Raw genomic sequence first — 144,179 nt, forward strand, 5'->3', positions numbered from 1 at the left:
CTGCAATAATTCAGGCAAGAAGTGATGAGAAATTAAACTAGAATGGTGAATGTGTGAGTAGAGAAATGGGGATGGATTCAAGAAATGTTGTAAAAGTAAAAATGTCATAAACTGGCAAGTGACTGATCATGAGTGACAGTGAGGTGATATTGAGCTTGTGAATCTGGATTACTAGAAGGATAGTGGTGCTCTTGACAGATACAGTAGGAAAGTTCAAAAGAGGAGTGGTTTGGGAAGAAAGGTAAGTTAATTTAGGGACATGTTGAATTTATGTTGTCTATTGGATCTAAATTTTGCAATATCCAAGAGACAGTTGGTGATATGGGATTGGGATTCAGTAAAAATTCTGGAGCTGGATACACAGATCTAAGAGTCACTTGAATAGAGATAATACTTACAGTTCTGGCAACTGATGAACTTGCAGAGGGAGATTAGAGAGAGAAAAGGTGATAAAACTCACCAAGAAGGCTAGTGCAATAGCCTCTTAACTGGTCTTCCTATAACCAACCTCTGCCTTCCAAAATACAACCTCTGTAAAAATTCCAAAGTGATATTCTTAAAGAATAGGTTTGACTATTTCACTCTATTATTCACATAGCTGCAGTTTCCCAATGAAATCCAAGAGAAAATACAAATTCCTCTTTGACATTTAAAGCACTTCACCCTCTAACTCCAACATATCAGTCCAAACCCATTCCCACCCTCCCCACACATAAGCCATACTGGCCTACAGACTCTTTCTGGTAAGTGACATTCTATTTCTTACCTTCATGCCTCTGGACAGGCTGTCCTATAAAAGCATCTCTTCTTCACCTCCATTTGGCAGAATCTCTAGTTTCCTTTAAAGAATAGCCCCAGGGCCACTTCAAACAAGAGGTCTCTCTTGATCTCCCCAGTTATTATTATTCTCCTACACCAAAATTACTAGGAATTTCTTCTGCATATATTGGATGCATAGCACTTAATTGTGTGCATGATGTTTTCTCAAGGATTCTTTTGTTGTTTTCTCTAGTCGCTCACTGCCTACCCTTGTGCCTGACACACAGTAGGCATTAAAATACTTGCCTGAATGGAAAAGACAAAGCTGAGCTTGTGTTTGAAAATTTTAAGGACTATCTTGTAAAAAAGTGAACATGATAATTCTGGTTAGTGTTAGGGGGCTCACTATAAGGAAGAACTTTTAAATGATTCTAATAATTAGGGAATGATTAGAACTCTCCTAAAATGGAATGGGTTGGCTCAATAGGGAATGAGTGGAGGTCTTTGAGCAGAGGCTGAATGACTGATCATTTGTAAGTGTTGGAGACAGGACTCATATTTCAGATGAGGGTTAGAATTGTTAATGCTTATGGTACTTTCCAATATCTATTTTTCAGTAATATCTAAAAAGACCTTTCTATTTTAAAATGGAATTAAAAAGACTCTCTGTTCTTTGATTACTTCAGTGATTCCCAACTCTAGATCTGTGATGTTCCAGGATGTTTCCAGGTTCTTCTCTAATGATGCTCACCTATTCCATCAATCTTCTGAAAACAAAATTCTTTGACTTCACTTGAATTTTTCTTTAAATCAGCAGATGTTATGCCACATGTTTGTTCATTTTTTTATGTGGAAGACTGGGGGTAAAGGAGAAGAGAGAAGGGAGTCACAAAATCAAAGAAGCAATAGATAGTTGTTACAAGTCCAGAGAGGGTTAGACATTCCTCTGCTAGTCTCACTTCCTCGTTTTTATAGACTGAAATGATAAAAGAAACATTGTTTTTGTTTTCCCCTAAAGAGGTGTAACTATATTTACTTTGAGGTTATTTTAATTACATCTCCTTAGCAGTTGTTTCTCTTTAGCATGGAGCTGATAACCAGTTCTTTGACTGGGCCTGCAGGGAATGTCAATGTCTATATAAAATACTCTCGTGCCATCTTGGAATAAGAAAAAGAGGACTTAACTGAATGTCCCATTTATCCCCACATAAGTTCTGTGACAGGGACAAAGAAGGTATTGATGAGATGAAACTGTCTGGAAGAAGTTATCAAATATGACGAAGGACCTTAAGTCCAGGACATATAAGGATAGATTGAAGGAAATTAGCATGCTGAAGATGGAGAAGATAAGATTTAAGGGGCACATGAGAGATGTCTTTAAGAATCTGAATCTGTTGTGTTCTTTTTGTTCAAGAGCAGAACTGAGAATAATGGGTGGAAGTTGAAAAGAGGTCAATTTACGTTTAGATGAAGAAAAAAAATCCTCACAAATAGAGCTGTTCAAAAGTAGAGTGAGCTTGGAGAGGAGAGGGTATGCTACCATTTGTCAGGTAAGGTATGTGGGCCTCTTTTTGTAAACAGAATGGACAAGGTGGGTTCTGAGATCACTTCCAATTTTCCAATTCTGTGATTCTATTATTGTATCCCAAGAAATATTATAGTCAATACAGACTTAGGCAAGTAAAAATATGTGCCAATTCAACACTCTTCCAACTCAGCCACATTCAAAAAGTGAGAACACTCAAACACACACACGCGTACACAACCTAATGAAGAGTGTGTCCTGTGGTTTGTGCTGCACGAAGAAAGTCTCTAAACCTTCCTTTCATTTGTGGCCAAAAGGAAACATTATGTGTGAATATAAATTGAATCCTCAGGCTAAATGGAGAGAAAGAAAAGCTGCTGATCTGTTATGTGCAATTGAAACCCTGAGAAGAGAGCTGGTTTCTCAAAACCAATGAAAAACCTGCCAGATATTAATTATTAACTAGTATGTTCAAGTAGTTTGTCTTTGGGTGTCAATTCTCTAATTCCAAGAGTGATCCATGAACTTGCTCCCTAAGGAAAAGGATAAGTGCACACATGCACCCACATACACACACACATGTGTGTATATGTGTATATATTATACTTATGTATATATGTATATATTTACATGTATATGCACACATAAATACACACATATACATATATTTGTGCATGCATATCCACATATAAATGTATGTAGGTATGTGTGGATATGTATCTATATTGCTATAGAGATGTTTATCCATCTATTTCTGTATCTATCCATCTAACTATCTATCTTCTTAAGAACCCTCTTAATCCTGATGAAAAAAATACCCAAACTAGTTGGTCTGAATTATTTGGAGTAAGAATTCTTAGGGAGAAACCTTGGTGCATATTTAGGGACATTTCTAAATGCTGAAGAATATGAATATATAATTTTTTTATTTCAGATTTAGATCCGTAAGATAGAAGACCAGGAATTGTTTTTGCTTTTTGTTTTTGTACCTTTTACATATCCTCTAGGAAATAACATTGTATTGTATTCTCTCTGACCAGGAACTCAGAGAGTAGTAAAGAATATTCCCAAGTACAGAAGGTTGTGGAGATTTATACAGGATACAAACATTTGGCTCTCCCCAACCCTAATCCTCATTCCTCTTCCATCAAAAGCACCCAATTAGGAGTTTTGTTCCATACTGCAGCTTTGAAGGAGGAGAAAGGGGAAGGGAAAGCAGGTTGAGGAGACTGTTGTTCTGTGGGGAAAAATAAGACTGTCTAATAATAATAAACAAGAATTTTGTGGAGCAAAGTAATAACTGAGAAGAGCCATTTTAATATAACACATTATATAAAAAGAAATCAAAATATTGCATTGCAGTATATAAAGACATATTTGACAAAGAAAAACATAGAGTTCATTCATTTTAAGGGACATTAAAAACAGTGGCATCAAAGCTCTTTCTTTCATAGATGAAGAAACTTTGGCCCACAAAGGTTCAAGGGACTTGCCCAAGGGCATACAAATAGCAGATCTGGGAGTCAGATCTAGGGCTCTGGATTCCAAAGCTAATTCTCTTTCCCCTGCACAGTGATATGATATTGCTTCTAATTCATAAAAACCTAGATTTTTAAAAATAATATATTTACATGGCATTTTATGATTTACAAAGTACTCTGTCTACATATATTACCTGATTTATTGTGAGCTGACCATGTGCTAGGCACCACTGTGGTTTTCATCCTACCAATTTGTCAATTATCAGCAAACATTTATCAAGCACCTCTGTGTGAGGAATAGAAAGACAAAAAATACAGCTGCCTCTGCTCATTCTATTGGGCAAGACAACCCGTAATTCATACAATAAATGACTGCATACAAAATAAATGTAAAGGAGTTAAACACGAGGCAGATCATCAGCATTTGGGAGGTCATGAAAGGCTTTTGTGAAAAAGTTGGTACTGGAGTTGTGTTTCGAAAGAAGTAAAGGAATCCATGGAAAAATAAAATAGTACACCAAAAGCTACTGAAGAAGGTAATACACAGTAAGCACCATGCAGGTCCTTCTGGCAGTAACACAAAGAACTGCAAAATTACATGACACATGCTGAAAAGAGAAATGACATGGGACAAATTAGGGAGCCTTAATGAAAACAAATTTGTCATAAAAGGTAACATCTGAGCAAGGTCTTAAAAAATGGGCAGAAAGGGGAAAAAAAACTAATGTTTTCTGTCTCTCTACTATTTACTGGATGAAGTTCAGATTTCTTTGCCTGGTATTCAAGGTTCTCCACAATATGGGACTACGCTACTTTCTCGGTCTTATTTCATATTACTCTTCTCCATGAACTTTATACTACAGGATATTATTATTCTTTGCCTTAAGGCATACTGAAAGGTTAATATAAAGGGAGAGTTAGGCACCAACTTCCTATGCCTATAATTGAATTCTAAGCTCCATATGAGTTGAGGCATATTTAGTAAGAAGTATGATAAAATGTACCATAGATCTCCCTTTACCTACCATTGATTTAGAATCAAATCTGTTAATACTAGGTAAGCCTAATATTACCCTTCTATTCTAAGGACTTTGCGTTTGAATATTCTTCCTTCATTATTCCTTAAGTCTATACCAGGTGAAGTTTCTGGATGATTCAAGCTTTGCTTTCTCAATACAGCCTAAAGTTAAATTTTCATATGTCTTGCATGCCTTCCTGAAACATCTCTTTATTTGAAAGGTTTTCTTCTGAGGACTCATTATTAATTGATGAGGTGTACAGTGCGGTATGATGGAAACAACTCTCTACTTAGAGTCACAGAAGCTAGCCCAAATCCAGTCCTTTCTACTCAACACTTGGATACAGTATAGCTAGCCCATCACCTCTCCAGACCTAGGATCCATTATGTGTAATGGGAAATTCCAGAGATCAAGACTATCCCTCCCTTTAGGGTGGAAGAGATAAGATCCTGAGAACTCTATCCATTGCTCAGAGAAGAGAATCCCTTGAAGTACCCCTTCACCCTGACAGTGCATACACTCACCATCATCCCTCTCCCCCCACCTCCATCTCCAGGGGAAATGCATTGTGGCACTCTCAAGTTTACTTCCTCTGCAAAAAAAAGTATGGCTTCCAACCCAAACAATTTCACACTCTTTAGTACTCTTTCCTTGCTTGACTAATGACTCCTTGAGGGCAGCTCAAGGGCAGCTTGAGAGTGCAATGGATAGAGCACCAGTGCAGGAGTCAAGAGGACCTGAGTTCAAATCTTACCTCAGACACTTGACACTCACTAGATGTGTGACCTTGGGCAAGGCACTTAACCCCGAATTGCCTCATCCTGGGTCGTCTCCAGTCATCCTGATGAATATCTGGTCATTGGATTCAGATGGCTCTGGCAGAGAAGTGAGTCTGGTGACCTGCACAACCCTCCTTCACTCAAAACAAAGTCAAGTACAAGTCGTGTCATCATTTCTCTGATGGTATGGTCTTCTTCGGCAATGAAGGACAAACATACAATGCCTCTTTGGCAGAGGAAACAACCTGGAGAATCAAAGCCGTTTTAATACTGGGACCTAGAGTTTATTTCCAGATAACCTTACTCTTTCCCCTTCCTATTTTCCCTCAAAATATGTTCCTCTGCATATTCTCATCCTTCAAAATATTAAATTACCAAAAGAACATGGATTCTAGGCCAATAAATACTATTTCAATTTGCATCCATTTCTCCCTTTGCAGTATGTCCAAAAATGTTCTTTCTAAATGGCCATCAAAATAAATGAGAGGTCTTTTTTAAGTAATAGTTTTATTTAGTCCTAGAGACATAGAAGCATTGATTTAAAATTTTAATATTTGCTTATTGTCTATGTATTTTATTCTTCTTATATTTCTTTTTTCTTGATATTTTACATGTTAAACATGCTACTTAACTCTAATTTCTTTTTTAAAAAAAGCAACTTGTCCTCCCTTTTTGTTGAAAGTTTATGCATCTTTTAAAATTTAAAATTTTAAAATTCTAGGATGTTATTTTGAAGATACTAAATAGTTTTTGCATTTTGGAATAATATTTAACATTTTATTTTGATTTCCATAAATGAGTCTAGTCTTAGACCATTTAAAATGCATTTCTTTGGTAGATGAAGAGCTTACTTCTGGTTGCCTAATTTATTTCTTAATGAATGCTAAACTGATAAAGCTTAAACAAGATTTTTCTTGAAGAGTTAATAGAGGAGTTTCTTCTTTTTGGTGGTCTGTCAATACATACCTTGCCCTCTGTTTCCAGGTGCAGCTTCATTTGGTGCCGAAGTGGTGCTTGCTTTCTTCCTCTCTCTCTAGACAAACTAGCTCATGACAATTTCTCTTTCCATCAAACAACTTGTTCATTTGTTTGTCTTCCCCAGACTGAGACCAGATCCAGTCACAACCACATGACTATAACTCAAGCTCTCTCTTAATGTGCTAGGAGTAACTCTGATATTAGGGGGTTATACTCCCATTACTACCACTCTATTTTCTGAGCCTTCAACAATGTGCTTTGCATTTACTTAAAGTTATTCAATCATAGTGATATTATTAACTCTTTAAAAGAAACATTTTCTTAATGATAAAATGATAAAAGAATGATCTTAACATTTATTCAATAGAAGGTAAAGTCAGGAATGATCAAAATGCAATAATTTATTCATAAACCTAAGTTACATACTCTCATTAATACACACAATGCCTGTGTGGAAGAGTGGATATACACTAATAGAAATATAGCCAGGAGACACATGAGTAGGGAAACTTGTATGTCTGGGGCAATTCATGACTCTGTATGGTCAGCTTTGTTTTCCTCATTCTCTTTAGAATATGGTCACCTTCTGGGCAAAATCATTTCTCTGCTAACTATTCTTCACGGATTACCTGCAGGGCAGAGCTGCTTTTCAACTACCCTCATGGCGCTGAAGCAATGACAAGTGTTTTTATCACACAGTCACCCTTGGCAATATCTGTTAGTGAACAGTAGTTACTTTAAGTTGGAGAACTACCAATCTGCACAGATACACTCTTGTGACTCTAAAAAGTTTTTATGTTTCAAGCTGTTGATAGTGATTAGGCCATATAGGCTTTCCCCAGCCCAGCTCTACAAATAGTGGGGAATTATATTTTCTCCAATCAACTCTCAGAAAAGCCACAGCTGTTCTCACAGCAATGCAGATACAATACTTGTCTCACTATCTTTTCTTCCTGGTCAAACTAGAGCAACAAAAACTAGGCAGAGGCAAACAGCAATAAATGCAAAATTCTGAGAAGTTTCCCTTCTCTCAGGCTATTGGGGAAACTACAGAGCAATTTTGTCCTTTTTCCCCAGCCAATTAGCTCCCAGAAAAGCAATGCCTCTTTTCCAACTAGTATTGCAACCCCCTCCCCAAAGATAGAAAGTGGGGAAGAATAGGGGAAAAAGCATTCAAGGGATAGAAAGGTAAGTGGCAAGATACAAGATAAGTTTTGTTTTCCTAGTGTAGAAAGTCTGAGGCTCACTCCAAAGGCAAATGAGATTATTTATCTCTAAAGGATAGAGGGGTATGGTCCCCTGAAGTCCAGACTGGAGGGTCACTGCTCCAGATGGAGAGAAAGGGAGCGGTGGCAGAGAAGATGATAAGATTCTGGGACAGCCTCTGGTTTCCTGATGGATGGCAGGGTAGATTCATTGCTTCATGTGTCAATTACGACTTTTCAGTTACTGTACATTTCTTGATGTCAGGGACCTTGTCTTTACCTCTTTCCTGATCCTTTCCTCCAGTAACTATCATTCCTCCTTGAATATCAGAGACGACTATACTGTTTATGTATTTTCCATGTGTATTTTTCTAATTCTAGTTATCTATGTAAGTACCATTATTTCCCATTACAATATAAACTCCATGAGGTTAGATATAACCTGCCTAAACTTTGTATCTCACTCAGAGCTTAAAAGAGGTTTGCTAAATTAAATTGAATTTGGTGAAATAAATTGAGTTCTTTGTATCTGACACAGAAACTAGGATTACAGGATGGATCATTTTATACCTTAGACCGTCAAAGAAAAAAAGAAAATAAAAACTATTTTTGACTAAACTTTATTAAATCTTTTATTTCCTTTTTTAGGGATAGGTTGCCTTTGACTTGAGGATAACAAAAATAGCAAACATGCCCCAGCAAATTAAACTATCATTTACAATTTTTTTATTGTTACATAGGACATATTTTTCTGTTTGTGCATCTAAAATTTCTTTGTGGTTTGGCAAGATCAAGGCTTTTTTGGTTATGGACACTATCTTAATTGGAAAATCTAATGGAAACTTCATTGAATCTTATCTAGATGCATTTCCAACTTATTACTATTTGGCTGCTCTCATTCAGGGCAAGACAAACAGAAAAATCATGCATTATTTCTTTTCTGTATGTCTATTCTTTTCACAGATAAGGAATTAGGCAACTGCTGAATCATAGAATCTCAGATCCCTGATATTAGAAAGGACTAGAGAGGGCTTCGGTCTTGACTCATTTCTGTCAAGGGGTCATCCAACCTCCACTTAAAGATCTCTGGTGTTGAAATGCTTTAATGTTTATAATTGTTAATCTTCTATCTTATCTTCTATCTTATTATCATATCCAGCTAGTCCATAATATGGTCCAATTTGCTTAGACACCATTTCATTTGTTTTTGGTAATCTAGACTAGGCATTCATAATCTCAGAGATGGACTGAGTATTCTCAGTAGCATTCTAATTAATGAAGTAGCATTCTAATTAGGGAGGCAAAATGATGTAATGGGAAATGAGCATTACCTGGAGTCAGAAAATCAGAATTCAAATACAATTTCTAACACTGACTAGCAATGTGATCTTGGGCAAGTTGCTCTACTTCTCTATATCTGTTTCATCTTCTATAAAATGGAAATTGAAATACTTCTAGTAACTATGTCATAGGATTTTGTGGCAATGCTATTATGTGTGTGTGTATGTATATGTGTGTGTGTGTATGTGTGTTTGGGTGTATGCACATATATATGTTCCCGGGTTACCTCCAGTCATTCTGATGAATATCTGGTCACTGGATTCAGATGACTCTGGAGGAGAAGTGAGGCTAGTGACCTGCACAGCCCTCCCTCACTCAAAACAAAGTGCAAGTCATGTCATCATTTCTCTGATGGCATGGTCTTCTTTGGCAACGAAGGATGAATACAACAATATTTATATGTGTGTGTACATACTTGTATGTATGTATGTAATATGTATGTATGTATACATAAAATCCATCTGTCAACCTTATAATGCTACCTAAATGCCAGTTTTTATTACTACTCAATCTTTCTATCTTCAGTCTTTCCCTGTTTCTAGTCAAAGAATCCAAATTTTTGAACAGTAACAAGTCCCAAGAAATCACTTATTCTAACTTCCTCATTTTATAGATGAGGAAAATGATGTCAAAAAAGGTAGGTTTGGACCTACCAAACAATGGTAGATTTTGACCTAGTATAAGAAAAACAATTCTAACTAGAGTTTTTCATTGTCAGTGGGGTGCCTTGGGAAGCAATAGGTTTCCTTCACTGGAGGTATTCAAGTTGATAAGATGAGATGACCATTATTTAAGTAGGTTGTAGTGGGACTGCTATTCAAGAATAAGCTGGACTGATGTAGCAAAATTACTAGAGTACTGACTTTAGAGGAAGTTTGCTTAGTCAGGAAGACTCAAGTTCAAATCCTTCCTAAGACACTTAGTAGTTGTCACTCTGGGTAAGTCATTTTAACCTGTTTCAATCTCAGTTTCCTTACTTGCAAGATAAGGTTAATAACAGCACCTAACATCAGAGAGTTCTTGTGAGGATCAAATGAGATAATATGAGAAAATTATTTTGCAAACCTTAGAATGCTACATAAATGTTAGCTATTATTACTATCCCTTTCAACTAAGATTCTTTGAGTCTAAATATGTACCTTTCTCCATCCCATTGTTCCTATTTCTGCCCCTGAATTTATGCATAAAAAGTCTGATCCTTTTCCAAGGTGATAGTCCTTTCAGATATTTGAAGATGTAATTCATGTCCCCTTTAATTTTATTGTTTTTTAGGTTAAACATGTATAGCATGTTCAATTGATCTTCAGGTGGCATGGCCTAGATCCCTGACCATTGTTGTCCTCCTTGAAATATTCTCCATCTTAGTGATATCTTTCCTAAATGGTAGAATTTAGGAATTAACTGATTGCTCCAAATAGAATCCAACAAGGACTGCGAATAGCTTTATGCTATTGTCAGGATCCAAGACTACCTCCCTCCCTTTTTTTAGTCCTCTTTTTTCACAATTAGGAGACACTCTGTTTTCCAGAGTTAAGGTCCAGCAAGCAAGCTGTGTCCTCAGCATGGCATAACAACACTTTGCATTCACTTTCTGGATGGACACTGCTACAACTAAACCATGGAACTGATGATCCCTGAACGTGGGCAAGTACCAACAGGTCCTGACATGAAGCACTGCTATGAATGGACTTTTTGTCGCTACACAACCTTGCCTCACTGTTACTGTTGTGCCTTACCACTGTTGCTGAACTACACTGTTTGATTCTTTGTCTAGCCATAAATATATAAATCAAGGTTTAATTTTACTGTTGCAATTCTCCTTTTAGAGGAGGCCTTGACACATGTATCTAATTTCTCTCCCCTAAAAGGTTTTTTGCTTTTAATCAGTGTGAGTTCTTTAGTATTTTTGAAGTTAAGTGGTAGCAAAACTTCTGTGATGCTTTGGCCATGTGTTACCAGATTTGACAATATTTTCTACAATTGAGTCCCTTCCCCTTGTCCTATCACCAATCATGCTTTGCCAAATCTCAATCTTGAATTACTTCCATTTTCTATGACCTCTGTTCCTATTCATGTCTGTGTAACATGGGTTTGCTCTTATTCCACTCACTAAAGATCAGGTCTTTTCCATTTTACTTTCCTCCACCTCATTCTCTGAAACCTAAGGGAGCTTGGAATCTGTCTTCTCTTCCATTGCCTTATTAAGCCTCTACTGATTGTGTTGCCAGATTTTAGAGGCCCAGCAACTAATACCCTAGTTCCATTTAACCATTTAGTAACAGATGAGCTTTAACAAAGGGGATATTTACTTCAAAGATGTAGCAACAGCAAATATATAAACATTTCCCGAACACCTTGGAGGCATAATCCCCCCTATACCACCTTGGTTTTTAGGGAGGAGAAAGGGATTAGGCTCATAGTTTACCTCAATTCCAAAATAGCATTGGTTATATGATGTTGAAGTTCAAAGTTCCCTGGGATCATCCTGAATCTGTACTCCTCAGGGTTTTATGGCTAAACTGACCCAGTTTGGATTCTGTTATTCCTAGATCCCATAAAGAAAAAAGACCTAAACCCCAGGTCTATTTCTGAGAGTCACATGACCTAGGAGGGAGCTAGCACTCAGGCTCTCCCTTTTCCCAGCATGGTGTCATCTTCTGTGAGTGAAGGAGGGCTTTGCCCCCAGCAAATTCAGGAGGCCCAGATGGTGCTCCATGATGCACTTCAAAGTCTCAGACAGTTCTGGCTATACAGCCAAGGGGAAAAGATTACTCCCAACCAAATAGTAAGCTAATCTAGAATCTCTGTACATTTTCTAGTTCTCTTGTTTCTCAGGCCGAGGTCTCCCAGCATCCCCCACTTAGGTGACTCCATCTTAGAAGGTCTAGTCATGAGTCAAACCCGTGATTACACCTGGACTGCCCTTCTTACCCACTTCCTTTCCTGGCTTCTCTAGCTGCCTTTAACCATCAGTTTAAATCCTGATTTCTGTGAGAGGTCTTTCCAATCCCTTTCCATCTTCAGTATCCTCACCTCAGTGTCTTCCATCTGAGCTTATTTTCCATTTACATTGTATACATCTGCTAGGCATGATTATTTTAAAGTTGTCTCTGACATTACAATGTAAAGTCCTTGAACACAGAGACTATTTTTCCTCTTTTGTCTTTCTTTATATATTTCCAGTGCTTAGAAAACAATCCAGCACATAACAACGGGAAATATCATCTCCCACAATCTGGACACCCTCCTTCAAAACAGTATAAAATTTCATTTATGTTCAGCTGCCATATCACGTTATTTTATCATATTAAGCTTGTGCTACACTATAAATCACAGCTGTCTTTCAGAGGAATTGTCATTTTCTTATACCGCCTATATCCTACTCTCTTGCAGTTAAGTTTTTGCACCAAAGTGTAAAACTTCATGTTTATATTATCAATTTTCATTGTATTAGGCTTAACCTAACATTCTGGTCTATCAAGTTCCTTTTGTTATGTCACTATATGACATGAGTCTGTTTGTATTACCTAGTTCTTCCATGTGAAGCCTCTGAATATTTGATAGGAATATTACCTACTCCTTCAGACAAGTACTTGATTTAAAAAAAAGTAGCACAGGACCCCAAATAAATTCATGTGGCACTTTACTATAGACCTTCTTTACAGCTGGCATCAATCCAACAATTACTACCCGTTAGTTTCATTATTCAACAAGTTTCACCTACCTAAATACAGTTTCTAATACAATATTTCCATTTTTTCCACAAGGACAGTGTGAACGGTCTTATCAAATTCTTTGATGGACTCTAGATATATCAGATCTAAGGCATAACCCTGATCTGCCAGTCTAGTAACACTGTCAGTAAAAGACATGTTAGTCTGATATGACTTGTTCCTGTAACCATCCTGACAGTAATTACTGTTTCTTTTTCTAAATGCTGACACATCATCCTTTTAATAACATGTTATAGAAGTTGGCCAGGAGTCGAAGTGAAGCTTATTGACTTAGACTCTGAAGACTGCACCCTCCTCTCTTTTTTTGAAAATTAAAATATTTTTCTGTTTCCAACCTTGCTACACCTCTGCAATTATCCATGATTTTCCTACAAAAAAAAAAAATCAATGACATCATCCTTAATATCTCTTCTAGCACTTCTTTTAGTTCAGGCTTTGTGATTTACACTTATTGAGGAAAGATTGGCATTATCTTAGTATTTTTTTAAAAAATTATCTTTCCTATCAACTATTTTTGTTCTCTTTTCTTCTTAGTCCAAAGAAAATAGTACTTCTTAGTACTATTAGTACTTACTTAGTACAAAGAAAATAGGAGCAAAATAAAAACTGAGTATTGTTGCCTTCTCTTCTTCTTCCATTGTTCTGATCCCACGTGCTCCAAACAGTAGTTCCATATTTTCTTTGACTTTTTTCTTGCTTCCAATACAGTTTTTTTAACAGCTCTTTTTCATTGTCCTTAGCACACATCACCAGTCTTAGCTGATTTTGAGCTTTAGCACTTCTATTACTTCTTTTACAGGATCGTGCTACTAGTGTTCATTTTCTGTAACCTTCCCTTTCTTCCATCTATATATGTAGTTTTAAAATCTAAAGTGGACTATGAACATCTCATTCGTTCATTCATTCAATGATCATTTCTTAAATACTATGTGCTAACCACTACACTAGTCACTGGAGGTACAGACAGAAAAACTAGTCTGAAAAGACTTTTTAGATTATCAGAAATGGGAAAAAGAGCAACACGGATAAGTATATATCAAAGGTGTATAAAGTAAATGGCAGCTAAGTGATACAGCGGATAGAGTGCCACCCCTGGAGTCAGGAGTTCTGTTTGCTTCAGTTTCTTCATTTGCCTCAGTTTCTTCATTTGAAAAATGAGCTTGAGAAGGAAATGGCAAACTCTTCCAGTGTTAAACAAGAAAATCCCGAATGCGGTCATGAAGAGTCAGACATGACAAAAACGACTAAACAACAAATACAAAGCATTTCCTCTGGTAGAGGGCACTATCATCAGGGCAATCAGGATAGACCCTACACCAGTTAAGCTAAGGTAGGAGGTAGCATTTGAGCTGAGCCATGAAGGAAGCTGGAAATTCTGAGAGGCAAAGGTGAAGCAGTAATACATTAAAAGTGTGTGGAACAGCCCATACAAAAGCATGAAGGCAGAAGATGTTAATGCCACAGATAGAAAACATCAAGTTTGGGAGAACAAAATATCATAAGCCTAAAAAAGAATAGGGTCCTATCAGGAAGGGTGTTAAAAGTCAAACAAATGATAGTGTTCACTTTCATTCTAAATAACAACAGTGATCTACTAGAGTAAGAAGAAAGAAAGAAAAGAAAAGAAAAAAGAAGAGAGCTCCATTTCCCCCTTTTTTCTTCTTAATATGGAATTATTTCATTTGTGTCTTCAGGAATTCATTCCTAAGGACCTCCCATTGCTTTTAGATGGATTTCCACAGCAGAATTATGGCCTTGATATCCTACGTATCTGGGGTGTACTAGAGCCAGTGAGAGCTGGCTTCTAATAGCCAACTGTTAAATTCTTGAGCATTTATAGCTTCATACAAATCAAGGCTTATCTTATTGTTTGTTGATTTTCTAGACTCTAGACTTAAGAAAGAGATGGGGAAGATATGGCGTACATTTCTTTTGGAGAGCCAATTATCCGCACACTTGTACCTATTCCTTCTTTTTGAAATCTGTTCTTTCAAAATCTAAGATTAATGGCAAGATAGGCATGGATTCCCTTTCCATTTCTATCATGAATTCTATGATGGAATTCCTCCCAAGAATATTGTTCAGACTATTTCAGCAACCAGAGCCTTATTACTGATGAGAAACAAGTCCAAAATGGCGATTGTTCCTTGTTACTTTTGTAACCCTTTAAAGAATGAAATTATCACTAAAATAAATCAAGAATTTATCTATTGCTCTTCTTGTAGAAATGGATGCTGAAATAACTGAAATCTCCCTTCATTACTATAACATGCCTATTTGTGAAATTTGATTTGTTTCCCGAACTTCTCATCTATTTTCTCCTTCTGTCCAGGTGGTCTTTATCATATTCCTGCTACGAGATCACTTCTATTTCTCTCTCCACTGATGTTCATCCAAATGCTTTCCTTTTGGAATCTTCACAGAATCTCAGAGTTGCCAAGGACATCTGTGATCATCTAGTTCACCTTTACCCATAGACGACTCATCATTACAATATCTCCAATAATGGTTATCTAGCCTTTCTTTGCCAATATCCGTATGTTTATTATCCATATGTTGCACATTAGTGAATTGAGATGAAATGTCTAACATTAAGCACATAAAGCCAGGATAATTTGATAGTTCTCATCTCTTCAGAACACCCAATGAAAATTATGTTCAGAAGGGTTTCCTTGCCTTCATTAGATTCTATTTTTGTAGCATAGTACGGTAGAAAGATGACTGCTTTGGAAGTCTGGAGACCGGAGACCTAGACCCATTTCTTCCACAGATTCATTGTGTGACTTTGGGCCTCTCTTAATTTTTAGCCCCTCTTAATCTCAGTTCTATAGTCTCTTAAAATGTGAGAATTAGAAGTGATCTCAGAGATCATGTAGATGGACCCTTACTGATAAAGAAATTAAGGGTCAGAGAAATGAAATCACTTGTCTAAGTTCACTTCTTACTGACCAGTAAATTGCTGAACCAAGATCTGAACTGGAGTGCTCTGACTCTCAATCTATGATCCCATGATTGTACTACAAGGGATGGAACTAGATGTTTTCTAAGGTCCCATAGGGCTCTGGAGTTCAAAGCCTCCATAAGCACAGATTTCTATTATTACTACTTGGGGCTCTCAGGGGCAAAAATCCAGAGTGAGAAGCCCTACATGATGATGAGCTTCTTGCATTCTAATTGTTTTGGAAACAGCTACTATAATAGGAAAGTTTTAGTGACTGTCAAACATCTGACCATATGTGCCTCAAATGAAAATTCAGCACAAAAGGTAAAAACACTGTGGTCTGCTCATCAGGGTCTGGGCAGAAGCTTTATGTCCTTGATTTGAGACTTGCTATTTAGGGAACTTGTGCACCCACACCTGTCTGCCTTCACTATTGTTCATTTCATTTTTATTAACCTGGATGAAAGCTACCACAAAAGGGGAAGGTGTAACTGAGAACTGAGCAATGTCAGCTCATTCCCTGCACACTTGAACTCAGGTTTTGGAAAGCCTCATCCAGGATATTATCAACCTCTCACGTGCTTCAAGCAAGGATGAATCATCATTCATAAGTGAAACTGGCAATTGTAAATGATCCTTAAATGGTGACATGGCACTCAGTGTGGGTCTAGTGACAAAGCTGTTGTCAGAAAATAATTGCATTTTGAGTTGGGTGGTTGAGGGTAAGAGAAGGGAGAAAATTACAAGAGAGATTTTTCCCAGGACTAATAGCAGCATATGGGGAAAAGGAAGAGGGAGAAAGTAGGGAACAGAGTCAAATCCAGACAATTTCCAATCTCTTTTCTTTTAGTACGCTCACGTGGCTGAGCAAGGTTTACTGCAAGTAGCAGTTTGCCATTTAAAATTCCTACTCAAGTCCCATTTTCTCCATGAGACATTCTCCAGCTGACTAAACCAACCACCCTCCCTGGTCGAAAGCCATCCTTCCACTTGGTGAAATATTTCAACACCCATGGAAAATAGCATCCTGACATTCTCTTGCCATGTTTGTAGATTAGCCTATGGTTCATACTCCATCTGGTTCTTTCAGTTTAGAAAGAAATAATGACAATTCTAGAGTCTCATTTGGCTAATAGGACCCCAGGACTACCCCAGAAGAATTTGCCAGGGTCAGTGAGTATAATGGCAAGTTCTTTGAATCTAGGGTTTCCCTGGAAAATCCCTTTTACACTGGAAAACATATCTGTGAATTGCATTGCAATTTTGGTAGGGAGATATAAGGTACAATATCCCTTTAAGGTCCTTTTGATTTGGAGTTCTTTTGTAATCAAAAAGGCAGAAATACAGACAGTGTACAGAGGCTACCTTCCTGCTTATGTATTTCCATATCCTATTTTTATACATTATCTTGAACACAGTCAATAATTCTTTTATGGAAATGAAGATGGATGATTTTTCACCAAAAAGACAGATAACAGATTTAGGATAACAGATTTAGAGCTGAAAGAGACGTTAAAGATGATCTAATCCAGAATTGTCAAATGGGGGATGGGAGCCAAACTAGATTAAGATGTATTTAGGAAATGTTTGAAAAATAAATAAAAATGCAACATAGATCATGTTAAGTTGTGGTTTGCTAAATCATTATGTTTCTATTTGAGTTCCACTTCACTGAACCAATCTAATCTCCTCTTTCTGCAAATTAGTATGCTGAGACCCACAGAGGTTAAGTGAATTGTTCATAGAAGTAAACAGAGGCAGGATTTGAACCCAGGTCCTTTGACTCTAAATCCAATATGCCTTTCACATTAGAAGGAAAGCAGGAGTAATGACAACTGTGCTCTTCTAGTTTTTGATCTTACAGTAACTAGCTTTGTCATGTTGAAGTTAAAGTTAAAGCATCACTGGATAATGGATACAGAGCTAAAAGAGACCTCAGTGACTATGGACTCCAATTTTCTCATTTTATCAATGAGGAAACTAAGAAGCAAGTTGATTGAATGTATTGACTAAGGTTTACAGATAGTAAACATCAAAGGTTGGATCTGAACTCAAGTCCTTTGATTAGAGGGCTAGTGATTTCTCTACTGCACTGTGTGAATTCTCCATTCCCTAATCTGATGTAATTATATCTTGGTCTCTTTATGTGTCAGATATAGATACTAAAACCAACACAGAATAGTAATTCAGATTGAATGGAACACAGTTACAAAGAAAACAGTTCTGGGTTGAAAATCACAGGCCTTGAGTTCTAGAAATGGTTTTTCTACTAGCTATAAAACCTTAGCCTTCACCTTTTTTTTTTTTTTGAACCCTGTTTCCTCATCTATAAAATAAAAGATCTTCTAGAATAAGCAAATTAGGTAAATTCCTTAATCACCTTGATCTTTTCACCTCTACTATGGATAAAATAATTTTACAAATGCTAGAGAAGTGTAAAATGTTCCCAATTTGCTCATCCATGTGACACTACTTACTATTGAAGAAAGATAAGGAGGGAAAAGGAAATGGAAATTGGCCAAGTAACATGTGAGGGTTTAAAGCTTTTAAAAATATGATTCATTAGTGATAAACTCAACCTTACTTCTGCATTCTCCTTCACATGGGCTTCAGCGAATCTGATCACTGTGATTTTGTCACCTGCCACAAATTTCATTCCAGAGATAAGGAGATGGTGGGCTATCAGGATATCGGGCCTCCACTGATCTCAATTATAGTAAAAGGGCATGATGCCAACAATACTTCAACAAATTCTAGATAAAAATATACGTATAGAATACCGTTCTTTGTTCCTTGGGGCTCTTTCTACTGTAGCCACATGTTGGGCTAGAGGGAAGGCTAGATTTTCTGGAGGTCTAAGCCAGTATCAAAAATTGTTGTTATTTTTAGAGTAGTATCCAATTCCGTGACCCTATTTGGGCTTTTCCTGGCAAAGATACTAGAGTAATTTTCCATTTCTTTCTCTAGATTATTTTACAGATGAGGAACTGAGGCAGAGTTAAGTGACTTGCCCAGGGTCATATAGCTTGTAAGTGTGTGAGGCCAGATTTGAATTCAGGATGATGTCTTCCTGACTCCAGGCCCACTGGACCACCTAACTGCCATTCAGCAGCAAAAGGCCAGGGCTCAAAACCCATCTCTGACACTTTATAAGCCATATGACCATAGGCAAAGCACTAAGCCTCAGTTTCGTCATCTGTAATGATACTAACACCAGTAACACTAACTTTAGAAGGAGGTTTTGATGCTCAAATGAAACAATGTATACAAAATATGCCACAATAGCTATAATTTGCATAATATTTTAAGGTTTGCAAGGCCTTTTGTATATGTCATCTCATATTTTGCATATATGATCCTCACAATAGCTCTGTGCGATAGGTACTATTATCCCTTCCCCATTTTATATATGAGGAAACTAAAACTGAGTGGGTTCATGTGATATACCCAGGGTCACAAAGCTAGCAAGTGCCTGATGCACAATTTGAACAAGGGTTTTCCTGACTCCAAATCTAGCACTCTGTCTAATGTGCCAGCTAGTTATCTCTGTCTAAATGTTAGCTATTATTACTGTTTCTCCTTTTCAAAATCCTCTCCTGGGTATAATATTTTTTTTTTGCCTGGCATTCAATTCCTACGTGATCTCTACATAAAGTGCTATCTGACTCATCACTTATCCAAATCTTTTTTTTTTTAATTAAAGATATTCTCTCTGCTAACTTTTTAGCTTTCCTGGTAATATGTTTCATTTCCTAGTGATGATTTTCCCCCTATTTCCTGCAGTAAACAGTAACATGAATATGAATGAAACACTTCCAGTAGGTGATGAAGTGTAAGGGCATCTTTTATTTAACCACTGAGAAAAATGTCTCCCTTTAAAAGCTACTAGGTCTTATGAACTTTGTGTCCTGTCTTTGAACTGCTATTTCCTCAGAAAAATGGAAGGACATCCCTTTATGCAAAGCAGAAAGCACATGCTCTCAGCAGCTTCCCATCATTGTTTAGTAAGCCTAGCAAGCTGGGCTTTCAGCACTGTTTCTCCCAGAAATCAACAATGTTTCCTCTCTCACTATTCCCTCTGGTTTAAAAAAAAATCCTGCTTGTGATGTACAGAGGTCAACTTTCTTCTCCATGGGAATGTTTGGTAAAGAGCTGATGACCTTACCAAACAATGTCACTGTGTCATAGGGTATGTTGTACCTTTCACGTACCATTTATTGAATGGAATGTGCAAGACCTGGGATATCCATCTGGAAAACTAAAGGCTTGTTACTCCTTCATGAAGGGTGTTATTAGGACTACACAGGCTCAAATGTACTGTTGACTCAATTTAAAAAAAAAAGAGGAGAGGCCTTTGAAAATAGATATGTACGTGCTCCTCCAAGGTTACAGGAGTAAGTTAAATTCAACTGCAGCTTACAACAATGCCTAATTCACTCCCAAGGACAAGTCTGTACCCTGGGAAAAATCTATCTCAAATGGTTTGCTTTTAATTGCTACTTATATAAAATCACTGCCTACTTAAGAGTAGGAAAGAAATCTAAAAGCATCTTAGACCTGATCATATTATATACTGTGTTACAGAGAGAGTAAGCCTGAGGGTATAGTGAAAAGATCACTGATTCTGATGACAGAAGATACGGGTTCAAACTACACACAATCGTATGACCTCATTCAATGTTTAATTGTTTTAAATTGTTTTCTTCTGTAAAATGAGGGGATTGGACTAAATGACCTGTGTAGTCTATTTGGATCTATGATCCTATGGTTAGAGAAGCCTGGACTTCATAACTGCGATTAAAGAATAAAGGCCATTCCTAGAACATTTTACGACAGCCGTGATACAGATAAATATGGCTGCTCCTTTTTAAATCGCCAGGTATATTATTAGATTTACTGCTGAAAGGGACCTTAGAAGTCATCCTGTCCAAACCCTTAATCATACACCTGAAGAAACTAAAACTCAGAGTTAATATGACTTGTTCTAAGTCTTACCTTTAAGAGGCAAAGCCAAGATCTCAGCCTTGCTCCTCTGACTTCCAAAATCCCATGTCCCATGTCTACATAAGATCAAAGAATTATCACTTTAGAGATGAAAGAGCCTTCTTAAATGACATTTACTCAAACCCCCTGTTTTTACAGAAGATGAAACTGAAGCTCCAAAGGGGTTAAATTACCTACCCTCAGTCATATAGGTTTTAAATAGTAAAGTCAGGTTACAAATGAAGGTCCTCAAAGCATGATCTTCCTGTTAAAACAGTGTGGCATGGTGGATTCCATGCTTGACTCAGGGTCAGGGAGTTAAAGAGTCAGAATACCAGAGTTTGAATTCTGTCCCTGACCCTTTACTAGCTGTGTAACAATAGGTAAGGCACTTTACATCTTTGATGTTATATTTCCTCAGTAGTAAAATGAAGATGTTAATACCTAGAGCACTGCTTTACAAGGTTGGGGGGAGGTTCAAATACACTTAAAGTGCTTTACTATCATTGTTGTAGTAGCTAACTTGGCTTAAAATCTTTCATTGGTTCCTTATTGCCCAAACAAATCCAAATGTGTTTGCTGGACATTCTAGGCCTTATACAATCTGTTGTATCCACCCTTTCTTGTTTTATCTAGCTCTGATCACCACCATGTACTCTATACTCTGGGCTAAAGGTATTCTTTGCCTGCTTCTGGGACTTTTTCACTTTTCCCTCTACCCCAGCTTTACCAAGAAGAAACTATACCCAAACTTTTACAACCATCCCAAATGCTACTTCTTCTGGGAAGATTTTACTGATTCCTCTGGTTAGAAATTTCTTTCCTTCCTCATTCCACTTATCCTACTCAGCCAGTACCTTTGAAAATGCCACTGAGAAGGGGCCAGCAGCGTAGGATGTAAAAGGCTGCTCTGTACATAAACTTTATGAGACCTTGTCTGGGAAGGTACAAGGGCCAGGGTTCTAATAGAAAAGAGAGCTGTTCTGCCAAAGTCACTCCAGCTGTAACATTGCCTCAACTATATCACCATCTTCACAAGCCCTCAGAAGAACTGCCAACTGGCAGAGAGTTTGCTACCTCATTTTAGACAGGAATGGCATTCAGCAGATTGGTAACTAAGATAGAGATACCAGAGCTTTGCCCAAAGGTGGGGATTTGGCCCAAGATGTCAAATTTAAAGGGCAAATTAATAGCATTGTAATTCTCTAGATCTGAGTAGATCCTGGTAGGAGAACCAAGGAGGGGAAGCTTCCATAGGGGACTGGGAGAACTGGGCAAGAATGGGAGCAGAGTCCTGTTGGGAAAATCATTTGGCTCTAACTCAGAGTTCTTACTAGTGGTCATCCTTCTATGGTTACCACACATTCTGGTTTTCCTTTTGCTAGATCAAAATTCCTCATTTTGCTACTGATATCTACATACCACAGAGGTTCACAAATCTATCAGGTTTATGCTGGTTAGGTAAATTTCTTAATCTCTCTGTACCCTAAGAATCACCTCTCAACTGGATTATCACAATTACATTCTAACTGGTCTTTATATCTCAAGTCTCTCTCAACTCTAATCCATCCTCCACTGAACTCCTAAGTATAGGTGTGACCATGTTACCCTTCTCCTCAATGTGTCTCAGTTGCTCATTATTACCTCCAGAATCAGATATAGAGTATCTAACATTTAAAGTTCTCTATAATCTTTCCAGCTTTCCTACACTTTATTTCCCTCTCCTCACTCCATGATCCAGCTATAATGCAGTACTTGTAGTTCCTTAAACCAGACATCCTATCTCCCATCTCTATACCTTTGTACTTGCTGTGTCCCATGCCTAGAATACTCTGACCTCTTTCATAGGTCCCCTGTCTTGGTTTTCCTGCCCTCCCTTAAGACTCAGATCAAACACTACCTTTTGCAGGCCTTTCCCAGTCTCCCTAGTTGCTAATACCTCCCTCTTTCCGATTTTCATCATCTACTTTGCATATATCTTGTTTAACTTATTATCTTCATGTTGTCTCCTACACTAGAATATATGTTTCTTGAGGACAGGGACTGTTTCTTCCCCTTTCTTTGAATCCCCAGAGTTTAATACAGTGTCTGATATACAGTAAATGCTTAATAAATACTTGTTAATTGACTTACTCTAACATCATAAATTGCAAAGAAGATGCTGTTCTGCATTGGTAGACAGAGATTCCTCATCTGGGATTCCTTATACCTAATGAAACCATAGGCCCAGTCCTTTTTCTTATTCCATTATACTAACATGCCCACTATTTATACAACTATTACTCAGTTCTTTTGCAATTACATATAATGCTGTCGTACATTTAGATTGTTTCTAATTGTCTTTTTTAATTACATAAAATGCTGCTCTGAAAATCTTTGAACAGATAGCTCTTTATTTGATCTTGCTAACATTTTCAGGTTGTGTTACCAATAGAGGAATAATTGGGTGAAACAATTTTATTGCTTTTGTAATTTTACTGTATACTGCGAGAGTTTTCTCCAAAAAGATTTTCTAAAATTCATGAGTGTACTGGTTCCTCCACACCCTCATCAGCCTTAAATTTCATTGCTTTAAACTTTTTTGGCCAATCTAATAGGCATGTCAAGAATATTTTGCAACATTTCATGAGTTCTCTTTGCTAAGATTTGCTGAGTTGGGGCTTGGTGATATCTTTGAATCGTATCTTGCCTTTCAGCTAGAATACTATGGACTCCACCCACCTAATCCAGATAGAGCTAGCTCAACCTTACCCATCACCAACTCAATCAATCAACACTGGTGAAGAGTAGGCTCTACAGATAAAGAGATACAGCCATCGTTGACAAACAAGAAGTTAGGATGGATGCCTGGAAAGTAGAGATCTTCTGAGTGGGCTAATAGGCCTTGAATAATGTGAATAACAGATAACATTTTATAGTACTTCAAGAATTATAAAGCATTTTACATATAGTATCTTATCCGAGCCTCAGAAAAAAAAAAAACTCTTCCAGGTTGTTATTATTCCCATTGAATAGATGAGGGAACTGAGGCAGAGAGAGAATAAATGACTTCTCCAGGATCACACAGCTAGGTAATGTTTGAGGGAAGATGTGAAGCCAGATCTTCCTGATCTCAAGTCCAGTCTGCTTTGCCAAGCTGCCACTTTAAGGTACATTGAGAAGAACCTGTAGTGGCTTTCAGATTTTGTACTACTATCATTTCATTGTGGGATTCATACGATTTATTCCTCCTTTCATAAGGCTATGGAAAAGCTCAGTGACTGGATGGTAAAACCGAATGTTTGAGAATTAAAAGGAGTTCTCATCTCCTCTCTTCATACTCTCAGATTACAAGACATTTTCATCAAGATATACTACATGTGGCAATAATAGCCATTCTATCCAAAATCGATTTGGTCTTGCACTTACTATTATGAGAAGAAATCCTCCACCAACAGCTATGTGTTGTTGTTCAGTCATTTTTTCCATCATGTCCAACTCTTCATGACACCATTTGGGGTTTTCTTGGCAAAGATACTGAAGTGGTTTGCCATTTTCTTCTCCCACTCATTTTACAGATCAGGAAACTGAATCAAACAAGGTTAAGTGGCTTGCCCAGGGTCACACAACTAGTAAATGCCTGAAACCAGATTTGAACTCAAGATGAGTCTTCCTGACTCAAGTTCTGGCACTCTATCCACACCACCTAGCTACCCACTATACACTTTTCTACTGTAAAGTTCAAAGTCTATGGCCATAGTAGTTAGTGATTTTTTTTTTGCTCAAAATCCTGATTCTTTTTTATTTATATTTCTCCTTGAGCTTCTCTTTCCTCAAGTCACTTATGACCTAGAATCTTTCTCCTCTCTAATCCAACAACCCATTTTTCCTAGCAGAATTCATTATTTTTGACAGAAAAAACAAAATATTTAATCCAAATTGTGAAGCCAAAGTCCTGGAAAACAATTTTGAGTAAGCAAAAAGACCCTTTTCTGAATCACATTCAGGCTGTAATTTCCAGAGGTACATATGTGTCTGTCACTTCAAATCTTCTGCACCTGAAGAATATGTGGCACATAGGAAAAATAAATGAATCACATACGCGAAAGAGACAGTGAGAGATAAGATAGAAATGATATATTACACTGCTGCAATGTGCTGCATGCTTTATGCATTTTATTGTCTTTTCTATCCTCTCATAATACACATTTTTCCATTATTTTTAAAAATATCTTCTTCCTTAGTGTAGAAGCAAAAAGAGAAATTTTAAATGATGAAAATGGGAGAAAATTAACAAAAGAGTGATTGTTTCTAGGAAACTACGGTAAAATAACTAACACAAATATTCCTATAAAATTGGACTAATCCCTCAAATCATAACTCTCACTTGTTACCCAGGAGACAGCTACTACTCCCAGGTTTTAGAGTATTTATTGCAATACTTATGTTAACACTATATAGTTAATATGTACTTATATATATGCTTATGTATATACATATATATTAATATATACTTATAATATAACACTATATAGTTAATATAATATATAGTTAACAATCAGACAATAAACACAACTGATTCAAAGGAAAAAGAATTTGCTAAAATGACTCTAATTGCCAAGGGTAATTCTCTCTTGAGTCCAAAATTAACTCTCTTTTTTGCTTCTGGGAGTCATGTTGTCAAAGCTGCATCTAGTACTGAGTGACTGCTTCTCTATATCCATGTCTGATTGGAAGGTAAGGGTCTCTGCTGCTTCAACTGTGTAAACTCTTTTGAACTGATTCTCCAGCTGCTTGATGGAGGAGGGTGGAGGGGCTTTTTCTGTAGAAGTAGCTCCATGTTAGATACCATGGCCAACAGGACAGTGAGTGGGGAGAGAGAAATTCCTTCCTCCCTTTACATTCCAGGAAGTACTAATCCAGCTATTTAAAGCCCTTCAGTAGCATAACCATTTGGCAAAGTTCCCTTTAATTCAATCAGAGAAAGGTGTTGATTTTTTGTACAAGGACCACAGGAAGGTAACATCTTGTTCACACACCAAGTTAACATTAAAGGTATCAAATCCTTTAAGATCATTAACTGAGCTGGGGAAGAAAATCACATCTCCCATTCTTACAGGAAGAAAAGAAAGCAAAAGAATCCAAACTTATAGGCAAACAAATGACATATCCAAGTACTGCAAAAACTGTTCTTTGTGTAAATATCATACTTTCTAAATAGTTTCATTGCTTTTCTCTATGCCCCTTGGTAATAAAATAGACAATGCATATTGGAAATAAGTGGGGATTTTACTGCTTGACTTTTGCAGACAATATGTAAAGAGATATTTTGTGTGTTTGTAACAATTTTCCAGGAAAACTTGCCAGAGTACTAAGAATTTAACTTGACCTTAATTCCCACTGGAGAATATTTTCTGTAAAGAGGGATATAACAAATAAATATAGTAAAGATCCAAAGATCCAAATACAGTAAAGATCCTGTAGCATAAGAGCTAGGATTATTTTTAGGAAACACTGAAGACTTTTCCAATCTATGGTAGACATTTTCATTAAATCCATTATAAGCAATGTTCAATCTCCTGACCTGATCTGGGGGGAGGAGGCATGAACAAGTAAATTAAAATACTGAGAAAAACACTAATCTGATTCACTAGCTGAGATAAATCTTGACATTTGGAGCTGGTATGTTCTTATTGTTTGATACGTTTATTATAGAAAGGAACAGGAACATTTAGGAGAACTATTAGGAGTTAAGGAAAAATTACTAGGTTTAATAAAATTCTTTGAGAATCTTGGGAGGAAAAAGTAGTTATCTGATTTCATACCTTAATCTAACATCATTGTGACTGTTTTTGTGAAGGGCACAAAATTTGACAGTTTCCCATTATCAGTTAAACAGGGACTAAGGTATATAATCATAAATTAGTCAATTTCCTTATCCTGTGACCTGGAATGTGAACATTATAGAATGCTAGAGAAATCTAGAGTCCTACAACATTTGCCCCCGGCTCTCTTCTGAAGAGCTTATAAACTTATTTAATCTTAAATCCATACCTCTCTACTAAAGTTATCTCAAATAAATACTACCAACCATCACCAGTAAGTAAAATTGTAGCCAGAGAGATTCAGGTACTGTGCTCCAGATGGTGAGAGCCTATCACACTAGGATCATTCTTAAAATTATTTCATAGATATTTGAGTGCCCAGAATATAGTCGTAACAAGACAATAGATTAATATTGAATAAACATGTTGCTTTTTCTGTACAGGTAATTGATAATTATCATCTTGTGCTTTGGGGGTTCTCAAGATCACAGGATCAGAGATGGCATGAATTTTAAAATTCATCTAGTGCAAACCCCTCATTTTATAAATGGGGAAACTAGGGGTCAGAAAGGTGAAATAATTTTCCCAAAGGTACACAGGTAAAAAAACAACAACTGGCAAATAGGATTTGAAATAGGATCTTCTAATCCCAGAGCCAGTTCTACTCTTCCATGGGTCATTATTTCTACCTTGAGATTAATTTATATTGATAAATTTAAAGGAGAATAAAATACCTGGGCTCAACCCTCAGCATTACATGTTAGTGGGGCATATATAGCTAAAAGTTGCTATCTTATGAGATATGCTGTCTTATATGTCTATCATGCTGTCTTATAGGAGAAAGGTTTTTAGGGTCACAATCCTCGACTAGTGATCAACTATGCATTTGTAGCAACTTATTATATATGACCCTTTTCCTTCTCTATTACTGCTACCATCCTTGTTCAGGTCCTAATTACCTCATGCCTAGATTGTTATAATAGCCAGGTCCATTATGATAGGTTGATTTTCCTGTCACAAGTCTCTCCCTATTCCAATCTATGCTTCACTGATTTTTCTAAAATGCAGATTCATCCATATTACATCCTTATTCAATAGATCCCAATGGCTCTATTACCTACAGATTCAAATATAAAATCCTCTGTTTGGCATTAAAGCCTTTTATAAGCTGCTCCTCACTCAAATCTCTTTCAGTTTTCTTGTACCTTAACCCCTTCTATGCACTGATTCATTTACAGTGGCTTTCTTACTGTTTCTTGAATATGATACTCATTTTTCCCATTTTCACTGACTGCCCCCTATCCCTCTCCCTCTTAATCTCCCTGTCTTTCCTTCTCTCCCCCATCTCTCATTTCTTCCTTGACTTTTCTTTCAAATCTCAGACAGTCCTTTTGTAAGAAGCCCTTCTTAGTCTTCCTTAATCTTAGTGCCTTCCCTCTGAAACTACTCCCTACTTATCCTCTATATGATCTATCTTGTTTGTAAATAGTAGGGGATTGGGGACTTTGTTCCTTTATTGTTTTTTTCATGCTGTCTCCCACATTAGTCTGTGAGCTCCTGGAGAGCAGGGATTGTTTCTGGTCTTTCAGTATCCGGTATATAGTAGGTACTTAATAAATTTCAGTTGACTGATAAACTCAGATTGCATTCTAATTATGTCATCTGGGATGACAAATCAAACTAGAGATTTCTCTCCTAGCCAGTGGCAAAATGACTGTTTGCCCCTCAGAAGTAGCTGGTTGGTATAGTGGATGGATTCCTGGGCCTGGAATCAGGAAGATCTAAATCAAATTCAGCTTGAGACACCTATTAGATGTGTGATCCTGGGCAAGTGACTTAACCTCTGTCTGCTTCAGTTTCTTCATCCATCTAATGGAGATGGTATCACCTGCCTCCCAGAGTTGTGAAAATCAAATTAAATCATATTTATAAAGTACTTAGCACAGAGTTTGGCACATAGCAAGCACTTAAAGAAAACTTTTTCTCTTCCATCCTTTTTGCTCACAGGAGAATGAAACTAAGGCGGGGACTTTAGAGGTCATCTGGTACAATCCCTGGTCCTTCTCCCTGCCTGAAAATGAAAATCAATCTATACAATCAGCATTTCCTTTGATTTTAAATTGTGAGCCGACAATTATGTCGCATCAACAAAAAAGCTTACATTTATAGAGTGCTTTATGGGTATAGAAATTAAAATGAACCTGTGAGATAGAGAAGGTAGGTACGATTATGCCTTTTTTACTGACCATGGTGCTGAGGTTCAAAGAGATAAAGGCTGAACAGCCAGTAAATGCCAGAGAAGGGACGCAAACTGAGATGTTTTGACTCGAAGTAAACCTTTAGACACGCCCCACTCCACAGTGTTGCCTCCTCAAACATAGATGAACATGCTATGTGTCACAGACTTTGATCTCTGAAGCTAGTATACCTTTATGATGTGCCATAAGGAGAAATATCCTAGACAGACGCTAGCTATATCTGTGGGCAGCCAATTCAAGATTGGCTAAATCCCTCAGGGATCATGTGACCCACCCGTTAGCTTACTACCTTCACTGACAAGACAAATAAGATTGGCCACCTACCAGAAAGAAAGAAGGCAACTCTCTTGATTTCTTTGCAGACAGATACAGAAGGAAGGACACCTGGAGGCTAGACAGCTTGCTGACTCAGGAATCTCTTCTCACCTGCTTCTCTCCAGCTACTCAATCTTTCACCAGCTCAGGCATCTCAGCCACACCTTCCAGCTGCTGCTTTCCTTAAGTAAGCTGTGTATTAATTACATCGCTGCAGGCCTGGGAGTACAGCTGTATTGTCACCATTCACTCCCTTCATGTCCCCATACCAGATTCTTTCCCTTCTTATTCTCATCTTAGTGAGGGGAGCAGAACACAGAAAGTAAAGGCTTCTTTGGGGGTCTGGTGAAAACTGCAGTGGAACATGACATTGCTCCTTTAATTCCCTCCTTATCACTGCTGGCATGATGATAATAACTGTGAAGACTGAGCATATAGCATAGGGCATTGTGTTGTAATCATATAAAACTTACACAAGTTAAATTGACATGTATTTAATGATATTCATAATTGCTTTTGAGCTTCATGGTGATTATACATAAAAGGTAAGTCATTTATGTAAATTGCTCTAATTTGTTTAACACATGAAGCACAAACAAATGCTTAAGAGTTTTCTCTTTCTACTTTGTTAATTCTTTCATTTCCACAGTTAATGAGACAAGTTCCATTAATACTGTATCCAGCTGAGTCACTACCACATGCATACTGACAAACATATTAAAAGGGTCAACAACTAGAGAGAGTGCTGAACTTTGATTCAAGAGGATTTGGGTTCAAATCCAGCCTCAGACACCTACTAGTACAGCCCTGGGCATCTCACTTAACCTCTCAACTTCAATTTCCTCATCCCAGGGGAGGTGGAATGGATTGTACTCAACTGCTAACCTATAAAACAGTTCTGGATCTGACTCCCCATCAATAAGTCAGTAAATATTAGGCACCTACTATGTGCCAGACATTGTGTAAGGACCAAGGATACAAAGATAGGCAAAAGACAATCCCTGCTCTTGAAAAGCTCACAGATTAATTGGGGACAAACTATGCAAACAACTATATATAAAAACCTTACACAGAATAAATTGGAGATAATTAGTAGAGGGAAGACACTGGAATTAAGGGGGAAGGGTGTCAGGAAAGGCTTATGTAGAAAGTAGAATTTTAGCTGAGGCTTTAAGGAAACCAGGGAAGCAAAGAGGCAGAGATGAAGAATGACAGAATTTCAGGCAATAGGGGACAGACAGTGAAAATGCCTGGAGTCTGGAGAAGGAATATTCATCTTTGAGAAACAGGAAGGAGTCCTGTGTTACAACATGCAGAGCATGTTGTGGCAGGGGAAGGTATAAGATATAAAGAAACTGGAAAGATAAAGACTGGTCAGGTTATGAGAGGCTTTGACTGTCATATAAAGTATTTTATATTTAATCCTAGAGGTGATAGGTAGCCTAGATAATGAGTAGGTGGGTGACAAGGCCAGTCCTACAGTTTAGGAAGAGGCAGCTAGGTGGTATAGTGGATAGAGTGCCAGACTTGGAATCAAGAAGACTCATCTTCCCAATTCAAATCCAGCCTCAGACACTAGGTATGTGACCCTAGGCAAGTCACTTAACCCTGTTTGCCTTACTTTCTTCATTTGTAAAATGACCTAGAGAAAGAAATGGCAAACTACTCCAGAATCTTTGCCAAGAAAACTGCAAATGAGGTCATGAAGAGTCTGAAAGGACTGCAAAATGACAACTCACACTTTAGGAAGATCACTTTGGTAGCTAAGTAGAAGATGGACTGGAGTGGAAAGAGTCTTGTGTCAGAGACCAACCAACAGGTTATTGCAATAGTCTAGGAATGAGGTGATGAAGACCTGCCTAAGGGTGATAGAAATGTCAGAGGAATATATGAGAGATATTATAAGGGTAACAACAATAGATTCTACCAAATGATTAAATATGGGAGAAGTGAGAATGAGGATGTAACCTAGATTATCCGCCAGGTTGACTGAGAGGATGATGGCACCCTCTACACTAATAAAGACATTAGGAACAGGGGTAAATCTAGGGGTGAAAGACAGTTTAGGTTTGTACGTGTTGATTTTAACATATCTATGGAACATCTAGTTCAAGATACCTTTTAGGCAGTTAAAGATGCAAGACTGGAGGCCACCAGCGAGGTTAGGGATACATAACTAAATTTCATAATTATAAGCATGGAGATGATAATTGAATCCATGGAAATTGATGAGATCACCAAGTGAAAGAAGGAAAAAAGAAGAGAAACCAGGGAAGAATCTTATACAACATCTATGGTAAGCAGGTATGGCCTAAATGCAGATCCAGCCAAGGAGACTGAGAAGGAATGACCAGATAGTTAAGATGAGAAGCAGAAACAGTGATGTTCTAAAACTCTAGAAAGAAGATAGTATGGGGGCCGGGGGAGAAGGGTTATTGACAAGTGTCAAAGGTTATAAAGAGGTCAAGAAGGATGAGGACTGAGAAAAGGACATCAGATTTGGAAATTAAGAAATTTTTGGTAACTTTGGAGAGTGCAGTTTTGGTTTAATGACAAGGTTGGAAAGCAGACTTTAGAGAGTTAAGGAGAAAGATGAGAGGAAATACAGACAATTATTGTAGACAAACTCCTCAAAGAGTCTACACTCCTTGCCACTCTAAATTCTAGTTTAGAGTCTAAACTCTCCTTTCAGGAAATGCAGAAGAGATATGGGATGATAGTGTGGATGGATGAACCAGGTAAGGATTTTCTGAGTATGAGGGAGGCATGGGCATGTTAGTAGGCAGTATACAGGCAGTATACAAGGGGAGAGTGAAGATAAGTAAGAAAATGGGGATGACAGAGGGGACAATCTTCTGGAAAAGTAGGCATGAAATGGAATCATTTATGTATATAAAGAGTTTCCCTTGGCAGAGAAGGGCTACATCCTTACGTGAAATGGAGTGAAAGCAGATAGTGGCAAAGGCACCTGGAAATTGTGAATGGAGGTGGTGGGGAAAGAAGACAAAGCTCTTGGTGATGGTCTCATTTTTTTCAGTGAAATGTAAGGCACATTTGTCAACTCATTGGGTTGGGGAGGAAGAACCATGTAATGTTTGAAGAAAGATGAAAAGGTTTGGAAAAGCCACTTTGGTGAGTGGGGCAGGTAACTCAATCAGTAAGACCTAAAGGTCTTTCCTTGTTGCTGTGATGGCCCAGTTGAAATTATACAATATAAATTTGTGGTAGATCCAGTTAGCATGGCTATGTGAAATTCTCCAGTTTTGATCAAAAGTACAGGAGTAGGAGCAAAGGTGGTGTATGGTGGGAGTAAGTAATCCATGGTTACCACTTGGCAGGGAAAGATCAACAAAGGATAAGAGGGACAAGAGATTCAAGAAAAGAGAATAGTGGAGACTTGAACTAATTTATCAAGAGGTCAAGGTGGTGTAATGGATGAAAGATGAAATGAGGGAGGAAACAAAGGATCGAGTTTCTGAGCATTTCAATGTATGCCAATCGCTTAAACAAACTGGGACCAGATCTCCTCAGCTTAGGCCTGCCCTTGTAATACAAGGGAAGACAAACTCTTATACATTAAAAACAAACAGAATAAGACCAATTAGTTAAAAGGAAACAATTAACCAGGATACATTAGGTAAACTGATTTCTAATTGGAGGAAAGATTAGGGAGGGGGAGAGTGAACAAATGCAATTTCCTGAAATCAGGAAAAAGATGTATTCTACTCCTCCCAAATGGCTGTATACAATCAAAGAAACATGGAAACAATAACTGATTGATCAGTACCATCCAAGTTTTCAAATAAGATATATGGGTTGCTTGAAATGTACAATTGTGAGAAAACTCAATCTTTGGATCTGACTGGGTTCCTGGTCAGCATAACCTAAGTCCTTAATTAAGGATCTCTAAATAGCAGGTAGAAGAGGTGCAGCTTCTCAGTCACAAAGGCTAGGTTTGAACAACACAATAAGGTATAAAATTTTGTCACAAAAAAGAATTTATAGAGCCATAACTGAATAGAAAGAGAACTGAGCTAGTTTCAGAACTGAGTCACAATACTGAGTCAGTATAGTTCACCCAGTTCCCACCACTGCTTGCTACTCCAATCCCCTTAATTCCTTGCACGGGGAAGGTAGGAGATAGCCAGAGATGGACTGGAAAAAACGTGAGAGGACAAGGAACTGAAGATCATGCGATAGGTGAAGAACAGGATTGGGAGCCAATGGATCTATGGTCTTATCGATGTGGGCATTCCCTACATTTGAATTTCATTTCCAACATTTACTATGCATGACTTAGGGCAGATCACTTACTACCTCTGCATTTCAGTTGCTTTGTCTACAAAATAAGTGTTTTTACTAGGTCACTTCTGAGTCTTTCCAGCTCTAAATGTCTGATCCTATGAATCTATGACCCATCCAGGCTTGCCAGTCCTGTGCAAATGTCGTTCGTATCTTCCCATGAGTTTGTCTCCTTTTTATGTCTTAACTTAAATGTTTCTTCATTAGCTAAAAATCAGTCTTGGTAAAGGTGTGAACCAAGATAATTGAAATAAGAAAACTATGAATATAGTGTGTTTTTTTAAGCTTAATAGCAAAAAATTTGGTAGTATGACAATATTAGTACCTTAAATGCTGAGCTAGAAGGGACCTCAGAGGTCACATCATCCAACCCTCTCATTTTACAAGTGAAAAAACTGAAGCTTGTAAATTAGGGAGGTTAACTGACTTGTGGTTAGTTAACTAACTACTCACAAGTAATAAGAAGTAGAATGGGAGTGTGTTGTTTGTGGTTAAATTGTTTCTTTTTAAAAATTTGATGTTCTAAATGAATTTTTGGTTGCTAGATCATATTTAATCTTAAAACAGTGACACTTTTGAGTTCTGTCCAAATTTCAATTTTATGGTCATTATTGTGCCCAAATATTTTTTAATAGCATAAAATGTGAAACTTTCAGCAGATAAATAGGTTATCATGTATGCCACTTACAAGAAAGCATATTTGTAAGAACACATTGTATCTATTGTATAGGATGTACATTGCATATTAATGCACACGTTGTGTGTATAGTTAGATTCATTGTATACTTGTGCATTTTCTGTTTTTATCTGGGTTTAATTTTTCTTATAATTTGAGGAAAGCATGAAAAAACCCACAGTATATCAAGCTCATATGACAAATTTCAGCTTTCTGTTTTAAAGCATTCTAAAACAAACAGGGTCATGAAGATTCAGAATGAATGAAACAACTCAACAGTAACAACATAACAGATCAATGAGACTTTTCTTCCAAAGGAATACATTCTACAGTAAAGGTAAAATAAAATGTATTAGTTTTGACTTATTAAAGGAAGAAAAGGCATAAATAACTCATTTAGTCAATATCATTTTCTATATACTCAGATTCGCTTTAAAATCACAAAAAATGCATTTTGTCAAAATGTTAGCAAACTTCAATCTCTGGGCTAATGAAAATTTTAAGCTCCAAGGATGATTATTTTTAATGTTGTCATATTAATTTTTTAATGCTGTTCACAGAGAGTGAAATGTCAATTTGTCAATTGCCTTTGGACATTGTCAACAGAGAGAGCTTTCCAGAAAGCAGCTTAGTTTAAGAAAACAGCTGCTAAATTTCATCTGGTTCTTCCCATCAGTATAACACGCTTGAAATATTTTTTTTTTTTGTTACCCAACTATCCATCCTAGAATTGTAAAATATTGAGATCTGACAACTATGCCTTACCGATAGATGATAATAGCTGATATTTACATAGCACTTTAAGTTTTGCAAAAGGCTTTTCACAGATCTCATTTGAGCCTTTAAAATTTATTTTTTTCATCAAGATCATTGGTAAGAATGCTAATAAGGACAGTACTAAAACTAGTGTCCTTTAGCGTAAATTTGAGACCTCTTATCAGATGCAATTCAATTCAGTGTGTGTGTGTGTCTGTGTGTGTCTGTGTCTGTGTCTGTGCCTGTGTGTCTGTGTGTGTCTGTGTCTGTGTCTGTGCCTGTGTGTCTGTGTGTGGTATTCAGTCATGTTCAACTTTCTGTGACCTCATTTAGAGTTTTTGGCAGAGATACTGAAGGCTTTGCCATTTCCTAGTCTAGCTCATTTTACAGATAAGGAACTAAAGCAGATAGGGTTAATAAGAAAATGTTGAATATAATGCGTTTTTTTCTGGTTAAGTGATTTGCTCAGGGTCACACAAGCTAGTAGATATATGAGCCCAGATTTGAACTCAGGAAGATGAGTCTTCTTGATTCTCTTTTTTTTCCTTTCAGGTAAGGGTATTAATTTTCATTCCCATTTCACAAAGGGAATTCTGAGAGAAAAAGGTAACATTTGAAAAAAGTACTATCATGTAATCAGTTAGAACCCAAAATAACAAGTGAAAATATCAATATTGGGGTGACAAGTGACCCTCCAGCAAAAAAAAACTAGCTAAACCTTTTTGCTTGACTATAGCTGATGATTATAAAGAATGAAAATCTGATTAAGCGAAGTCAAAAGAGGTGATCTCCTTATTTAAGCCTAGCCAGCAAGTCAAACATTTGGAAGTCTGATAAAAGTAATTCCTTCAAAGGAGATGGAATATCTGAGCTCAGAGGAGAGAAGTGAATGGGAAATGGAAAGCACTACAAGGTCCAAGAACAAGCTAGAGTCAACCTCATTCTGCTTTCACCAGATCTACAAGGATAGCACTGAAATGAGCTCCAAAACTCTGAAGGTTTCAATGTGATGGACAGTGGATCACTCATTGCTCTTTATTTCCTGAACAGAAGTAGAGCTAACTAAGGGGAAGGGGGAAGGGCATCAGACAGATCTCCTTTGATAAGACTTCTTAACTTTTTGACTCCAGGCCCAGCGCTCTATCCAATGTGCCACCTAGCTGCCCAATGAACTCATAAGTCTTGTTGTTTTTTTTTTTAAAGTACATATAATGACACCACAAAATAATTTTAATTAATATCACCATATCAAACATGGGCAACAGAACTTTCTCGTATAGGAGATTCTATGTTTAGAAGATTCCAGAAAAGGGGGAATAGTAGTTTATGGTGGAGAAATATTCATATCTAAAGAAGAAATAACTTCTTGTAAGAAAAGGTAACTACATGGCCGCTTCTTCCTCACTGGAAGTCTTCTAGCAATTGCTATATAACCACCTGCTTGAGAATATAGTAGAGTGTATTCTCGTTTAAGAAAGGCTTGGACTAGATACTTCCTTTCACTACTAAAATTCCTTGATTCTGGGAATGTTCCAAATGGGGGCAGAGTTTAAAAAACAATGAAAACAACAAGAACGACTAACATTTATATAGCACCTTCCACGTGCCTGGCACTGTGCTAAGCATTGTACAAATATGATCTCTCTTGATTCTCACAATAATCTCGGGAGATAAGCACTATTATTATCCTCATCTTTTCAGATGGAAATTAAGGCAAACAGACATCAAGTGACTAGCCTGTGGTCACACAGCTAGGAAGTATCAGAATTTGAACTCGGGTCTTCCTGACTACAGGCTCACTACTCTATCTACTATGCCACCTTGCTACCCCTTATGTAAATCAGTTGCTAAATACTACTAATTCTACTTTTCTCTCTCATATCTGTCTTCCTCTCACAGTTAATATTCCAACTGAAGCTACAAAGCTACTTGTCCCTAGGCTTGACACTATACCTTACTTCTGTGTAGTCACATTCTCTCTGTTATTTTGTCTTTCAATGAGACAGGAAGGCAGATAATATTTCCAATGTAGACATATTTCAGCTTGACTTTAATTTAAAGCTCAATTTGGTTCCAGACCAAGCTCATATATTCAGTAATCATCTGAGTGAGCTGTATTGTATTGTCTAAAGCAATTAACAAAAAAAAGTCCTGAGGTCAATAAAGGAAGTCAAGTATTGTGACATTTTAAAGCATTTAGTAGTGTTATTTCCCTTCTGCACTGTAAATTCTTGGTAGCACTATAGGACAGAGTGAAAGCTACTGAAATAGAAATACTATTTTTTTTTCCCTGGAATGTAAGATTTAAGTGGAAACAAGTGAGTCTATGCTTCTTTCATTTTTTCTTTCTTCCTTCCTTCCTTCCTTCCTTCCTTCCTTCCTTCCTTCCTTTCTTTTTCTTTGTTTCACAAGGAATCTGGGATCAGGTAATGTCCATGAGGTGCATACACACCAGGAGATGACAGCTTAAGCACTTGACATTACACAAGTGGTAAGAAATTGATCTTTAATTCATTGACTTTTCCCTTTATTAGTATATTAATTGCCTGTTGAAAATGTTTTATGCTCATTTGGCAGAGATTGGGATTGTGTATTTGTGTTTGTCACATGTAGTCCAAAATCTTATTGGGGAAAGAGGATATCTTTCCTAATTAAAATCTCACAACATTTAGTTTGATTCACAGGTCAAGGCCTCTCTGCAAAAATAGCAGAAAGGCATTCAAAATCAAAATTATTAATCAATAGATGTTTATTTTTTTTTAAAACAAACCAATGTGTAATACAAAAGAAATTGATCTGCTACATTCTGCAATCGAATTCCATAGTTTTCTCTGGATGTGGAAGGCATTTTGCCTTGAGATCATTGGAAATTTTTTAAGTCCTTGCATTGCAATGAAGTTCTAAGTCTACCAGAAAAAAATCATCGCACACTGTGATTGTTGCTGTGTACAAAGTTCTCGTGATTTTGCTCCTTTTGCTTAGCATCAATTCACATAAGTCTTTCCAGGTCTCTCTGAAGTCGTCCTGTTCATCATTTCTCATAGCACAATAGTATTCCATTACATTCATATACCACAACTTGTTCAGCCATTCCCCAGTTGATGGGCATCCCCTTGATTTCCAGTTTTGGGCAACTACAAAGAGTGCTGCTATAAATATTTTTGTACATGTGGGACCCTTTCCCATTTTTATGATCTCTTGGGGATACAGTCCTAGCAGTGGTATTGCTGGGTCATTTCGTAGCCCTTTGGGCATAGTTCCAAATTGCTCTCTAGAATGGTTGGATCAGCTCACAGCCCCACCAACAATGAATTAGTGTTCCAGCTCTCCCACATCTTCTCCAACATTTATCATCATCCTGCTTTGTCATGTTAGCCAATCTGATAGGTATGATGTGGCATCTCAGTGTTTTAATTTACATCTCTCTAATCAATAGTGATTTAGAACATTTTTTCATGTGACTATAGATAGCTTTAATTTCTTCCTCTGAAAACTGCCAGTTCCTATCCTATGACCATTTATCAACTGGGGAATTCAATAGACATTTATTAAGGATTTACTATGTGCCTAGCTTTGAGAAGAAAAAAAAGAAAAAGAAGAGATTAAAATATGATCCTTACCCTTAAGCAGCTCATATTTTAGTGGGAAAGACACACTTTATGTATGTGTATATGTACATATATATGTAGGTGCATGTATTATGTAATATATGCATATATTATACATACACGTGACAGCTTAACCAAAGGTATGGAGGTAGTATTTGGGCCTTGGAAAGAAAACAGGAAGTAGGCAATTTGATTGGAATTTTGAGTGTTACAAGAGAGGAATATGAAATCAATTTGGAAAGAATTTAGACACAGCCTGGGAAAGTCTTTAAGTAGCAAACAGTGAAAGTTTTCTTTTAGAGGTAATAAAAAGTCATCTAGCAAGGAAATAATATTGAATGATAGACCTGTGGTTTAGAATTATCAAATTGTAAGCCTCTGGAGGATGAATTTTAAAGAGGATAAAGAAAAAAATTCTCCTTTCCTCAGGGTTAAATATTGATCAGAACATTTAAATAAACTTAAACTTCTTTTCTAAACGTCATACATTATTTCCAACAATCAAAAATAAATGTTGATTCTTAATTAATAATGGAAGCAAAACAAATTTGAAGTTTATACGTGGATATAAAGAGAGGAAATTCACCATTTCTAGACCACTGAATGCTTTAAAAGAGGAAGCAAGAGAAGGAAAGGAGAAGAAGGAGGAGGGAGAGGAAGGAGAAAGAGAGACAGACAGATACAGAGAGACAGAGAAAGATGAAGAGAGAGAGAGAGAGACAGAGAGAGAGAGAGACAGAGAGACAGAGAGAGAGAGAGAGAGAGAGAGAGAGAGAGAGAGAGAGAGAGAGAAGTCATCATTCTAAGATTGATAAACATAACCATACATTTCACTTATAAGTTGTGACTGACATTTTTCTGGTTACATTAAGCTCCAGAACAGTGAAGAGCTTCCTAACTTAGATCAACAAACACTCAAAATAATCAAAGTGGATGAAGAATGTTCATTATCCAAACAGTGGTGTGAAGCTAGATGGATAAACCAGAGAGTTTGTCCATTAGTATGAATATCTTGAATGTTGTAGACAATGAACCAGAACAGTGACTGGTAGGAGAGCAGTCTGGGCTGAGTTTCTGAAACTTGAAACTAGATAGTGCTTTCAATGGCTCTAATCTTCTCTGAAGCCAAGGACATTTTTTTAAGCATTGTATTTTTCCAGTGTTATTGTGTGACTATGAATCATGGCTATGAACTACATTGTCTTTTAAGAATTAAAGTTTCATTGTGTACCAAAGGCAATGGAGAGGAACATGGTAACATGCAACATAAGTATGCTGTAAGACATTAAAAGTAAGCAATTTTGCAGAAAAAGAAGTATAAAATGATCATCTGAACAGTGAAGGATCTGAAAGAGACTTGTACCAAGTCCATTGGTACAACTGGAGAAATTGCCGAAGACAATCACTGGCTGGCTTATGAGATCAACAGAAATTTCTATTTGATGCCAAGAGATTTAAGTGGACCCTGTTATAGAGGAGGTATAGAAGGACATAGACAAGAATCACATGACATGAAAAGGTATAGATGGGGTATGATCTTTCCTGTTTAGAAAAAGAGCATATGAGATCACACATTAAAGTATCTAGGTAGCAATATGCAGTCTATGCAAAACTGAGTACATAGAAGGTGTTTCAGAAATGCCTGTTGACTGACCGAGAGGGATATTTTATAAGATGATAAGGAACATTATCTACTCCCTTTTAAGGAAAATGACTGTCAACTGTGTGGAGGATAAATTAGAGTTGGAGAAGATTTGAGGTGGGGAAATCAATTGTAAGGTCGTTACAATCCTTTAGGAAAGAGCTATAAAGGGTCCTCAGAGAAAACAGAATGGGGAAGGAACAGTGTGGGATTTGATCTCATTGTATCTTTGTGTCACCACTGCCCTTCCTCAACCTTGGCTTCCCCTTCACCACAGTTATACACAAAGATGAGAAAGAATTAGGTTTGGTCATATCTTTATCTAGTTGGCACTGATCACAAATAAATAGAAAAATATGAATAACCTCCATAGAACAGGAAAATTATGGAATTAACACCCAGCTTCTCACTCAAAGAGAGGGGAGGAAGACAGGTATATCACTATTTGAAACTTATTCTCCCAAATGGAAACTCATCAAGTGCTCTCAGACGCTTCTCTGTGTCGTTCACTTTCTCCCCAAGCCGCTGAAGGCGATGATGACGATAGCTCCTGTAGCTCTGGCATCCACTCCATGCCAACTATGCAACTTTCTTGCTGAGTCTCTCAGGCTCTGCATGAATTAATGAATGGGAGGGAGGGGGAGTACTTAGAAGAATTTAGTTTGTTTATTACGTGCTTTTTTATGTGCAAAGAACTGGGCTAAGCAATGGAGATAAGAAACAGAAAAGTAAGACAATCCCTGTTCTCAAGGAGATCGCATCTAATCAGTAAGGCAACAGACATATTTCTAGTCTCCTATAAGAAATCAAAATAATGCTCTCAAGACACTTAGTTCAAATCTCCATGTGCTAATTCACTTTTCTTCTCCTCTCAAGATATTCCTCCTCCATCTCTTTACAAAGAAGGGAAAGTAGACTCTCTTTTCCTGGGTGCAGTGATAACTTCTAAATTTCCAAAGGTTCATCTAAAACTAAAGGAAGATCTTACTTCTGCCCACAGAATCTGGTCTCAAAATTCTACTACAATGGCCAGCTATATTCCCACAATGAATAAATATCAGCATGAAGCTTTTTGAGAGATAAACTACTTTTGTTCAACTGCCTTTTCAGTTGAATGTAAAAAGATTTAGCCCGCTAGAGTACCCTCTAAAGTGGCTATAATCATTATTTCTTATTCCTTTTATTTCTAGACCTAAATCGACTTCTATAGTATATCTATTCTCATTACCATTCAAATCACAATAGCCCACATAACATGACATCTCAAAATTTACAAAGTATTCTTCAAAGATTGTCTGTCTTTTATCTTATGGATCGTAGCTACATCTGTTGTGCCTATTCATAGACAGTTGTCCATCAAGGCTGAGAACTTGATGGGGCCAGCCAATGATACAGAACTTGTTCAAAGACAGAAATGGTGACAGATAATTCTGGTGTTCAGTGGGTTTGCGTTCGCCTACTCTCAAGTGGTGACAGATTCCAATATTAAGGAAAAGGTTTTATTATTTAGTAGTGTCTCACTCTTTGAGACCCCATTTGGGGTTTTCTTGGCAAAGATACTGGAATAGTTTGCCATTTCCTTCTCCAGCTCATTTTACAGATGAAGAAATTGAGGCAAAAAAGGTTAAATGAATCACCCAGAGTCATACAGCTGGTAAGTGTCTGAGGTGGAATTTGAACCCAGGTTGTCCTAACTCCTAGGATGCCATTCTATCCACTCCACCACCTAGCTGTCCCTTGGTGGAAGGATAAATTCATTAATAACCCAGCCATGCAATGCAAGGCAAAAAAACAACTTACAGTTTGACTTAATAATGGAAGACTTCTACTTCAATCTTTTCTCCTCACTGGGCATGTCTCTGTGCCTCTGTCTCTGTCTCCCTCTCTTCTTTCTTCTCCTACTACTATATTTGTTTCAATGCACCCCTTTCCACATTTAAAACAAGCCTTACTTTCTCAGTCTAATAAAATATTCTGCTTTTTGGTTGGTTGTTCCAAAATAAGTCAGATTTCCAATGTTCTGCCTGTTTGGGAGTGATTGCTTATGAATAATTTTATTCCAATAAGATTAAAAAAAAACACTTCCAGTTCTTTGCACTCATGAATTAATTATGTTTCAAACAGAAGCAAAACTCTTGCTTTTTTTTTTCTTTTAATACTGTTAGCAAGTTAGAACCTATTTCTTCTGAAGCAGTGAAGATAAAAGAATTGAAAATCTTTGGACCAACTCCACTTGGCCACAGTGCTATGTTTTGTGAAGGTTTGCATAGAGGTGAGGAGGCAACTACACTGCTGGCTTTCTGCCCAGAAGAGAAGTGGAAAGGAGAAAAAGAGTCAGGTTGATTTAGGATTGAAGTTCACCTCATAAAAAAGAAAAAATTTGGAAAAGCTCCATACTACAGTTACTTTTTTTTCTTATTTTTTTTGGCGGGGGGGGGGGGGCAGGCACAAAGGAAATGGTCAGAGAGTCTTTCAGTAGAAGAATACAAAGATGGCACCTTTTCTGAGCTTTGATGCTCTTCCTTATCAGTTGTGTTCCCATATCCCCCTCACGCCTACCTTGCAAAAAATATCTGATCCCTTTTAATTCTGTTCATCTTTTTAATAAAGATGTGAGGGACATTGATTTTGTCCATAGATTTTCTTTTTCAAGTAGTTCTATTTTAATTTTCTTATTAAAATGCTAGCCTAAAGTCTCCCTCTCTGGCAAAAAAAAAAAAAAAGATTTTTTTTTTTATTTCTATGAGACAGTTTTGCTTTCTAGCTTTTTCTACCCATTAGCTTATCAATATCATCATGCCTTAAAAGCAAACCTTCTTCCTCTTTGCATCATAGAATTCTTCTCCCTTCGAGATGCAACTCAAGGATGACCATGTGACTGCTTTCCTCATCCTCTTAACTCCCAATGAGGGCCCTCCTTTTCAAACTTCCTCATACTTCATATTTATTCACTTATGTTTATTATGTACATATTTATATATGCACCTGGTGACTCCTCTTTAAAATGCAAGGTTTTTGCCAGTAGTGAGTGTTTATTCATCATATTTGTATCCCCAGCACCTAGGGATGCCCAGCACATAGTAGGTGCTTAGTAACACTTTGGGATTGACTGAATGATTACGTATTGGAAGAGTGAAAGAATCTTAGAATTCTTTGTGGAGCTTTGCATCTGAACGTTTCCTATGGAGTACGGTAGCAGCTATTATATACTAGCTATTATGTATAGTAGTATTATATACTATTAATACTAATATACTATTCTTCAGGTCATTGATGGTCAGCCTGGATAAGGTTTAAACATAATATTTTTTTTAAAGAAAGGATGATAATCAAGGGCTTATGTCAAGAGGCAGTTGTCTTGGCAGAAAGTTTATCTGATCTTTATTATGGATTAGAGACAGGTTAGTACAGTGGAAATTGGAGGTAAAAATTGGAGACAAAGTATCCTGCTTTGAATCTCCACTCTACTTGTGTGACAGTGGGCAAGTCATTTAATCTCCTTGGGCCTTGATTTCCTCATCTGTAAAATGAATAAGTTGGCCTAGATGACTTGTGACCTCTAACTCTCGGATCCTATATTAATTTTAAGTTTCTAATTCCAGGTAATTTACTCAGGAAACTGAAAGAACTTGTTGATGGGGTCTCAGAGGCACCATAAGACATGGTGTAGGTAAGTGTTCCAGTTCTTAAGAAAAGGTGAAAATGTACATATTCTGTATATTACAGAACATTAGTATTGACATCAGCAACCAACAAAATTCTGGAATGGGGTGTAGGCTGCAGCATGCCACAGTGGATAGAATGTTGACTCTAGAGTTGAAGAACCTGGGTTCCACCCCTACCTTTGACATTGACTGTTGTGACCTTGGGCAAGTCACATAACTTTTCTGTTCCTCAGCTTCTGCATTTGCAAAGTGAAAGATTTTCCTGAACTGTCTTGGGGGTTCCCTTGAATGGTAAATGCTCTGACTCTTTCTCTTCTCTGTTGCCCCTAAAATTTACCCAGTTCAGGTTTAAGCAAAATGATGTCTCTCTTTTCTGGCAGGGGAGAAATAGGCTCTATTGAGCAAAAAAGTTCTGTGAGGGACCCTTCAAACTTCCTCTGAGACTTCTTAAATGGCTTCTGTTCAAGTGGGATTTCTACTAGTAATAGAAACTAAGGGAATGTAACTTGCACATGAGTCGGGCTTCAGAGTTCTGCTCAGCTGGCACATGAGAGTATTTACATAGAGGGTTTTGCTGGGGAATTGAATTGCTTTGTGATGTCTTTCCTCATTAGTCACAAACCCAGTCCTAGTTGCTGCGGAACCTCAGGAAAAGCAAAAGGTCTATTCTTCAGTTTTACCCTTTTCACTTATGGCAAAACTTACTCCCTTTTATTACTTCCAGAGATAGTGTATGGATAAAGGTAGGAATGTTCAACCATTCATAGATATGCTTGTCTTTGCTGAGTCATCCATCATTCATGTTCTAGCCCCATGGTGCATGGTGCTCAGTCCTGGGTCTTTTTCATTTCTCTTCTCACTATTTCTTGGTGACCTCATAACTCCCATGGTTTTAACTACTATTTTTAGGTAGATAACTCTAAAATGTATCAACCCATAATCTCTTTTGTGAGTTCCAGTCACATATTTCCAACTGCATAACGAACATTTCCAACTAGAGGTAGCTAGATGACACAGTCGATAGAACACTGGGTCAGGAGTCAGGAAGATGTAATATTTTGAGAGAAAGAATGGAAATGTGGAATAGATTCAGTGTAGCTTAGAAAACACTTGGACATTAGATTAATAAGTGTTCTTACCTCCTCAAGGCACTGGAATTAAGAACAATGAACTTAATCTTGCTCACACATCGTGCTGTGGGTTATTCCTGTAAAACTTTATATCTTTTATAAGGATACTTAGATTGTGATAGGACATAATTATTACACTTAGTTAAAGACTTTTATGCCTTCAATGTACTGTAATTGAGGAGAGTTGTGATTTTTTTTTTCCCCAAAAGACCTCTTCCTGACTTCTGATGGCAGCTAAAGGCTGTGGTTGAGAGCTTACCACCTAGAATGTGGGGACTCAGCACCCTTGGTTTCCATTCCGAGCAACATTATTGACTCACTGCATGATTCTGGCCAAGTCTCTTGTGACTCAGTTTCTTCATGTAAACCAGAGATAATATTACATGCCCAAAAAAGAGTAAAAAAATGTATTTTGAGCCTTGTTAATATGGAATTCAAGATACCTAGAAGTTATCCCAAGCTGCAACGATCTTATTTTCAACTTGAATTTTTTACTTTTTTAAATGACCAAAAGTCATTATCTGAAGATAATAACCTCTTCTCTCCTCATCAGAACTTATACATTATCTTCATTCACCTTCATTTCAGTTTTTCTATCTGTTTCTTTAAGGAAAAAGGTTGGTTTATATGTTTCTCCACTGGAAAAAGGGTTATATGTAAAGGGTAGATGAAGATTTTCATTGTGGGACTCAGAAGATAATGTTGTCCAAATGCTTTGAAATGTTAGATTTGTATGTGTGTGCGTGTGTGTGTGTACATGCATGCTTGCGTGATGAATGCAGCACATTAATTGCTACAAATGTTTACCTTCTGAAATATGAGACTTTAAGCTTTTCTTTGGTAAGAAATTGGGATGATTTTGAAATTGCTTTTCTGTGACCTATTCCTTTAATTCTGCCTTTTACTCATGTATTTATTTTTTCCCTAAACTCTTCTTTTTGCCAGGAAAAAAAAAACTTACCTAAGCCAATTTTCCAGACAACTTCCCAGTGTTCCAAAGAAATAATCCATGGTAATAGATATTGGACGTTTCAGCATCTCTAACCTTTTCTCTCAGCTGGCAGTTTATGGCTTCAAATGAAATGTAGGTATATGAGAAAAGTGAGATGAAAAGAGAAAGGAAATAAAAGTAAAAGATATAAACATGTTTTGTAGAATAAAGAATTACAAAAATCTAAGCAGCTACTCTTCTTTTTTGAGAGGCAAGGTTCTACAGTCAAAAGAGCAGTGGATTTGGTATCTGAAGGCCTTAATCTAAGACCCCATTCCAGGAACTTCATAGTTTCCATATTCTGGACCAACCGGTTTCTTCATCTTTCTGAGTCTCAATTTCCCCATTTCTAAAATAATGATAATAATACTTGTACTACCTTCCCAGAATCACAGGAATTGAGAGTTGAAAGGGACCATAACAGCCCTTTGATACGGTGATACCCAACAGAAATCTTCACAATGCCATTCCTGACATGTGGTTACCCAATTTCTTTTTGAGGACTTCCAATCATGTGGAAATTACCACCTCTCTAGGCAGGAGGCATTCGCTTTCTGATACCTTTATTGTTAGTAAGTTTTGTGTCATTTTTTTTCTATAGAGCCTTCCTAGATTTGCCTCTTTAAATTTTCTACCCATTGTTTGTCAATAATCATAGCCATCAATGACACGATGCTTTAAAGATTGCAAAGTGCTTTACATAATATTATTTGATTTTATTTTCACAAAAACCTCGTGAGATATTATGATAATTTTTCTCCTTTTAGAGGAGACTGAGGCTGAGAAAAAGTGAAGAGACTTTCCCACGGTCACATAGCTAGCAAATATCTGAGGCAGAATTTGAACTCAATACTTTCTGACTCCAAATTCAGCTCTTTTTTCTCCATGCAATCTAAGGGACAATATAATTCAACCTTCTAGGGCCAAACAGAAGAAGCCTGCTTCTTTCACATGACAATTTTTGTGGCCCCTTCCTCAAATCTCCAGGCTAAATATCCCCAGTTCTTTCAACCTATCTCCACAGTATGTATACTCAAGAATCTTCACTATCCTCATTGAACTTCTGGGAAAATTCTCTAGCTCATCAATGCCCTCCTTAAATTGTGTCTCCTAGAACTTAGCACAATATTCCAGATATGGTCTCAACAGGATAGAGCTCAGAGAGATTATTGCCCAAGCAGCTGGTGGTGCAGTGGATAAAGCTCCAGGTTTAGAGTCAAGAATTTGTTATTGTTGAGTAGATTAGTCATGTCCAACTTTCTGTGGCCCCATTCAGGGTTTTCTGAGTAAAGAATTGGAGTGGTGTGCCATTTCCTTCTCCAGCTCATTTTACAGATGAGGAACTGAGGCAAACATGGTTAAATGACTTGCCCAGGGTCACACAGCTAAGTGTCTGAGGCTAGATTTAAATTCAGGTCCTCCTGACTCCGTAAGCAACACTGAGCTACCTAGGAAGACCAGAGTTCAAATTTGTCCTCAGACATTTTCTAGCTCTGTGACCATGGGCAAGTCATTTGATCGCTGTCTTCTTTACTTTTCTAAGAGACAAAGTGTGAATAGTAATAGCCACAACATTGGAGGGTTTTTGTGAGGATCAAATGAGACGTTTACAAATAAAACCCTTAGCCGAGTGACTGTCACTTAGAAGCGGGTATATAAATGCTTATTCCCTTCCCCTTCTTTATTTCTCAGTGTCATCTCCCTTTTATTGTAGCCCCAAATGGCATTAACTCTGCGGGCAGCTATATCACCCTGCTGACTCATATTGGGCTTACACTCTCCCAAACCCTCAATTTTTTTAAAGGCAAAATTCTATGTAGCCAGGTCTCCCACATCCTGTGCTTGTGAAGTTTTATATGTGTGTTTTTTAACTCAAGTATAAAACCTCACAATTATTCCTACTGAGTTTCATCGTATTAAATTGAGCCCAATTCTTCAGTCTACCAAGATGTTTTTGAAACTTGATCTTACCTATCAGCTATTATGTGGGCTATCCCTCTGGGGTTTGTAGCAACTATAAATTGGATAATGGTATCATCTAGGCCTTTATCCAAGTCATTGCTTTTAAAACAACAAAGGTAAATAGTATAGGACCAGCCACAGATCTCTGGGGCACTCCGTCAGAGACCTCTTGCCACAATGAGCATTCCCAGTAATTGAATTCATGCTCAGTGGCATATCTCTCCCTTAAAAAAAAAGAAATCAAGATATTTGCTCTTCTTACACCCTTTAGACAGTTCCAATTTTTAACCCCCTGACTCCATGTCCAGCACTCCATTCACTGTGTCACCTAGCTGCCTATGTGTAATTCTATACTATCAATAAACTTTTGTGATTCAACTAAAGCTGGCACAGGAATACAGAGAACTTCTACACAAAAGAACGGACAAAAATTTTTTCTGCACAGATGTGTCAATTCGTTGGCATGATGTCAAGATTCTGGAAGGTATTCTCCATATCTATATCAAGGGGTGTCCTCAATTATTTTCTTCTATTCATATATTAATTGTGATTGCATTTTAATTGACATACTTATCATTTTAGGAACAAAAAATTAATAAAGTTTCATTCTGAGCAGATTTGAAACACTGCAGGACACTCACAACATCTACAATGTTCCTGCTTTCCCACCAATGTTGGCTGCACTTGGTGATTAAATGAGTCAACTGTGGCTTGGCCTGTGAAACTGTTTGGTTAGTAACTGACCCATTCTAAATGCAAGTGTGTGGTTAGTTTGTTGCTTCCACTCTTTTTTAAAGATTCAAATATTACTAATGATGCAGCTTCTTATGGAGAAATACCTTCCAGACGTTTTATATGGGCTTGAATTCTTTCAATATTAAGTCTTATTACAGGTATAAGCCTTATTCAGTGTCAGATTGAAGCCTGGTTCAAAGGATGTCCTCATTGAGTCTTCAGGCCTGAGGGCAGGGGGAGCATTATGTTGGGGGAATAGAACATCCATTGTGACGAAAGAAGACACAAGTAGTAACATCTGTAATTTTTGTGTTTTTAATGATGATTTGCTTTACTTTGGGGCCGTCTTCCTTTCCTTAGGATTTTACGTTAATCAAGCCATCTTAAGAACTACCCTGGGAAAAACTGTGAAGTGCAGGATGTTTTGTTTTAGTTCTTGCATGCCTTCATTTTGCAGCTTCCCCCTGTGATCTTTAGACGCTTCCCTTAAGTGCCCAGCACCCTCATTATGCTGCTGAATTATTCAATGCACCCTCTCCTTCCTGAACATCTAAAATAAGATCTGGCAGATGGTACTTGTTTAATAAACTTTTGCTTGTTTTTAAACCTTTTATTAGTATATTTTTAATATTGCCTTTATCTCCTAAGTTGCTTCTTCTACCCACAAAGGTTCATTCCTTTTTATTAAATGAAAAAAGTGACATGAAACAATTCAGCTGAACTAAATCAACACATCAATTAAACGTAACAGTATACGCCATCTTTCACACCCCTATCTCCACTCTCCTCTTCACCTCTATAAAGAAAGGCTTTGTATCCTCTGATCAACAAGCAATCCAGCTCACCCAATTATTGCAGCCTCGCTGATCTCAACAGTCCATATATGCACTAGTAACTAACCTTCCTCTGCTTTCGAATTACATTTACTCAAGCCTTTTGGTATGTGTCAATTCTCATTTGTTGTTTTTTTTTTCTCCATAGCATTTGCCTTTGTTAACTACTTTCTCCTCCATATTCTGTCCTCTCTGAGTTTCCAGGTCACTGCTTTCTCTTGGTTCTCCTTATACCTGCCTGGCAGCCCCTTCGCCATGTCATCATCCATGTCTCAGTTTCTAACTGTGGGGAAACCTCAAGGCTCAATACTGGGCCTTTTTTACTTTCTCTCTCTCTCTCTCTCTCTCTCTCTCTCTCTCTCTCTCTCTCTCTCTCTCTCTCTCTCTCTCTCTTCAGTTCTCTCTTTGGCATCTCATAAGGTTCTATGGGTTCAATTATCTTTATGTAGATCACTCCAAGATCTGTACATAGTATTTTAGCTCTGAGCTCCATTACTATTTGGATATTTTAAAATTCATGTCCTGTAAGCATCTGAAACTCAATATGTCCAAAAAAGGACTCCAAATTCTTCTCATACTTCTTCTTATACTCTTTGGTCTCTTGCTGGCTCATCATCCACTCACTCTTTCCCACTCTGGTTTCCCAATGCTCTCTCTGTCCCAGGCCTTTTCTCACGTTCATTCTCTCCCTCTGCCTCTCTGTCTCTGCCTCTCTCTGTCTCTCTCTCTGTCTCTCTGTGTCTGTTTCTGTCTCTGTCTCTCTCTCCCCACCCCTCCTCCCCCACCATGGATTTTACTATCATGTCTATCCAGAAGACTCCAAGTCATTTCAAGCTGAATGATCTTAAACTCAATATATCTAAAACTAAGCTCATTATCTGTCCCTCTAAACTATTCCTACTTCCAAACTTCCCTATTTCTTATGAAGACTCTACCATTCTCCCAGAATGAGAGATTCATGATCTCAATATAATTACTGTCCTTCACCCCACATATAAAGTTGAGAAATCTTACCATTTCTTCCTGTGTAACTTTTTTTCACATTTGACTGTTTCTCTTCACTCATACAACTACTTCCATAGATGAAATATTTTTCACCTCTTGCCTAGATTATTGAAACCACCTCTAATCTGTCTCATGTCCCTCCCCACTCTAATCCAATCTATATAACTGCTCCCAAAGTAATTTTCCTTAAGTGTAGACTTGAATATGTGTCTCCCCTACTAAACCAACTCCATTGGTTTTTAATGGCTCTTGGATGAAACATAAACTCCTCCGTTTAGCTTTTAAAGTCCTATGTAACCTGGCCCTGACCTATGCTTCTAGCCTCATTAGGTACTACTCCCCCTCCTTTGATCCAGCCAAATAGACCTTCTCTTTGCTTCTGACACATGACACTGCATTACCCATCTCAGTGTCTTTGCCCTAACCATTCCCCATAACTGGGTCGCATTCCCTCTACCTCTGCCTCACAGAGCTCCCCTCTCTCTCTTTCAGATGCAACTTAGGCAACATTTTCTATATGAAACCTCTCCCAGTCCTCTAACAGCTACTGCCTACCCTCCCAAACTACCTTATCTTTAACTAATTGGTATACACTTGTATTTGTTAACTTTGCATTTGTGGTAGGAATGCAATTTTCTGATGCAGTTTCCCTTATACTGATACAGTTTTTCCCTGTATACAAGCCCTGATACAACTTTCTCTAAACCCAGCTTCCCTATTGACATTTCCCTAGTGCAGCTTCCCCCACATCAGGACATTGATTGACCCTAGCTTCTTTCAGGGTAAGGGCCGGTAAAAAGTCAAAGCCATGTGGATTCCATGGCTCTCAGACTGGATGGGTTACTGAGACCACATGAGGATTGATTGGCCAGGCTTGTTTCCAGATGGAGATAAGGGAAGACCACTTGTAAAAAAACTAAATGCCACTGTATCCTCATATGTTTTTGCTACGCTAAGGCAAAGTAAATCTCCTCCTATTAAATTTAAGAGCCTCATTTTATCCCATTATTGAACACCTGGACTAAGAGGACACCACCTGTAGAGCAATGAACACAACAATATTTATACGCAGTTAATATTTCAATATGAACTTGTTAGTCACCCCCCCATCCCTAATAAAAACAGGCTCATTGAGAATAAAAATTGGTGTAGTTTTTGTGTTTATATCTCCAGTACTTTAGCACTTAGTAGATGTTTAATAAATGCTGATTCCTTTCCTTTCTCCAGCCTGAGCATTTCCCCCAAAAGTGGCACATTCATATTTAGCCTTGGAAACAGATAACACTTTTTCACTCTGAATTTTATGACTTTATAACTTCAAAGAAAGTGCTTACTCCCCCCCCCCCCCAAAATCATTCCATCTATACTCCAAAGCATAATGTAAAGCACTATGGCATAGTGATGAGATGTTGGCAAATAAAAATGGCAGGTGTAATTGGGCTGTCATGGCAGGAAGACAGCTACTTATCCAGTAACTCTAAAAAGACAAACACATCAGCCCCTTTCCCAAGTTGAGGTTGACTATAAGTCAATGTATATGGAATGTGAGTATGCCCACTGCCCAAAGCTCACTTGCACTTTGCTTTCCAGGACACAGGAAACTCAAGCCAGAGCCCTTCAACTGGATTCTCCAGAGATCACCTCTCAGGAAATCTTTCTCTGACTAGAAGGCTAAATTCTGGTTTCTTGGTGCCCAGAGAATCCAAAGTCACCCAAAACCAAAGTCACCAAAGTTCTCTTTACTACTCCCCATGTCATCTGAAGATAGAAAATCACTCTGGCAATAATAGCAGTTTGAAGATTTAAATGCAGCTTTCATACATTAGTCAAATAGACTAATAAAATTTAAAGCAATAGGTTTTTATTAAAGAATGCTTTAGCTCACATAAGAGAAGACTTATGGCCTCACATGAGATACCCAGGGCAAGGGGATGTAGGGCAAAAGGGAAAAAAGGGGGATTCAGAGTAAAAACAAGGGAAAAAGATATCCTCTTGATAGGAAAGAGGACACAACTAGGTGTCAGTCACTAGAAGAGGTTAGATAAGAGGGATCTCGGGTATGAGGACTCAGTTCAATGGTCTTCAGGCCACATTAGGAGAAGGTTGTCCTAAGACTTGACACATGCAGTGTCAAGTCTAACATGGCAATCTTTTATCTTTCTTCCTAGTCACTTACACATCCAGGAAATGTGCTGACGGAGGCAAAGGCCAAGGGGCCCATAGAAAGGGATGAGTTCTTGTTCAAGTGTACATGATTGGTTTCTTTTCGTCAGTGTCACAGGCTGGAAGATGCTGCAAGGAAGCCTCCACCTATAAGGCAAGGAAGTACAGAGAAAAGCAGGAGGGAAATTATTATAGCAGTAGCAGCTTGCCACAATGTAGCCTTTTGGATCTCAATTTATCTTTGCATAAGAGCTTAAGGATTTCAATGCTCCTGAAGATTCCTTTCACATTAGTGAGGGTATTTCCTCTAGGAGATACATTCCTCCATGGTCATACTGCGCAGCCAGGATATGTTGCCTGAGATCTTGACCTCAGAGGACAACCAAGGGATTTGGCTAGCATTTAGTACAGCAGCTGGCACGTAGCAGGAACTTAATAAATGTGTACTGACTGACCTGTCAGTACCTTCAGAGTCAATCCCTCTCCCATGGGACATGTTTGTGTCATATTTTGACACAATGTCGAGGCATTTACCTGCCTGGCAATGTCTGGTATGCAACAGAAATTAAAAGTTTCTTTTTAAACAAAGGTATAGGAATTTGTGGCTGTTGTCATCCTTTTTTTTTGAAGAGACCAATGATACCACAGGTGATATCTTGATTTATAATTTAGGGTAAGGAAGACTCACTTGTAAAGAATGTAAGGCTCTGTGTGTTTTGGCTACAATTGAAAACTCAAAATATGAGTTGATAAGTAAATTAACTCACACATTAAAGGTTCTGGGAAGCAATCTATGCAAAGGGATGCTATGGGAAGACATTTTGTAAAGTAAATAATCACTCCTTGCCCTATCAACTAAACGTAAATATTCACTACTAGATTTGCCTACATTCAAGGATACTTGCTTCCCTTTTTTTTCTTTGTACCGTGCTGCTCTTAAAAAGTCTTCAATAACATGTATCTTTGTGCATTTTTCTCACAGTTGGTTCTGGTTCTTAATGATCTCCTTTCTGAAACTGTAAACACCAAAAAACAATAAAATACTACCCCCCCCAAAAGGAAAGAGAATATTTCCAAAATGATTTCAAAATCAGATTTATCCCTTGGAAATTTGATTTATAGTAAATGTAGAAGAGAAAATGAGGGAATGTTTTAAATAGCTCATAATTGCAAACATGTGAAAATGTATTGCCTAAGTTTAGGCATGGAATTAGGCAGCTGATTGGGTTGGAAATGCAAGTGCATGCTTAAATAGATACATACAGCTCTTTCTCTTCCCGTGATAGCCCACCCGGTTGTTTCAGTGTTTTTAAATACATGTGAACATACTTCCATGCTCCTGCATACATATATATGCATACAAATATGTGTACATAAATGCACACATGTATATATGTGTATATATACATGTGTATACATAAATACATGCATAAATATGCAATACCTATATGCATTTCTATATATGTTTACATACATACATATAGAGGAATATATATGGATCATGTGTGTGTGTGTGTGTGTGTGTGTGTGTGTGTGTGTGTGTATTCCTTCATCCCCCATCCCTCCAGACCTATGAGTTCATTGTTACAGGGAAATTCTCCAAGAAACTCTCTCTAGTAATAAAGATCAGCCCTGGTTCTTCCATTTTTAAACATAGAGAGTTTAACTACCTGTGGCCCTGAGAAGTTGAAGGACTTGCTCAGGGTCATAAAGTCAATTTGTGTCAACATATAAGAGGTAAGCCTTGAATCCAGGTCATTTTCATTCCAAGCCCAATTCTCTATCCATACCATGTATTGCTCTTACATATCATTGGTTGAAAATGGTACAGCAAATGAAATCAAACAATTTAAAACTATCTATATACAGTTAGATAATGTATCAGACTTGGAGTCAAGTAGACCTGAGTTCGAATCCACTATCAGACATTTACTGTGACCTTGTACAAAAGAAATGCTTAACCTCACTTTGCCTTAACGTCCTCATTTGTAAAATGGAGGAACTGGATCTGATAACTCCAAGGTCTCTTTCATCTCAAACTCAATAATACTAATAATGATTCTGCCTACAATATCATACAGCATTTGGAAAATTTATTCCATCATGTAGCTGTCTCCTCTTTGTAATGGCATGTTCTTTCCAATTTGTGGGAGGGAACTGAGGAATCAAGAAGGGAAAAAAAAATGAATGTTTCCTACAAATAAATATTTTGCTCCAGCCCACCTCATACATAGCTTTTCTTTTGACCTCTTTTACAAGTAAAACTATTTCTGCCATTCTGAAATTGTGGTGCTAGCACCACTAAAAGGATGGCAAATGGGTAGCACTTAGTTCACTTAAGGGGCACTAAGAGGTGAGCATGGGATAAAAATGGAATAGTTGACTAGATGAACATAAATAGGGTAATTTACCAAAGGTATATTTAAGGTGGAACTGGTCAATGCTGGTCTTTTTCTAAAGTCATTCAATGAAGGCTGTGCCTGCTTCCCACCTATTTGGTGAACTTGGTTAACTTGCTTAAAGTTCAGGATAGTGAAATCCTTTAATTAGCTGCCAAGCCAGAGAAAGCAGATCTCTCTGTTCTGGTTGTCATAGAGCTTTTCTGAGTTCTGGGAAGGATGAGGATGGGATGACAGAATCAGGCCCACCAAGTACCCCATGGAGTCCCTCTCTTAGAGAATCATCATTTTCCCTCCTCCTCTCAAGGCCTAAATATCATCTTATCTGAGGCCTGGATACTACTCTGCTGCCTGAGTCAAAGGTGTATCCTTACTCTCTGGATTCAGTTATGTTCTTATTCTGGCTATATCCTTGTCTCTAATTCCTATGCCTGTTTCTCAATGCCCCCAGTGTCTCAGTTTAGGCTTCATGACTTCCTTTGTGTGAGTCAAACCATGCCCAGTAAAGTCCTATCGTTATGGAAACCTCTAAGTTACCTAAATGAGAGCAAGAGATTGGGAAACCTTCTGAGACAGCTCTTTCCACCTCTGTATATCCATAATTATTACGAAAGATTTCTTTATATCGGACCTAAATTTGTGTCTCTGCAACTTATACCCATCAATCTTAGTTCTGACCTTTGGAGTCAAACATAACAAATGTAATCCTTCCTCTGTGTGCCAGACCTTAAATACTTTAAGCAGCTCTCAGAGCCGCTTGAATAAGTCTCCTCATAAGGCTAAAAATTTTCAGATTCTTCAGCTCATCTTGATGTGGCATGATCTTGAGGCCCTTCTGTTTGTTATCCTCTGCATGTGCTCAAGTTTACCAATACCCTTCCTCAAAATGTGACTCGCAGCACTGCCCACAGTGTTTCAAATGCCTACTGTGTACAGCAGAAGTGTAACATTCAAAGGGATAGATACCCTAGGCCTAGATACTATGCCTTTCAATGGACCTCACAACTGAATTAGATTAACTGGCTACCCTATCACCTCCCAGATATTTATCACTTAAATTCATGTTTAGCCATGTATCTCACTTATTGTTCTTGTGAATTTAATATTTAAAAACCAAGACGAATTATATTTATGGATTAGATTATACTTGAATCTAAGTACAAAACATTTACTTCTATAAAAATGTGCCATTATGTTCTAGCCTGACAAAATTCTTTTTTCTAATTTTTTATTGTAATTTTATGTTTTTTATCATCTTCATTAATGAAAGAAGTGCCCACATATTTGCAATTGTGGGTCCCAGTATCTAAATAAATACTTAGGGGCAGCATAGTAGAATATAAGAGTATAAGATGAGCAACCAGGAATCCTGGGTTCTAGTCTTGGCTCTGGCACCAACAGCTATGTGAACTTGGCTACGCTGTTTAAGCCCTCAGGTCATCAGTTCCTCACACGGGAAATAGTGGGGCTGAATGAGATGATTTTTATGATTGAATTTCAGTATATGGAAAACAAAAGTTTCTCATATTGAGGTATTATGGGTCAGGCCCAGCTCAGTCCACCCCAGTGATTCAGACTCAGGAACAAAATATAATGAAGTACTCACAGACCATAAAAAGTAAAAAAACATTACTTATAATGTAATGTAGAATGACATAATTCCTGAAGCTAAAAAAGGATAATACTTCGAATAAAATGCTATTCCCTTATGATGCTGTAAGCAGTGCAACAAGTAGCACCATTAAGTCAAAAAGGTATCCCCTAAGGGCAACAAGAATTACACTAACATCTTTATGTATATCAGATTGCGAGGAAGCAAAACCATTGTTAGTTTCTAGAATTGTCTCTCTAACTCCTTGAAGTGCAACCAACTCAGCCAATACAGAAGAGTTACAATTCCTACTTCATCCCAGTGCTTGGTGGTAACAACCCTGGAAGGTACTATTATTATCCCCCTTTTACGATGAGGAAACTGAGGCAAAGAGAAATTAAGTGACTTGTCCAAGGTAACACAATTATTGAGTATCAGAGGTTGGATTGAATCCAGTCCTCCTTACTCTAGGCCCAGTGCTCTATCCAGTACAGCACCATTGCTCATTTGTATCAATTAATATTACATCATCAATATAATGGCTGATATCAATGTTTTTCAGAACTAAGTCCTATTCAGCTCCTATCCATTAAATTTTGGCAACATACAGGCGAATTCAAATGTAGAAGTAGGCTAAGCATCTTCTCAAGTAAAATATAATGATTATTCTCAGTCATAGAAATAGAGAAAAAGCAATTGGTAAGATTAATAACCCCATACTATTCATGTGGGGCCTGGGTTACCTGGTCTGCCATGTTGACAAGGTCAGGTATGGCCATGTAAGTCAACAGTCATCAGACTTCCTCATCTCTCTTACAAGAAAGAAAAAAATCTTTCCCTTTATGACCTGACCTAGTGTTACTTAATGTTAACCACACAGGATATTTCAGTGAATTCTAAGAGCTTCCATTGATCCCTTACCCAGTAGAGAAGTTACTTTGAACTCTCATACAAGTGGTGATTCATACAAGTAGTGACCCATATCTATGATACATTCCTTATTAGTCACAACAACTGAGATCCAAACAAAGAGCACTCAATGTAAGTTCTTTATTATAATGTGAGGAGGCATTCATGAACCACACATTATAATAAAAACAACTTTACCTAGAATGGAGTTTTTGTTGTAGCTACTCAGTCATTTTACAATCCTGTCTCATTCTTTGTGATCCCATTTGGGGTTTTCTTGGCAAAGGTATTGGAGTGGTTTGTCATTTCTTTCTCCAGTTCATGGTGCAACTGAGGAATTGAGGCAAACTGGATTACATGATTTGCCCAGGTTCACACAGCTAGTAAGTGTAAGGCCATATTTGAACTCAGGAAGATAAGTCTTCCTAATTTCCTGACTTTAAACCCAGTACTCTATCTATTGCACCACCTGGAGTTAAACAGGATAAAACTCCTAATATTGACAAGGGTACTAATCTGCCACCACATTCCCCATGGCAATCAGTAACACTGGATAAGAAAGGTAGCCCCTCAGGAAAAAGGCATTCTGCTAAAACCTTGGAGCACCAACTCCCATAGGCTGAGTCTTTTATTCTTAAGGTGAAAAGGAACCCAAACCAAAGATAGTTTTGAGATGAACCATTCTACCCATTAAAGAGACCATCATAAACAAGTGCTATTCCTACTAAAATCTGTCTCTATTAAAATTCCTCTTTAAAAACACCATCATGAAAAAGGTACGTTAAATTTTGAGTGAGTTCTAACTTCAGTTGCATTCTAAATTATAGGTATATGCAATTTTTAAAAAATACACATGTATTTTCCTTTTTAACCTTTTTTTTAGCCGCACTGATCACCTGCAATTTTCAAGGGGAATTTAGTATATCACTAAGTTTAACAAGCCTAGATTCCCACACATGGATTATTCCAACTGAGTGATCAAGGGAAACTGCAATGAATGTGTACCAAAGGGGTCAAAGCTTCATTTTGAGATGATGGCTCACTTTCCAACTGAAAGCATGGTCAAGGTTTTGGATATTTTGACCGTGGTTCTGTTGAACTGTAGGATTAAAAAGGAAAATAGATAAGGTACTAAATAACAAACATCTACATGGGCCCATGGATTTCTACCACAGCAAATTAAAAACTAAGTATAGAAGTCTGATGTGCATTCTCATTTCTTAAAGGCATTTTCACTCATTAATAAAAATAGGGTCATAAAAATTTCTGAGACAATACCACCACAATGAAACATGGTATTTCAGGGTGATATACAGTATCTGCTTTTTGAGAGGCAGTGAGGCACCTGTCTGAAAGACAGGAAAACCAGAGTTCAAGACTGGTCTCAGACATATACTTGGGCAAATATGTGGCCCTGGGCAAATCACTTAATCATTCTCTAAATAACTTTGTAAGACTTTAAGTTATAGAGCAGATGCTAATTTGTACTGGTAGATAACCTTTCCTCACTCTGAGTTCCCTAGAACCCATGGAATCACAGTTCTAGACAAAAAAAAAAAAGTTCTGTCTGGATGCCTCAGTGTTGTATATATTGATGATGCTGGGTTCTTGAAGGTTATACTAGCAGAATGCATATTCTCAAATACAGGTCCTACCAAACTGCAAAGTTGTTAAGTATGGCTCCATGACAGGCTCTACAATGTCATTGGAGGATCAATCCAGCTAAATGCAAAAATTCATCAACATATTGACCAAAGAGTCAGTCTTTTTTTTTTTTCAGTCCCAGTAACTCTTAAGAAACCGTCTGCCCCAACCTGTGGTCCATGGATCCCTTAGATTTCCATGGAGTGATTTCAAGTTGTCCCTGAACTTGGGTAGGAAAAAACAGTAAGTCTTTACTTCAATATAAGTGCTTCCCTTTGTAAATCAAAGTATTTTATGCATCTAAAAATTGAAAAAAAATTTAAAATATTAAACTGAAAAAGGGACTAACAAAGAAGTACATGACAGAAAAATGTCTAAGAACCCCTATCATAGAGGGATTGTGATCTCTGCTGGTGGAGAAATGCCCACACTGACAAAAAATTGCAGAGGCTTGAATGAAATCTTCAGATCAACAGGAGGTTTAAGATTTGGGAGAGATGGTTGTGTTCATGGCATGTTTACATTATGAAAATAGCTTGTTCTCTATCCTGTAGGTTTGATATCAGAAGCAGAAAGCTATGGCCAACAAAGATAATGAATAGTGAGTCATCTTTGTTAGATATATTTCCCAACAAAATTTAGAGGTTTGTTTGGGAACTTATTAGTTCTTGTGTTATAGAAACCTAACCTCCATTTAAACTACTCCCTGTTTCAGAAGAGAACTTTGCAAATGAATTATGGCAAGTTGTATCATGAAAGAAAATATCTTACTGTATCATTAACTTGGCAGAATTAGAATTTAACTTTGCTTAGATGGAAGCCAAATATTAAACACAGACACACACACACACACACACATACACACACACAATATGTACCTATATATTTAAATGGAAGAAAAAATCTAAAACAACTCAAAGACCACGAAAATTAAGAAAAACTGCTCACTTTCCATTTTACTGGGAACTATAACACACACACACACACACACACACTATAATATCTTAGGTTGTAAGCTCTTTCAGAGGAAAGGCATATCACATTTTTAATATTTACTCCAAATGACTTAATATACTTTATTTGCTAAATTAATACTAAAGAATTGACTATGGATTTTCCCAAGTCAAAAGAAGGTTGCCACCTGTCTGTTGTCCTGTGAATATTCTAAGCATAGGGCCATATTAATTTGCTTCATATTGGGAAAGAATTGTGATAAGAAGGAAAGAAACTTTCTTCAAACAACATTTCCATGAAGTTGACTCCCAAATCTATGTATCAATGTCTCATCTCTCACACAGGTCCCCAGCTGCATGCTGGATATCTCCACCTGGATGAGTCATATCTACCTACAACTCAACATATACAAAACAGAACTTTATCCTTCCCACTAATGGTCCTTCTCTTCTGAACTTCCTTTCCAACTATACCACCATTCTTACAGGAAAAAAAAGCTGACAACCTAGGAGACATTCTGGAGCACTTACTTTTTCTTAATTGCCAAGTTTTGTTGAGCACACCTGCTTTGCATCATCTCTTGCATCCATTCCCTTCTTTCCACTCACACCACCAGGACTCTGTTTTAGAATGTCATCAGCTCTCAATTGTTTCCCGGTATCTTGTTTTACATCTCTACCCATATTCCACATGGGTACCAAAGTGATATTCCTAAAACATGTCTCATCATAGCAGTCTACTATAAGGTACTGCAGTGACTCCCTATTACCTCTAGGATAAAATATAAACTCTCACATTTGGTATTTAATGTTTAGTTTTAATGGTAATTTTAATTTAATTCATGTTCAATTTTAATTGAACATTAAAATAATTAAAATAATGCTGAATGTGAATGTTAACTTAAATTTCATTCTTAATGTGGTTCTAGGTTATTTCTCTCTTACATTCCTCATGATACAGCAAAAAATACACTACCTGTTATTCCCCATACATGACATTCTATCTCCCACTAACATGCCTTTGCATATATTGTATCCCATCCTCAGAATGCCTTTCCTCATCCTTCTACTTCTTGAAATCTTTGGCCCTTTTTATGTGCTAGTTAAAATGTCACTTCTTTCCAGAAGTTTTTCCTGATACCCACAATTTTTAGTGTCCAAACGTCATAAGCACTTTGTAATCATTTGTAGATATTTTTCACTTTTTTCCACAAAGTCCTATTCTGATGCCTTTTCATAATGTGGAGTTAATCATGAGGCCTTAAAGGCTATGCTAATGGAGTAAAACTCTGGCAGAATCTACCATTCTGAGAAGGCTCCAAAGCTTGTCCATCAGTATTCATATCTGCAACCTATAGTGCAGATAGAGAATGAGCAGGGCACAAAATTGACCAGGACTGTGGATTAGATTGCCTTTGGGAAACTACAGAACTTCTGTATTGACTCAAGCCTTTCCCAGAAACAAGGGACCATTATTTTTATACCAACTTTCTATCAGTGTATGGGAAAAAAAAATTTAATGATGTCTGAAAAGTTACAAACAAATATAACAGAGAAGACGTTGGAAAGGTACATGTGAACATGAGCAAGTCGCAACGTGAAGTCAATGAGGAACTTTGAAGAATGGGAAAAGGAGATAAGCCAAGATAGAGGAATAGAAGGAAGCAGTACATACCAGTTTTCTCCACAACTATTCCCACAATGATCTAAGAAGAACATCAGACCAAGTAGTTATTGGGAAATTAAAGGAGAAACAACAGTTGGTCTTTTTTTTTTTTTTTAGCTCAAGACACAAATATGACCTATGGGCAAGTGATCAGGATAGGAACTGTAGAACAGGTCAGGATTTAACCTGCAGAAATCTCAGCTAGGCCAGCAATGCAGGATTGCCCAAGAGCAAATTGCTAGGGGAAAGAAAAATAACCTCAAAAAGAAACATAGCTTGTCCACACGAGTAAGTAGATTCTTTAGAAGAAATTATGTAAGAATTTCTAAAGAGAAGTAAAATTGTGCAAGTGATATTAATGTAGAAGAGGAAAGAACTGGAAAAGAAATGAGATCTACATAGAAGAGATGGGAGAAAAGAATTAACATCTTATCACAAGTACAAAATCTTACCTAAGTAACAGTATCCCTGAAAAGCTAGAATTGACCAAAGTTAATGACTCCTTGAGACAAGAAGAAATATTAGAATAAAGTCAAATGTTGAAAAATGTAAACTGTAAGATATCTCATCTTAAAAACAAGTTGGAAAAACAGATTAAGAAAAGAATGTAAGATCCACTAGACTACTTGAAGATATGGGGAAGGAAGGAAGAAAGGAAGGAAAGAAGGAAGGAAAGAAGAAAGGAAGGAAGGAAGGAAGGAAGGAAGGAAGGAAGGAAGGAAGGAAGGAAGGAAGGGAGGAAGGAAGGAAGGAAGGAAGGAAGGAAGGAAGGAAGGAAGGAAGGAAGGAAGGAAGGAAGGAAGGAAAAAAATCTGAACAGACATGAAATTAAACTCCCCAGATCTCTTAGAACTAGAAGACAAAGTGGGAATACAAAGATTCCATGTGTCATCTCCTGAAAGAAACCTCAAAATAAAAACTTCCAGGAATGACACAAACAAAATCCAGAGCTTCCAGGTTAAAAGAAAAATATTCTAAGCTGCCAGAATGAAAGAATTCAAGATCCCACATCAAGATCACACACAGTTTAGCAGATAGCACTATAAAGGAGGAGAGGACATGGAATCTGATATTCCAGAAGGCAAAAGATAAAGGTATATTACCAAGGATAATATACCAGCAAGACTTAGTATAAGCTTCTTCTAAGCATGATGAAAAGACAGGAAATGAACAGAAATTTTGAAAACAAACACAGAGTTAAAAAGAAACACAGAGAGGTGAATATAAATGAGCAATCAGCAAAGACTTTACAAATATTTGCATTCTAATAGGGAAAGAGTGATGATACTAGGATCCCCTAAAAACCATATTTTCATTAGTTGTCATAGAAGGAATCAAATAAGATAAAGGGTTTGAGAGGGATTTATAAAAAAAAAAGTCTTGATAATCATGAAGGAAGAAGGAAAAAAAGGAAAAGAATACACTAGGGAAGAAAAGGAGAAGTACCAGGGAGGGAAATTTATATCACATAATAGAAGCCACAAGTTTAAGTCTATATGAATTAGAAAGTGTTGGGGAGGGTTGGATATCTTTTGATTTGATTCCTAGAGAATAGTGCACATGTGCACATACACATACACACACACATTCATATATAAAGGGTTTGTAAAAATATATCTAATTCCACAGGGAAATTGGGGTAAACAAGGAGAGGGGGTGGGTGGGGATAAGAAAGAGGGCATATCTAGGGAGGCAATAGAAGTAATACAAACTTTAAATTGAGAAGGGAGTTAATGAAGGGGTTGAAAAGGAAAGAAAGAATATAAGAACCTGTGATGACGACCTGGGTCAAGTAAAGAGATGAGAGGCAGGTGAATGGAAGCTGTTTGTATCTAGCATAGAACATTGGTGCTAAGGATTCACATCTCCTTTCCATATAAAGACAATATTTAATTATAAATGGTGAGAGATGATGGAGAGCCAGAGTGTTCCACTAATATCCTTGTAATGTCAGGAGAAATTGAGGAAAGCCCCCAGCTTGTTGAGAGGACCACCTGTGACAAACCAATGAGAAGATGTGGATAAGTGTGACAGAGGACTGGTCATGATCTGTATCATTAATGTAAATGATCAAAGCAATGAAATTATAGGGCTATCTGAATAGCCTCTCTTCATTTATCTGTGGATCTGTAAAGCTCTCCTGTAGAATACAAACTTCTTGGAATCAGGAACTCAGTCTTATATTTATAAATGCTCAGGAATTTGTGCAATATCTGGCACATAGTTGTTGTAGTTGCTCATCCTTAGTTTCAAAGAGGACAATGAGATGTCTTGACTAGTGAGTGAATTGGTTTAAGTGAGGCAGAGTTACACAAAGTAATCAGCATCACTCTTACTTCCAGAGTCATCAAAGTCTAGTGGCAAGACAAAAGTCAGGATGATGAGAGATGGCACAGAATACAATAGATGGCCATGGCTACCTCTGATGTCTGTCCAAGTTCTAAGTGTTCCACACTCCTGCTTCTGCCACCTTCATGGCCACTGGACCAAACTGTTCTCATCTGCCCATTCTGCTGAGGAAAGTTTTCACATTTTTGGGGTAGACTAATTTTGCTAATTCACTGACCAGTTTGAGGCCTATCAGCTTCCCTCAACCTAGTTTAGCCCATCTTTAGTGATGGTTTACTAGGGTTTGGTCAGTGGGCATGCTACAACTTTTTGGAGCCACAGGTAAGAGCTGGGTGAGGGGTAGACACCAAAGGTGGATAAGCAGCCCTGGAACGGGCTTGGCAAACACTCACACAAGAAGTCTTGGTCTACCATAAACAGCCCATAGGTACTTAATAATTACTTATTGATTAATTGTTAATTTTCCTTCCTTTTTCTCTTCCTTTCACCCACTGATATATTTAGGAAAAAACTTAGTCATATTGTCCAGGTGTTTAAGTGTTTATCACTTCCATATATTTGCTCTTTTTTTTTTTGACTGTTATTGGAAAAGTAACAAGAAATCTTGCATGTATCTAAAATAGAAGGGAAGAATTATTTATGAATTTGATTCTGTTTTATTTGTAAAAGAAATAAAAAGTGATTTGCATTTAGCCCAAGGTATTGACATAGCTAAACACAGCTATGAGAGAGACCATAGAACATTAATGGGTAAACAGACTACCTATGCTTGCACAAAACATGTCCATGATGCCTCTTAACCTAAATGTTTTGCTGCTGAGAGACAGAGAGGTGTCAGAGAGGATGAAATGCTGGTCTTAGATCCAGAAATGTCTTGGTACAAATACTCCTCACATTTACTAGCTGTAAGACATTAGACAAGCCAGTCCCCTAGCATCTATATCTTAAAGAAATTCCTAAGGCTTAACTAAGTCCTAGACTGGTCTTGATTTGCATTGATAGTCCCATGCTGAGACATTAGCCTTTCTAATTAAATCACAGGTCCTTTACATGTTAGTATTCTATTGTTGAATAGAGGGAGACACAAGGGTGTGTTGGAAATACCTTAAACTGACCAGAGAGAGCCAATTTAAAAATTTTCAGTGTGAGCAAAATCTATAAATCAGGGCTTGATTTATTGTTCTGTTGATTTCCTAGACTTAAGAAAATAATATATAAAAAGGCAAAAATGTAGATAAAACATGTCAAAACTGTCAATAATGCAGATTAAATAATGCATATTTGTGTGTGTATGTGTGTATTTCTTAGAGCTTGTCATTAAACATCTATCAGCACACCTCTGGGGAGGCATCTATACTCACCAATGCCCACCACCACTAAATAAAATTATGGAAGGATGATGCCTACTGTTCCTTTTAATTTGGAAGAAGTTAGATCTATACAGCTATGTCCCACTAATGAATGAATTATCCCAAAAGGCAACCTGGTACAATGGAAATAGATTTGAAGTTCTGATCCCAGGGTTCCCAGTACCGATCATATGACCCAAGGAGATGATACTAACCTATCCCTGGCCGCACATTTTGTCAAGGAGGTGGGGAGGGAGGGAGGGAGGAAGACAAAACAACAACAATAATTAATACCTAGAAATGAAGTAGGTGCCCTTTGTTATGGGGATGATTGAACAAATTCTGGCACATGAATATAATAAAATATTATAGTAAGAAATTATAAATTTGAAGAATGTATAAAAACACACTTTGAAAGCTGTCCCCCACATGTAGTATGGGTGTGTGGCAGAATGGACTTCTCCAGCCTATTCTTTTTTCCATCCTTCTCCAAGGAAGACTTTAATCCTCCACCAGGAGGGGAAACAGGAGTTAGGGCCAAAAGCTTTGCCACTGTGCTCTCCTCAGAAGGAGGGGATAGCAGGCTAGAATTATATCTATCTTCTGCCTTATATAATATTAGTTTAGGGGACATGGTTTTCAGGCTCAAGCTAACTTCTAATCATTGTTTCATTAATGAGAGAAGCAGGACCTCAAGTTTTAAATGCTAGGCTAGCCTCCCTTCCCACATACCAGCTCTACAATGGCCCACATGGAAATTAACAAGGAAATCCATTTATCCAAGTCAACAACAAAACAGAAAACATAAAAGGTATACATAGGAGACTAGATACCAGACAATACAGAGTGAAGGAGTTCTCCTACTGAAAGTGAGGTAGCTTATCTCAGCCAAGTGAGAGAGTCCCAGATATCGCCCAAGATGGAGTGCCATGAAGTCTCCGGTGTAACAAGCTGGTGATAGTGACATGATAGACTGCCATATTAGCTTCTTCCCAGTCTTTACCTTCAGCAGCCTGAAGTGGGTTTGGCATCATCTATCTTCTCTTTCAGAACTGGAAGCCAGAAGTGCCTGAAGCCCAAAGAGACTGAAGAGACTTCACAAGATTCTGGAGCCTGAAGAAAGTAAAGCTCTCCTCTCTCCCCTCTCATCAACTCTACCCCATCCTTCACACAGGTGCAGGGCATTGATCTCCACCAATAAGGTAAGAATATTTTATCAATAGGCTTTGGGACTCAAGTTACACATGAGAAGACATTAACTGATATAAAATGAAGTAAGAAGACCTAAGGAAAAATATACATAATGGCTGCAATGAGAAATAAATACATAGTCATTTTAAAATCCTAAATGTTGAATGACTATGCTGATCAGCCTTGGTGATAGAGGAGGAATAGGGGAGCATCAGTCTCCTTGTAGGAGAGAGGTGAGGAAATAAATGTCTAGAATGTTTCATTCAACATCAAATGTGGCCACTGTGTTGAGTAGTTTTGATTAACTATTTTTTCTTGTTACAGAGGAGGTGTCAGTTGCTCTGGGTAGTAAGAACAATCCAGAAATGAACATACTGTAAAATGAAAGGCATTAATAAAGCTTGTTTTTTCAATAGAAGTGAGGAGACACTGATGCTCAGTGTCAGAGTTACTATGTTATCTGTTTTGTTTTTTTCTTAACTGTATTTCTTTGTTACAACATAGGATTATCTGAGTGTGGGAAGAGATGGATTAACGACTTTGGTGTAAAAACACAAATGGTATCAATGACATTTTATTTTGAAGAACACTATGACTTACAGTCTAAAACACTGCTAGTTCCAGCTCTGATACTAGTTGTACAATCTTGAGCAAGTCAATTTACTTCTTTAAGACATAAGTTTCCTTCTAATGGTAGTTGATGAGGTTAATTGTGGCTCAGTTGTATCAATTCTACCACCCCTCCAATCAACTCAGTGAGATAGCAGGATATGGGACTTTCAGGTATGCAAACATCTGAAAGGTAAGCACCTCCCACTGGGCTTCAGAGATGGGAGTTAATTTCTAATGACTGATTAATGAAGGCTTAGGGGGATAAACTACTGTCAAAGACAGCACCCCTTCTGTGGTACCTAAGTGATCTGTGAAGTGACTTGCCCCCTTTATTCTCTTTCCTGTTTATATATTTTCTCTCCTTTAAAATTCCAGGCTGGAACCTAGCAAGGTTTTGGGAGAAAAGAGTTCCTCAATCTCTCTAGACAAGAAAATGGTAACTTGCAAGAGGGCAAGACTGAGACTGTCCAAGAAAACAGATATTTCCTAGCTTTCTAAATCTTTATGATTTTTCTTAACCTCAGATATTTCTAGGTAGCTTTGGAAAAATCTTGTTACATCCTTATCTATGAATTGTGAATAATAATATTATTACTTACCTCATAGACTTATTCTCAGGGAAATGCCATACAGTTCTTACAGTAGATAAAAATGCATGGGAGCTATTTGCCATACCTGAAAAAGTTAGATGGCCCTTTAATGGCTGCAAATATAATCATATTTTAATTTTTTTCAATTAGATCTGTGGTTTTATTGGTATATGGCACTTCACATTAGAAAATTCCTTTATGCATTAAGAACAATAACTTCTACAACTTATAATCTTAAAGGTAGTTGGGAATCATCACATAGCCAGCACAAGTCAGAGTTTGGACTTGAACCTAGGTCTTCTTGACTATGAGGGTGGTGGTTCTCTTTGAGCTACAGCAAGCTGACTGCATTTTAATGTCCCACCAAAAACTGATACTCATAAGAATCGTTAGACAAATGCTTCTATTAATGAAAAATTCTCTTGTAAAATGAGTAACCACTTGTAATTTATCCCTTTTTTACATTCAGGAACTCAAACTTTAAGTTTGCTAAGATATAACAGAAAGATGTACATGTGGGTATTTATACATATCACAGACACATATATACACACACATAGTAAGTAGCAGTTATATTTATCTATCCTGTCTCTTAATCTGCCTCTTCTTTTTTCTTCTCCTCCTCCTTCTCCTTTCTCTTTCTCTCTCTCTGTCTCTCTGTCTCTCTCTGTCTCTCTGTCTGTCTCTCTCTCTCTCTCTTTCTCTCTCTCTTCCTCTCTCTCTGTCTTTCTGCATCGATCCAACCATCCAGCTTCCATCCTTCTCTATCCTTCCCCAAAGACACACACCTAAAATGGTATAAAGAGATTCTATATCATATGGCTTTACTACTTGGCTTGGAGCCTGAAAGCACTACAACCACCGGAGAATCCTTATGCAAACTGATATCAGACTAAAACCTACAGCCATTAGTCAAAGGCTGCTGTCACAGTTCAATGATGGGAGCATTTTGATCAGGGAAGAGAAAAAACAAGGCAGTAAATGAAAGCATACCAGGCATATGGAAGTGGTGGCCTTTTTACTCTATCACCAGAGAACTTTGCAAACCCCCCAGAGTTACCAACCAGAACTCAAGAAGAAAAAAAAGGAAATTGACACAGTGGGTGTTCTATTGACAACTGCTGAAAACAAAACAACACATTTTCTTCCCACATAGTTGGCCATTTTAGGTAACAAGCAAGCAGGGAAACATCACCATCCATATTGGGCCTATATCATCACCATCACTGATGCGTGAGTGAAAGAATCTTTTCCACATGAAAAAATGTGGAATGTTTTTTGTTTTCCTTTTCAGAATGGGCATGCCATTGCTTCTGAAAGAAGACATGCTTCTTGGAATTTAAAATTTTGAAACAGTATACAGTAATTGTTTATTTATAGTTGAATGAGTCCTTCATAATGAGTGAGAAATATTATCAGAATCATAGGTTTTTAACATCTGGAAGGAACTGTAAAGATCATATTGTCTAATTCCCTCATTTTACAGATGACAAAACAGAAAATCACAAAAAGCAAATGACTTGCCCCAGGTCACACCGTTAGTGGCAAAACCAAGGATGAAGCCCAGGTTTCCTGACCCTTAGCACCCCATCCTTTCCATTAAAATAGTAAGACAATATGGTATTTTCTTTCTTTTGCTAGCTGTTATTTTCTTACAGAAGACAAGTAGGTGGCACAGTAGATAGAAGTGCCAGGGATGGAGTCAGGAAGACTCATCTTCCTGAGTTCATGTCTGACCTCAGACACTTATCAGTTGTGTGACCCTGGGAAAGTTACTTAACCCTGTTTGCCTTCAGTCTCCTCATCTATAAAATGAGCTGAAGAAGGAAATGACAAACCACTTCAGTATCTTTGCCAAGAAAACTCCAAACAGGGTTATGAAGAGTTGGACATGACTGTAACAACAACCATTTTCACAGTGACAATTGTTATGTTAAATCAAATAAAAGTAAGAAAACAAATCCCTTCTTTTTACACTAGTCTAGAGTTTTCTAAATTTTCCACTTCTGTTATCCTGATATATACACATACATATATATACATATATATGCATATATATGTATATATACATATATGTAAAACAAAAATTAGAAATGTCTTTACCATAACAAGTAGAAAAGGATTAGATACCAAATCCTTTGATGGAAACATTGATATGAACTTGACAGGAAGGGTTTAAACAGAAAACCAGTTCTTTTCCAGATTAAAATAAAAACCCTTTATCTACCCCATCTGCCCCATAAACCACCCTGTAAGCAAATAAAACACATTTTGGGATAACTTGGGGAAATGCTTCTTATTCAGGCTGTATCATTCATCATGTATTTTCCATAAAACCCACTACAAATTAAGCTCTTCCAAAATTATAAAAAGATTAATCAAATAAAATGTAATTATAGTTGAAGAAATTAAAAATTATACCTTGCATAGAATTTGTTTCCCTCTCTTTCACTTTAAAGGTATACTACTAGAAAAAGGAAAAAAGAATTTTTACTTTAACATTTTCTAACCTTCATGAAATACTTGATGCTTTTTACAGGAGGAACAAGATAGTCTTATCTCAGATCCAGTGACAGATAATTTTGTTTACAAAGATTTTAGAGAAATGAAAAATGTTGATGTTCCTCATAGATGCAAGTATGAGCCTACATTGATACCAAACATTAGCAAAAAATATATATATATAAAAAGAGATGTCTTGTTGGATATTTAACAACCAACTCTCTGTTTAAAAAAGTACACGTGACACTCATTTTAAGTTTAACATATATTATTAACATTTCTCTATCAGTTTCTAAAGTCCAGACAATCAACAAAACAATAAATTCATAGCATTTGCCAATCTGCAATGTGTCAATGCCCACACTGAAATTTTAACAATCGGCTCCTTTCTAGCCAGTTTGAGCTGACTCTAGCACTGCCTTGCATGCACAGTCTCAGAAATATAAGGTATTTCTAATGTTCTTTAGATAAAGCTGACCCAGTAGAAATTCAGTATATTTTTAAAGGGTTGAACATGGCTCTGCTGTAGGATAAGAAATGCCTATATACAATGTCAAAGTGTGGGTCACATAATCAGACCAACATGGAATTTTAAAACCTAAACATGGGAATCAAACAAGTATTCATGTTGGCCCTCACTATTTGCCAATCTCTGGAGACAGAGAGGCAATATTTATTATGTTTCAAGGATATCATATTCTATCTAGAGAGATAGTGTATGCACATATACTGTAAGTATATAAAAATGAAGTATATCTGAAATAAATACATAGAGAAAATACACAGTAATTTTTGCACTGTAGTTTAAGCAGCTAGGAGAAGGAAGATCAAGAGTGGTTACACATAATGGGTGGCTTTTCAACTGAGCTTTAAGGCAGTTTAGGTATTCTAAGAGTCAAAAATGAGGAGAAAACACATTCCAGGCATGAGGGGCAGTCTTATCCAAAAGCAGAGAGATGGAAGATGGGATGCTATTTGTGAAGCATAAGAAAAAAGCAAGTTTGGCTGTTCTGGAGATTATGTGAGCACACTATAATGAATTAGCAATATTGTGAGAAGGTAGTTTGGAGGTAGGATGTTAAGAGTCTTACATACTAGAAAGAGGAACTTGTATTTGATTATAAACACAATAAAAAGCCACTGGAACTTGACACACTGAAACCCATGTTATAGTTATGTCACTTTGTCAGCTGTGTAAAGAATGGGTTCAAGAGGATTTGGGGATGGGACACCAGTGAGAAAACTACTGCCATAGTCCAGCTAAGAAATGATGAAGGCATGAAGTAGGGTATTTTTTTTTTATAGAGGCAATCATCATTAAGTGACTTGCCCAGGGTCACATGGTTATTAAGCTTTTGAGGCTGAATTTGAACTCAGATCCTCCTAACTCCTGGGGCAGTTCTGAGGAAGAATTGATAAAATAAGCAGTGCATCCCTTACCAATTAACTGTTTTACAACTCCTAAACCCTGGTTGATAACTCTAAAATTCTAGTATTATGGGGACTGTATGGATTTATGAGAGAGACACTGTTCCTGGATTTATGGTTTTGGGATTTTGCCAATTTCTCTCTACAATTTCAGTATGGCTGGCAAAACACTGAAAGAATTGGCAATGATTTTTTTTTTATTTCTTGACACTCATCAGTACTTATAGGTAATGATGCATAGAAATGTGTACTTTTATGGCATTTTCCAAGTAATATATGCAAGTATCTATGTGACCACATGAACTGCATGTAAAAATAATCAAAGTGTTTTCAATAACACAACACACATATTCCATACCTCACTTATCACATCACGAGCAGGAGATGCCTAGAGGGCTCCTACTCTTTATCACCATCCCTGAAGTCCACATAGAGCTCTTTCCTATACACACTCATTGAACATAGTTTGATCTATTGATAGTAGGAAAGAAGAGAATTAAGGGAGGAAGGCAACTGACAGAGGAATGAGACGAATTCAGTAATTAGGCATGAGGTGTGGATACTGGGACTTGAAAATGAATATCAAAAGAATCACTGAATGATGGATTGGAGGCTGGAAGGTCATCTCCTTCAAGAGCATCTTTTTCACAGATGCACAAACTAAGACCCAGAGAGGTTGAGTGACTTACAAAGAGTCATCCCAGTAGTAAGTGGTAGAACTAGGACTCAGTCTTATGTTGTCTGACTCCAGAATTCTTTCTATTGCAGTACGTTGCCTTTTAATGAATTAAAGTAAACTCATTACATATACTGTAGCCCTTTGCATCTTGATCCTGACCCAAAAGATTCTCAGACTTGGGACAACATCCAAAGTTGTTGAAGGCCCCATGGGAATCCTTTCTGGCATCTAGCATCTGGGCTCTGGCATCTTTATCCATGTGCTCCTTCCAAAGTGATGCCATCAGATATACTGAACTCTGCTTGTACGTGCCACAACTCTCTTAGGCTGCCATTAATTTGGTTCATCATTTACCCCTTGGAAATAAACCTAAGTGCCTCAGTGACTAAATGTCTGATTCATATACTCAACATCACTCATGTGACTAGTTCATTCATGATGCTAACACATTAGCAAATAGGCACAAAACAGCAGAAACATATGGCTTAACTAACGTATGAACATACACCAACATATGTATTGAAATCCCAAAGCATTGGGATTTGAAGAACAAATTCCAAAGCACATTACATGCACATTCATTAGTGATGCCTGGCAATGTGAGTGAACCCTTTTTTCACCTCTTCTGAAATATCAGCTTGGTTTACCACATGCAATGTTAATATGAATCATTCATTCATTAATGGCTAAGATAGTTACCATTTTCACAGAGCTTTGAGGTTTGTAAAGCACTTTACGTGCAATCAACATTTATTATGTGCCACGTACTGTTAGACATGGGGTAGACACATTTTTGTGCATTTGATTTTTTTTAAAGGTGCTATGAGATAATTGCCCGTAAAGCTGAATTTTACATAGATGGAATCTTGATTCTTATCATGATAAGCATCTGTTTATCTGCAGATAGATGTTCAAATATGTTATGTATACTTTTATTATTGTTATTTTATTATTATCATTATTATTATTATCCAGGGCCATCTAAAACTTCAATAGCGGAGGCCTTAGGGAGCATACACAATTTACAGTATTGGAGAATGTTGTTACCAGTCTGAGCCAACCACCAGCTCAGGTGTGGTGCTATATGAAAGAAAGTCTGTGCTTACTGGTAATCAGTCTAGAGTAGACTCTCAGATGTAAGTGTAGAATAATCAGAAAATCAAAGAAGAGTTAGTTTTCAAAGATTCTTATGATTCCCAGGATCCCATAGTCTTGACGTCAAGTCTCCTAAAAGTTTTCTGGGGGGGGGGGGGGGAGGGGAGGAAGGGTAAACTGTCTAAAAGGTATGCATTTGTGGAATGAATTACTTAGAAGGTAGGAAAATATTTTATTTAGTGAAGTATCTTTTCTGTGTTTGTGGAATATGAAATTATATTGAAATTATTTTCAATCAAAGCAATCATATCCATGGTGAAGAAGGTCATTTCAAAGCCGCAAAAGTGAAAGAAAAATGATAAATATGCAAGAATGAAGGTGGTAACAACCCTAACCAAGTTATTCTGCTATTACTCTAATCCCAAAGAATATTTTTTCAAGTATATAATAAGAGATTGAAAGTAGGAACCCGATCATCTCTTATTGTTGCAGACCACCAACTGGAGAATGTCTTCTTAAAAAAAAATCCTGATTCTTAGGTGGTGGTATGTATGTATGGGGGGGGTAATCTTGCACTCAATCAACCAGAATTTATTGCACATATACTAGCACTACTACAAGCATTTACTAAGTGACTACTATGCACTTGGTGCTAGAGATACAAAGACAAACCTGAAGTAGCTCCTGCTCTTAAAGAGTTTACATTCTATGCTGACTGAAGATCAAAAAGGACAGATATCTGGGACTGCAAATTACATTCTAAGGATGTGTTTGATTAAGTTCTAAATCTCAGTAACTGTCACTATACATTGAAAGTTAACAGAGGGATTGAGGAAGAAAGGGATGATAACTATTGAACAGATACTGTAACTTTTTCCATTTCCAAATTTAAGAAAGAAGGATGGTTTGAACACTAGAATCTGGAACTAGTCATTATCATTACAGTGGATTACATACCCAAACCCCTCATTTATAATTTTAAACAATTACTTCTAAAGCTACTCAGTTAGGGTTCAATTCAATCTGACACACGGGAAAGGAGCTGTTTTTATTGTAGAATTAAAGTGCTATTTGTTCACTATCAAGGACATGGTTGGGGTAGGATAGGGAGTAGAGAGAAAGGAGCATTCAGGACATTTTTGCTAAGAAACTTAAACACTTTTATTAAATTCTATCTGGCTCTGGGAAGAAATGATAGATGCAGGTTTCTGGCAAGGGATCTGTGTGGGAAGAACAAAGTCAGGGACTGTGCAGTCCATATAGTACCCACAGTCTCATGCCTTGTTTTCATCTATAGCAGATTGGCCGCTGGTGGGAAGTTTTGCTTTCATTCTGATCAGAAGCAGCTGCTCTAGGCAGATCTTTGGAGTTCAAAGGAACTATGTATATAGTTATGAAAAGTTTCCCTTTCAGACAGCCAGAGTTGAAAACAAAGGTATAGCAGACCTGGAGACTTAGGATTCTAATTGCAGAGATAGATAGACGGACAGACGGATGGATGGATGGATGGATGGTTGGATGGATGGATGGATGGATGGATGGATGGATGGATGATAGACACATACATACTTACTGTCCATCTACTATAATGGTTCCCCTTCTAACCAGGAAAACAAGCCTTGTTTTCCTGGATGCCCTGGCAAACTTGGGGTGTCAAGTCAACAGGGAAGAATATACAAATTAGAGAACACATTACAGACATTTTCCCACTATCTCAAGCAAGTCCTGCTTATCTTTACTGTGAGTTTTACTAATAAGGAAAAGAATAACAGTAACAAAAATGAGCACTTACTATGGTGTTAAGTGCTTTACAATCAACTCATTTGATTCTCCCCAAATCCTGAGAGGTAGATGATATTATTATTCTCATTTTACATATGAGAAAACTGAGGCAAATGGTATCTGAGTGACTTGGTCACATGTTTGAGGCAGGATTTGAACTTGCATCTTCCTGACTCCAGTCTCTGTGCTCTACATTATTTAAGCATCCCCTTAAATTGGATGTTTGGCTATCTGCCTCCAATTAAATTGTGTGGCAAGAGGTATTAGAAATAGCTTCTAAATATTGGTTATTCCCAAACACTAAGCATCCCAAGCCCCCCTTTCTTTTTTAATGGATTGGGTAAGTTTAATACAGCTCTGTTCACTTGCTGTGGTACTGTAGACTCAGGTGTTGTCACTTACTCTCATTTAGTTTGGACAGAGTTACTTGTCTGTTCAAATTCCACTGAAATAGCAAGAGGTATTGTCTGGACCTGCAAGCAGAGGATCTAAGTTGAATCTTGCTCTGCCCTTGCCTATATGACCTTGGGTAAAATACTTCCCTATTCTGGATCTCTGAAATAAAGGGGTCAGTCAGTCAATAAACATTTATTAATAAATCCACAGGCAGTCTGCTAAGCGTTAGGGACACAAAGAAAGGCAAAATATGTCCTCTCCTTTCAAAGAGTTTATAGTATAATGGGGGAGACCACACGCAGACAACTAAAAACAAACAAGCTTTATACAAGATAAATTTGAAATAATCAACAGAGGAAAGGCACTAGAATTAAGGGGGATTAAGAAAGGTTTCATGTAGAAAATGGGATTTTAGTTGGGACTTGAAAGGAAACCAGCAAAGCCAGGAGGAGGAAATGAGGAGGGGGAGCATTCCAGACATAAGGGATAGCCAGTGAAAATGCCTAGAGTTGGGAAATGGTCTCTCCTATGCAAAGAGCATCAAGGAGGTCAGTGTCACTGGATCACTGAAGATGTAGGATTGCGGTAGAGCTATGTAAGATGTAAGAAGACTGGAACCGGGGAGAGATGGCTTTGAACTCCAGAGGATTTTCTTTTTAATCCTGCAGGTGATGAGAGGTACTGCAGTTTATTGGGCAAAAGGATCAGAATTGTGCTTTTGAAAGATTACTGGTAGCTGAGTGGAAAATGAATGAAATGGAACAGAACAGAATGGAATGGAACAGAATGGAATGGAACAGAATGGAATGGAATGGGGAGAGAGATTGTGGCAGGGCCACCAACCAACAGTGGGGTGGCATTGAACTAGATGACTTGTAAATTCCCTTCCAATTCTAAATCTAGGGTCTTGTTACCTGAATTTAAATGGAAATGAAATTATCTTTCTATTAGCTTCTCTATTCTACATATATTAGCATACTTAAGACTAACGTGATCTTTAGTCTTGTCACTGACAGAAGAAGCATTGGACCTTAGGACATCATATATCTTAGAAGCTTAAAAGTTCAGAGAAAAAACTAAATGCACTCCTATAATAAATATTAATCTTCTTTATAAAGATGTTACAGATGTTAAAGGTTGGAAAATTCTTTAGCCTGATATTAATTCAAAGCAGCAGATAGTTCAAATTCTATAATCCCTTAACTCAATCACTTTTCATCCATCTGCTTATTTTCTTACACTAAGGAAATAAGCCTTGCTTAGCCCAAAGCTACAATTTTCTTCTCTCTTCCCATTTTGTTTATAATTAAGTACGTCAAGATTGAAATGATGTGTTTCCTTTAGTAGTTCTATTAGTCCTATGACAAGAATGCCTTAAAAATTATGTGATTCTTAGCACTTGGTGTCCCTTGGCTCCAACTCCCACTCCATCCCTGCTATTGCTACCATACAAGTAGAAGGAACTACAAAGGACTGACAGCCATTGTTTATTCCTATTTATATCATGAGCTGCTATGATCAAAGAGTTCATTATATGGGGTACCACACACTGAGTTAGGCCATTGCTAGAACTGTATTGCAAGCCTATCCAGGATGGTAGAACTTGGTAGGATTACTACTCTGTGCACTTAGCCTATGAGAATCCAGAGTCACTTTTACATTATGGTGAAACATTCTATAAGGACATTGTGGAAGATGTTTTGACCTTACTGGCCTATAGTCATGTAGTTACTCAGTATAAGAAATAGTATAACTGCTCTCTCTTCTCTTTCAATACTCAAATACTTCCATATATATATGTATATATACACACACACATGCACATATATGTACACACGTATATATACATATGTATGTGTATATATACATATATGTGCATGTGTGTGTGTGTATATATATATATATATATATATATGATCTCCTTGGTGTGGCTACTCTCTCAAGAGATGCACATAGAAACACGGTCCTGACTACCTAGCTTATATAATTCTTATTCCTGTCTTTCTGCAAATCTGCCACAGAAGGTCCATTCAGTATCATAGAGGCCTTCCCAGGCAGTTGGGGGGGTGAGGGTGGGGACAGACAGAGCAGGGAAGATGAGCAGTCTGCCCTATGCAGGCAATAAGACTATAGCAATACACTGAGTGTATTATTTATAGAAAACTTAAAAGCAATGATGTGTTCCACACTGAAATCAATTCAGAGAACTTCAACCAACAGTTACCCTGATGGGCTCAGCAACATGTGTTCCTTCTGATAATAAGTTCATAATCGTCAGCCTGTTTAGGGCTCACTTCCTGTCTCCATCCCCTATGGCACTATATATTCTTACATTTAAGCTTTAGGTTTGAAATTTTTAAAAAAATAGTAAAGACCATGACCTTGGACTGAACTGATTGTAAAGACTGTGAAACTAAACTTGAATTACTTCAATTCTATCATTTTATGACTCTCTTGGAGATTTTATTTGTATTTAAAATTAAAATAGTGAAACTGAGTACAAGCTGCCAGATATAATATTGTTATTTGGTAAGTGCAAGTTGTAGTTCAAAAATGAAACATTTTACTAAATTTGGATATCTTTGAAATTGAAATTTATTATTTTTAAATTATTTATTGTTTTTATACTAAAGAATGAATCAATAAAATTAAATTTTACATGGGTGATGCAATACAGTAGTTGCTCAAATTGTACCATTCAGAGCATTTTTAGCTTTGTTAAAACTGACTTATGAAGTGGGATTTTTATAAATCTCTGCCAAACTTATTCTTATGTTTAATACTTTAACTATTTATATATCCATTGCTGCATATGAAGGAAACTTTTCAAAATTAAAATTAATTAAATATTCTTTAGTCAGCTTTAAAGGAAGATATTTTGACAAATCTTACTATCCTGTTTATTGAACATGAATGTAAGAAAATCAATTTTGACTACGTCATTGACAGATTTGCAGAAATTAAAGCTGGAAAACAGAAACTGTAGTGTAATTATTCATTTTCATGGCAGGTCAATATGTGGGCAAAAGTGTTCCCCCTTTGTAAAAAAAATTAATTTAGTTAAAAGAACTTATCTATTACTTTTTCTTTTTTGTACTATATTTATTTCATTTTTCCTATTATTTTACTTACATATATGCATTATATATAATTCAATAAAAAATTTTACTTTCTTAATTTTATATCTGGTCATTGTTATCATTTGTTTTATTTCAAGATTATTACTGAAAATACTTTTGTTCTGTAAGGGGAAGAGTGTTAAATAAAAAATGATCAGTTCTAGGTGCCAGATACAATAGGTATATTTCTTGATCCTCCTCTATTAGGGTCTCTTATGCTATTTTTGCTCCACAGCTCCCCCTTTCAATCCATTTAAAATCCTATAAACCTTTTCTTAGAATAATGTTTTTGGATTCACAAAATAAAATACATGGGATTACAATTAATTTACAGACTTCCAGATTAAGAAGCACAATCCTAGATTAGGGATTCTTAATCCATTGTTTTGTAATGGATCCCTTTGACAGTGTGGAAAAGCCCATGGATCCCTGCTCAGAGTTTTTAAATAACTGAAAGAAATGATAAATTTTGGCTAGAGGTTAGTGAAAATGAAGATGTGAATTTTTCCCTAAGTTCATGGAACCCCCACAAAAATATATATGTGTGTATGTATACATATATGTACATATATGTATGAGTGTATATATACACATACATATATGCATGGACCTTGGGCCTCAGGCCCTAGAAATTTCAACACTGAGGGAATACCCATGAAACATGGAAGCTGCATAATAGTTATCCATCACTTTCACAATTATGACAAGCTCATCTTCTGGCTAATGGCATCCCTAACACTGCTTCTATGTAATTCCTTATTTGTTTTATGTTGCAACCTGCTCAAGTCCACTATATGCACTTCATTCACTTTCATTGATCTTCAATTTCATTTCTTTGAAAATGTGATCTTCTATGACCTTCAGCCACAGGACAGCATCAGATTAATATTGGTATTAACAAAAAAAAAATAACAACCCAGACTTTTGTTTAAAAGAGAAGCTTCAATTCTTGAAAAGAAATACAGTTTCCTAAAAGAAACCTAGCCCTTGTATTCTAGGTCGAGCTCATTTTTTATTTGCTCTGTCTCTCCAAGTATACTGATAAATAAGCTTTTATATTGTCCATTCAATTCAAATTCTAGACAAAACACATTCTTTATCTGTTTGTTTGATGCTTGTCAGGTCCATTCACTTAGTTATTCATTCAAAAAAAATGCTTAGTAAGTGCCTAATATGTGCCAGACAAATGAAACAAGGAGTTGAACTTCCCAAGGGGAAAAAAGTGTACTGGTAAGCCAATGCAAAATAAAATACGTGCAAAGTGAATATAAAGTAATTTAAGTTGAGAGGGTGTTAGCAACTAGATGGTATCAAAACAGACCTGGTTCAGGAGGTGACACTTGATCTAGGTTCTGAAAGAATGTCTCAGAAAAACCTGTCTCATATTTGGCAAGGTGCCATGTGAATCCTCTTCTACTTTTTCTTGTAAAGCCTCATTTTTTTTTTTTTTATTATGCTATCAATCTTAGTCTAGGCTGTGGTAAAAATACAGTAATAGTATCCTGTTTTAGACAAGTCTGCCAGAAACAAATTTTATTGAATATTTTTTAGCTTAGAAAAATGTGCAAATTGACTGCCCATAGCCTTGGACATCTCTCTCTTCCCAAGACAATTTCACGTAATACTTACTGGAATCTCAAATAAGGAAAAGATTATGTTTTTTAAAAAAATATTGCTTGGGGCTAGCTTTACAGAAAAATAGTTACTACTTGTTTACTAAACCAACTGGATTCCTACTTTGACCACTCCCTTAAAAGACTGAAAAAGGTTTTCTTCCTGAGATCAATATCTTAATCCTTGAAGAGAGAAGAGAACACTGCCATTAAGTGGGTTGTAGTGCCAGTCATTTCAGGGAATGGGACCAGAGAAATATTATTTCTTAATCAGTTGAACTCAAAAAGGTTTTCCACATACTTCCATACTACCCACTTCTAAAGTCTACACCTCTATCTTTTGGTTGGCTAAGAACTATTCCCTCATCTATAGCTGTATACGTTATTTCATTATATTTTCTCACTGTCTCTGACTTTTTTTTCCCTGATCTACAATAATTTTATTGTAACAGAGAAACCAGGATGCATAAAGGCCTATGTGATTACACTGAAGGGTGATCTTTTCAAGATTGAAGTTTAAACTCAGTTAGCAACAGAGAAGTTTACAACCACAGCTCAAAATACTCGTCACCCAGGACTGACTGCCCACCCCCTCTACATACTTGTCATAATCTAGCTGTTTATTGCACAACCACATTGATGAGGTCTGGTGAGGAGGTGGCAGAAAGGGGGGACAATTAAGAACTTTACAATGATGCCAACATTAAAATACAGTCACTTGACTGAATTCTCCTCCTCTATCTGCTGCTGAGAAAGGGGAGGAGTGAATATGCTCTTTTCTTAAATTACATTTTACTTAATTTTCCAAGTATATGGATCCTGATAGGAAGGGTTTGAAGTTTAATTCAACAGAGAGAGAGAATCTACAGAAGATTTGGATCTTTGGGTCAAAGGGAAAGGACAGCAATAAAAATGGGGGAGGAGGGGAAAGTTCAAAAAAGTCTTAGATGTTCAATGGTTGATTTACTATATTCTACCTCTCCCTTTCTCTTTCCCCCAGTACATTCCTCTCTACACTTAATTTTATTTTTTGGATATCATCCCTGTTATTTCTTGAAGCCAAGATGCTGCACAACAGCAGCATTTGTGATTCAAGGTGCCTCCATCAGTCATGGGAGGCCAGTAAGAGGAGGGAGTCAGGACTGGACAAGCCTTCTTTGGAAGTTTTTAGCACCACAGACATTTCTGGTGCTTGGGCTAAGTGATTACCTAGATTAAAGCTCTTGAACAACATTGTAATTCCAGGAGATCTAAGACTGGGGGAAAGAAAAGAGGGGAGAGGAATTCTGGTTTTAGGTAGAGTTACTGTAAAGATAAAATATTTCGGAAAAGTTCTGGAGGATGGGTTGGGGAGTTTGGGTTAGACCCATAAAGGTCTAAACACTAGTTTCAGATGCCTTTAGCCTACTCACAGGTCTTGATCTGAGACACTTTCAATGGCTGAGCATTAAGCACTGTGGTTGAAAGGAATTCTCACACCACTCCTATCTTCACCAGCTCAATCATCTCTCTGAATCTCAAACAGCAAAGTGAAGGTGGGAAGGTTGTCTCTGCTTCATCTCACCACAGAGTTATTTGACGACTTTGTGAATGGCATGGGCAAGGTATCCTACACTGCCTGATGTGACCCCTGCTACAGAAATGTGGCCATCTTTTGTCATATAAATGGAGAACTCTTTGATCAGCCGTTCCACCTGATCAGCTTTTAGGCCTGTGAAATAAAACATACCAATCTGGTCAGTGATGTGCTGCCAATTGTGGGAGGAGCCCTCTTTGTTGAGGTTGGAAACCAGCTGGGTCCGCATGCTAATGATGCGATCTGTCATGCCTTTTACCTCTTGAAACCACTGGCTCCTCAGATCAGGACTATTCAGAATTGTGGCAGCAATTCAGGCCCCACTGAGTGGGGGGTTGGAATACATGGGACAAATCAGGATTTTCAACTGAGATTCTACCCTTTTGGCTTCATCAGCATCTTTACAAACCATGGTAAAGGCTCCCATTCACCATACAGTCCCATGTTCTTGGCGTAGGACTGACAAAGAGAGACATTAATGCCCTGATGGATAAAGTGGTGAACAGCCCAGGCATCCTTGTCACCATCCCCACTGGCAAAGACCTGGTATGCCATGTCAAAAAAGCAAAGAGGTTCCTTTGCTTTACCAAAGAGGCTATTTCTTTCCACTGGTCAGGACGAGGATTGACTCCAGTGGGGTTGTGAGCGCAGGCATGTAGAAGGATGACACACTGCTCTGGGATTTTTGAAATGTCTTCTAAGGCTCCAGTGAAGTCAAAGCCACAAATCTTGGGGTTGTAGTACTGATAGCCATTCAATTGCATGCCAACATCCCTGAAGATGGGGGTGTGATTTCCCCAGAATGGCTTTGGAAGATAGACGTCCCGGCTAGATTTGAAGAACCGTTGCAGAAAATTGGCTCCCACTCTTAATGCTCCAGTTCCAGAAATGGTCCGTATGGTGACATATAGTTTGCTTTTCAGAACTTGGTTATTTTCACCTAGGGCCAACTAGACTGATGCCTTGCAGAATTCAGCCAGTCCTGAGATGGGCATGTTCTCTATCCATGTTCTTCCCCACAATTTGAGCCTCTGCCTTATGGACACTTGGAAGAACATAAGGCTTCCCATTGTCATCTCGGTAGACCCCAACTCCCAGGTTCATCTTCTTGCTGTTGTGGTCCCTCTTAAATGCTTCCATAACCCCCAAGATAGGGTCAAGGGGGCCCATCTCTACTTGGGTCCACCAAGAACTGGCTCTGGTGGTGGTGGCTATGCCAAGGCCCGGGTAAAAGGAGGCAGTTCTGGAGAGCAGATGGCAGGATTGCAGCAGCGCCATGGCAAGCAGAGAGACAAGAGACTGCGGGCGAGAGGGAGGGTGGATGCAGACACACCTGTCTCTGACTTTTTGTCTCTGTCTCTCTCTGTCTTTGTCTGTCTCTCTCAGTGTCTCAGTCTATCGCTCTGTCTCTCAGTCACTCACTCTGTCTCTCTCTTTGATAATTCAACCTTTTATATTTAAATAATAACATATCCTTACTATTTAAGGTTTTCCATATCTAACTGTAATATCTACCTTCATACTGGTTTTTGATCATCTTCATGCCTGATCCGTAAGAATTCTCCAGAGACCCAGACTCAGACCTACCTGTCTCTGAGCAAATTATTGCCCCCGGCCTAGTTTATACTTTTAGTTCTGGGGTCAGTTATCAAATTGTCAGTAAAATTTCTGGAAAGGATAAATCAATCAATTGCTTATAATTCCATAACTCATCACAAAGAGCAGTTAGGTGGATTGAATGCCAGGCCTGGAGGCAGAAAGATTTATCTTCCTGAGTTCAAATCTGGCCTTAGACACTTACTAGCTATGTGACCCTGGACAAGTCACTTAATCTTCTTTGCTCAGTTTCCTCATCAGCAAAATGAGCTGGAGAAGGAAATGGCAAACCACTCCAGTATCTTTGCCAAGAGAACCCCAAATGCGGTGACAAAGAGTCAGAGATAAATGAAACGACTGAACAACGATAATCATTCATCATGTTATGATTTCACAGACCAAAATACCCCTTTCTGGCCTTCATTCCCCTAGATACATTCCTCTATTATGGAATATAAGCTCCTTGAGGGGAAGGATTGTATTGCTTTTTGTATTTGTATTCCCAAATCTAAGCACGGTGCCAAGCACATAGTAAGAACTTAACATATTTATTTTCACTAAATTGGAACTTGATATGATATATGGTTTATAGTGTATTAAGGGACTCTTCATTTCTTATTTTCACAGTGAGTAACAGCTCCTCTCCTCTCCCCTCATCCCCTCACCCCTCCCATATTCTCCTCTTCTCTCCTCTCTCCTCTCCTGGGGTGCTCTACCCAAGGGAAGATACACTTCCATGGTCAAAAGCTGCCTTTTTTCCCTTGGGTTTACTGGCTATATTACTTGCTCAAAGACCAAGCCTTAAACCCAATTCACTCTGGAGTTCATAGATTGGGCAACAGGTCCCCACCTAGTACAGAGTGAATGTAATTACTAAATAGTAACTGTTTCTCTTTTACCCAGGAACCCTGAGGGTCTTCCCCTCCCAGTTTGTTTTTGATTAAAGGGGTCATCCCTTGAGTAACTTAAAGAAGCCTATTCATTGAATGGGTGTATCTCACTCAAAGTAAGATTGTGATAAGATCTAAGCCTGAAAGGGCCAGGACCTCACTTTGCTTCCTGGGCGATCTCCTGTTGTCCTGATGAATATCAGGCCACTGGACCCAGATGGCTCAGGAGAAGAAGGTGAGGCTGGTGACCTTGCACAACCCTCCCTCACTCAAATCAAAGTCAGCTACAAGTCATGTTATCATCTTGATATGATATGATAAGACTGAAATGTCTTAAGCTGCTTTCTTTTATACAAAGTGATTGCAAACTGCTATTTTTACATAATTTCTTTTGCATTTTACATTTTTCTGTGACTTCGCTTTTATTGAATGAATAATAAAATACATTTTAAGGGCTATGTGCCAGGTGCAGAACTAACTTCTGGGGACATGAATACAAGAGATCAAGATAGTCTCTGTTCTCAAGGAGTTTCTATTCTAAGGAAAAAGATACATAAAAGAAGTCTACATTAAGGGAAGCTTTCAAAAGGGAAGAGACTCAGCATATGGCAACATGGTTTGAAAATACTGGGAAGCATTGCAGGGGTTGAGTTCTAGACAAGGTGAGGTGAAAAGTCATCTTTTAGGGCCCAGGGTGCTCATAGGGTCAGAGTTCCAGGTTTGCTAGAAGGGAAATGAGGACATTGAACATATTGGTCAGAACTGATGTGAATGATTTGGAAATGGCTGAAAATGTTCCCCCATGCCTTCTTCCAATAGTATACACCCTACCTTTCTTTTAATATTCAATGGAATAGGAAAACAAGCAACCAAATAAGAGTCTCAACTAGAAGTAATAGGTTTTGAATGAAAACCTAGATACTCCCCTACAAATAAAGCACTTAACAATTAGTACTTGGAGAAACACTCTTCTGGTTGCTGTTGTCTTAAGGGTTTTGGTTGCCCATCAGACTTTGCTCACTTTTGAACTCTCTGATCTACTCTAGATATTTGAGATTTCTGGATAAATGGCTTGTTTGTAAATCAGCATCAATAAAACTATCATGTGTAACATAATAGTATGTATCTATAACAGATTAAATTTTATTTTATAGACATGAATTATGCACACATATATGAGACATTGTAGAAGACATGTCTGGATTCTGTAGCTGTAATGTAAAAGCCGTTATTTTGCTGATACATGACAAAATATAAAAGTTCAGTTGCTTAAGATGGAATTTTAAAATCTAGCTGATTCATGTTCAATAAGCAACACATGCACATGTTACTTTATAAATAGATAGCAATACCTGAACAAAAAGTATTTATCATTTGTTCAAGAATGTTTCATTTATACCTAGATATCTTCAGCTTTAGGAACTCACTTACTCCTCAGCTTTCTTCAAAAAGTATCTTGGTTATCCAGATGTCATGGAAGCTGGGACGTGATTGGCCAACATGACCTCCTAAAAAAAAAAAGATTTTTCCAACAAATTCACATAGGGCTCTACTAGTTCACTACTCTCTAACTTCTTGGAGCAGATGTAGAAATTGGGGGGGAAAGATTTTATTAGCTTGTGAGATTATTCTAGCAACTAACATAAAATTAAAATGTAATTAAAATTCATTTGCCCCTTCTGTTTCTAGTTCACTACATGTGAACTGCTTCAGAGTGGGGGGAGTGGCCCAGGGCTAAAAAGATGTGGAAGTGGAATTGGAATTTAGGTCTGACTTGACAAATCATGTCTTCTCTCACCCTGTGACACAGTGGGAATTTGAGCCAGGACCCATGGCTACTTTCAGCATTTTTGTTTGTTCTTTCTTGATTTCAGGGGAATGCAAATCCCCACAATCAACATGTCCGGACTTGGATTCACCTTTGTGAACTTGAGAGGCCTTGGAGGTCTCATTGATTTAGGGCCAAATGGTGTCAGGGAATGAATCCCAACATTTATTCTAGTCCTCTTAAAGAATACAGTCACCAGCAAAAAGACTGACTTGAGTCTAGCTGTTTAACCAGGAGTTGTTTGGACAATTTAGACATGCAACACATTTCATCAGTAGTGCTCCAAACTGCTTTGTGTTCTGATGAAGTTTAAGGATCATTCTCTAGGAGGCTTAAACATAAGTTAGAAGTTGGATAATTGAAGAACAAAGATTGCTTCATTTTGGGGGGGAGGTGTGTGTGTTGGGCCCCTGATGCCTAGCATAGCGTTTGGCACATAGGGGCTTAATAAGTAAATTCTTTTTAGTTAATTGATCCTATTGTAATTTTTTGATAAAAGAAACCCTTGTGAATAGTTATTGTTTAGTGTTTGTTCAACAAGCCTGATTCATATAGTATACTGAATATCTCATTTTACACTCCTATTGTGAAAAACTGGACCTGAGCCATAACCTAAAATATAAGTAAAAATCAGCCTTGGGGCAGCAAGGTAGGAGTTGAATGAGCCAAAGAGTGTGAGAAAATGGATTCTAGTTCCCCTTCTCATTAAAGGTTAGGATCCTCAAGTCTGAACCTGTGCCTGGTTACAGAACATATATATATATATATATACACACACACACACACACACACATTTGTGTATGTAGATAGATACACAATATGTACACGTGTTTCAAAATTGGTGTTAAAGTTAAATAAACAAGTCTTTTGTTTAGCAAGCATATTTTATCAGTTCTCGTTTGCACTTTGCAATGTAGTCTTCTAGCTGGTCTCCTTGTTTCCAGTCTCTCCCTTCTCTAGTCAATGCTCCATACATTCTAAATTCACCTTCTCCAGATCTGATCATTCTGCTCTCCTGGTCAAAAAAAGTTCAGCAGCTCCCTATTACATCTAGGACAAAAGAAGAGCCACTCATCCTGGCATTTAATGCCTCCATAATCTGGCTCCAATCTACTTTTCCAGTTTTGTTTCACGTCTCCTTTACATGTATTCTATGATCCAGTCAAACTGATTACTAGCAGCTCCCTGAATTTTTAATCTCTAAGGATCAGCTTAGGTATGTATGGTTCCCTCCATGAAACCTTACCTGAAATCACTAGTTTTGAGGCTCTTTTCTTTCTTAAATTACTTTGCCCAGTGTCCACTAATTTATGTTCATGCCATAGTCTCTAATAGAATGTAAGCTGCTTGAGGGCAAGGACTTTTTCACTTTTATTTATATCCCCAGTGTCAATCCCAGTCTTGCACATAGTAATTATTTCATAGATATTTGCTGAATTTAATTAGAAAATACCACGTGTCACTCAAAAAAACTTCTATGAAATGTCCATATTTTTGAACTATTACTTGAATGGAATCCTTAAGGCAAACTGAGAGGCAGCTTGAAATTAGAGGTCCTGGGTTCAAATAAAGCTCTCATTACTTATTACCTCGGTGATCATGGACAAATCATTGGATTTCTCAAAACCCCAATTTCCTCATCTCTAAAATGAGTTGTTGAACTAGATGACTTCTAAGTTCCCTTCTAGCTTTCAATTTATGATCAAATGATAAATATTATCTCCATTTTACTGATGAGGAAACCAAGAAAAAGCACATCTGTGCTTTATTCCATACCATATAGCTAACAGTATCAAACCCAGGGCTGGAATCTGAGTTTATGAGCTGGACTCTTTTCCTTAACTTATAATTAAATGTACATTGAGATATAAAGGAGGTCTGAAACTGACATGGTAGGCAGAATCAGACCACAGAATTCAGTGAAATGGGAAAGGGTATTTGTTCAAGACTTTGATCGCCAAATTTCTAGTCTTTCCCTTACTAAGAAAACCTAAACTTTATCATGAACAAGTAAACCAATGAAACCAGTTTTTCTGTCTCTGTGACTGTGTGACTTTGAGTAAGCAAAAAGAATTTGAATGTCCTTCTCATCTTCAGATTAATTTAGGGAAATTCATCTCTTTGCACTTCCAAACCAAATAATTACATTGAAAGACAGACACACAAATGGCAAAGTGGTACAGTATATAGAATGTTGGAGCTGGAATGAGGATGACCAAAATTCAAATCTGGCCTCAGATACTTCCTAGCTGTGTGACAATGAACAAGTAATTTAGCCTCTCTGCCTCAGTTTCCTCATCTATAAAATGCTGATAATAACAGTACCTACCTATTGTAGTTGTTTATGAGGATAAAATGATATACTATTTGTAAACAGCTGCAAATCTTAACATGCTGTGGAACCACTAGCTATTTTTACTGTCATTTAATCCCCTTTAGGACAGAAATTGTGTCATATGTACTGTACATGCAATGTTTAATATAATATGGGCTTTCGATAAATATTAACACTGGTAACAAGATTTCATCTTCATATTTTAACAAAAAATTTTAAATAATGGAAATAACAGACTACAGATTGTATATCCACTAATCATTCAATGGATAGAAAGGATCATGTAGTCATTGGGCTACATCTTGAATCTCAATGTATTAGGTGGGTTTATAATGACTCAGGAATCACCACCATTGTTACTGAACATTCAGTCAGTATTTCTGATTCTTGCCTGTGCCAAGAACAGTTGTTTTTCTTCTCCTTAACATATCCAAGAGATGGTAAAGTGATGAGCAGCGATAAGTAGTAAAGGCACTCAGCGCACCCTCCTAGACAAAGCAAATGAGAACCGAAACTTCTTAGATCATATGTCTCCTTGCATTTTCCAGTTTTATCCTTGCACAACACTTAGAAATACTTCTAAAGAGTTCCACATCTTCTTTTTTGGAAAAAGTAGTGGGAAATTTCTTTCTTTCAGATCTTTTGGGCAATGAATTTGTAAAAAGAAAATCATTCAGAATGTTATAAGTCACTCACTATTTTGGGGTGGCAGCTAAAGAGGGGTATGGTGGGGAGAGGAAATAATGAGAGTATTCACAACAGAAAAAAAATTCTTCCAAGGATTAGTCCAGTAGTCCTGGAAGCATCTTTGCCTCTTTCCAACAATCTCTTAATGTTCTTTCTCTAGTATAAACTTGTGGGGAAAATATGGGAAATGTTTTGATTTTCCTATGTTCATTTTTCCTATTTGAAGTAATGGACAGTAACACTTTTTATATCTTAGTGAATCACAAGGCAAATTAGCAGTTACAATGAAATACACCTCCTCCTTTAAAAAAAAAAAACAAAAAAACAATGAAGTTGGTGTCTAGCCCAAGTGCCAATGGCACAAATGATGAAAATTAAAAAGAGTATTCAGTAAAGACTTTGGCTCCAATTGTTCAAAATGTTATAATGGTTTCTGTGTAATTATTACTCTTAAATAATCTATGCTCATTTATCTTGAAAGTATCTATTTGATGTGGTTTAAACAATGCAAGGAAGAAAACCACATAGTTTTTTTTGGTAACTTTTTGTTCTTTCTAAAAGAAATCCTATTGATCATGATCATTGGAAACATCCACAGAACTCGATGAAAATTAAGAAATAAACAAGGTCAGGAAAATTCATTTCTTTGAGGGTTATACTATTTATCATGCAGTATTTCTTTTTTGAAGTAAAATGATTTTTTTAAATTGAACTTACAGCTAATTTGTTCTGGGTTCTCTAAGTTTCTTTGTATGTTTTTTTTTCTTTTTCTCTGTCTCTCTCTTTGCCTCTCTGTTTCAGTTTCTGTCTCTTTTCAATGAATAATAAAATCACAGTACACACTTTACAATCACCAACCATACAAATATTCATCTATTAAGCAGAAAAGTTCTCAGACAAAAGGTCCCTATTGAGGAGCATGAGACAGATGCTAACATATTTCTTTTCCAGCTGTGCTTTTTGGAACAATTAAAGAGAACTCAAGTACAGATGTGCCAAGTAATAATAAATATGAAGCACATAGTTCTTTTCCATCTCTTTGGCCTTTTACATTGTATCATACGTGAATTATACAAGGATACATTGTGAAGCACCATCCAATCCACTGTATTGAGGCCCAAAATGTATTACATAATTCATTCTGCAAAATAATGACCTCAGAGCAAGTTTTTAAAATACAAAATTGTCACTGCATTCTAGGGAAGAGGCTCAACATACCACAGTGACATTCTAGTAAGCCTTATAAGTAAGCACTTTGGGACATTACTGAGAATGTTATTAGGATTTATTTTTGTGTGTGTTAGGCATGAAGTCAAATGCCAAAATTGGATCTCATGCGCAAACTTTAAACCAAAACATATTATAACTCCCTCTGCTTTTCAGATCAAACATTTTTTTCCCTGTCTATTTGTATAAAGAATATTTGATGCACATTTTTTGGTGAATTGTCAACAGGGAAGCATGAAAACAGATGTGCTTCTGCTAGTCTCATTGTTGGAGGAATGAGAGCAGCTGGTCAGTGCTTATTGAGAGAGGCATCTTCTGAGCAAGATCCCTGGGCTGGATAAAGTGCTGGGCTGGATGTCAAAAAACCTGGCAAGAAGTATGAACCATCACATCCTGAAATTCATCAAACAAGGCCTTTGGGAACAATTCCTAAGCACTCTCTTTGGGGCCTCACTGATTCCTGGAGTAGAATCACAGAATCTCAGAGTTGGGAGAGGACCAGAGGTCATCTAATTCAACCCCTACATGACGCATAAATTCCTTCTTCCTTGTGGACCTCCAATGATGGGCAACTCATTACCTCATGAAGTATATCTCTTTGCATTGTTTGGTTTGCTTTTAAATTTTAGGATGTTCTTCTTTGTATTAATTTAAAATTTGCCTCACTGTAAATTCCACCCATTGTTCCTTAGTTCTGACACCTCAGCCCAAGCATAACAACTCATCCTTCCAACATATAACCACCTTTCAATTATACAAAGACAAGAATGTCCTTTTTTCCACAAGTAGCATCTTCTCCAGACTAAGCAATCCCATTGACTTCAGTCATTTCTCAGGTAGCATGTCACAGATTTAGGGCCTAAAAAGACCTTTGAAATCATTTAGTCCAGTTTCCTCATCTCACAGATGAGGAAATTGAGGCCCAGAGAAGTTAAATGATTTGAGACTTAGCTCAAACATTACCTTATGCAAGAGGCTCCCCATCCCTGAACTCCACTGAAGCCTTCTCTACTTTGTATTATCTCACATACACTCACTTATGTACATCATCTCCCCCATTACAATGTTAAGCTCTTTGAGGACAGGAATTGTTTTTGCTTTTTTGTAATTTCCTCAGTATTTGGCAAAATCTCTGGTATACAGAGTAAACATCTAAGAAATGCTAATTGGCTGATGGACCAAGGTCACACAGGTAGGAAGTTGTTGAGCTGAAATTCAAACATAAGTCTGCTGACTCCAGATCCAATTCACTTGCCATTCTGTCTGGCTGTCCAAGTCTCCTTTCAGCTAAGTGTCAGAGTGGCTACAGCGCCAAGTCTGTAGATCAGAAGATCTGAGTTCTGAGTTCAAATCTGATCTTACACACTTACTAGATAGGCAATTCACCTTGTTTACCTCAGTTCCTCATTTGTAAAATGAACTGGAGAAGGAAATGGAAAACCATTCCAGTATCTTTGCAAAACATACATACACACACACACACACACACACACACACACACACACACACACAAACCCAAATAGGGTCATGAAGAGTCAGACATGACTTGAATGAGTAAACAAAGCAGTCAATATAATTACAAAAAATTGATAGTATGAGTCATGAAGGAAGGAACCTAGAAAAAGTTACCATGGTCCTCAGTTACAGTTAAAGTTCATATGATCGTAGATTTAGAGCTGGGTCAGACCTTAGAAGACCATTGAGTCTAAATCATTTTACAGATGAGGATACTGAAAAGGTTAACTGAAATGCCCATGAAGTGTGTGAGGTCAGACTTATTTCTGAGTCCCAGTCTAGCATTCTATCAGAAGTAGCGACACTTGTAAATAGGAGAATGGGAATACATACAATATTTTCAGTGTTGTCACTTTGAATGCTTAAAAAGGTTGCCTAATAAAATAAAACACCATACTTTAGGAATGTATAAAGGAGAAACTTGATTATGAAACCTTGTGTTAAGTTCTTTTAAGAATATGTTAGCAAGAAAAAAATATGCCCCTTAGCAAACACAGTACACCTGAACAGAGGATAAATCCAGTGTTTGGAGCACATTTGGCGAAAGGAAAATAAATCAGTGAATAAAGAACACTTTTCTTTTATGCACTCAGAGACTTGACAGTAAACAGATGGTAAAGCCATATGTATTGAATCAGCCTTAGATAGAGGGGAATGTGTATTATGGTATTGAACATGTATATGTATGTGAAGTTTGCAAATTTACCTCACAGATCCACGAACGTCTCAAAAAGTTATTTGCTCATATAAGAATATTGTGCTCGCTCAATATTGTGCCTGAAACTTTTAGATTAGAATCTAAGTAATCAATTGGCATAGCGAGAATAAAATGAGTTCTAGCTTTCTGCTTGTTTGTCTTATATTTGAGCTGCTCCAATTGCTGCAAGATCCTTGAGGACCAGCACTCTGTCTTTGTATTTCCTATAGTAGCTAACATAATGCCTTGCAATTAGGTTGTTAATAACAGTTTTGTTGTTTGAATGAACTTCAGAGATGTATGATGTGAATTATTTTTCCATACTGTTGGAAAACTTTTATTGGGGTGTTAGAGGTCAGGGTAGGAGAAAATCAACATAAAAATTATGAAAAGGAAGAAATATATATTTAGTGAATTAAAATATTTGGGGGGCTCTGACATTTAATTTCTTCACCATATGGAATTCCTATGTCCTCCACAGAAAATTTTACTATAACAGGGATTTTTAACCTGAGGTCTATCAGCTAAAAAAAAAAAAAAGTATATATAAAATTTATATGTTTTAATAAATGTAAATATATAAATAAAATGTATATGCGTTATACTGCACAGATATAGAAATATAATACATTATAAAGGAAACTAGTTATACCAAAATAACTACTTCAGTATAACTTGTTTCCTTTATAATACCATATATTTTATTTTATACACTGAAAGACATTATTCTGAGAAGTCCAAAGGCTTCCCAGTCTGCCAAAGCCATTCATACAACAAGTGAAATAAAACAAAATAAAAAATGAACAAGCCCTGCTACCGTCTTTAAGATTTACCTGAAACAACGGAAGATTCAATGACTTACCCGGGATTATGGGGCCAATATGTGCACAGAATATACACAGTCAGAGGAAGAACTTGAAACCAATTTTCCCTGACTCCAAGTCTCTACGCATTTCGTCATTGTTACACCTCTCATATTTACATGCAAACATATAGTGTATATGTATTTATAATATAGATACATCTATGGATATAGCTGTCTCATCTATTTCTATCTAATTTTACTGCAATGATAATTGGCATCTACTCCACAACTTATAGCCTTTTAAAAATATATTTTATTTTTAATTTATGGAATAAAATAAGCATTTCCATAGCACAGTATATAAAAAGATGATTTCATATAATGCTGAAAATTTATTATGTACAACAAAGATATCATTTAAATATCTTTTTCCTTTTTTTCTTCCACCCCCCCCCCCCCTTCCTTTTTTATTTCCTTCTCCCCTCCCTGTCTCTAGACTTCTAAGATTTACGTGGGCTACTGAGAAGGTAAGTGACCTACCTAGAGTCACACATTTCATATATGTCAGAAATGGGATTAAAACTCCAGGTACTCCTGACTACAAGTCAGTCTCTACCTCTCATTATTCCACTTTATCATGCTGTTTTTCATATTTATGCAAACCATACACACATATGAATATGCATGTATATGTATATAATTTTATATCTATATGCATATGATCAAAAAATTAAAATAAACATTTGACAGTTTTTTTTATTCCCAAGTCAATACTAAATATCATTTAATTTGGTAACAAAGAGCAGGTATCAAAATGTAGAAAGTATCCGGGAGTTCCCAATACGAATTAAATCAGAAATTGAGTTCATAATCCCTATTCCTTTAAAATAATGATGGTCTTTTATGCTTTGGTAGCTATGTAATTAGTTCTTACCACTGATGGGTCCAGAAAAGATCAGGCTAGAGATGTCTTAGATGACCAAGACACTTGCTGACCAAATCCCCGAAAAATCTTAATAATGTTTTACATATACTTGCTGTATTCTGAAACAGCCTGGCTTCCTTTTTCTCACACCCTTTTTTCAGTGTATCTCAGATAATGCCATTTATGGAACAAGTCAGAAAATACATCTAGGGAAATCAGGGCCACATAAGGCACCCTCAAAGACTCTGAAGTAAGTGCCTGCCGGAACAATTTTAGAGAGTACATACTGAACAAACCAAAATTTTTCTTGCCAGGTGGATTTTTCTGATTGTACAAGCTCAATCCTTATGTCAATATTTGTTCTCATAACACTTCTGTGCTTTCTCTGACTCTCTCTTTCCCTTTTATGTCTGGTCTTAAAAATGGCATTATTACTGGCTCATGTGTGATCAGGCTTAGACAAGTTGCAGTACAAAGAAATGCTTTAGAAGCTGTAGTCTACTGTGTGACTGACATTGGAATGTCGGTTCAAATTCTATGGATGGAAATACAAGACAAATTAATTAATACTTGAAAATGGAATTCTTTTTAACTAAAGCTATATGATTTATAAATTAATTGTCATAATAAGGGATCAGAAAAGGACATTTCCATCTTGCCATTAACTGAAAAATACCTCATGCTGCCTATGTAGTCAAAGAGCTAGTGGGGGCTTGCTACCCCTTCTGCTTACCTCTAGTAATACAGAACATAAGTTGAGGAAAAGTTTTAACCATTAGAAAATAGACTGGTTTTTCCTATTACCAGAAATAACCTTCTTGAAAGGTATGGTGGGGCTTCAAACCTATTGCTCCAAGTTAATTCCACAATTTTTCTACTAGGAAATTCTAGGACTTCATTTGTGTTTTAGAAAGGTGCTACTATTATAGAGGAAGTCCAGTACAGACTGGGATTAAAGAGGGATTTCTTATACAGGTAAAGTCCATCAGAAACTTCCAGAAGTAAATAACATTGTGGTGATTGAATTAAGCCCTGGAACACTATAGAGTCTCCTAAAAGATATCTATTAACACTTAAAAGAGCTTAACATAACTATCCAGATAGGAAAAGCACAATGGACATAGAATGTTATGTGAAGGATGGAATAAGCATTTATTAAGTGCCTATTATGTGCCTTGGGCAGCTAGACGGTGCAGTGGATAGAGTACCAGTGCAGGAGTTAGGAGGACCTGAGTTTAAAACTCACCTCAGACACTTGACACTCACTAGCTGTGTGACCTTGGACAAGTCACTTAACCACAATTGCCTCATCCTGGGTCATCTCCAGTCATCCTGATGAATATCTGGTCACTGATTCAGATGGCTCTGGAGGAGAAGTGAGGCTGGTGACCTGCACAGCCCTCCCTCACTCAAAACAAAGTCAAGTGCAAGTCATGTCATTATTTCTCTGATGGCATGGTCTTCTTCAGCAATGAAGGACAAACAGACACACGTTCTGTGCCTTACAAATATCACCTCAATTGATCCTCAATTCCTGTGAGATAGGTGCTATTATCACAATTTATAATTAAGGAAACTGAAACCAAAGGTTAAATTATGTAATCAAGATCACACAGCTAGTAATTATTTGAGGTCAAATTTGAACTCAGATCTTCCTAATTTCAGGACTGGTGTTCTCTTCACTGTGACACCTAAATGCCTCAAATGGGCAGTTGACAGAGCTTGTCCATCAGTGTGTTTGTGTGTGTGTGTGTGTGTGTGTGTGTGTGCCTGTGTGTGTGTGTCTCTGCATATATACACATGTTGGACAGATACTGAAAATGGGATGAGCTGGGTCCAGAAATAAGTAGAAAGAAGAAAGATGCCTGTCTTTGGGAAATTGAATAGTCCTTATCCTTCCTTTTCTGATCACTGTTTTTAATAACTTCAAGATTATCTCTGAAACAAAGACCCAACAGTATGAATTTTCTTCCGGTATTGTTGTATGACTATAAGTCATAGAACACTAAAATCTCTAAAGAAATGTGTTTATGGATAATTCCTAAAGCAATGGACAATCTTGTACATGATGGACATGAGCAGACTAGAACGCGTTAGGTAGGAGAAATGATGTCATAAAGGAAATGTATAACTTTTTTATTTAGTTTTTCAAATAGGTCACATGGCAAGAATGACAGATAAGCAGTTTATGTACTTCGTGGTCCATTGGTATTTTTGTAATGTCAAGAGAAAATAAGGATGACGACCAGAGCATTGGGTGGACCCTTGTGGCCAACACATGGGAAGTCACACTCAAGAGTTACATAGGATGAACAAACATGAATGGTTTACAAGGTTCATGGTTGCAAACAACACTCACACCCATGATTTCGCAAGTCATCGGAGTATTTGAATTACACTGTAGGACTTGACTGATTGATACTCCCTTGTAATTTTTTTTTTTACCATCATTTCGCCTTTCTCTGGACTGCAGTCTTTCCATTCAGCTTAGCCCATGAGAGAAGATGTATGACTTCTGCTTTTCACCTTTTTTCTCTTTATCCTTGGAAATAGCACAAGGCCCATCATTAGAATTTTTCACTACATGACAAAATGTCAGAGCCAGAAGGAGTTTCAGAGATCATTTAGTTCAGCCTCCCACTTTGCATATGAGAACAGGAACAGAGGGGAAGAAGGAGATTACCACAGAGCTAGTAAATAAAAAAGCCTATTCATTGAATGGGTGTATCTCACTCAAAGTGAGAATGTTATAAGACTTTAGCCTGAAAGGGCCAGGGTTTCACATTGCATCCTGGGCCATCTCCAGTCATCCTGATAAATATGAAGCTACTGGACCCAGATGGCTCAGGGGAAGAAAGTGAGGTTGGACAGCCTTGCACAGCCCTCCCTCACTCAAATCAAAGTCATGTCATCATTTTGACTTTGATGAACATCATCTTTAAGAACCAAAGACAAACACAACAAGTGAATAGAAGAGTTGAGACTCAAATCTAGGTCCTCCAACTCAATGTTTAATGCTCTGTTCTTGAAGGTTTCATACTAGAAGAAAGCATATAGAAGGACCTACAGTAACAAATTTCATTATTCTAGGAATCTGTCATTTATAGACATGAGGACATTCTCCATCTAGTGGGACCAAATCCTACCTAAGATGGTTTTTCAATAGCTGGATTTTTCTTAGCAGATTGCTTCTCTAAGAACCTTCATTTAAAGAGGATATGAAGGCCAGCCATGATTCATTCCTCCCTGGACTGCACTATGCACTTCTTCTGTCATGCTGCCATATTAGGTGTCTTGTTTCTCTCCTTGCACATTCTTCAGCTTTGTTTTACGTATTGTCTTCCCCATTACAATGTATGCTTCTTGAGGCTAAAGACTATTTTTCTTTCCACTTGTGTTTGTGTTCCCAGTACTTAGCACAGTTACTGGCACATAGTAAGCACTTAACAAATGTGGCTTGACTGACCAAATATTTTGAAAGATTTTTGAAAGCTTACATGGTGTCCAAATTTGGCACCTTAGAGTCAACTTGATTATAAGTTCCTTCATATTTAGTTAGACTGATTCTTGGACAGTGTACTTAAAATTCACCAGGCCATGCTCAGAGCCTTTCCAGCTTGAAAAGTTTCTACCACCTTTCCTTTGAAAGTAAACTCCCATACAGGTGAGGCAGTGGAGGATTTTAGCAGAATTCTATTACACTAAAAACAAATAAGGAAAATGCCTTGTTTTTCAGAGGTCTAATTAGGTAATCCTGGTCCTACAAATCAGTACCTCTGAAATTAGTCTCATTTTGACTCAAACCCACCCCACTCCCTTCTTGACTTTCAACCCAGTTTTATTCTATATGATCACAGATTTAAAATTGGACAGAGCCTCAGAGAGATAATATGACCCATCAGAGGTAAGGGCCATTTCATGTTTTCCTGACGAGCTTCAGTTTGAACTCGTTCTGTACCTTATTCAGGTTCATAGTATAATGTATCTAGAGATGAAAGAGATTTTAGAAGTTTTCTATCTTCAGTAGAAGTCTTCAAGCAATATAGCTGGTTTAACCACTTCTTGGGTACAGTATGGTGGAGATTCTTACTCAGTCACTGGTTGAACCAAATGGCCTTTCAAGTCTTCATTCTCAGATATTTCCACCTCAGGTCTTCATACTCATGCCAGATGAAATCTATCAGTCCCTTTTCAAATCTCTGAGGTTGATCTTTTAAAATTTCCTCTTGCGCTTGCTAAGGGAAACATGATTAATAAAGCCCTTTCTCCAGTACAGCCCATTCTCTCCCCATTCTACCTCACTTTAATCCTTTCAGTAGCATTCCAAACCCATAGAGGAACAATATTTATGTGGTCCCAAGTAGAATTCTGTGGATCACTGAGGAAATTCCAGACTGGTAGTTTCAGTGGAAGCATTGCTGGGCTCAGATGAGAAAAATCGGGTTAGGTTATGTCTCCATAAAAAGAAAAAGATTGAAACTCTGTAAAGTGTAACTACAATGGGAATGAAAACCTTCCCAGGATCTTTGATGCTGCCCATTCATGTTCATGCAAAATTTCATAAAGAGCTAACATTTTTTACAATGACAAATGTCATTTATAGTGTTATTGTGAGGATCAAATTAAATAATTCATATAAAATGCTCTGTAAACCTTAAAGAACTATACAATATGTGAATTTATTTCTTTAAAACATTCTCAGTTCAAGGGCAATACAAGAACAGGCTGCAGGTTGGATTTGACCTCATAGTTGGCCAGTTCTTGACCTAGAAGCAAAAGAGAAACTTAATTCTGCCCTTTGGGAGATATTTTTATTATGTGAACATAATTATAAGTGTATGTATATACAAATATATATGTATACATACATTTTTTCCTAAGAACTTTTTTTAGGACAGAGTATAATGTTGTGACATACTGGAATACGGTGACAACAAACAGTGCCATAGAACCATGGAATATTTTAGCTGTAAGAGATGGTAGGAATCAGCTAATCCAATTACATTATTTTACAGAGGGAGAAAAAAATGGTTCTGCTAGTTATTAGCCAGCATGAAAATTTTCATTTTCTAAACCTTATCCTTCTAGGATGTTTTTTCACATAATCATGTCATCAAGTAGAGAATCTTGTTGGGTCCTTTAACATCCCTCTTAGGCTTATGATTCTCTGAGAACTATACAACAGATATGCAGGCTATCAAAATAAGTTAACATTTCCATGACAAAATTTAACTCTACCTAGAAATTGGGGCTAAACTACAAAATATACTCATCTTTCTTATAACTCCAGTTACTTCATTTTCTTTTCTGATAATGAAAAATTCGATCAATTAGCTAAATTATTCAGCGTTATTTCCAGCCTGACTTAAAAGCATAAGATTTTAACTGGGAATTATGAAGATTCGTTGCATAAACATTATCTTTTCAACTTGTTTTGACAGCCAGTCAATTGTTTCCCCTTCACCTGGCAACAGTCAATTGGAATAGTCATTTGATCAACTGGGAACCTCAGTATTAGGACTACAGGTCATAAGCCATGGATCTCATGCTGGAAGGGACCTCAAGGACCCACCTAGTACAATTCCATATTATAGATTAGGAAAATTAGGCCCAGGGAATACAGACTTGGCCAAGGTTATATAAATAGTAAGCATCAGCAAAGGAATTTGATCCAAAGAGTCTTTATTCTTTTCATTTTGTCACTCTGCTTCCACTCTATTTCAGGAATTTAGAAGTCCTGGGTTTAAATTCCACCTCTGGTATTTACTAACATTGTAACCCTCAACAAGTGATCTCTTAAGTTTCCATTACTATGAAATGGGGGCAAAAATAGCACTGACCTCATGAAATTTTTGTGGGGAAAATATGAGAAAATATATGAAAATGGCTTTGAAAAACCTTAAAGCTTTATAAAAAAAGCAAGTTTTACGTAATACTTAGGGAAACTTGATAGGACCCATAGAATATAAGGTACTTAAGGGCAAGGACAGCTTAATATTTTTCCTTGTATCTCAGGCAACCAGTACAATTACCACCATATAACAGATATTTAATAAATGCTCATGGAGAAAATTATGTGGGAAGCAGAAAACAGGGAAACTAGTGTCTGTGAAAAAGGCCTCATTCCTAAAATGTATAGAGAACTGAGTCAAATTTACAAGAATACATGTCATTCCTCAATTGATAAATGGTTAAAGGATATGAACAGGCAGCTTTCAGAGGAAGAAATTAAAGATATCCATAGTTATATGAAAAAATGCTCTAAATCACAATTGATTAGAGAGATGTAAATCAAAACAACTCTGAGGTACCACATGATACCTATCAGATTGGCTAACATGACAAAACAGAAAGATGATAAATTTTGGAGAAGATGTAGGAGAGTTGGAATACTAATTCATTGTTGGTGGAGCTGTGAGCTGATCTAATCATTCTGGAGAGAAATTTGGAACTATACCCAAAGGACTATAAAAATGTGCATACCCTTTAACTCAGCAATATTGCTTCTAGGGCTGTATCCCAAAAAGATCATAAAAAAATGGGAAAAGAACTCATATGTACAAAAAATATTTATAGTAGCTCTTTTTGTGGTGGTCAAGAACCAGAAATCAAGAGAATGTCCATCAATTGGGGAATGGTTGAACAAGTTGTGGTATATGAATGTAATGGAATACTATTGTGCTATAAGTAATGATAAGCAGGAAGACTTCAGAAAAAACCTGGAAAGAATGAATTGATGCTGGGGGAATGAGCAGAGCCAGGAGAACATTATACACAGTAACAGCCACAGGCTGCAAGAACTGTTTCTGATAGACTTAACCCTTCAACACAATGCAAGGACCTAAAACATTTCCAAAGGACTCGATGCAAAATGCCATCCACATGCAGGGAAAGAACTATGGAATCAGAACACAGAATGAAGCAGACTATTTTCTCTTCTGTTATGTTTGTTTTGTTTTTTTCCTCATGGTTTCCCCCATTCATTTTAATTCTTCTATGCAACATGACTAATGTGAAAATGTGTTTAATAAGAATGTATGTGTAGAACCCATATAAAATTGTATGCCATCTTGGGGAGAGAGGGGGAGAAAATTTAAAACTTATGGAACTGATTGTTGAAAACTGAAAACAAATTAATAAAAAAGTAAAACAATGCTTGTTGACTGATCAATTGACTTAACCAAGAAACCATAAGCAGTTCTCAATCTATTCATATTCACCAAAACTCTGCAATAAAGGAACTGAGCAATGTGGAATATGACATTGTGCAACGGGAGTAATTTCTTCCTTTGCGTAAACATTCATTCTGACTTGCTGCTGATTACTGGAGCCACTTAATAAACAATACCATAACTGTGGAGCAGAGCTATTTGGGAGGCTCACTGGTCATGTTTGGGCACAGTTTACTTCTTCACATTTGGCATGAATTAAATTGTCATTTGACAGCTCCAATGCAACTAATGCCAATGTCCTAAATAAAGATTTTTCAGAGAAAGTTCCTTTCTCCTTCCCATCTCTCAATGAAGAATTTAGGATCTCATAGAATATTTCCATGAAAACATATGGCAAGTGGATTCAAGACTTGTCCTGCTTAATGTTGGGGAAAATGTTTATTTCCAGATAGAGATCCATACTTATCACCAAAGACTCATTTTGCTCCTCACATGCATCATGTAAGAATATGCTAAATAATTTTAAAAAGAAAGACACATTTCCATAAATATCACTGGTTGATAGTGACTAGATTATGTGAGTATTTGAATGCTCCAAAAGATTTTTTATCTCAATAGTGTGAACAGGGTTTACACCATTGTAGTTCTCAATCCCTCCAAATCTTAGTTAAATGTTTCTTGCATTGCCATAAACAAGCAAACAAAAAGCCATCACTTGATGACCAGCCTTTTAATGATGAGCTCCTCTTCACTTAGCCAGGGTAGTCTTTGTCATTGGATTGTGGAATGAGCACTGGACTTGGAGTCAGAGGAGCTAGACTCGAATTCTGCTTTTAATGTTCACTAGCTTAGACAAGTTGCTTAATCCCTGTTTCCCCACTCCTCTCTCTCTGTCTCTCTCTTAATGCTTCCCATTTTCCTCTCCCTCTCCCTCCCCCCTCTCTCCTCCTCTCTCTCTATATATACACACATATTCTACACGTGAGTATGTATATATAATGATGGAGTTGAGCAGAGTGATGGCAGAATAGAAGGAATCTTGATACTATTGTCAGGACACTTAGATCCAAGTCCTGCCTCAATTGTTTACTGATCGTATAATCTTGGACAAGTTGCTTAAATTCCCTGGGCCTGAATTTTTTATAATCAATAATATAAAGGAATTGGACTAGAAAATATTTTAGGTACCTTCTAGCTCTGGGTGTATGCTATTATGTACATTGTCAACTCTCATTTGAAATATTTCCATCTCATCGTAGCCTTTGAATCCCCAAGGTCATCTCTTTGTCCACAGAACAGGGCTCAGTGCAAGGCAGTAGTAACACATGAAAGCCATGCTTCAATAGCCTTAAAGTCACAGCATGGCCTTGTCTCTTTGTAGATACATCTGTGGGGCGAGGGAGCAAAAGGTGGGATTCATACTCATTCTCCGACTGACTCAGAGCATGTCTTGACTGAAACAGTCTTTTCTTTAGATCCCATTGAGCACCACAGACACTGCTTGCCGACTAAGCAAGCTACTAAGGTTTTTTGTGTGTGCGGACATATAAGGAAACACTTATAACGCGTTTTAAGATCCTGAGATGAAAGAGCACATATAAATACAGCATAATGTGTGACTAAAGGTAATTATGATTTAACTAGAAAATGACTTAGCAATACTTACTCAGCATATTTGGTAGACTTTCTTTAGATTCTATTTGTGCTAGGCTTACCATCCAAAATGCCTGAAGAAGAAAAAAAGCTGAAGATTTTTAACTTAAAAAATACAAAAAAAAAATTAGGTATTTTTAAGGGTTTTTTTTATCAGTCATTTTATTTAATGCATTTTCCTGTCAATTAAGTAAAATTTCAGATTTCCACCGTGCTTTCAACCTAAAGAAAACACATTTTTAGAAGAAAAAATAAGCTGTGCCACCAAGCTGCCCCTCTAATATTTTTAAACATCTCCTAGGTTAGTTTTTAGGTATATTTCACTAGTACCAGTCCTTTTTTGTTTTCAGAATTCTCTCTTATTTCTTGTATGCTTACATAGCTATTTAAATATCATTTTTCATTAACTTCTGAAACTTTCTACTTTTTTTCACTGTGAGAAGCTTTTGAATAAATTTTCTTTTGCTTTTCTGGTTTATTATGATTAACTGAAATCATGTCACCTTAAACTTTGTGGGGTTTTTCTTCTTATTTGTCTTATGAAGTCTCTTTCAAAATGCATTAACATCATGATTTCTGGTCTTATTTGATTGAAGACCTATGGTTAAAAAAATATTGTACTTCTAAAATGTTCTTTGAGCTTAATCTATGTAATTGTGAATGCTTAAAAACCCATTCCCTTTCGGCAGGATACTGCATTCATGAAGGGCTGTCATTAGTTCTTACTAGTTGTACTGCAAAAAATAGACATTTTCTCAAATAACTAGAAAATTCAATTAACCCAAACAACCTAATCCCTAATCATACTAGTGAAGTGATATGATACTCGCTTTATAAATTTTGTAAAATCAAACATTCTCTACTGCAGAGAGCCAGAACAAATACTCTTAAGTATTTCTTGCAGTGGTATATCAGAGAATCCAAAGCCTTCCAAGCTAAACTTGGAAAAGATGACTAACCTACTACCATCAAAAGCACCATCTTGATGCATTATGAAGGGCTCTTTTATCAGGGCCCTATAAGTTCTTGAGGGTCTATTTGCTTTATCTTTCTAATACTAGGAATAGAAAGAAGTCTTCTAGAAAATTCTATTAGTATAGTTTCTTTTTGTAATGAGTGTTTATTTTCTTTGGTTTTCATATCACATTTAGACCCATATAAATTCTTTCCTCAATTTACCCAGTAAGCTTTCCTTCCTTCCAAGAAGCAAAATAATAAAGTGAATAGGGCACTGGATCTGGAGTGAGGAAGATCTGAGTTCAAATCTGGCCTCAGATACTTAACTAGAAATGTAACGCAGGCAAATCCCTTAAATTCTATCTGCCTCAGTTTCCTCAACTACAAAATAGGAAAAATAATATTATCTGATTCACAAGGTTGTTGTGAGGATCAAATGAGAGAATATTTGCAAAGTAGTTAGCATAGTGCCTAGCACATAGTAGGGGCTTAATGAATGCTTGTTTTCCTCTTTGTTGACAAAAAGAATGTTAAAGAAAAGAAAGTTCAGGAAAGTTGGCTGACACATTGACCATTGCAAAAGCGAATTCAACATTCCACACTTAGTCCCCAGGCTCTCCAATGATAGAAGGAAAAGGACATTTTTCATTTCTTCACTAAGTAGAAGCTCATTCAGACATATCTTATTGTTCTTTTTTCAAGTATTGTAATCAGTATGAATACTGTTTTCCTGATTCTGAATACTTCAGTCTGTGTCACGTCATATCTGAATTCTTCGTATTGGTTACTTCTTTTGACACAGTATTTTACACATATTATAATATAATAATATAGATATTCCATTAGGTAAATGCACTACAGCTTGCTTAGCCATTTCTCAAGTGACAGACTCCTCCTTTTCTTTATTCTTCTCAGCCACACATGTGGTGCTATCCATATTTGGGCACATATGGGAACTTTCTTTCTGTGTTTGATACTTCTTTTGGGTAAATATCCAGCATTGAAATTTCTAAGTCAAAGAGCACAGACCTTTGGTCACTCATCAATCTAATTTCATTTTCCAATGTTATCTGCAAGTGGGAGTATCCAAAAGACATCTCCATCAATAGATTTTCCTCTTTCCTTTACCCCCATTGGATTCCCTATATTATAACAGCAATTACTTTTTGATTGGTGCTTAAATCTAGGGATTTTATGTCTTAATATTAATAATTAGAGATTAATTAGGAAAAGCAATCATGATTGCTACAAATGACAGTGTACCAATTACATCAAGCTCTGGAATATTGCAAAACCTTCTGACTGAGGAAAACACACAAAAAATGAGATATAAAAGTTTCTACATAACTATCCAAAACAAAAACAGCAATAATATGAGCAACAAAAATGACAGGTCACTAAGGAATAACTGTTGGGCAAAGTATGATATGACCAACCTATTCAATAAATACAAATGCCTTGGACCACATGGGATCATGGGATCAAGAACCAGCCTTAAAGCTTGCAAGACCTAGGTCCAAGTGCAGCTTCAATTACATACTTGCTATATGAACTTATGCAAGTTTCTTAACTTATTGACAGTCTAGGATACTCTCTATAGCTACAAGCTGCAAAGAAGGTATCCATCTGAATTGCTACAGGAAATTTCCCCATCTGAGAGTTCTTTATACTAAATGAAATCACAAGTTCAGTCCCTATCACATGCCTTTTTTTCTTTTTTTTTACTTAAATGTATATAGTTGTTTTATTCTTGGAGTAGAAATAGTTAAACCACTAAATGTATATTAAAAGATGAATTAGCATTCTATAGAGAGCTAACTTCAGAATCATGAAAACTTTGGTTCAAGTCACATCTTTGGCATTTTTAAAAATTAATTTATTTGCTTTCAGTTTTATCACTTCCATAAGTTTTCAATTTTCGCCCCTTCCCTCCCCCACCTTCCTCCCTGAGATGGCATACAATCTTATAAAGGTTCTACATATATATTCTTATTAAACACATTTTCACATTAGTCATGTTGCATAGAAGAATTAAAACAAATGGGAAAAAACATGAGAAAAACCAAAACCTAGCAAAACATAACACAAGAGAAAATAGTCTGCTTCATTCTGCATTCTGATCCCATAATTTTTTCCCTGGATGTAGATGGCATTTTGCATCGAGTCCTTTGGGAATGCTTTAGATCTTTGCATTGCTATGAAGGGCTAAGTCTATCAGAAACAGTCCTCGCACCCTGTGGTTGTTACTGTGTATAATGTTCTCTTGGCTCTAATCATTTCACTCAGCATCAGTTCATATAAGTCTTTTCCAGGTTTTTCTGAAGTTTGCCTGCTCATCGTTCCTTACAGTACAGTAGTATTTATCACATTTCTTAGACAGGCACTTCATACAAATAATGAATTGGGCCTAGAATTGGTCAGAGAGAGGTAAACAGTTTTGATTGTCTTTGGATATTGTGCTTTTAATTACATTAAGCTTGTCCTTGAAAGAAAGGCCCATATTTGTGAAGCAATATTCTTCTTAATGGTGCTGTGTAATTCCTGCAAGTCATGGAATCTTGTTTTGTTGTTGAGTCATTTTCAGTCATATTCAATTCTTAGTGACCCCATTTAGGTTTTTCTTGGCAAAGATACTAGAGTGGTTTGACATTTCATTTTCTGACTCCTTTTGCAGATGAGAAAACTAAAGCAAACAGGGTTAGGTGACTTGCCCAGCATCACACAGCTAGTATCTGAGACCAGATTTGAGTCCGACGCCAGGCATGACATTCTATTCACTGTATAACCTAGCTGCCCGTGGAATGCTATAGTCACTGTAGAATTAAAATTGAACACAATACAAAGTACAATAGAGTCATTTGCAGATACAAGTAGGTTGAAACACCTTATGAAACAATAATTGCACAAGAAAGGAAGACTAAAGGATATATATTTTCAGGGGAAAAAAAGTGCATGTATAGAGGAATATTAGAGGAAGAGATAAAGCAATAATCAATGGACAGCTCACTTGTTCCATTATTGCATTGTATTCCCACAAAGTCAAGAGATAAAATCTTTCAGAACACTGATTGGACTCTCCATGAAAAATTTATATGACAATTTGGATAAAAATTAAGGATTATGGACATGAATGTGTTATGATATGCATCATTAGAAGGAGTATCCACATGAATAGGATCATAATCTATCAAAATATTTTTAATGCCTAATGTAGTAACAGTAAGATTACATGGATAGGTGACAAAAATACCTAAAACATGCACATCTTTTTATGTAACATTTAGCCCAGAAAACTTTTTTTCAAAAGTAACAACATACATTAGAAGTTGTCTTAAATTCACTCCCAAGATCATTTGTAATTGCTTTAAAAATGTAAATCATCATGATTTCAGTGGGAAAAAAAGCTGGGAGCATAATTAATTCTGCTCTAACATTTACTCTTAACTCTTTATGAATCTTAATACTTTACTTGTGTTTCTTGTAAACAACAAATTGCCTGGCTTTGCTATCTAATCTATTTATATTGCCACTACCCTACATTTTATATATCAGTTGATCCCATTCGTATTCATGCTTATGATTTTTACATAGATTTTCTCCACTATGTTAAAATATTTCTTCCCTCACCTCCTTTGCAATTCTTCTGATATTATTCCTTCCATGGCTCCATGCTTCTTCTCACATCTCTCTACGTAGGTTTACCTGGTTTCAAACTTACTTTACTATATTTTATCTTTATATTATTGCATGTACCCAATAAATTAAAACCACTAACACAACAAAACCATTCCTTTATATACCATATGGTTCACAAAGTTCCCTGTTCCCTTATACTACCTTCATAACTGAACAACATTCTTCTCAGATATATGAAATGGTAACTTTCTTCTTCTTCCTCCTATATCCTTCTCCAGTATTTTTGTTATTGTTATTATTGGGATTGATTTGAACATCCAACCCATACCTTGACTTTCACTCTTTTGCACTTAAGAGACATTGGATCTCCAAAGGGAAAAAAGTTTTTCTGATTCTCATTTCAGCATAAACACTTGATCATCACACAAATCTTTTGAACCAATAGCAGTAGTTTATCCTTCTTAAGTTTCTTTGGTCAATGGTCTCTGTCTTTTATCACTTCCCAGTATTTCTCAGAAAGAATGCATAGAGGTTGTCAATTCTGAGAAAGGCCCTTTCTCTCTTTTGACTTCCCTCTCTCATAGAGATATATTTAACCTGATAGTATATTATACTTGGTTTCTAGCCAATTCTCTCTCAATATATCACATTCCATCTTTCATTTCTCTTCTTACAATTGATAGGCCTAATATAATTCCTTGGTATATAGGCCATTTTTTACCAGCTATTTATGGTATTTTTCTTTGATCTAGGATTCTTGGAACTTGGCCGTCACATCTCTGGGAGTTTTGTATACAAGTTTCTGTGGGGGGATGAGAAGGTCTAGTAGATACTATCAGAAGGTATCAGTTTGTACTTGTCCTATGAGCAATTTTTTTCTTGTAATATCTTGAAACACAGCATTTGTTGTTTATCATATTTTTCTGTGATCCTGATGATTTTTAAATTAGTTCTCCATTCCTTACTTTCTAGTCAATACTTTTTTGTTGTACACATTTCACTTTTTTTGTTTTACCTTTTATGCCTCTTTTTAAAATTATTTTATTTGTTTTCAGTGTTTGACTACCACTTTCATATATCTTAGAGTTTTTTCCCCTCCTTCCTCCTCACTCTCTCTTCTCTCCTCACTTCCTCCCTGAGAGGCATACATCTTATATATTCCTATTAAATGTATGTTGCATAGAAGAATCAAAATGAATGAGAGAGAACATGGCCAAGATGGCGGAGTAGAAAGACACACATACACATAGCTCTGAACCCACAACACATAGAACGGCTACAAGGAAGTAACTCACTGCGAATTCTGCACCCAGAGGCCATGGAACATTGGAGTGAGGGAGATTTCTGTTCCGGAGAGACCTGCAAACTTCTTGCGGGGGGTCCTTCGCGCTGCGGGCTGGGCACTGGGACTGGGAGCTGAGTGCAGCCCTGCCGCGGCCGCGGCACTGAGAGGAAAAGATCTGAGCGGGCTTCAGGGATGGGATCTCCAGAGGCCGCAGAAGTCCCTCCACCCACAGGTGACGTGGGGTCGGTGAGAGAGTCTCTTTGGCGGGTTGAAAGGGGAGTGGGGTGCCCCCATAATTCAGGCCCCCCCGGGAGGTAGAAGCTGAGAGGTGGCTGCAGACCGGGGCTCCCCAAGTGGGCGGGAGCCTGAATCCATTGTGGAAAGTCTGTGCATAAACCCCCTGAGGGAACTGAGCCTGAGAGGCGGCCCTGCCCCCACCTGAGCACCTGCACTTAATCTCACACTGAATAGCAGCCCTGCCCCCACCAAAAGCCCTAAGGCTGGAAGCAGCATTTGAATCTCAGACCCCAAACGCTGGCTGGGAGGATCAGGAGGCGAGGTGGGTGTGAGGAGAATATTCAGAGGTCAAGTCACTGGCTGGGAAAATGCCCAGAAAAGGGAAAAGAAATAAGACTATAGAAGGTTACTTTCTTGGAGAACAGACATTTCCTCCCTTCCTTTCTGATGAGGAAGAACAATGTTTACCATCAGGCAAAGACACAGAAATGAAGGCTTCTGTGTCCCAGCCCACCCAATGGGCTCAGGCCATGGAAGAGATCAAAAAGAATTTTGAAAATCAAGTTAGAGAGGTGGAGGAAAATCTGGGAAGAGAAATGAGAGACATGAAAGAAAAGCATGAAAAGCAGATCAGCTCCCTGCTAAAGGAGACCCAAAAAAATGTTGAAGAAATTAACACCTTGAAAACTAGCCTAACTCAATTGGCAAAGGAGGTTCAAAAAGCCAATGAAGAGAAGAATGCTTTCAAAAGCAGAATTAGCCAAATGGAAAAGGAAATTCAAAAGCTCACTGAAGAAAATAGTTCTTTCAAAATTAAAATGGCACAGATGGAGGCTAATGACTTTATGAGAAAGCAAGATATCACAGAACAAAGCGAGAAGAATGGAAAAATGGAAGATAATGTGAAATATCTCATTGGAAAAACAATAGATCTGGAGAATAGATCCAGGAGAGACAATTTAAAAATTATGGGACTACCTAAAAGTCATGATCAAAGAAAGAGCCTAGACATCATCTTTCATGAAATTATCAAGGAAAACTGCCCTGAGATTCTAGAACCAGAGGGCAAAATAAATATTCAAGGAATCCATAGAACACTGCCTAAAAGAGATCCAAAAAGAGAAACTCCTGGGAACATTGTGGCCAAATTCCAGAGTTCCCAGGTCAAGGAGAAAATATTGCAAGCAGCTAGAAAGAAACAATTCAAGTATTATGGAACTACAATCAGGATAACACAAGATCTAGCAGCCTCTACATTAAGGAATCGAAGGGCATGGAATAGGATATTCCAGAAGTCAAAGGAACTAGGACTAAAACCAAGAATCACCTACCCAGCAAAACTGAGTATAATACTTCAGGGGAAAAACTGGTCTTTCAATGAAATAGAGGATTTTCAAGCATTCTTGATGAAAAGACCAGAGCTGAAAAGAAAATTTGACTTTCAAACACAAGAATGAAGAGAACCATGAAAAGGTGAACAGCAAAGAGAAGTCATAAGGGACTTACTAAAGCTGAACTGTTTACATTCCTACATGCAAAGACAATATTTGTAACTCTTGAAACATTTCAGTATCTGGGTACTGGGTGGGATTACACACACACACATGCACACACGCACACATACAGAGAGACAGAGTGCACAGAGTGAATTGAAGAGGATGGGATCATATCTTAAAAAAAAAATGAAATCAAGCAGTGAGAGAGAAATATATTGGGAGGAGAAAGGGAGAAATTGAATGGGGCAAATTATCTCTCATAAAAGAGGCAAGCAAAAGACTCATTAGTGGAGGGATAAAGAGGGGAGGTGAGAGAAAAACATGAAGTCTACTCTCATCACATTCCACTAAAGGAAGGAATAAAATGCACACTCATTTTGGTAGGAAAACCTATCTCACAATACAGGAAAGTGGGGGATAAGGGGACAAGCAGGGTGGGGGGCATGACAGAAGGGAGGGCATGGGGAGGAGAGTGCAATTCGAGGTCGACTCATGAGGAGGGATAGGATTAAAAGAGAATAGAAGTAATGGGGGACAGGATAGGATCGAGGGAAATATAGTTAGTCCTATACAACACAACTATTATGGAAGTCATTTGCAAAACTACACAGATTTGGCCTATATTGAATTGCTTGCTTTCCAAAGGGAAGGGGTGGAGAGGGAGGGAGGTAAAGAAGGTGGAACTCAAAGTGTTAGGATCAACTGTCGAGTAATGTTCTTGCCACTAGGAAATAAGAAATACAGGTAAAGGGGTATAGAAAGCTATCTGGCCCTACAGGACAAAAGAGAAGACGGAGACAAGGGCTGAGAGGGATGATAGAAGAGAGAGCAGATTGGTCATAGGGGCAATTAGAATGCTTGGTGTTTGGGGGGGGGAGGAGATAAAAGGGGAGAAAATTTGTAACCCAAAATTTTGTGAAAATGAATGTTAAAAGTTAAATAAATAAATTTAATAAAAAAAATTAAAATTAAAATTAAAAAAAATGAATGAGAGAAACCATAAGACAAAACAAAACATAATACAAGAGAAAACAGTCTACTTCTATCTGTGATTCAGTTCCATAGTTCTTTCTCTAGATATGGAAGGCGTTTTGCATCAAGAGTCCATGGGAAATTTTTTAAGTCCATGCATTGCAATGAAGTATTAAGTCTACCAGAAAAATTCCTCTCACAGTGTGGTTCTTGCCATGTACAAAGTTCTCCTGGTTCTGCTCCTTTCACTCAGCATCAGCTCATATAAGTCTTTCCAGGCCTCTCTGAAGTCTTCCTATTCATCATTTCTTATAACACAGTAGTATTCCATTACATTCATATACCACAACTTGTTCAGCCATTCCCCAATTGATGGACATCCACTTGATTTCCAGTGTTTGGCCACAACAAAGAGAGCTGATGTAAATATTTTTGTATATGTGGGACCCTTTCCCATTTCTATGATCTCTTTGGGATAGAGTCCCAGAAACGATGTCACTGGGTCAAAGGATATGCATGTTTTTGTAGTCCTTTGGGCATAGTTCCAAATTGCTCTCCAGAATGGTTGGATCAGCTCACAGCTCCACCAACAATGAATTAGTGTTTCAACTCTCCCATATCTTCTCCAACATTTATCATCTTCCTGTTTTGTCAAGACATTTCATTTATTCCTCAAATATTTCCTAGATGATTTTGCTCTGATATTTCATGAGAATTTGTAAATTCTATTTCATCTATTAGTTTTTCAGAATGTCCAGTATTTGTCTATCATACCAAACTTCTCTGTTCCAATTTTTGTAGTTCATCACTTAAATCTTCCTTCAGTTCTTTGTCAAGGCATTCTAATTACTCTTGAGATTCCTAAAACAATTCCATATTCATTTCTGGAGAATTATGGAAGCATTGTCTTCTGGGATTTTCCCTAAGATTCTTTTATCTCATGGTATTTCATATTATCAGGAATATTTCTTTTCCTGGTCATTTCCAAAACCTCTTTACTGACCTATACTGTAGTGCCAATGCAATATTCACAGTGCCTATGGAAGCTATGAATATGCCAGCATAGTTCTGAATCACAAAGTATAGCAGACTCTCCATATAGAAAGCAGAAGAAAAACATTTATTCAAACACCAGACAATCAAGTCCCAACACCAGAAAGCTAAATTCATCATAGCAATGAAGAAATTCATCATAGTAATCAAGAACCCTAGACACATTATCAGGCCTGCCCACAAACATGCTCTCTAAGCAAAATGCCCTTCTCTCACTCACAGCCAGCTGCCTGCTTCCTCTGTCCTTCCCAGCTCTGATTAGTCTGACCAATTTCCTCTCAGCTCTGCTTGCACTCCACTCCTTCCTATTCCACCCATTCAGCAAGTTCCTCCCACCACAGGATTCATGTGACTCAAACTCATGTGACTTAGGCTTCCATGAGACTTAAGCAGGTTACATAGGTCTATTAATGCGTGGAAAAGATCTTCCCATTCCAATAAAAATACATTAAGTCCATTAAAAACATTAACAATACACATACCTCCTGAGGAACTTAACTCCTGAACTATTAATTGATGAGGGGTAGATAACTATAAATGAGAAGAAACTCTACCAGAAATTATTAGTGAAATCTTTTAGTAATTATCTCTTCAATCTGCAATTATTTTCAAACATTATTTGACCCACAGCCACTAAAGCCGCCATTTTGAGAGAGAAGGCCATGGTGAGAAGCTCTCAGGAGAGGGTCTAGGATGGGGATGGGGAAATGCTGGACTTTGGCATGACTAATGGAAGCTTTTAGTAATGATTACCTCTATTCTATGTCTGACTAAATTTTCTTGACTAGGCATTCAATTACAACAGAGGGCCCACAATTCAAGGTTGGTGTGAGAGGAGGCAGATGATGGAACTAATGCGGGGCCTTAGTTCTTTCTTACTTTCTCTCTTAAAATTTCCTGTAGGGGATACTTTGTAGGAATTTCTATTTTTCTCCTCTTTTGATTTTTTCTCTTTTTATTTTCTCATATTTCTTACTTTTTTTTTTTTTGAGGGAGACAATGGCATAATTTGATGAGACTCACTTTATCGACTCACTCATCTGTCTAATTACTTGATCGTTCTGGGGCAAATTCCGTTAAATTCTATGGCTGCAAAATCAGCTTAACAGAGTCACATTAAAATCTGGAGAACTCCGTAGAAGTCATCAAGTTCTACCATTGTCATTTTATAGAAGATGGCACTGAGACTTTGAGAGATGAAGTAATTTCTCCATAAGTCACACAATTGGTAATCAACAGAGATGGGATTCAAATCCAGGTCTTTTGATTAAAAAAATCCAGGGGTCTTTTTTAATATACCCAGCAGCTGAGTCCTAAGCATGAGGTCCTTCATTCAATGACCTTTGGGAACAAATAAGTACACATTGCCTATTCACCCTCATCTTACCAGGCTTACAAAAAAGACTTTGCTCATAAAGATTTGAAAATCAGAAGTTATCCTGCATGACAACACTTACCTCCTTGCCTTTTGCAAACCATAGGATCTTAACTAAGTCACTTCAGTTCTCTAGGACCTGGTGTCTGCATCTGTTAAGTTACAAGATAGGACTAAATGATCTATAAGATGGCCTCTAGTATCAACATCTAACATTGTTGGTTCCATTACTACACATGTGTGAAGACTCAAACCTGCTTTTAGGGTTTCCCAATTATTCCACTATTAATCTCCCTTGCTCTTCTAATATTGGAGTGCAACAGTAATGCTTTCCTTAGTGTTGGGAATGCTAAGAAATAGTTGGCATGAAATCTCTCATCTAAACTCACAGCGCAATGTACTGACAAAAAGATCTCAATTAAATGGCTTGGTATAGGGGGCTGGATTGAGTATCAAGATCAAATCAGCCAATTATTTTTGCATCAGTTTCTTCTCTGTCAATTTCTTACCCCAAATATCATATAGACACAGTCCCAGTGAAAAACACAGATCATGTTCCAACACCTCAGGGTCTCTCTAATCAAGAATAATCACTGGAGATTTTCACTAAGGCAAAATCCAAAGGTGTGGTTTACATTTCTGCCACTCCTGAACTATGAATAAGTCAAAATCTCAAATTAGTACAGAGTGACAGTTCTCACTAAACAGTCCCTAGTGACAACACCTCCTTTCTGCCCTTCCATAAAAAAATGCCCTTTGACTAGATAGCATTTCAAACAATAACCACCAGCACCCTCTCCTAGATAACAACTCTAATTATAGTTGGTTGGTGTGGCTCATTTATTTCTCTCCAGAACTGCTGAAGAAACTTAAGTAACAAGAGTCAGAAACTGATAAAAGAAATGCAAAGGCAAGTTTACGTGGTTTGTTTGTTTTTTTCCTCAGGGGCATAAAATTTGGATCTGAGACATACTGGGCCTGTTTAGGAAAAAAAAAATTGTGGGACATCTTTCATATCAAAATTAATAATAGTATCTATGTTTCCTTGTGGAATCTAAATTATAAATTTTAATTTTTCTAGTAGAATAGGTTAACTCTGGAAAGGTGTGTTGGTTTTTTTTTTTTAATAAGCAAGTATTTTTATTTAATAGGTTGCTTGGTCATTGTTTCATTGATTAAATGTGTAGAAGTAGGTCTGCATAGCTACCTCTTTTCTAGATGATATGACAATATATAAATAAATATCATCTGGATATATATATATATATATATACATATATATATATATATATGGATATACACACATTTTCAAACAGAATAGTTTTAAATATGTGCAGTAATAAAGACAGAAAAGTTTTGTTTCAAATTTTATGTAACAATTTTAAATTTTAATGGAACAATAAACTGCATTTTGAGAAAAGTAACAAGATTAGAATGCTTTCTCTAAGAACTAGGAAACATACACATGTATACATATATACATATACATGATTTGCTTCCAAATATTTTGATTTTCTAATATATTTCTATATTTCTGTTAAAAACAACAGCAAAAGAACAAGTAAATGTGATATTCCTGGAATGTATATACGTATACATATACATACACACATTTATATTTCTTTTGATCCTGAAGGCAATTAAGAACAAGATTGAAAAAGTACTAAACATCCTTCAAGTTCAAATGAATATACACGGATGACTTTTTTCTTCTCTTCCTTTTTCTGCAACATATAAGCTTTGGTTATATTTTACTAATAAGTTGTCAAAATTGGATTAAGGATTTTATATACAAAATTGCATTCGTAATCATAAAGAAATTTTAAAGTCATCTTTCTTTTTTTGTTTTAAAGAGGGTTATCTCCAGTCATTTTGATTTATATCTTGACATTGGATCCAGTTGTCTCTGGAGGAGAAAGACAGGCTGGTGGCTTTGCACAGCCCTCCCTCACTTAAATCTAATTCACTTGCAAATCATGGCATCACCTTCCTGATGTCATGGCCCTCTTTGAGAATAAGGGACAAACAGCAACAATAAAATATTAAGAGACAGAAGGGTTTATTTTCCATGTCAAGCACAGATCCTTTTTAAGATTCTTCCTTCAGCCAGCTGGGTGATACAACATCTGTTGCTAGAAAGTACAGGATGTCACCATGGGCTGGCTCAGGCAGCTTCTCCATCCAATGGATATCAGTCTGGAAACCTCAATGCTTGGGTATGTAACTTCAATCATTGTAGTTGCTGCAGGATGTTAGAGATCATTAAATCATTTTTCCTCATTTTCTCCCTTAAAAGGTGTGTCAGTAGACTGCCTTGAGGTTCCATTCCCAGTCCCTGAGAGATCTTGGGCTAAGACATGTGTTCTTAAAACTAGAATTGAAAGCTGAAATATTAAAAGGTACACTCAAAGGCTTGCGACAGATGAAGTCTGAAATAAAATGAAGATTCAAGTTTCCAAGCATATCAACTTATTGAGCAACCCATGAATACAAAAACAAAGAGTAAAGCAGTATCTATTCTCAAAAACTTTACATTCTATCCGAGCACACAATATATAAATACATATGCAGAATAAATACACACAGAACAAATGCAAAAAAATTCAAGGCAGAGAAGGAAGTCACTGACAGTGAGGCCAAGAAAGGTTTTGTATAAGAAGGTAATGCTTGAGTTGTGTCCTGAAAGAGGTGAGGAATTCTATGAGATGGAGGTAAGTAGGATGTGCATTGGGTACAAGAATGTTGGTCAATGTAAAGACACATAGCTGGGCTGTGTTCTGGGTGAGAAAATAGCAGAAGAGTAGCCTAACTGTAAAGTAGAGGGTAGAAAAGGAAATATTGTACAATGAAATTGCATAGATAGGTTAGGGTGTGCTTGTGACAATTTTTAAAAGCCAAACAGAAGAGTCTGTATTTTGTCTTAGAGGCAATTGAAAGCTACTGAGAAATCTGTGCTTTAAGAAAATCACTTTGGCAGCTGTGTGGAGGGAGGAAGAAACCTGATTTAAGAATACCAATTAAGAGGCTAATTGCAATAATCCAGGCGAGGGATGATGGGGGACTGTACGAAGGTATTAACTGTGTGAATAAAGAAAAGACATCAGAGTTGAAAAATGTTATAGTAGAAGAGATAGAAAGATTTGGCAACTGATCAGGTATGTAGGGTAACGGCTAGCTAGTATGGAGTCAAGATAAAGATGAATTTACAAATCTGAGAGTCTGGAAAAAGTGTTGCCCTTGACAAAAAAAAAGGAAGTTCCATAGAGGGAGGTTTGGGGGACAAAGTAATAAGTCTTGTTTTGGGTGTGTTAGCTTAGAGATATCCCTGGGACATCCAAGTTTAAATATCCAAAAGGCAGTTGCTTTTGTTGGACTGGAACTCAGGAGACCTCAGTTAGATATACCCATCTACCAGCCATCTGCACAAAGATGACAATTAATCTCATGGGAGCTGACGTAGGCAGGAAGACAGATTGTGTAAAGAGAGAAGAGGGACAAGGACAAAGCCTTCAGGGGTGTGATATGGATGATGAGCCAAGGATCCTGAGGAGTTATCTTGTGGCTAAGAAGAAAATCAGAAGAGAACTGTATCCCCCAAAACTCAGAAAGGACAGAAGTTTCTGGAGTGAGAGTATTACTCAAGTGTCATATGCCATAAAGAGGTCAAGAATAATGAGTACTGAGAAAAAAAGCATCAGACTTGGTAATTAAAATATCCTAGAGAACTTTAGGGAGAGCACTGTCAGTATCAATTATCTACATATAATGAACTTTTTTTGTTCATATGTATAGTCATATCATCAGCATGTTGAAACAAAGATCAAAATCAATACCAAATTAATAAAAAATAAGATATGGTATACAATAGGTACAACTTCAAGCAGATATATTTCCATTAACTCATGGACAATTATTTTGCACCTATCAATTCATTAATCAGCCAGCATTCATCAAGCACCTACTAGGTGCCAGGGAGGCATTAGGATTACAAGGAAAAAACTGAAACAGCACCTGAGGACATTTCTCTGAATTCTGGATCCATTACCTACTACCTATATCTTTGAACAAGTTATCTCACTGAACATTAGTTTCTTCCTCTGCATAATAAAGGGGTTGAACTGAATGATCTCTATCCTTCTAAGTCATAAATTCTATTATTTTTCCTGCATAGAACCAGATAAGAGAATCACAAAAAAACTAGAGAAAGCACCATCACCTAAGATATTAGGCATGGAAAAGAATGAATTGCTATGTAGATGTGCTAGGAATTCAGATGAAATAAACGTAAAAAGAGCCACATCGGAGAAGAGTTTAGCGGCAAGGTTTTGCTAAGATTTCATGATATTGAAACCTACTACAATTTGGGTGACTCCTAACGAATTCCTCTTTAAAACAGAAAGTTAATAAGACCTACAGAAAAAAGTAACTATGATCAGATTAATATTAAAATTTCTATCACCTGTATTTTCAAATGGCCCCAATATAAGCCTCACTGACAAGTTGTTAAAGAAATTTCTTAATCTCTGTTCACACATCAGGCAGTGGCCTGTGGCAGCCCTAAAGAAGAATGGGGAAAATGAGAACAGGATTAAAGTGTCACTCTCCCATGCTATGAGAGCCATGGGACTTGCAAATCCCAGGAATAAGAAAAAAGCAGTACAAGGTCACTTGGTATTAAGCATGCAAACTAATGACCTTACACATTGTTCCAAGTGGTCCGGTGACTGGGCCTAAAGCCAGTGAGCTCCAGCCAGCCAAGCATCTCAATTAGGTACAATCTGCAAGCCAAACTCTACTGACAGGAACCCTGGAAAAGACTTTTTTTGGTTACTGATCAAATCCATTTGAGATTTTTGCCAGGGAGTCCTAAAGAGTACCACTGTATAGCTTGCACTTGCAAGCAGAAGTAAATGTTTTCCAGTAGGTCTCACACTGGGTAACTTACTATTTATTCTAAGTCCTGTAAGTCCTTAGTCAGAAAGGTCTTAATTCACACAAATAATGGCAAAAGTAAAAAATTCACTTTGCATTTATATTCAGTGAATTATTTCTAAAACTGAAAATAAAAGTATCTCAGAGTAACATCTGGGAAAACCCAAGGGTCAGACTGATATGGAAAAGGCTAAACTTTTTGCATGTTTGTGGAAACATAAGAGGAGTTAGCAGTTTCCTGATACTCCTAGAATTAGCAATCATAACTTATTTTTTATAAACACTTTCTCCTTTGATCCACATAGTAACCATTAAGTAGATGCTACTATGTTTCCCATTTTATAGATGAGGAAACCGAGGCTGGAGAAGGGTAGCTAGTAAGTGTCTGTGGAGGATGCAAACTCTAGTCTTCATCAGTCCCATCAATGTAGTGTGCAACATGAGAATATGCTTAGCCTTCACATTAGAGCTGGTATAATCAAAAAGACTTCAATAGTTAAGAATGTCCATTTACCTAAAAGAGGACAAAATCTCAAGTCTTTTAAGTGGTCACAGATATTTAGAAAATAACGAGTTCTGACAATGTGTAATGCCCAATACTTTGTCATCATGATCTCTTACAAGTGGGAGCCCTTCAGCTCTAATAGTAAAGCAGTGTAGCTTTTGTTCTTCTTCAAAATTCTTCTAGCTCCTAATTTTCATAAAGATTTATGTTAACTTACTGTATATTTATTACTTGTTGATCTTATTCTATTTATATCTACAGCCTGTCTCTCCTACTAAGTATGCCCACCTTAAGATCGAAAGATTAGAGAATGTTCCAGGGTTGGCAGTTGCAGAAGAGAAAGAAAGAGATGGGAAGAGAACACACCGCACTCAGAATTAAGGTTATGTTGAGAGTCTACATAGCCCTTCACAATAAGCATTCACTGGCCCGCTAACCTCTGCTCCATGGAAGGTGGTATATTGGTTTGCTTCTCTAGAATAAATACATGAAAAACACATGCAAACTACATTCATGGGCAACACTGAGGGCAGCAGAAATGTGGCAGTAATGGAGCCAAGAAAAAAGCACCCAACCATAAAATTCTGTCTTTCGAAGTAAACTGTCAGTCAGAGCAAAGCTTATGGGGTCATACATTTCAGACTTTGCTATTCAACAAATGTCTGAATGCCAGATCCAATGGTGTCTTTGTTAATATTAAAGGAAATCCCCTTCTTGACAATCATTGGGTTTTGGTGATGTGAACAGACTCTCAATTTTGTCCAGCTCCACAGTTCTGTACATGATCTTCCTGTTTTTCTCCTCAAAGCCCTCTCTCCTAGCGCATCTATGAATTCATATGACTTTCATCATCACCTCTATGTTGACTTCTACACTTTTATCTCCATTGCTCTCCTCAGCCCTGAGTCCCAGTCTCTAGGTTTCGCACATAGATCCTTCACAGTGACTTCACTGTGATATTTGTGTGGAGTTGAGCAAGTCATTCTCCATCTCTTTTGCCTGCTGTTAAAGTGACAGTGTTGTACTAGAGGATTCAGGTCCCTTCAAAGACTACCTGCATGCAGTAAATGGTGACGTTGATACCAGATGGACAAATTCACAGCTTTTTGTGGAGGGATGAATAAAGCATTTGTTAAACACTTGCTATGTGCAAAGGACTGTGGCAAAGTGTTAGGGGTGTAAATAGAAAAGTAAAATAGTCCCTGGTCTTAAGGAGACAACATTCTAATGAAGGAGATAAAACATGTGGATGGTTTTAGCAAATCATGGTCCTCGGGTAGCAACAAAGCAGATATTAATGCTTTTTTATTTAATATCAAATCCACTGATAAAATCATATCTGTTTCTGACGCTGAACTATTTGACAATGCCCAGGATCATGGGGATAACCCTCTTCTCTGCATCTCAAACTGTTGTGGCTATAGCACCTGCAGGAACCATTACCAAGCTGCCTCTCCATATGAGTTGCTTCCCAGGATGATGGCTATGGGCACTGGTCTGGAAGCACTGCTATTCCTAAGGGCTCTTGGGTTCAGCTGAGGTCCTGGCCTCTTTCCTTCCACCAAACTTTGAAGGGAGATGGTGATTAAAGTAGTGGTGATGGTTTGAATTGTTTAGCACATGCTGCCTTCTGTCTCTTCTTCAGGATGCCTGGATGCCTCAGACAGGTTGCTTGCCTGTCATGTGGTTGTCAGTTATTTGGCAGTTGGTAAGTATGGCTGGTCCCTTTTCCACTGGGGTTGCTTCCCTGGATGATGGCTAAAAAAAGGCTAGCTTAGGACTCTGAGAGTCAAATGAGATTTTCACTTAAAACACTTTGCAAGTCTTAATATGTTATATGAAAACCAGGTACTAAGTCCAAAACAGTACTGAGTTCTTCCCATTTTTCTTTTTTCTCTATCAGTTCTCCCAGTCACCCAAGGCCAAATACCTCAAGTTCCCTTGGACTCACATCACAACTTTATTCCCCATAACCAGGCAGTCACTAAGTCCTATTATTCTTTTGTGACTATCCCCTCTTTTTACACTACTCTAATTCCAAGATTTAATCATTTCATGCCTGAATTATTCTAATTCTTTCCTAGATGGCTGCCCTTGCAAAAGACTCTCCTCAAAAAAAATGCATTCTGCAAGCAACTGCTAGATTTATTTTATTCCAACATTGTCTATGTTATACAACTTTTGGGGAGGGTGGAGGGGTTAAGAAACCTTTAGTAGCTCTCTATGCCATGCTATACTAAGTTAAAGCTCCTTCTGGTCACAGGATTTCAGAGCTAGAAGGGAACTGAGATATTATCTTGTCCAATCTCCTGATTTTATGAGTGAGGAAACTGAGGTCCAGAAAAATTATGGCAAGTCCAGAATTTTGATGTTCAATAGTTTCAATTATGTCCAACTCTTCATGACCCCATTTGGAGTTTTCTTGGCAAGGATACTGGAGTGGTTTGCCATTTCCTTCTCTAGATCATTTTATAGATGAGGAAATTGGGTTAAGTGACTTGCCCAGGGTCACACAGATAGTGTCTGAGGTCAGATTTGAACTCTGGAAGATGAGTCGTCCTGCCTTCAGACACAGCACTCTATGTACTGTGTCACCTACCTATACGTACTGTGCCCAGTCCAGAGTCACACAGGGAATAAGGAAATAATCTGAAGTCAAGCCCTGGTCTTTTGATTCCCTCAAATCCAGCTTTCTTCCCACTGTAGCGAGATGATATTAGCCTATCTGAATGGAAAGACTTCATTCATGCTACCTTCAGTTGAACGACCTCTCCTCTCCTCCTCAGATTTTTCCTCAAGACATTCTTAAGTCCCACATCTTCCATGATGCCATAATGGCCTTCTCAGAATCCTACCCAGCCATGATTAAGAACTTGTTATATACCATCTTACAGTTTTATTTGTTTCCTGATTTTTATTATTATCTCTCCCATGATATGATAAACTTAAGAACCAAGATATTGTGGGGAAGAGGTACAATCTAATGGAAAGAGCCTTGAGCTAGAATTTAGAACACCTCAGTATTGTCCCCATTCCACAGCTACTTAGCTGTGACATTTGGCAAGTAACCTTGACTCTTTAGGGTCTTCATTTTAAAAATGGGAATAATGTCCCTTGCTCTATCTCACCAAGTAGTTATAAAGATCAGTGAAGAAGATCATAGATTCAATCAACCAATGAACACTTATTAAGTGCCTACTATGATCTAGTTAGTAAATTATAGATATAATAATAAATAATAATAGTTAATGTTTAAATAGTGATTACTTATTAAGTAATACCAGGCACTATGTAAGCCCTGTTTTATAGATGAGGAAACTGAAGCAAAGTGAGTTTAAGTGACTTGCCTGGGGTCACACAACGAGTAAATATCTAAGGTCAGATTTAAACTCAGGTCTTCTTGATTCCAGGCCTTCTGTTCTATCCACTGAGCCACCTACCTGCCCAAATGTAGGCACTGGGATCATAGAGTTAGAGCTGAAAGGGACTTAAGAATCCATGTGATCTCCCTGTCTTATTTTATGGAAGAAGAAACTCAGGAACAGAGAAATTAAGTAATGTGCCCAATGTTGTACGAGGAAGAACTAACAGAAATGGCATTTGAAGCATGGGCCTGACTCAAGATTCATCTCTTTCCACTGTACCAAGCTGCCTCTCTCAAAAAAGGCTATAAAATATAAGGGATTTTATATCTACTATGAAGTCTAGAATAATTCAAAGCATAAAATGGTCATTCAATACATATTTGTTGATTGAGTAACTGATTTGGATAATAAAAGTTGGTATTTTAGATAGCTTCCCACTGAAACTAAAAAACAAAACTCAGCTCTCCAGGACCACACGAGATGGGTCCGTGGGAAGGCATTGCTTCAAGAACAAAGTTTGCCCTCATGTCAAAACAGGTAGTGATGAGCAATACCATACAATTATCTCTAATAAACTTATTTAGCAACGGGCTCTTTCATGGTACTGGTTGGTACATGTTGAACTTTTTTTTAACATACCTTATTAGTGGATAATTTTGTACTCACAAAGCTAAGGAAATCTTGAGGCTTATAATCCAGGAAAAGCAAAGCTGAAATGACTTAAAATGTATTGATTGTGTTCAATAGAATTTCTACAATTGCATTACTATCTTGTGGCATGTGAGGGTTTGAGGGTGTTATTTGAGGGCAATGGTTTTCACCCCAGGTAAGTCACAGTCAAAGGATAATTCTGTTTTAGGAAGCAATTCCCCATGGCCAAGTTTTTAAATCATCCACCTAACCTCACATCAAAAACATCTCAATAATTACCCACAATTCTATAGATGAAAAGAACAGTAAGCAAATAGGACAATTACACATGTCAAAGAGAAAAAAAGAACACAACCCTTTCTGCTGCATTCCTGCTAAAAGGGCAAGATGAAAAGAATTATTCCTTTGGAGAGTCAGAATAAAAAGCTGCCTTGTGGGATTTGGGTACCCTGGGGGAGGCTTGGGTCTGGGTTGAGTAGGGCTTTTTCTGTTTCAGCTGGAAGTACTGCAAAGAAGAGATGCTTAGGGTCTGAAAAGCTCAGCAGTCCTTTTTAGGGATTTCAGGGGGTGATGCTAGCGATCCATTGAGAAAGCAGCATTCAACTCTCTTGGCTAAAATAATCACATGGCCAGATTCCATACACTTAATCAAATGAGGAAGGAGTAAAGAACATTTCTCACTCAGCTGGGTTTCAGTGTTTGAATTTTCTGGTTAAAAAGAAGAGTGGAATTCTTGCAGTTTTAGGTCCCAGTGAAGCTGCCTATTTGAAAGAATGAATGAAAGAAAGAAGGAATGAATGAATGAATGTGGAATCCTGCAGATATCACTGTGGAAGGCAGTTTGGATTAAGAGCACTGTTTACTCTCCTACCTTCAAAGGAAGTGCAGAGAATTGATTTTCTCTAATCTCAACTATTTCTACCCATTGGAAGGCAGGTCAGCATATGACCTTCTTTTGATGTCTGCACTCCCTATCTACTCTTCTCATTTTGAGGTCAAGGGAGTGATGTTTAAAAAATTGCTGAGCTCTGTGGTACAAAACTACCTATCTGCTTGGTGAGTGTGAGTTTAGCCCATGAAAATTTTTGCTGCTATACCAGATCTTAAACTGTATTACAAAGTAGCAATCACCAAAACTACTTGGTACTGGCAAAGAGATAGAGAAGTAGATCAGTAGAATAGGTTAGGTGAACAAGACACAGTAGTCAATGACTATAGTAATCTACTGTTTGATAAACCCAAAGAGCCCAGTTTCCTGGAAAAGAACTCACTATTTGACAAAAACCGCTGGGAAAACTGGAAAACAGTATGGTAGAAATTGGGCAGAGACCAATATCTGACATCATATACCAAAATAAAGTCCAACTGGGTACATGATTTAGGTATAAAGGTTGATACTATAAAGAAATTAGGGGAGTAAAGAATAGCTCATCTGTCAAATTTATGGAGAATAGTGGTATTTATGACCAAACAAGAGACAGAGACCATTATGAAATGCAAAATAGATAATTTTGATTACATTAAAGAAAAGTTTTTGCACAAACAAAGCCAGTGTAACCAAGATTAGGAGGGAAGCAGAAAACTGGGGAAAAATTTTTACAACTATTGTCTTTAATAAAGACTTCATTTCTAAAATATATAGAGAAGTGAATCAAATTTATAAGAATACAAGTCATTCCCCAAATGGTCAAGGGATATGAACAGGCAGTTTTCAGAGGAAGAAATTGAAACTATCTATAATCATATGAAAAAATGCTCTAAATCACTATTTATTGGAGAGATGCAAATCAAGACAACTCTGAGGTACCATAGCACACATATAAGATTGACTAACATGACAAAACAGGGAAATGATAAATGTTAGAGAAGATGTGGGAAAGTTGGAACACTAATTCATAGCTGGTGGAGCTGTGAGCTGATCCAACCATTCTGGAAAGCAATTTGCAACTATGCCCAAAGGGCTATGGAAATGTGCATATACACCACAATACCACTTCTAGGGCTGTATCCCAAAGAGATCACACAAATGAGAAAAGGACCCACATGTACAAAAATATTTATATAGCAGCTCTTTTTGTGGTGGTTGAGAACTGGAAATCAAGGGGATGTCTATCAATTGGGGAATGGCTGAACAAGTTGTGGTATATGAATGGAATGGGATACTATTGTGCTATAAAGAATGACAAACAGGCAGACTTCAGAAAAACCTGGAAAGACATACTAAATGATGCTAAGTGAAGTGAGCAGAACTAGGAGAACATTGTACACAGCAACAGGTACAATGTGTAAGAACTGATTTTGATAGACTTCGCCTTTCTCAGCAAGGCATCAACCTAAAATAATTCCAAAGGATTCATGATGGAAAATTCCCTACACATTCAGAGAAAGAAATATGGAGTCTGAATGCAGAGTGAAGCAGATTATCTTGTTTTTTTGTTTTGTTTTGTTTTGTTTTCTTTCTCATGGTTTCTCCCACTTGCTATAATCTTTCTGTGCAACATGACTAACGTGAAAATGTGCTTAAAATGAATATATGTGTAGAGCCCATATCAGATTGCATACTATCTTGGGGAGGGAGAGAGGAAGGAGAGGGAAAAAATTTAAAACTTATGGAAATGAATGTTGAAAATTAAAAATAAATAAATTAATAAACTGGAGAAAAAAGGTTTTTGGCTATTGCAAAAGTTCCATTTCCATGGGACTTCTTTCATTTTAAAGCTAGAAATCTCAAAAATATTATTATTATTAATATGAATAAAATTTTCTGAAGCCCCAGGGAATTTCTTGATTGCCAAGCAGAGAATGGTCTCTCATACAATTTTATGTATCCATAGGTATTCATCACTACCTCTTTATTACACTTTCTACAGGAAAAAGAAACAGCTCCCAACAACAACAATAATATTCGCTAGCATTTATATATAGCGCTTTAAAGTTTGCCATGTGCTTTATATGTTACCTCATCAGAGACTCATAATGATGTAATTTTCTGTGTGTTCAGTCACGTCCAACTCTTCATGATCCAATTTCAGTTTTTCTCAGGCAAAGATACTGATGTATTTTACCATTTCCTTCACTTCATTTTACAGATCAGGGAACTGAGACAAACAGGGTTAAGTGACTTGCCCAGGGTCACAAAGCCACTAATTGTCTGAGTATGAATCTGAACTCAGGATGATGAATTTCCCTGACTCCAGACCCAGCACTCTATCTACTGTTCCATCTAGTTGCCCCATATTATTAGTATACTCCTTTTATTGATAAGGATTGAGGCAAGAAGAAGTTACATAACTTGCTGAGGGTCACAATAGGATTCAGTGTCTAAGGGAGGATTTGGGCTCAGTTCTTCCTGACTCCAAGCACAGCATGCTCCCCACTGCACCACCTAGCTATCCCAATGAAATGTTTATAAAAATAGAAAACACCCAATAGTCAAGTGAGACATTGAATAATAAGTCATAACAAAACAGAAAGAAGAAACGAGAGTTTACCATTGTTCTAATACTTTCTCTCAGTTGTCACTCCCTGCTGGATTCTCTTCTTAAGCCTAGTGGTGAACCAGAGAGGAGATAAGACTGGAGCTTCCTACAAGACTGAGACAGTCTCTTGGAAAGCGTCCCCTGGTTCCCACAGTCACTCCTCTTTCTCTCCAACTTTTCATCTCTAATCCCTCTCCAGAGAAATTTTAAAACTGCCTCCATAGGAAAAAAATGCCACCAACTAGTTCTGATCCCAAAACTGCTTTGTCTTTTTCCAGGCTGGGAAGAAATTCAATTCCTAAGACTGCTAGTGACTTAGGCCCCTTCAAAAGGCTTGGCCTTGGTAGAATAACTGGCAAAAATTAAATGAATGATTATTATTTATTAGGAGATGAGAGGAAGGGATGAGTCAAGGGATGCAGATGAGTTTTTTTTTCTCTTTCAGGTAGATTTGAGGATTAAATGAGAAAATATATATAAAAATGCTAGGTAACCATAAGACTCTATATAAAGATAACCTCTAATAATTAGCTTTGTAGCCTCTCTCCAAAATCATAGTGCCTTGTTGGAATTCAGCATTAATGTATCAAATTAATTAATATGAAAAAGAAGATGCTGGAATATGGCATGGCTAAACGTTATCAGAATGAGTATGGTTGCCCAAGATCATAAATTACTTTGGGAAAGAAGCCTTTATTTGATAACTGATGAAAAAAACAGAGTTGTTTGTCAGAAATTAGATTTAGTCCTATACTTCATACCATGTACCACAATAATCTCTAGATGACTATGCTATCTGAATATTAAAGATCACAAAGATCACAAAGAAATGAGAAGAGAACCAGATCATATACCTTCCCCAGCTACAGCTAGGAGAAATCTTTTTTTAACCTATTGAGATAGAGGCTATCACAAAAGACAAAATAAATAATGTGAATCACATGAATTAAAAAAAAGATGTCTCCCAAAGAAAATCAGTACGACTAGGAGCAGAAGGGAAGCTGTTGCTGATTGGGGGAAAAGCACTTTGCTTCAAACATTTCTGCTTAAGGGTTTGATATATTAGCTATATAGGCAACTAAAATCAATATACATGACCATAAGTCTTTCCCCATTAGATAAGTGATCAAAAACTATGAGAAAGCATTTCACAAAATAGTAAATGCAGAGGAAAGAGTGCTCCAAATCACTAATAATAAAGAAAACACAAACCAGAGCACCATTGGGTTTCACTTCACATTTCCATAAATCAACAATGACAAAAATTAGGATCGGTCAATGCTGCAGAGAAGGTAGGATGTCAGACACACTAATGTACTATGAGGGAAGTTGTGAATTGGCTTAACCATTCTGGAGTATAATTTGGAATTATGCTAAGAAAGTGACTAAAAGATCCATACCACTTGACCCAAGATCTCACTGTTAGGTAAATACCTCCCCAAGGAGATCAAAGACAGGGGGAAAAAGGGGCACTTTATACACCAAAATGTTTATAGAAACGCTTATAGCAAAATAACCCTAGAAAGAAAACCTAGAAACAAATCATTTATTGAAGAATAGCTAATCAAGCTGCAGTATATATATGAATATAACAGAATATTACTGTGCCGTAAGAAATTATAATTATGAAGACTACAGAGAAACTAGAGTAAACTTAACTGATGCAAAATGAAATAAGCAAAACAAATCATAATATGCAAAACTAATTAAACAATATTCATAAGCATTTATCATAATGACAAAGATGTAAATGTAAAACAGAACAAAAAGCAAAGCCAAACAGAAAATTGCGGGAACATTGCTCATGTTGGAATGGATCAAACCATCAAGTTCAGTTGCTGTGCTAGCAAGTTTTGCTGAACTGCTATTTCGCTTTCTTTTTTTCTTTCTTTTTTTGGAGAAAATGAGGCAACGGTATTCAGAAAGGCATACATGAAGGCCAAGTCAAAACAAAAGGTATCAATAATTATTTAAATTATATTTTTAAAAGGAGGAATTGGGAAAGAGAATTGCTTGCTTTCTATTTTCTTTAATGTTTTTTGTTAGTTTCCTAATTTTGAATCAGGATTCTAATAAGTTAACCTTCTGAAGATCAAGGTATGAGCCATGATTTAGCGCTATGAAAGCTGAATAATTAGAATGAACCTTTAGTCCAAGCAAAGTTATCCATTATCCATTTATCCTCCGACTGATTTGCTCTGTCAGTTTTGCTAATGATTTTGAGCCCAGAAAATGTTGGGGAGCCTGGGTCTGAAGAACATGAGGAAAATAGGCATTTTGGGGGGAGTGGCTTGCTAGAAGAAGCACAGGGATACTAGGCTTAAGAAAAAGAATCTTGGAGGCCTAGTCTTGTTCCCAGGACACATACCCTTGAGAAAGACGTGGGCCCATATGTCATATTAGGACAATCAGTAGAGGCGGCAATTTCCCCTCAAATGGCAGGAAGAATCATTACATCTCACCGTTAAGTTTCTTTGGGGCAACATCAACAAGAGAGAATGCATACTATTGAAGAAAGCTTCCAGGGGACTATAACACTTATATTCTAAAATTCAGAGAGAGATCTTTGAAAAACTTGCAGGCAAATGTGTTCCTTATACGTGGAGTCAGAGGGGAAGAGATTTTCCTAGGTTCATTGTCAACAGTTCTGGGATAAGGGAGAAGACTACAAGTTCCTTTATTGCTAGAAGCCCAGAAAAAAGTCTAAGGGAGAGAGGAATAGAGCAGAGAAGAAAGAACTAGCCACACAGATCAGGAAGTCCCATTATATTCTGGAAGGCCTGAGATACCCAAGTCTCATCAAACTGTCTGCATTGCCTAAAATTCTACAGCTGTGTTTAGCCTGTCACCCAAAATGAACTGAACCTGTGAATCTGAAAACAAGACAAATATTTGACAAAAACAAAAACAAACCCTTCAACATCCTTTAAGTGATGACTTCTGAAAAATCTGGAAAAATGTGAACTGATCAAAAGTGAAATGAGCAGAACAGGGGAATATTGTACACAATGATTCACACAATTGTACAGTGATCCAAGACAATTCCAAAGGACTCAGGATGAAAAGTGCTCTCCACCTCTAGAGAAAGAACTGGTGAAGCATGAATGCATACTGAAGTATACTATTTTTTAATTTATTTTTGTTTGAGGTAGGGGGAGAATTATCCTGTTCTCTTTCACAACATGGCTAATATGGAAATATGTTTTGTACGATTCCATGTAGTATTGTCTATATCAAATTGCTAGTGTCAGGGTTGGGGGTGAGGAGAGAGGGACAGAGACACAGAGACAGAGAGAATTTGGAGACCAAAAATTTTAAAAACAAATTTTTTTACATGTAATTGGTAAAAAATAAAATATAATTTTAAAAACTCCTTTACTTCCAATAAGTTCTTCTGACTACCTTTGCTTTTAGATACATAGCTCTATTTCTTGGACAATTTGTACATAGATCTCTTTATAACTAGCATGCACTTTTTCCTAGTTCTGTCTTTTGTGGTCACTCAGAACAAATCTATTTCCACATGACTATTCATCAAATACTTGAAGACATCTATCATACACCTTCTAATTAATTCACCTCTTCTCAAGGATAAATACCACCAGTTTCTCTAGCTGATACTTATGTAAACCCTAGTGTCATGGCCATCCAAACACCACCTCTTCAGTTGCTTTTTTCAGTCTGGAATAGTTTTAAAAGTGCAAGTGCCCATGGAAGAAAAAGCACTTCAACATAATACTTTCCATAACTTGATACTTAAAACAACTCCCCAAATTTTGCTTGAATCATTTTCTACTAAATGTGCTTGAAGTTTAACATGTTGTGGACTTTATCAAAACCCCTTATCTGATAAAGAAGGTTATACTTCATATTTCAACAGGATTAACTTCAAATCTGGTACTTGTTGAAAGTGGTATTTGTTGAAAAACTAGGGCATTCTGCTGCACATTATCCCAGTTGGTGACACTAGAAGGGGTGCCAAGTTTCCAAACTGCAGTCTCTGGACCTCAACAGAACTTGGAAGACAAATCCTCACAGACAAGAGTAAGACTCAGATTTTCAAACTGAATTTTACTTTTTCAAAATTCAAAGAATGAAGCTGAGTAGCCAAACTGTTGATTTTTCCATATTTATTTTGTGATCTGTGATTTTAAAGGCTTTGTTGTTGTAGTGCTTCTGAAAGCACAACAAATGAGAGGGAGAGAGAGGGAGAGAAAGAGAGAGAGAGAGATACAACTTTATGAGCCCATAGTTATTCCTAGAACATGTTAAGACATTTGCTTGTAAAAGTTATGTTCTGTCCTAATTTATTTTTATATTTGTTTGTAAAAGCTGAAAGCAAGATGGAAAGAAGAGTCAGGCAAACCGAGAAAAACCCAAATTAAAAGAAATTTAATTGGTAAGCCAAGGCATCAAAAGTAAACCAGTGAGAAGGGAGAACATGGTACATTGAAGCATCCCCAAAACATTCCTCCCCAACTAAATGTCAGGTCTTTTGCACTATGTGACTATGGTGTCCTTTTTACAAAATCAGGATATTGTCAGAAAGAACTTGACTGTGGGCCTTTCTTGCTAAATGTTTTCCATATGGAATGTGTCTCTCTTCTCATTTCCAGCTGATAGAAATATGAATACTATCCAGGCCCTGCCCTCGGGCTGAATGTTTTCCTTTAACTGATACTGTAAAGTCAAAAGAGGAGGGGTGGTTAGGAAACCCCAACTTAGTAATAAGCTTGGATTTAATGAGCACCCACAAGTTTGGGCATTTCTCCGAGCTGTCCAAACCCTTTGAGTTTGAAAAACTGAGATGAAAACCTTGTGAGCACGTGCTTTAAGGAGATTTTCAGTTTCTACTTGCTTCCAAATGAGTAGAAAGTATCTCATTAGCATCTTCAGGAAAATGACCCTTCTTTTTCCAGGTCTAGCCAGAGGAACGGTTTTTTTTTATTTGATTTCATTTTAAAGTATCTCAGTTTTATCTTGGAATAGTCATTGAAGAAAGAAAGTGGGTGTCAGAGAATAGTAAGAAGAAAAGTCTTTAAAATAGTCGATTTCAATTCAATTCCATGAACACTGAGTAAACAGTGACCATGTTCTAGGAATCCTACAAAGCAATGGTGAGAAAAATATGGAAAATGACCCAGCTCTCGCCTTCAATATCTATTAGCTAGAATGTGACAAGTATGTAGATGATAAGTATTTTCATTTATATAGAACTTCAATATCTGAAAATCACTTCGACCTTTATCATCCCTTCTGCACTTCAAAGGAAGTCTGTACAATAGGTGCTATTATTTCACGGATAAAGAAATTGAGCTTGGAGACTCTAGGTAACTTGTCCATACACACACAGTTAGGAAGTGTTTGAGGCAGAATCTGAACCCAGGTCAGTTTTGTCTGCTGTGGCATATTTCTTTTCTAAGCATAGATGTAATTCAATGTACAGCAAAAGAGTTAACATTTGCCAGACCTTAGACAAATCAGAGCAATGTTGTAAAATACAGTCTGCCTACTTAGTTGTGATTCACAATCCTCAAAGAGCCTTAAATCTCAAAGCAGGGGGAAAAGAAAGAAAAATAGAAACAGACACAGAGATACACACACACACACACACACAAACATACATACACTAATCATTCGCTTTACCACTGAAAGTGAACTCATTCTCTTGATTTTGAGATCCTTTTATATAAATCTGTATTGTAATACAGGTTATCCATAGATACACAGCTGATATCGCTGTTTTCATCATTCAGCAAAAAAGGTGATAGGGAAGGAAAAAAAATTGAAAGGGAAAAAAATTAAGCTGCAAACTCATTTAGGGTACAGACAGTACTGCAGCAAAATTTGCTGCCTTTGAAGACCATAGGTTCCCAATCACTGGAGATCTTCAAATACTCCTCAAGAGGATTTCTATGTGGGTGTGTACTATGTTAGAGGGTTAGTGAAATCCCTTTCAACTCTTGACTCAAGAATGGTTTGCTAGCCAAATAAAATACTTTTAAAAGATGAAAAGCAGCATTCAGTTAAAATGTATGACAATTCTCACCCTGAGTGCAGAGATTTTTGTAAATGTACCAGTCACTTTTAAAGCTTGAATTTCGGGAAATATAAATTTGATGATGTGAAAGTCTTTTGATGCCTTTTGAATTGAACCAAAACACTTGAAAGCAAATGAGTATTTGCCCAGTGCTAAAATTGTCTTCCCTTTGTATGCTGTTCTCAGATTCCTTAATATTTCATAGCAAAGTGGTCCAGGCAGACTTGGTAGCAAAATGAAATGCAATACAAAGCAGTTATTATTTTTAAAAACCATTTCTGATGAGATTCTCCATGAGAGTTAAGAAACCAAGCCACTGAAGGCTTTCAGCTAGCTTGCCAGTGCATAGTCATTCATTTCTGTGAAACCCATAAAAGCACGTTCTATACAGACAAGACTAATAGTCTCTCTTGGAAGGTATGTGGCTGATAGCTAGCCAAGTGTCAAAGAGTAGTTTTCACTCTCTTACAAATTTTTTTAATTTAATAAATGAACATATTCTCTGTATGAGTTCATTGGTTCAAAGACTACCTTTTTCAGCTAATAACTGATCCTTTAAAACGACTTTGATTATATCTTTCAAGGTATGTTGTTAAAAAAATGCAGAAAATTCTGGCTTCCATTCATGGAAGTGTATATTATAAAGATATTATTATGTGAGGCCTTTCTCATCCCTCTCCTCAATCCTATGAGAGGTCTAGGAAAGTTAAATAGCACCTTTGGGCTATGGATTTTTAAAAAGTGGTTGGAGAAGAAGAGGGTTTTTGGTATATTTTCATGCTTATTTATACTGCAAGCAAATCCACATTGCATAGTAAAAATAAGATGCCTGTTTACTGGATTGGACAAAAAATGAAATGACTTTTAAAAATTATTACCTACATGGCATTTTTCTCTATGTCTTAGAATCCCTAGAATTCCTTCAAAGCACAGCTCTATATAGAAAACCTTTCTTAAATCTCCCCTTACTTATTAGTTCTTTCCCTGTTAAAATTACTATTACATATGTATATTGTATACATATATATGTGTATACATACTATTATGAATTGTATATTTTACATATGTTGCATTTGATTTTCCTCCTTGACTCTGAACATGCTAAATCACCTCTCCCTCCCACAGCTCTGGTAGAATGTTACCTCCCTTATTCTCTGGAAAACATTATTGGTTACCTAAACCAAAGTAGGATGAGTTATGAGATAATAATAAAAATAGAAATTCATATTTCTATAATGTTTTCAAGTACATAAAATGTTTACTTTTCTTACAACAACATTCACAGGGTTTTAGTGTAGATATTATGTTCAACTTACAGATAAGGAACCTGCCTACTGTTCGGTGATTTAACAAAGGTCAGGTAGCTAGTAAGTGATAGAAACTAGGTAGGTCCTCAGAATTCAACTCCAGTATTATTTCCATTATACTATGCTGCCAAGACCTTCCTACTTCTCACAATTAATTTATTTGGCCCACAAAATAAATTTAGTTCATCCTCAAATTCACCAATGTTATCCCTTCCCCTTAAAGCTATCCCCACCTTCTTATTTTCCATACCAGTAAGGTAAGAAAACATAAGTCATTAAGGACCATTCCAGGAAATATATGAATTGCCTTACAAAGATAAGTGTCCAGAAACTCCTAAAGAATCATAATAAAAAAGTAAAAGGTGTTTAATTTCATGAACTATCCAAATATGAGACGGGCTCTGTGGGAATAAGTGGGCTCTTCCTGAACAGGGAAAGTCTACACAACCCTACACAACCAGGTATGTTGAGGCAAAGATTCTTCTTTGGATTTAGTTTTAACAACATGAGACTATTAAGACCCTTTTCCAATTCTACAATTCTGTGAGGCTTTAACAATTACTCTCTGTTTTTATGAGTACCACTGGTAGACTTTCAGAAAGCTTGATTTCCACACAGCCCTTGTTTTCTCTGACAGTGTTTATATTATTACCGTATTAGCATTTGAAGGGGAGCTGATACATTCTCCAATATTCTCCTAAGAGGAATTCCTGACCACTGGCTGTTGTCCAGTAGCTTCAGTCCTGTTCAGCTCTGTGTGACCTCATTTGGGATTTTCTTGCAAAGATAGTTGAGTAATTTAACATTTTCTTTCCCAGCTCATCTTCAGATGAGGAAACTGAGGCAAACAGAGTTAAATGCCTTGCCAAGGGTCACATATCTAGTAAGTATCTGAGACTAAATTTGAACTCCAGTTTTCCTGACTCCAGGGCCTGTCTTCTATTCACCTTGCCACCTACCTGACCTGCTCTAAAGCTTAATAGGTTGAAAATCAAACGCAAAAATTCCATCAGAAAAATGCCTTATTGATGCAAAGATAAAATATAACCTCTTGGTAAGTAAAATGCTTTCTGTGGTCTTCAAAGGACCTAAAATAATTTCACAAGAACTGCTGCCTCCAAGTGTTTTTAAGTAGGGAAGGTCACACCTTATACTTCTTAATACTTATAGTCCAGGGGCTAATGCCTTGTACCTGTGGATATTCAATGAATTTCCATTTGATTAATTTGAATTGTGGCATCTGATATCATCTCTACATAAGAAAAGCATTTTTTCTCACTTTATCCTATTGCTTGAAACACCTATAAATAGCCAGCCCATATTGAGTAAGTTTCATATGTTCTTTATATTTAATATCTGCATTAATGTCTGGGGAAATAAAATAATAGGGTCCTAATCTAGAAGCCAGAAGGTAGGAATGGTAGCTTTTGCTCTGCAATGAACTATCTTTGTGCTCTTAGACAAATCGTATCATTTTTCTGTGCCTCTGTTTCATTAACCATAAAATGAGAGGTTGGATCAAATGATCCCTAACTTCTGCTCCATGTGTGAGACTCTACATTAGAAATCACACTGCAGTGTTTTAGTAGCAGCCAGTACTTAGCATTTATACAATGCCTTAAGTTTTACAAAGTACTTCAATATTATTTAATCCCCAAACCAGCTCTGGAATGTAAACGTTATGATTATCTCCATTTTACGGATGGAGAAACGAAGCCCGAGGGAAGTGAATTAATTCACCCAGGGTCACCTAGCGAATAACTATCTGAGGTCGGATTTGAACTCAGCTCTTTCCAACTCCAGGCCCAGCTCTCTATCAGCTGTGCCATTTAGCTGCCTCCACCAGAGAAAAAAGGAGGAGAAAAAAAAAAAGAACTTTACACAGCCTAGTGAAAACCATTTCCTCCCGACCATAAATTTCCTTTCCCTTTTAGGGATTGGAAAATAAAATCCCAAGTAACATTTATCCTCTCCATAGGCTGGCTTCCAATAGAGATCCATTAACTGACAAGAAGTCAGCTTGGGCAAAGGGACCTTTCCAAAGCAAGAAAACATTTTTGGCAAAATCAAAAATATATTTAAAATATAAATATAGAACATTTATTTTTAAACTCAGTACTTTCTGCTGGATAACTCATATTTCCATAGGACTTTAAGGGTTACTAGACAATTTTCTACAACTTTGTGAGATATGAAGTATAGGTGTTAATACTGCTCTTTTACCTAGAAGAAAATCAACTCTCAGAATCCAGGGGTTTGCCATCAGCTAATTAAGGCTGGTATCCAAAGTTCAAATCTGGGCCTCCTAGAAACAAAACAATCTCTATTTATGCTATTTCATTCTATCTCAACAGTATAAGATTGGTTTAGAGCTAAAAGGGAGCTAATCTAAATCTCTGATTCTGCAGATGTGGAAACTGACGCCCACAAAGATTAAAATTGCCCAACATCTCATAAGTAGTAGAGCCAGGATTTGGACCCATGTCCTCTGACTCTAAATCCACTCTTTCCAGTGCATACATGTTATTTCATTAAATCCTCAAAATAACTCTATGAGGTAGATGCTATTATGATGATACCTATTTTTCAGATGAAGGAACTGAGACAGAGAGGTTCACTGACTTGCCTAAGGTCCCACACCTAGTGAGTGAGGTATAATCTCAACTCAACTCTTCCTGACTTTAAGGTGCCTCTGTTTGAATTCATTCTTGCATTGTCTACCTGAATAGTTATTTTAATTAGCCAGGGTCTGTAGTAACAGAAATCAGCAGCATAGTAGAGCAAAAAGAACACAGAACTCAGAGTCATAAGGAACAGCATTTGTATACAAGCCCTGTGGTTTATTATGCGTATGACCTTGAAAAGATGCTCCACCTCTCTGTGCCATAGATTCCTTATCCATAAGGAAAATTCATTGAACCTGGTGATCTCTAAGGTTTCCTCTAAGCACAACTCTATGATTCCAGGATGGGCATTTTGCAAGCTGGAGCAATATTCTTTACCTTCCTTGAAACTTCTAAAACTTCAGTGCTTGGTCCTCACCAATCAGTGCCAATTTTCTTGTCTGACTCACCATATCTCCGTCTCTTCAAGTCTTTCCAAACCAGGTTTTCCCAGAGCTCAGGTATTGGCTAGCAAGATTTAATGGCACTGGAGTCATTCTATTTCTATCTTGTTGCATTTTTAAAGCAAATGCTCAAAAGGAGAAGTGAATAAAATTTCTCTTGATCTGCAAAAAGTCATAATAATATTTTCTGTAGAAAACCAGAATAGATTTAATGGTATGAGAAAGTCCAAAAAACATGGAGACTTTATAGAATTATATGTGTGTGCATCTATACACACACATACATACATATGGAAATATGTTTATATATACCCACATACATATAGCAACACTAAATGTATTAAAAATAAAATTTCCCTTCTCTACCAAAAATAAGGGTGACACAAGCAGATCTGGTCCGTGGAGTCCAGGGACCATGGTTTTGTTGCTCCACGGCACAAACATCCCACTGTTTTTGTAACAAACAGCAGTAAAGGGCAGAATACCAAGTGGCAGAGTATAAATGGGGAATTTAGTACAAGATTTATGACCTGAAACTTAACTCTTCTCTCAATGAATCTTTAAACCTTCTGCGTGGAAAATCACAAAGTGAAAGGACATAATGTAAAACAATAAGAACAGCAACAAGAACAGCAGCAGCAATAGCAATAATGATAACCAATTTTTTCTGGAAATTAATAAATACAAAAAATAATTGCCACTGCACAGGTTGCATAAGAATTAAATTTTTAACAATAGCTATTCATTAACCACTATATTTATTACTTTTAGCCATTATTCTTTCTCTTTCATTTTTTCATCTTATAATATGTAATTTGTTCAATTAATTTTTAAAAATTTTGAGTTCCAAATTGTCTCCCTCCCTTCAGTCTGTCTCCAATCCCTTGAGCAGGAAAGCTATTATAATATATAATTTATAAATTTAATGTCTACAGGAAATTTCTTAATACCTTTTCCACAATCTGTCAGGCTCTCTCTATAATATCTTTAACTCTCTTTTTTTCATTTTCTTTGAATCTCAAAAGAATTTCATAAGTGTTTTCACTTTCTTCTATTTCCTTTTGTTTCTTTTTTTCTTCTCAGTTTTGCTTGGGCCTTATAGGTATCAAGACAATAGATATTGTAGAGAGAAGGTTTTTTTTTTTTTTTGGTTAAAGATAATTCTTGAAAACTGTTCTTAATTTGCCCAAGACAGAGCTCCAGATAACATTAAAAGCCCTTTTTATTATAATTTAATGTTAGAAAAATAAAATGTAATATTTCTGCTACATTTTGATAGGAAACAAGCCATTAATGATGTGAAACTCATTGCTTTATTGACTGACTGTATAACCAAACCATCAACTTGAAAGAACATAGATTAAAGTTAGTATAAAGTTAAAGGAAAAGATATGGGATACCACTGAAACAATCTTATGCTGACCTATTCAAACAAGATATTGATGATGAAAAATGGACAGAAGAAAATGTATGGATTCAAATGAAAACATACAGAAGTTATCTGATATGTGTGTGTATATATATGTCATTTTTATATGTAGTCATATAATTATACATACATACATATATAGATATATACACACACATAGGAGACCAAAAAAGACTGCTGTTGTTGATTAGTTATTTCAGTTGTGTCCAATCCTCTCCATGACCCCATTTGGGGTTTTCTTGGCAAAGATACTGGAATGGTTTGCCATCTCATTCTCTGTTTCATTCTGCGGATGAGGTAACTGAGGCAAACAGGGTTAAGTGACTTGGTCAAGGTCACACAACTACAAGTGTCTGAAGCCAGATTTGAACTCAGACTCAAGGCCCCCTAACTGCCCTCAAAAAAAAAAAAAAATTAAAAGAACTTAAGTCAGCACACCAAGCACAGAAATACTGTAGCCAAAGTAAAAAGTGGATTTTAATATAAACTCATTTGTAAAATCTCAGAAGAATGACAGAAGACTAAGAGCAGTATTCCCTCATTAAATAGAGAGAGGTAGTAAAGATAAAACCTGTTTAAAAGCAACTTGATAAGAAACCAAACTAGGAAAAGTTATTCCCAAGATCATTAAGAATGAACAACAAACAGAAGAAAATTAGAAAAAACCTACAATGATATACACATATATGTAAATGCATGTGTTTGTTTACATACATACATGTGTGCACCTACATATGCATATGTCTTGTTTTAAATGTTATTTACATTGGTAGAGTTGTGTTTTATTTCATTCCTCATCAGTTCATATAAATCTTCACATGATTTCCTGAATTTTTCATGTTCATTGTTTCTTATAACATAACGATATTCCATTTCGTTCATGTAATACAACTTATCATTTCCAATTTGATGGGAATCTGTTTTGTTTCTTGTTCTTTGCTACCACAAAAACTATTTCTATAAATAGTTTTCGTTCACGTGAGACCTTTCTTTCTGTCTTTGGGAGTGGCCATGGGACCTCTGGGTCAAAGGGAATAGATGTTTACTTCACTTAATTTTACTAGAATTCCAAACTGTTCTCCCAAGTGAGCGTGACCATTTCACAGTTCAAACATATCATTTTAATGCACCTGTCTTTCTGTAGTTCATCCAACATTAGTTATCTTCTTGTCATTTTTTCAATTTGCTATGTATTGAAACTTCAGAAATGCTTTAATTTGCATTTCCCTGATTATTAATGATTTGTATCAATTTTTTCTATTTTAATGGTCTGTAATTTTTTGGGACTTTTTATATCACTTGACCACTCATCCATTAGGGAGTGACTTTTGATCTTGTTACTTTTTTATGAGTTTTCTATATACCTTGAAAAGGAGACATTAATCTGAGATGTTTGATGAAAAGTTGTTTTTTCCAGTCAACCACTCTTTTGTCTTAGTTGCATTGATTTTATTTATGTAAAAGTTGTTGTTGGCTTTCTTTTATTTCAGGCAGCTGAAATTATCTATTTTATCTTTGTGATCTCTTCTATCTCTTGATAAACAAGAAACTTAACAGGAAAACAATGATTACGGATATTATTTAAGAACTATATGATGAAGTGATATTTAGCAAGTGAAACTTTAAAACATTTATAACAAAAATGAAAGTATTCGTAGTTCTCAGTTCACATGAATTACCTTTTTTTATAATCTGTTCTCCGTAACTATAAATAGTAAGCAAATGGAATCCATATGGGAAGAAATTTTACTAGGGTTCTGTAAAGGACTGTTACAATGAATTCATATTTATGAACTTGAATTTGACTATACAAAATTTTATAAAGATTTTGAGAATTCAAAAGGAGACAATTTAATATCCTCTAGAAAATGTTTAAAAACACTAAGACATAAAAACTGAGATTCACACTTGCTTGAATCAAAGCATTTCCTATTTTAAGCTAGCACAGCTCCAACAGAGCTCAAGTTAGACAATGAGAATTGTACCTGAGAGAGTTCAATAAGAACCTCTTAAAGAGTAAAGCACCTAGAGAATTCAGAGTGTGAGTCATGATAATGGGGAGGTGGATTCCCTTTCTCCTCTGCCATCGTTTGCCACTGATGGTAGCAATAGGCCAGGCCTACACAAAGAACTGAAACTCACAGTACCAGATATCTTAGAAATTTGTTGCTGCTGCTATCCTTGTTAGAACCATGAAATTTACAAACTGTCTTCTATAACTTTTCTGTCAGATCTGTCCATGTAAGGCTATACTTGCAGAAACCTAGATTTTCTGGAAGAGTTTCAAAATTTTTTTTTAAACTTTGCAGTACAAAAAAACTCCAACACAGCATCTATTAGCCTGCAAATGTGAAACTTAAAGGTCACCAATAACCTTCTAAATCTCAAATCCAATAGCCCTTCTTTCATTCATCACCCTCCATGACCTTTCTGGATGGAGCATTTGAAACTGCTACATATTTTTTTTCTTGCCTGGAAGTTGTATGACATTGCCTAGAGTGGGGAGAAAATTGAGTCTTTGAGACTAATAAAGGGGCTATTGAAATAGTTCAAGTAAGATGTAATGAGCGTTTGAATTAGGGTACAGGCTATGTGGGTGGAGACAAGGGGATATGCAAGAGATATTGTAAAGGCAGAAATGGCAATGTTTTTCAACGGAGTAGATATATGGAAAGAATGAGAGTGAAAAATCAAGGCTGACAAACCTGGACGACAAAGTATAGTCATGAGTTCGATAGAAATAGGTCAAGTTTAGAAGAGGATTGAGTTTTGAGGGAATAATAATGAATTCTCTGTTGGGCATATTAAGTTTAAGATGTTTGAAATGTAGTACTGGAGTTAAGGAGAGAGAGGTAGGTTGCATTTTGCATCTGGAGGTCAGCTACAAAGAGATAATAATCTACTACCTTCAGCTTACAGCATTTCAATCAGGAAACCCACCATCACCTCAAATTAACCACAACTTTTGGTTGGCAGAGACTATCATTAGAAGACTAAGTTCCTTGAGGGCAGGGACCATATATTATCATAACTTTGTATCCTAACCATGCCCAGCATAATGCAGCATACATCGTGAGAAGTTAATCAATACTTGTTGAATTATCACTTTCGGGAACACTGTCAATCAACAAACTGAAAGAGGTCCTCTATAATGAGAATATCCTTCATTAGACAATGATAGTAATGAAATTTCTTTCTTACTTTTTAAAATAAGTTTTTGTTTAGGACTGTTGTTTTTACATCACAACCATTTTTGTATCTTCTCCTTTACACCCTCCACCCCCAAATAGGAATCTCACAGGTAACAAAGAAAAATGATCAAGCAAAAACACCCATTAACAGCGGCTCAATCTGACAGTGTATGCAGTGTTCTGTCATAGTAGTCTCCCGTCTTTGCCAAGAGGGAGATTATTAGTGATGTGCTGGCAAATGTTTGACAACTGGACTTTTGAAGGAAAGAAAGCATCTGCACACTTTTAAATTTAATATCATTACTAATATTTTCTTCATCATTTTCTTAACTCTAGATCATTAACAATAAATCGAGCCCTGATCTCTAGCATTTTCCAATTTTTCCAAGGTGCAAATGTTCATGCTGAAACACTGCTCCTGAAGGCTGGTTCAAGATGGTTCTAGCAGTCCTCTGGCAGTACATTTCATTATCTATTCTCTAGGATCATTACTTATTTTTTCTGCTGTTACCTCCAAAGTCATTGCCCTTTGAATGATCTTTTCCTTTGTACTGTTGTACTTCTTGTGTTCTATGTTGTAGTCTTCTAACTCTATTTCATTCCGTATCAGATTACACCGATCTGTCCATGTTTTTTTCTGAAATTTTCATAATTGTCACTCCTTTCTGTCCATTAATATTCTATTCCATTAACATGCTTTACTATGTTGTCATTGCCTAGTTGTTTCCTGTTCTTTGTCACCAGTGAAAACTCCAATATGATTATTTTGGTATAATATTGAACCATTTTTTTAACCCACTTAGGGCATATACCCTGTAGTAGCAGAATCACTGCGATAAAAATTATAGTGCTCCTGTGTTCCTAATACCCTTCCAAAAATGACTATTTCAATCTTCTATCACCTTTGACAATTTGTATAATGTGAGACGATATCTCCTACTTTATTTAGTTTGTATTTGTCATGGTAATTTAAATGGGGAAATCTTTCATATTCATTGGTGGGCCCAGGGCCACCCAGCTAGTAAATGCCTGAAGCCAGATTTGAACTCAGGAAGAAGAATCTTCCCGGCTTGAGGACTGACACTTTATCCGCTGTGCCATCTAGCTGCCCAAGATAATAGATTAAGAAATTCAATTTAACCATTACTCTCTCCTAATTTTCCACAGAGACCTAGCTATTTTTTTTAATTTAATCAATCAACCACCCAGTAAGTATTTATAAAGCATTTACTGTATACCAGGTCCTGTGCCAGGAGCTTGGGGCACAAATATAAGAGATAAAACAATCTTTAGTCTCAAAGAAATTACATTCTATTGGAAGAGACAAAAAGTACATAAAGAAACAGAGAATAAAGACATAAAAACAACATGGGGAATCAGGAAAAGTTTTGTATAGAAGGTGGTGCTGAGATTTGTCTTTAAAAAAAAAAGAGGAATTTTGTGAGTCAGAGAAGGTACTACATTCTAGGAACAGGGAGTGTTGGTTAGGGAAGGTTTGGTAGTGAATGACCAGTAAAAAAAAAAGTACAGAGATGGAAGATGAAGTTCTATTTGTGAGGAACAGAGAATGCCATTTTCTCTGGATAATACAGTGGAGAGAAAGGATTAATGTACAGTAATGAAACCGTAAAGGTAGGTTGAGACCAGACTGAATTATTTTAAACATCAACATTTCATTATATTTTATTTTATTCTAGAGGCAATAGGGAGTCATTGTAATTCATTGAATTAGGGGATTGACATAGTTAGATCTGAGCTTAAAGAAAATCATTCTGGTAGCCATGTGGATGATGAAAAGAGGAGACACGAGGTAGAAAGAGGAGTTCCTAGGCCAGCACA

The 144,179-nt window shown here is 37.0% G+C and overlaps 1 long non-coding RNA gene and 1 pseudogene across 2 annotated transcripts; both read right to left on the bottom strand.

The window, feature by feature from the left end:
• Positions 1 to 52,276: 52,276 nt before the first annotated feature.
• Positions 52,277 to 94,678, bottom strand: LOC140526729 (uncharacterized). Of its 2 annotated transcripts, none has more exons than XR_011974502.1 (3): positions 94,548 to 94,678; positions 85,951 to 86,027; positions 52,277 to 52,737 (listed from the first exon to the last, which is right to left on the bottom strand). It is a non-coding gene; the product is annotated as an uncharacterized lncRNA (long non-coding RNA). The 2 variants fall into 2 exon arrangements; XR_011974503.1 differs by having other exon boundaries at positions 52,291 to 52,737; positions 85,919 to 86,027.
• Positions 82,029 to 83,311, bottom strand: LOC140523794 (aspartate aminotransferase, mitochondrial pseudogene; annotated as a pseudogene).
• Positions 94,679 to 144,179: the final 49,501 nt, after the last annotated feature.

The sequence above is a fragment of the Notamacropus eugenii genome, chromosome 2 (assembly GCF_028372415.1).
Source record: "Notamacropus eugenii isolate mMacEug1 chromosome 2, mMacEug1.pri_v2, whole genome shotgun sequence".
NCBI classification, from domain to species: domain Eukaryota; kingdom Metazoa; phylum Chordata; class Mammalia; order Diprotodontia; family Macropodidae; genus Notamacropus; species Notamacropus eugenii.